The sequence below is a fragment of the Hypanus sabinus genome, chromosome 26 (assembly GCF_030144855.1).
Source record: "Hypanus sabinus isolate sHypSab1 chromosome 26, sHypSab1.hap1, whole genome shotgun sequence".
NCBI lineage: Eukaryota > Metazoa > Chordata > Chondrichthyes > Myliobatiformes > Dasyatidae > Hypanus > Hypanus sabinus.
This window is the reverse complement of record NC_082731.1, coordinates 4,442,743-4,586,921: the sequence shown is the minus strand read 5'-3', so window position 1 is coordinate 4,586,921 and position 144,179 is coordinate 4,442,743. Positions and strand designations below refer to the sequence as shown.

General features: G+C 46.4%; 1 protein-coding gene across 1 annotated transcript; it reads right to left on the bottom strand.

Annotated features, from left to right (window-relative positions):
• Nucleotides 1-37,041: 37,041 nt before the first annotated feature.
• Nucleotides 37,042-95,800, bottom strand: itpkca (inositol-trisphosphate 3-kinase Ca). Its single transcript, XM_059951406.1, has 7 exons — nt 93,957-95,800; nt 46,897-46,996; nt 46,104-46,320; nt 43,823-44,027; nt 43,026-43,127; nt 41,666-41,737; nt 37,042-40,837 (listed from the first exon to the last, which is right to left on the bottom strand). The coding sequence occupies exons 1-7, from the start codon at nt 94,374-94,376 to the stop codon at nt 40,634-40,636; spliced, it is 1,320 nt and encodes a 439-aa protein (XP_059807389.1). The 5' UTR covers nt 94,377-95,800; the 3' UTR covers nt 37,042-40,633.
• Nucleotides 95,801-144,179: the final 48,379 nt, after the last annotated feature.

Here is a 144,179-nt window from a genome sequence, read left to right as displayed (position 1 = left end):
CAGGACACACTGTGTCCCTGCCTCCCTATCAGGACACACTGTGTCCCTGCCACCATCAGGACACACTGTGTCCCTGCCACCATCAGGACACACTGTGTCCCTGCCTCCCTATCAGGACACACTGTGTCCCTGCCACCATCAGGACACACTGTGTCCCTGCCTCCCTATCAGGACACACTGTGTCCCTGCCACCATCAGGACACACTGTGTCAATGCCTCCCTATCAGGACACACTGTGTCCCTGCCACCATCAGGACACACTGTGTCCCTGCCACCCTATCAGGACACACTGTGTCCCTGCCACCATCAGGACACACTGTGTCCCTGCCTCCCTATCAGGACACACTGTGTACCTGCCTCCCTATCAGGACACACTGTGTCCCTGCCTCCCTATCAGGACACACTGTGTCCCTGCCACCATCAGGACACACTGTGTCCCTGCCTCCCTATCAGGACACACTGAGTCCCTGCCTCCCTATCAGGACACACTGTGTCCCTGCCACCATCAGGACACACTGTGTCCCTGCCTCCCTATCAGGACACACTGTGTCCCTGCCACCATCAGGACACGCTGTGTCCCTGCCTCCCTATCAGGACACACTGTGTCCCTGCCTCCCTATCAGGACACACTGTGTCCCTGCCTCCCTATCAGGACACACTGTGTCCCTGCCTCCCTATCAGGACACACTGTGTCCCTGCCTCCCTATCAGGACACACTGTGTCCCTGCCTCCCTATCAGGACACACTGTGTCCCTGCCACCATCAGGACACACTGTGTCCCTGCCTCCCTATCAGGACACACTGTGTACCTGCCTCCCTATCAGGACACACTGTGTCCCTGCCTCCCTATCAGGACACACTGTGTCCCTGCCTCCCTATCAGGACACACTGTGTCCCTGCCTCCCTATCAGGACACACTGTGTCCCTGCCTCCCTATCAGGATACGCTGTGTCCCTGCCTCCCTATCAGGACACACTGTGTCCCTGCCACCATCAGGACACACTGTGTCCCTGCCTCCCTATCAGGACACACTGTGTCCCTGCCACCATCAGGACACACTGTGTCCCTGCCTCCTTATCAGGACACACTGTGTCCCTGCCACCATCAGGACTCACTGTGTCCCTGCCTCCCTATCAGGACACACTGTGTCCCTGCCACCATCAGGACTCACTGTGTCCCTGCCACCCTATCAGGACACACTGTGTCCCTGCCACCATCAGGACTCACTGTGTCCCTGCCTCCCTATCAGGACACACTGTGTCCCTGCCTCCCAAACAGGACACACTGTGTCCCTGCCTCCCTATCAGGACTCACTGTGTCCCTGCCACCATCAGGACACACTGTGTCCCTGCCTCCCTATCAGGACACACTGTGTCCCTGCCTCCCTATCAGGACACACTGTGTCCCTGCCTCCCTATCAGGACACACTGTGTCCCTGCCTCCCTATCAGGACACACTGTGTCCCTGCCTCCCTATCAGGACACACTGTGTCCCTGCCTCCATCAGGACACACTGTGTCCCTGCCTCCCTATCAGGACACACTGTGTCCCTGCCTCCCTATCAGGACACACTGTGTCCCTGCCTCCCTATCCGGACACACTATGTCCCTGCCTCCCCATCAGGACACACTGTGTCCCTGCCTCCCCATCAGGACACACTGTGTCCCTGCCTCCCTATCAGGACACACTGTGTCCCTGCCACCATCAGGACACACTGTGTCCCTGCCTCCCTATCAGGACACACTGTGTCCCGGCCGCCCTCAGGACACACTGTGTCCCTGCCTCCCTATCAGGACACACTGTGTCCCTGCCACCATCAGGACACACTGTGTCAATGCCTCCCTATCAGGACACACTGTGTCCCTGCCACCATCAGGACACACTGTGTCCCTGCCACCCTATCTGGACACACTGTGTCCCTGCCACCATCAGGACACACTGTGTCCCTGCCTCCCTATCAGGACACACTGTGTACCTGCCTCCCTATCAGGACACACTGTGTCCCTGCCTCCCTATCAGGACACACTGTGTCCCTGCCACCATCAGGACACACTGTGTCCCTGCCTCCCTATCAGGACACACTGAGTCCCTGCCTCCCTATCAGGACACACTGTGTCCCTGCCACCATCAGGACACACTGTGTCCCTGCCTCCCTATCAGGACACACTGTGTCCCTGCCACCATCAGGACACGCTGTGTCCCTGCCTCCCTATCAGGACACACTGTGTCCCTGCCTCCCTATCAGGACACACTGTGTCCCTGCCTCCCTATCAGGACACACTGTGTCCCTGCCTCCCTATCAGGACACACTGTGTCCCTGCCTCCCTATCAGGACACACTGTGTCCCTGCCTCCCTATCAGGATACGCTGTGTCCCTGCCTCCCTATCAGGACACACTGTGTCCCTGCCAGCATCAGGACACACTGTGTCCCTGCCTCCCTATCAGGACACACTGTGTCCCTGCCACCATCAGGACACACTGTGTCCCTGCCTCCTTATCAGGACACACTGTGTCCCTGCCACCATCAGGACACACTGTGTCCCTGCCACCATCAGGACACACTGTGTCCCTGCCTCCATCAGGACACACTGTGTCCCTGCCTCCCTATCAGGACACACTGTGTCCCTGCCACCATCAGGACACACTGTGTCCCTGCCACCATCAGGACACACTGTGTCCCTGCCTCCCTATCAGGACACACTGTGTCCCTGCCTCCCTATCAGGACACACTGTGTCCCTGCCTCCCTATCAGGACACACTGTGTCCCTGCCACCATCAGGACACACTGTGTCCCTGCCACCCTATCAGGACACACTGTGTCCCTGCCTCCCTATCAGGACACACTGTGTCCCTGCCTCCCTATCAGGACACACTGCGTCCCTGCCTCCCTATCAGGACACACTGCGTCCCTGCCTCCCTATCAGGACACACTGTGTCCCTGCCTCCCTATCAGGACACACTGTGTCCCTGCCTCCCTATCAGGACACACTGTGTCCCTGCCTCCCTATCAGGATACGCTGTGTCCCTGCCTCCCTATCAGGACACACTGTGCCCCTGCCACCATCAGGACACACTGTGTCCCTGCCTCCCTATCAGGACACACTGTGTCCCTGCCACCATCAGGACACACTGTGTCCCTGCCACCATCAGGACACACTGTGTCCCTGCCTCCTTATCAGGACACACTGTGTCCCTGCCACCATCAGGACACACTGTGTCCCTGCCACCATCAGGACACACTGTGTCCCTGCCTCCATCAGGACACACTGTGTCCCTGCCTCCCTATCAGGACACACTGTGTCCCTGCCACCATCAGGACACACTGTGTCCCTGCCTCCCTATCAGGACACACTGTGTCCCTGCCTCCCTTTCAGGACACACTGTGTCCCTGCCTCCCTATCAGGACACACTGTGTCCCTGCCACCATCAGGACACACTGTGTCCCTGCCACCCTATAAGGACACACTGTGTCCCTGCCTCCCTATCAGGACACACTGAGTCCCTGCCTCCCTATCAGGACACACTGTGTACCTGCCTCCATCAGGACACACTGTGTCCCTGCCTCCCTATCAGGACACACTGTGTCCCTGCCTCCCTATCAGGACACACTGTGTCCCTGCCACCATCAGGACTCACTGTGTCCGTGCCACCATCAGGACACACTGTGTCCCTGCCTCCCTATCAGGACACACTGTGTCCCTGCCTCCCTATCAGGACACACTGTGTCCCTGCCTCCCTATCAGGACACACTGTGTCCCTGCCTCCCTATCAGGACACACTGTGTCCCTGCCACCATCAGGACACACTGTGTCCCTGCCACCCTATCAGGACACACTGTGTCCCTGCCTCCCTATCAGGACACACTGTGTCCCTGCCTCCCTATCAGGACACACTGTGTCCCTGCCTCCCTATCAGGACACACTGTGTCCCTGCCTCCCTATCAGGACACACTGTGTCCCTGCCTCCCTATCAGGACACACTGTGTCCCTGCCTCCCTATCAGGACTCACTGTGTCCCTGCCACCATCAGGATACACTGTGTCCCTGCCTCCCTATCAGGACTCACTGTGTCCCTGCCTCCCTATCAGGACACACTGTGTCCCTGCCACCATCAGGACACACTGTGTCCCTGCCACCATCAGGACACACTGTGTCCCTGCCACCATCAGGACACACTGTGTCCCTGCCTCCCTATCAGGACTCACTGTGTCCCTGCCACCCTATCAGGACACACTGTGTTCCTGCCTCCCTATCAGGACACACTGTGTCCCTGCCACCATCAGGACACACTGTGTCCCTGCCTCCCTATCATGACACACTGTGTCCCTGCCACCATCAGGACACACTGTGTCCCTGCCTCCATCAGGACACACTGTGTCCCTGCCTCCCTATCAGGACACACTGTGTCCCTGCCTCCCTATCAGGACTCACTGTGTCCCTGCCTCCCTATCAGGACACACTGTGTCCCTGCCTCCATCAGGACACACTGTGTCCCTGCATCCCTATCAGGACACACTGTGTCCCTGCCTCCCTATCAGGACTCACTGTGTCCCTGCCTCCCTATCAGGACACACTGTGTCCCTGCCTCCATCAGGACACACTGTGTCCCTGCCTCCCTATCAGGACACACTGTGTCCCTGCCTCCCTATCAGGACACACTGTGTCCCTGCCTCCCTATCAGGACACACTGTGTCCCTGCCTCCCTATCAGGACACACTGTGTCCCTGCCTCCCTATCAGGACACACTGTGTCCCTGCCACCATCAGGACACACTGTGTCCCTGCTTCCCTATCAGGACACACTGTGTCCCTGCCTCCCTATCAGGACACACTGTGTCCCTGCCTCCCTATCAGGACACACTGTGTCCCTGCCACCATCAGGACACACTGTGTCCCTGCCTCCCTATCAGGACACACTGTGTCCCTGCCTCCCTATCAGGACACACTGTGTCCCTGCCTCCCTATCAGGACACACTGTGTCCCTGCCTCCCTATCAGGACACACTGTGTCCCTGCCTCCCTATCAGGACACACTGTGTCCCTGCCTCCCTATCAGGATACGCTGTGTCCCTGCCTCCCTATCAGGACCCACTGTGTCCCTGCCACCATCAGGACACACTGTGTCCCTGCCTCCCTATCAGGACACACTGTGTCCCTGCCACCATCAGGACACACTGTGTCCCTGCCACCATCAGGACACACTGTGTCCCTGCCTCCTTATCAGGACACACTGTGTCCCTGCCACCATCAGGACACACTGTGTCCCTGCCTCCCTATCAGGACACACTGTGTCCCTGCCTCCCTATCAGGACACACTGTGTCCCTGCCTCCCTATCAGGACACACTGTGTCCCTGCCTCCCTATCAGGACACACTGTGACCCTGCCTCCCTATCAGGACACACTGTGTCCCTGCCTCCCTATCAGGACACACTGTGTCCCTGCCTCCCTATCAGGACACACTGTGTCCCTGCCTCCCTATCAGGATACGCTGTGTCCCTGCCTCCCTATCAGGACACACTGTGTCCCTGCCACCATCAGGACACACTGTGTCCCTGCCTCCCTATCAGGACACACTGTGTCCCTGCCACCATCAGGACACACTGTGTCCCTGCCACCATCAGTACACACTGTGTCCCTGCCTCCTTATCAGGACACACTGTGTCCCTGCCACCATCAGGACTCACTGTGTCCCTGCCTCCCTATCAGGACACACTGTGTCCCTGCCACCATCAGGACTCACTGTGTCCCTGCCTCCCTATCAGGACACACTGTGTCCCTGCCTCCCAAACAGGACACACTGTGTCCCTGCCTCCCTATCAGGACTCACTGTGTCCCTGCCACCATCAGGACACACTGTGTCCCTGCCTCCCTATCAGGACACACTGTGTCCCTGCCTCCCTATCAGGACACACTGTGTCCCTGCCTCCCTATCAGGACACACTGTGTCCCTGCCTCCCTATCAGGACACACTGTGTCCCTGCCTCCCTATCAGGACACACTGTGTCCCTGCCTCCCTATCAGGACACACTGTGTCCCTGCCTCCCTATCAGGACACACTGTGTCCCTGCCTCCCTATCAGGACACACTGTGTCCCTGCCACCATCAGGACACACTGTGTCCCTACCTCCATCAGGACACACTGTGTCCCTGCCACCATCAGGGCACACTGTGTCCCTGCCACCATCAGGACACACTGTGTCCCTGCCTCCCTATCAGGACACACTGTGTCCCTGCCACCATCAGGACACACTGTGTCCCTGCCTCCCTATCAGGACACACTGTGTACCTGCCTCCCTATCAGGACACACTGTGTCCCTGCCTCCCTATCAGGACACACTGTGTCCCTGCCACCATCAGGACACACTGTGTCCCTGCCTCCCTATCAGGACACACTGAGTCCCTGCCTCCCTATCAGGACACACTGTGTCCCTGCCACCATCAGGACACACTGTGTCCCTGCCTCCCTATCAGGACACACTGTGTCCCTGCCACCATCAGGACACGCTGTGTCCCTGCCTCCCTATCAGGACACACTGTGTCCCTGCCTCCCTATCAGGACACACTGTGTCCCTGCCTCCCTATCAGGACACACTGTGTCCCTGCCTCCCTATCAGGACACACTGTGTCCCTGCCTCCCTATCAGGACACACTGTGTCCCTGCCTCCCTATCAGGATACGCTGTGTCCCTGCCTCCCTATCAGGACACACTGTGTCCCTGCCAGCATCAGGACACACTGTGTCCCTGCCTCCCTATCAGGACACACTGTGTCCCTGCCACCATCAGGACACACTGTGTCCCTGCCTCCTTATCAGGACACACTGTGTCCCTGCCACCATCAGGACACACTGTGTCCCTGCCACCATCAGGACACACTGTATCCCTGCCTCCATCAGGACACACTGTGTCCCTGCCTCCCTATCAGGACACACTGTGTCCCTGCCACCATCAGGACACACTGTGTCCCTGCCTCCTTATCAGGACACACTGTGTCCCTGCCACCATCAGGACACACTGTGTCCCTGCCACCATCAGGACACACTGTATCCCTGCCTCCATCAGGACACACTGTGTCCCTGCCTCCCTATCAGGACACACTGTGTCCCTGCCACCATCAGGACACACTGTGTCCCTGCCACCATCAGGACACACTGTGTCCCTGCCTCCCTATCAGGACACACTGTGTCCCTGCCTCCCTATCAGGACACACTGTGTCCCTGCCTCCCTATCAGGACACACTGTGTCCCTGCCACCATCAGGACACACTGTGTCCCTGCCACCCTATCAGGACACACTGTGTCCCTGCCTCCCTATCAGGACACACTGTGTCCCTGCCTCCCTATCAGGACACACTGCGTCCCTGCCTCCCTATCAGGACACACTGCGTCCCTGCCTCCCTATCAGGACACACTGCGTCCCTGCCTCCCTATCAGGACACACTGTGTCCCTGCCTCCCTATCAGGACACACTGTGTCCCTGCCTCCCTATCAGGATACGCTGTGTCCCTGCCTCCCTATCAGGACACACTGTGCCCCTGCCACCATCAGGACACACTGTGTCCCTGCCTCCCTATCAGGACACACTGTGTCCCTGCCACCATCAGGACACACTGTGTCCCTGCCACCATCAGGACACACTGTGTCCCTGCCTCCTTATCAGGACACACTGTGTCCCTGCCACCATCAGGACACACTGTGTCCCTGCCACCATCAGGACACACTGTGTCCCTGCCTCCATCAGGACACACTGTGTCCCTGCCTCCCTATCAGGACACACTGTGTCCCTGCCACCATCAGGACACACTGTGTCCCTGCCTCCCTATCAGGACACACTGTGTCCCTGCCTCCCTTTCAGGACACACTGTGTCCCTGCCTCCCTATCAGGACACACTGTGTCCCTGCCACCATCAGGACACACTGTGTCCCTGCCACCCTATAAGGACACACTGTGTCCCTGCCTCCCTATCAGGACACACTGAGTCCCTGCCTCCCTATCAGGACACACTGTGTACCTGCCTCCATCAGGACACACTGTGTCCCTGCCTCCCTATCAGGACACACTGTGTCCCTGCCTCCCTATCAGGACACACTGTGTCCCTGCCACCATCAGGACTCACTGTGTCCGTGCCACCATCAGGACACACTGTGTCCCTGCCTCCCTATCAGGACACACTGTGTCCCTGCCTCCCTATCAGGACACACTGTGTCCCTGCCTCCCTATCAGGACACACTGTGTCCCTGCCTCCCTATCAGGACACACTGTGTCCCTGCCACCATCAGGACACACTGTGTCCCTGCCACCCTATCAGGACACACTGTGTCCCTGCCTCCCTATCAGGACACACTGTGTCCCTGCCTCCCTATCAGGACACACTGTGTCCCTGCCTCCCTATCAGGACACACTGTGTCCCTGCCTCCCTATCAGGACACACTGTGTCCCTGCCTCCCTATCAGGACACACTGTGTCCCTGCCTCCCTATCAGGACTCACTGTGTCCCTGCCACCATCAGGATACACTGTGTCCCTGCCTCCCTATCAGGACTCACTGTGTCCCTGCCTCCCTATCAGGACACACTGTGTCCCTGCCACCATCAGGACACACTGTGTCCCTGCCACCATCAGGACACACTGTGTCCCTGCCACCATCAGGACACACTGTGTCCCTGCCTCCCTATCAGGACTCACTGTGTCCCTGCCACCCTATCAGGACACACTGTGTTCCTGCCTCCCTATCAGGACACACTGTGTCCCTGCCACCATCAGGACACACTGTGTCCCTGCCTCCCTATCATGACACACTGTGTCCCTGCCACCATCAGGACACACTGTGTCCCTGCCTCCATCAGGACACACTGTGTCCCTGCCTCCCTATCAGGACACACTGTGTCCCTGCCTCCCTATCAGGACTCACTGTGTCCCTGCCTCCCTATCAGGACACACTGTGTCCCTGCCTCCATCAGGACACACTGTGTCCCTGCATCCCTATCAGGACACACTGTGTCCCTGCCTCCCTATCAGGACTCACTGTGTCCCTGCCTCCCTATCAGGACACACTGTGTCCCTGCCTCCATCAGGACACACTGTGACCCTGCCTCCCTATCAGGACACACTGTGTCCCTGCCTCCCTATCAGGACACACTGTGTCCCTGCCTCCCTATCAGGACACACTGTGTCCCTGCCTCCCTATCAGGACACACTGTGTCCCTGCCTCCCTATCAGGACACACTGTGTCCCTGCCACCATCAGGACACACTGTGTCCCTGCTTCCCTATCAGGACACACTGTGTCCCTGCCTCCCTATCAGGACACACTGTGTCCCTGCCTCCCTATCAGGACACACTGTGTCCCTGCCACCATCAGGACACACTGTGTCCCTGCCTCCCTATCAGGACACACTGTGTCCCTGCCTCCCTATCAGGACACACTGTGTCCCTGCCTCCCTATCAGGACACACTGTGTCCCTGCCTCCCTATCAGGACACACTGTGTCCCTGCCTCCCTATCAGGACACACTGTGTCCCTGCCTCCCTATCAGGATACGCTGTGTCCCTGCCTCCCTATCAGGACCCACTGTGTCCCTGCCACCATCAGGACACACTGTGTCCCTGCCTCCCTATCAGGACACACTGTGTCCCTGCCACCATCAGGACACACTGTGTCCCTGCCACCATCAGGACACACTGTGTCCCTGCCTCCTTATCAGGACACACTGTGTCCCTGCCACCATCAGGACACACTGTGTCCCTGCCTCCCTATCAGGACACACTGTGTCCCTGCCTCCCTATCAGGACACACTGTGTCCCTGCCTCCCTATCAGGACACACTGTGTCCCTGCCTCCCTATCAGGACACACTGTGACCCTGCCTCCCTATCAGGACACACTGTGTCCCTGCCTCCCTATCAGGACACACTGTGTCCCTGCCTCCCTATCAGGACACACTGTGTCCCTGCCTCCCTATCAGGATACGCTGTGTCCCTGCCTCCCTATCAGGACACACTGTGTCCCTGCCACCATCAGGACACACTGTGTCCCTGCCTCCCTATCAGGACACACTGTGTCCCTGCCACCATCAGGACACACTGTGTCCCTGCCACCATCAGTACACACTGTGTCCCTGCCTCCTTATCAGGACACACTGTGTCCCTGCCACCATCAGGACTCACTGTGTCCCTGCCTCCCTATCAGGACACACTGTGTCCCTGCCACCATCAGGACTCACTGTGTCCCTGCCTCCCTATCAGGACACACTGTGTCCCTGCCTCCCAAACAGGACACACTGTGTCCCTGCCTCCCTATCAGGACTCACTGTGTCCCTGCCACCATCAGGACACACTGTGTCCCTGCCTCCCTATCAGGACACACTGTGTCCCTGCCTCCCTATCAGGACACACTGTGTCCCTGCCTCCCTATCAGGACACACTGTGTCCCTGCCTCCCTATCAGGACACACTGTGTCCCTGCCTCCCTATCAGGACACACTGTGTCCCTGCCTCCCTATCAGGACACACTGTGTCCCTGCCTCCCTATCAGGACACACTGTGTCCCTGCCTCCCTATCAGGACACACTGTGTCCCTGCCACCATCTGGACACACTGTGTCCCTACCTCCATCAGGACACACTGTGTCCCTGCCACCATCAGGGCACACTGTGTCCCTGCCACCATCAGGACACACTGTGTCCCTGCCTCCCTATCAGGACACACTGTGTCCCTGCCTCCCTATCAGGACACACTGTGTCCCTGCCTCCCTATCAGGACTCACTGTGTCCCTGCCACCATCAGGATACACTGTGTCCCTGCCTCCCTATCAGGACTCACTGTGTCCCTGCCACCATCCGGACACACTGTGTCCCTGCCTCCAGCAGGACACACTGTGTCCCTGCCACCATCAGGACACACTGTGTCCCTGCCTCCCTATCAGGACACACTGTGTCCCTGCCTCCCTATCAGGACACACTGTGTCCCTGCCACCATCAGGACACACTGTGTCCCTGCCTCCCTATCAGGGCACACTGTGTCCCTGCCACCATCAGGACACACTGTGTCCCTGCCTCCCTATCAGGACACACTGTGTCCCTGCCTCCCTATCAGGACACACTGTGTCCCTGCCTCCCTATCAGGACACACTGTGTCCCTGCCTCCCTATCAGGACACACTGTGTCCCTGCCTCCCTATCAGGACACACTGTGTCCCTGCCTCCCTATCAGGACACACTGTGTCCCTGCCTCCCTATCAGGACACACTGTGTCCCTGCCTCCCTATCAGGACACACTGTGTCCCTGCCTCCCTATCAGGACACACTGTCTCCCTGCCACCATCAGGACACACTGTGTCCCTGCCACCATCAGGACACACTGTGTCCCTGCCTCCCTATCAGGACACACTGTGTCCCTGCCTCCCTATCAGGACACACTGTGTCCCTGCCTCCCTATCAGGACACACTGTGTCCCTGCCTCCATCAGGACACACTGTGTCCCTGCCTCCCTATCAGGACACACTGTGTCCCTGCCACCATCAGGACACACTGTGTCCCTGCCACCATCAGGGCACACTGTGTCCCTGCCTCCCTATCAGGACACACTGTGTCCCTGCCTCCCTATCAGGACACACTGTGTCCCTGCCTCCCTATCAGGACACACTGTGTCCCTGCCTCCCTATCAGGACTCACTGTGTCCCTGCCACCATCAGGATACACTGTGTCCCTGCCTCCCTATCAGGATACACTGTGTCCCTGCCTCCCTATCAGGATACACTGTGTCCCTGCCTCCCTATCAGGACACACTGTGTCCCTGCCTCCTTATCAGGACACACTGTGTCCCTGCCACCATCAGGACTCACTGTGTCCCTGCCACCATCAGGACACACTGTGTCCCAGCCTCCCAATCAGGACACACTGTGTCCCTGCCACCATCAGGACACACTGTGTCCCTGCCTCCTTATCAGGACACACTGTGTCCCTGCCACCATCAGGACACACTGTGTCCCTGCCACCATCAGGACTCACTGTGTCCCTGCCTCCCTATCAGGACTCACTGTGTCCCTGCCACCATCAGGACACACTGTGTCCCTGCCTCCCTATCAGGACACACTGTGTCCCTGCCACCCTATCAGGATACACTGTGTCCCTGCCTCCCTATCAGGACACACTGTGTCCCTGCCTCCCTATCAGGACACACTGTGTCCCTGCCTCCCTATCAGGACACACTGTGTCCCTGCCACCATCAGGACACACTGTGTCCCTGCCTCCCTATCAGGACACACTGTGTCCCTGCCACCATCAGGACACACTGTGTCCCTGCCTCCCTATCAGGACACACTGTGTCCCTGCCTCCCTATCAGGACACACTGTGTCCCTGCCTCCCTATCAGGACACACTGTGTCCCTGCCTCCCTATCAGGACACACTGTGTCCCTGCCTCCCTATCAGGACACACTGTGTCCCTGCCTCCCTATCAGGACTCACTGTGTCCCTGCCACCATCAGGATACACTGTGTCCCTGCCTCCCTATCAGGATACACTGTGTCCCTGCCTCCCTATCAGGATACACTGTGTCCCTGCCTCCCTATCAGGACACACTGTGTCCCTGCCTCCTTATCAGGACACACTGTGTCCCTGCCACCATCAGGACTCACTGTGTCCCTGCCACCATCAGGACACACTGTGTCCCTGCCTCCCAATCAGGACACACTGTGTCCCTGCCACCATCAGGACACACTGTGTCCCTGCCTCCTTATCAGGACACACTGTGTCCCTGCCACCATCAGGACACACTGTGTCCCTGCCACCATCAGGACACACTGTGTCCCTGCCTCCCTATCAGGACACACTGTGTCCCTGCCTCCCTATCAGGACTCACTGTGTCCCTGCCACCATCAGGATACACTGTGTCCCTGCCTCCCTATCAGGATACACTGTGTCCCTGCCTCCCTATCAGGATACACTGTGTCCCTGCCTCCCTATCAGGACACACTGTGTCCCTGCCTCCTTATCAGGACACACTGTGTCCCTGCCACCATCAGGACTCACTGTGTCCCTGCCACCATCAGGACACACTGTGTCCCTGCCTCCCAATCAGGACACACTGTGTCCCTGCCACCATCAGGACACACTGTGTCCCTGCCTCCTTATCAGGACACACTGTGTCCCTGCCACCATCAGGACACACTGTGTCCCTGCCACCATCAGGACTCACTGTGTCCCTGCCTCCCTATCAGGACTCACTGTGTCCCTGCCACCATCAGGACACACTGTGTCCCTGCCTCCCTATCAGGACACACTGTGTCCCTGCCACCCTATCAGGACACACTGTGTCCCTGCCACCCTATCAGGACACACTGTGTCCCTGCCTCCCTATCAGGACACACTGTGTCCCTGCCTCCCTATCAGGACACACTGTGTCCCTGCCACCATCAGGACACACTGTGTCCCTGCCTCCCTATCAGGACACACTGTGTCCCTGCCACCATCAGGACACACTGTGTCCCTGCCTCCCTATCAGGACACACTGTGTCCCTGCCTCCCTATCAGGACACACTGTGTCCCTGCCTCCCTATCAGGACACACTGTGTCTCTGCCACCATCAGGACTCACTGTGTCCCTGCCTCCCTATCAGGACACACTGTGTCCCTGCCTCCCTATCAGGACACACTGTGTCCCTGCCTCCCTATCAGGACACACTGTGTCCCTGCCTCCCTATCAGGACACACTGTGTTCCTCTCCCTGGGTCCAGGACTCGTGGCGCACACGTGGCCAATACTGACCCCTACTGGGCGAGACGTGCAGGTTCCGGAGGCGCGGCGAGACTTCCCACATACCCGGCCACTGATCCTGAAGACTGTACACCGAACTTGCAAAGGTTTTCCTACTGTCGTATTGCCCACTCCCTGCCCATCCCGTCACCGGAGCTATGTCAGTATTACGGAGTTGGGTTGCACAGAAAATGGTCCCCGGCCACTTCCATCATGGGCATAAGCCACCATCCTCTTGAAAGCGGTATCCGTCACCAAGGCTCCTCACCATTCGCGATATCCACACATTTTCATTCACAAACAAGGGAAATTCTGCGGGTGATTGTCCGAACGTAATTACTGAGCACAGCTCAGAAAAGTCTGTGAATGAAAGATGATGTGCTTACAGGCAGACATCATTTACCAGAACTGAATCCCTGGATTTGGTTCTGATGATGATGAATCAGTTTTATTTCTCCTGAAGTTACTCATAAACAGGAATTGCACATTTAGAAACAAGTGGGGAGTTTTCAATGCTTTCTCGCGGTTGCCGAAACGGGAACGTACCGCATCCAGCGCTGATCATCAACTCTGTCGCAGCTGTTGCCAACCACGCCTCGCAAAGGGAGAGCGCAACGCCGGGACTATCGGCGTGGTTTCAGTCCAGAATTGCAGAGAGGTTCTGAGGCTGCCTTTTTGAACTTTCTCAAAGTCAGAGTCGACATCAGCACAAATGCATGCATGCGCAGGTGCAAGAAAACCTCACTTGCAGCTGCATCACAACATTCACAAGAGAAAGCAAGCTACAAAAATTATACACAATTTTACAAGAACAGAAAAAATAGCAACAGACAGAATGCCACAGGAATTCAGCGGGACCCCGGCATCGATAGAAAAGAGAAAACGGGTCAGCTCCTGCTGAAGGCCGCTGTGTCGCAATTTCAATCCTGTCTGTGTGGAGTTTGCACTGTTTCCCTGTGACCCAGTGCATTCCCCACACCCGGGTTCCGAAGACGTCAGCCACTGGAAGTTGTTCCTGTTTGTGAGTGGGATGAGTCAATGGGAATGTGGACAGAACAAAAACACAGGAGTGAGTCAGCACAGGTTCATTGGGCCAAATGACCTGTTTCTGTGCTGTGACTCTCAGCAGGGGAATCTTCCTCTGTCTATGTAACCGAGTCCCCCACATGTGCCAGTCAACCTTCCAGCATCTCTCCCTGGGGCGAGGAAGGGAAGGGGAGATGAGTTTTATTTGTCACATAGACAACAAAATACAGAGTAAAATGTGTCCTTTGCATCACCTCAAATCAGCTAGGACTGTTCTGGACAGCCCACAAACGTCTCCATAGCACGCCCACAATTCACTAAACCTAACTGTACGTCTGTGGGAGGAAACCCAAGCAGAACGTACAAACTCCTTACAGACAGCAGCAAGGATTGAACTGTGATGCGTTAACCACAAGGCTGCTATGCACAGACGGAGCCCAAGATTAGGATGGAACTGTGGCCCGTCACAATATCACCACAGTGTTTACAAAGGACTTGACGTGGAGAATTCAACTACGTCAATAGCATTATGTAAAAGTAACGCATTTCCTTTATCAGAACAGCATACATTTCCTCTTTAAGACCATTAGTAAAGTCATTCCCCTGCACGTGATGAGGAACTACTGTGTGATCTTACAGAAGCACGGGTCCAGGACAACATTCCATGAACCATCAGTCTTCAGGGACTTGGGCCATTTTTATTTGTGACGGAATGTTTTGTGCTACTGTTAGTACTGCATTTTGCTTAGCCGTAAATTAAACTTCAACCTGAACATGAAGTCAGCATTCCCAATAACTTGGCTGTGAAAGCACAGCAAGCAGACCCATGCAGAAGCAATTTGGTCTAATTAATCTTATCCAAACTTGGTGGGGTCACCATTGACAAGATGCACTGGGGTTCAGAATGCCTGAAATCAAAACAGATCAATGTTAATCGTGAGGACAAAAGTTTGCCAGTTCATTGAGGTACCTGATGGGCAAAGAATTGGAAAGTGAAGTTCATCACGGATATGTACACTGAGACACCAGACAGTGAGGACTCTGGAACTTGGAGCAACAAGCAATCAGTTGGTGGAGCTTAGCAGATTAAGCAACATCTGTGGGTGTGGATAAAAATGCAAGGACTGTGTCATAGTTCATCCCGGGCAGCTGGCTCACTCTGATTTATGGACTGTTCCCTGGGGGACACCCACAGATGGACACTAAGTGCTTCTGCAAGATTGTCAGCTCAGTGAAAGACATCCTTTATCCTGCCGGAAACTTGTTGGTCTGCCAGCACCTCAAGATGTCCACAGACGAATGCTGCTGACTGGTTGCAGGAGAACCTGCTCAGAGCCACACTGAAACGTGGTGCAGCCACCACAAGGTCAGTGTACGGTTCTTCCAGCACTGGGTGAGAAAGCCCCTTGATTACCCCTTGATAGAGTAGTTGTGAACCACCCTGGGGGGGGCACGCGAGGGGCAATGATGCTGCTGTGGGTATTCAGGAATGTAATAGAACAAAACTGAGAGCTTTGACTGTGAATGAAGGAAGGAAAAGGCATTGCACAGTTTATTCTTGTAAATAATTTTTATTATGAATATAGTAAAAAAATCTGTGCGGGGGGAGGGAACTGTCGAGATTTCCAGTTGAAACCCTGCATCAGCTGCTTGCTTGTTGCTATAAATGGACACAAGCGTGCACGTGCTGGGCAGAAGGTTAGAGAGCCAAAGTCATTTCACTGATATAGTCTCCATGGAGTGTGGGGATAGGAGTCCAGATAGAAGAGGAAAAAGAATGATCAGTTTCATTTGTCACTGTACATCACTGGAACACATCAGTCGCGTAAACAGCCAGCACGCGTGCTGGGACAGCCCCAAAGGTGTCACCATGCCCATCACTTAATCACCCTAACCCAGGGGTCGGCAACCCGCGGCTCTTTCATCTCTGTGCTGCGGCTCCCCGTGGCTTTTGAAAATAAATGATGAGTATTTAATTAAAATGTTATTTCATTTTAAATGTCAAATGGGTTTTGTGGCTCCCAGTGTTTTCTTTTCTGTGGGAAACGGGTCCAAATGGCTCTTTCAGTGGTAAAGGTTGCCGACCCCTGCCCTAACCCATACACCTCTGGGGTGTGGATGGAGACCAGAGCACCCAGACGAGACTTATGCAGTCATGGGGAGAACATGCAAACTCCTTACAGACAGCGGCAAGAACTGAACCCCCATCTGCTGACATTGCAAAGAGTTACGCTAACCGCTACACCACCCTATGCCCAACCAATGTGCAATATACCAAAGTCCAATAGTTACACTTGGATGAAAATCTAACATCTGAGATAAAGAAACAGAAACTGCTGGAAACACTCAGTAGGTCAGGCAGGATTCTCAGAACCAGCTTCATTATCTGTGGGAAGAGAAGCTGTTAACGTTTCAGGTCAGGCATTGCTTAGCTGTATATCTGGCACAAAGTTATGAGGAGGACATAAGGAACTGAGGCATTTAAAACCAGAGGGTCCTGATTTGAGGCTTGGACGGGGTCAGAGGGAAAAAATTCACCCTGAGTGTGGTTGCAGCCTGGAACACAGCCTGAGAAGGTGGAGGCACAGACCCTCATGTTTAAAAAGTATCTGGATGAAAATTGTTAGGTCAGCAAAGGCACATGCTGGTAAAGGGGTACCCGATGTGCAATATAGACATTATCCATACACCACAGGTCAGGAGAGTGATGGGTCATGTCTTCACATCTGGATGAGAAAAGATCCAGCAACCCCCTCCAATGGTGTACACAATGTGAGTTACATTCAGAAAATGAACCATCTTCCGTTGTCTTGGCTGCTGTCACAGACCCTTCCAAATTCCTGACTCCTACCACCAAAGAGGACAATGGCATTAGCACATGGGAACACAACCTCCTGAGGGATCACACACCAATCTATCTGCCATAAGTGAAATTTCCTGGTGGCCAAATATTTTAGTTCCTATTTGCATCCTCACATATCGGTCCACGGCCTCCTCTTCTGTTAGAATGAGGTCATGCTCAGGGTGGAGGAACAACACTTTATATCCCATCTAGGCAGCCTCCAATCTGACAGCATGAACATTGATTTCTCCTTCCTGAATTTTTCCTTTTCTCCCTTCTTCTATTCCCCACTCTGGCACCTTACCTCTTCTCCTCACCTGCCTATCACCTCCCCCAGCATCCCCCCTTCCCTTTCTCCCATGGTCCACTCTCCTCTCCTATCAGATTCTTTCTTCTTCAGCCCTTTGTCTTTCCCACCCACCTGCCTTCATCCATCACCTAGCTATCCTCCTTCCCCTCCCCCTTTGTATTCCGGTATCTTTCCCTTTTCCTTTCCGGTCCTGATAAAGGGTCTCAGCCCAAAACATCAACTGTTTATTTGTTTCCATAGATGCAGTCTGACCTGCTGAGTTCCTCCAGCATTTTGTATGTCTCTCTTTGGAAATACAACGTTGTCTCTTCGATATTGTAGGGTGTAAATCATGGAGCTCCCTCCCCAATATCACTGTGGGTGTATCTACACTAAAATACACCGTGATTTCCCTTCAACCACTCCACTGGTGAACCAACTGGCTCAAACACCATCATCACAATTCAACAACACTTTATACTGAAAGAAGTTTTCTTCGCTCTCGTTTTGTTCTTTCTTGTAAAAGTGGAGCATAAGTTATGTTTTCTGGGTAGATGGGGTTCATCAGCTGTAGATAGAATGTCATCCACAAGGAGAAAAGCTCTGATCTCAAACCTTTGATACCTTGTGGCTATACTCACTCATTGGGAAGGCTTTGGGACTAAACACAGAGGAAATGTATGGAACAACAACACACACAAAATGCTGGTGGAACACAGCAGGACAGGCAGCATCTATAAGGAGAAGCACTGTCGACGTTTCGGGCCGAGACCCTTTGTCAGGACTAACCAAAAGGAAAGATAGTAAGAGATTTGAAAGTAGTGGGGAGAGGGGGAAATGCAAAATGATAGGAGAAGACCAGAGGGGGTGGGATGAAGCTAAGAGCTGGAAAGGTGATTGGCGAAAGTGATACAGAGATGGAGGAGGGAAAGGATCATGGGACGGGAGGCCTCAGGAGAAAGAAGGGGGGGGATCACCAGAGGGAGATGGAGAACAGGCAAACAACTAAATATGTCAGGGATGGGGTAAGAAGGGGAGGAGGGGCATTAACAGAAGTTAGAGAAGTCAATGTTCATGCCATCAGGTTGGAGGCTACCCAGCCGGTATATAAGGTGTTGTTCCTCCAACCTGAGTTTGGATTCATTTTGACAGTAGAGGAGGCCATGGATAGACATATCAGAATGGGAATGGGACGTGGAATTAAAATGTGTGGCCACTGGGAGATCCTGCTTTTTCTGGTGGACCGAGCGTAGGTGTTCAGCGAAACGGTCTCCCAGTCTGCGTCGGGTCTCACCAATATATAAAAGGCCACACCAGGAGCACCGGACACAGTATACCACACCAGCCGACTCACAGGTGAAGTGTCACCTCACCTGGAAGGACTGTCTGGGGCCCTGAATGGTGGAGAGGGAGGAAGTGTAAGGGCAGGTGTAGCACTTGTTCCGTTTACAAGGATAAGTGCCAGGAGGGAGATCGGTGGGAAGGGATGGGGGGGAAGAGTGGACAAGGGAGTCGCGTAGGGAGCGATCCCTGTGAAAAGCAGAAAGGAGGGGGAGGGAAAAATGTGTTTGGTAGTGGGATCCCGTTGGAGATAGCGGAAGTTACAGAGAATTATACGTTGGACCTGGAGGCTGGTGGGGTGGTAGGTAAGGACAAGGGGAACCCTATCCCGAGTGGGGTGGCGGGTGGATGGGGTGAGGGCAGATGTGCTGGAAATGGGAGAGATGCGTTTGAGAGCAGAGTTGATGGTGGACGAAGGGAAGCCCCTTTGTTTAAAAAAGGAAGACATCTCCTTCATCCTGGAATGAAAAGCCTCATCCTGAGAGCAGATCCGGTGAAGGCAGAGGAATTGTGAGAAGGAACTGTATGGAGCTGGAGTCCATAAGGCAGACCTATATCAAGCTCACACTGACCGTCAACTCTCATAATTCTGCTGCTGCCTATCACTCTGGATTCACCAGCTGTGTGGAGAAGGGAGCCTGCTACGTGGGCCACAGATTGCTCCCTATATCGTACAGCCCTGGATTAAGTACTTAGATAGGACACGACATCCATGGTCAACCACAACCAACAGAGGGCCTCAATTTAGTTTATATATGTGAATGCTGCTTATATGATGCCGTGTGCCCGTGATGTTTTTTGTTGCTCTTGTACAATAAACTCGACTTTGAGAAACTCTGCAGTGGTCCGAGAAGGTAGTTCATCCCCACCTTCTTGGGGCAGTTCGGGATGGACACTAGACTTTGGCCCAGCAGAACTACCAAGATCCCATAAATTAAATTTTAAAAGTGAAAACAGATACAGTCATAGCTTGTACCATGGGGTGACATGGTGGTGTAGCATTATTACAGCGCCACCAACCTGGGTTCAGTTCCTGCCACTGTCTGTAAAGAGCTTGTACATTCTCCCTATGGCCGTATGGGTCTCTAGGCACTCCGGTTTCCTCTCACATTAATTGGTCATGGGTGTAATCGGGCACTGAAGACTCCCTAGGCCGGAAGGGCCTGTGACATGTTGTATCTCTAAGTAAAATAAAATAAAGAATTTTAGAAAGTTTCACTCAGCAAGTTTTCTTCGCCTTATTCAGAACTGGTGAATCAGTGGAATATTGGAAAGTAATCATTTGCTGAATTTTACTGTAAGAATATCAGAGGAGGAGGAGGCAGAAGTTCGACACTCAGAACCCCTCTCCTGCTCTTCCACACCATAAGATCATGACTGATCAGTGCCTCTTCCTGCCCTGAAATTACATGCCCTGTTTCCCTTACTGTCTAACTATCAATGGACCGCTCAGATACATTTCGTGACTGAGGCTCCACAGCATGTTTGGGTAGAGAATTCCAAAGATTTGCTGTCCTCTGGGTAAATAATTCTTCTCTTCTCTCCAGTCCCAGTGGCCACACCATTTATTATGAGACCGTGAGCCCTGGTTCTGGACCCCATAGTCAAAACATCCTGACTGCCTCTACCCTGTCGAGACCCATAAGACCTTTAAGTTTCACCAAGGTGTCCTCTCGTTCTTCCAAACTCACATTCTGGCGCCAACAGAGCGTGCTCACAATGTTCAACAGAAGGAACACACACAAATGCCGAAAAGGACCGTGACTGTAACATATCTTTTGGTAATGGGACATCTACCACTAGTTGAACTTCCTCAGAACACTTGTGTAATGCTTGTGCATCAATGGTGTGACCACAGTAAATGATGATTGGTTCACTCTTATTGCACCATAATCTTCTAATCATTTTAACACTGTTTTTGAGATTTTGGAGATGTTCCTGGTCATCTTCACCGCCAGCAATGAAGTCATCTGGGTAACACTGAGTGCCTGGGCAGCCTTACAGCACCTGGTCCATAGCTTTCTGCCAGAGTGCAGATGCTATTTCAAAAATAAGCCTATTATAGTGAGAAAGCCTTTTATGAGCATTTATGGTGAGAAACTCTTTGGACCCTTCTTCCATCTCCATCTGAAGATGTCCACTTTGCTGAAGAGTGTCCTTCCAGAAGGGTTTGCAAAGATACTCTCTAGCCTAGGCATAGGGTAACGATCTACGTTCGGTACTGGGTTGATGGTGTCCTGAAAGACCCACTCTTCTTGGCGACTGGGACTACCGGCACTGCCCACGGGCTCCACTCAACCTTGGGAAGAATTCCTTCAACTCTCTGGCTACTTTATCATGGGTGATATAAGGAAGAGGATGGACTTTGTAAAATTTGCCTGTGCTACTTTCATTTAACACTATTTTACCCATAATATGCTTAAGTTTTCTGGTGCCAAACTTAAACACTGCTGTGGCATCATCCAGTACCTTTCTTAATTTCCTTTCAGTTGATTCTATTGCTAGGATTGAGGCATGCAAATGGTGGATGTGTCTCCACTAAGTTGTAATTCAAGGTGAGGTAGTAAACTGGCTTTGTGGGAGGAGACAGAGTGGTATTACATGGTTGCCTCTCTGACTGAAGGCCGTAGGGACTCTGACTAGTGGTGTACCGTAGGGATTGGTGCAGGGTCCATTGTTATTTCTCATGTATATCAGTGATCTGGATGATAATGTGCTTAGCTGGATTGGCAGATTTGCAGAAGACTGGGGGTGTAGTGGATGGTGAGGAAGGCTATCATGGCTGGCAGAGGGATCTGCACCGGCTGGAAAATGGCAGAGGGAATGTAATGCAGGCAAGTGCAAGGTGCTACACTTCAGCAGGACCAGCCAGGGTAGGTCTTACACAGTGAACGGTAGGGCACCGAGGAATGCGGCAGACCAAAGGGATCTGAGAATACATAGAAAATCTACAGCACTTTACAGGCCCTTCGGCCCACAATGTTGTGCCAGCCATGTAACCTACTCTAGAAGCTGCCTAGAATTTCCCTACCGTGTAGCCCTCTGTCTTTCTAAGCTCTAAGAATTTCTTAAAGGACCCTTTTGTAGTCACCTCTACCACCTTCACTGGCAATGTATTCCACGCACCCACCACTCTGTGTGAAAAACTTACACCTGACATTCCCCTTGTGCTTACTTCTAAGCACCTTAAATCTACACCCCCTCGTGTTAGCCACTTCAGCCCTGGGAAAAAGCCTCTGGCTATCCACACCATCAATGCCCCTCATCATCTTGTACACTTGAACTTAACCCTTTGATTGCTCTTTTCGGCACCTCCGGAATGGGGGACACGCACCTAAGTCCGATCAAACGCCGCATACTGTCTTTTGCCTCTCTTTTGGCCAGGCGTGCAAGTCTTGCTCAGGTGAAGGGATGCTGCCCCGCCCACTCACACTCAGTGGCTTGGGACATCATGTCCAGTCTACCGCTTGAGAAGATCCATTATTCAACTCTCAATTCGGACATAAAGTCGCAAAAGGTGTGGGGACCCTTTCTTGAACATTTTCAGAATTCCCAGCCAAACTAAAGGTTCATTCCTTCTCCCTTTCCTCTGCACATAACTCCCTGACTTTCAGCATTCGCCGGTAAAATTCTACAAACTCAGACCTGTAAACATACAACAGTTCATGTGTTAGGAAAATACACCCTCTCTATACCAATGCAGCTCTGTGGGGATAAAGGTTCTGTTTAACCCTTTTTACTAATGCAATGATGGCTTGGAGATGGGAATTGGGAGGGGTAAGTCGGGGCAGGGAGGCAACCAAAGCATGATTGTACTATGGGTGCATCTCTTTCACGCGTGTGAATTGTACATTTGTTATGCACTGCTCAAACCTCCTTTATACTATGCTTTCTTGACTTAAAAAACAATAAAAATATTACCGAGAAAAAAAAGCCGTTTAAGACAATGGTGTATTTGGAGTATTGTGTGCAGTTTTGGACACCTACTTACAGAAAAGATTGAAATAAGCTTGTACGGGTACAGAGAAAATTTACCAGGATGTTGCTGGGACTGGAGGACCTGAGTTATAGGGAAAGATTGAAGAGCTCAGGTTTATATTCCTCAGAATGGAGAAGATTGAGAAGAGATTTGATAGAGGTATACAAGATTATGAGGGGCATAGATAGGGTAAATGCAAGCAGGCTTTTTCCACTGAGATTGGGTGGCACTACAACTAGAGGTCATGGGTTAAGGGTGAAAGGTGAAAAGTTTAAGGGGAGCATGAGGGGAAACTTCTTCACTCGGAGGGTGGTGAGAGTGTGGAATGAGCTGCCGGCACAAGTGGCACATGCCAGTGCAATTTCAACATTTGAGAGAAGTTTGGATAGTAGGGATATGGAGGGCTATGGTCCCGGTTTCAGCATGGACTAGATGGGCTGAAGGTCCTATTTCTGAGCTGTACTTCCCTATGACTCTATGTTCTTAGTTGAATATCTAGAGTTCAGTATCTTATGGAATGACTGAAACAGCCCAGCCAGTTCCATCTTAATTAAGTTGCGGTTCACTTCTGATGTAAGCTATATTGCTTGTCTCTTGTCAGTTTTCCCTTTGTAAGTCTCAAGGCTACTCAGTCCTGTGTCACTCTCATCATTATCCGATTTTTCATCAATAGCATGCAGATTAGTGCTGTCTTTGAAACTACAGCTTGATTTTTAAATTCTTTTGCTCTTCCATTTACTTTTTTCTGCATGACGTACTCTTTCTTTGTCTCCTACTGTTGCATTTTCTGCCTTTCACCTTTAAACCTGCATTGGTCTGGTGTATGTGAGCCCCTGCCACAACAGTAATGCAATTTGTTCAGTCAGACAAGTTTCTGTTTAGACATTGTGATTTTGTTCACACCTGACTGAAACTCAATCGTGCCTCTGTCTGCTGTTTCCATTCATACAGCGATTTCAACTGCTCTTTTAAATATTAGCTGTGCTTCGGTTAGAAGCCAATTTGAATACTATGAACTGGTAACCCTCTATCTCCTCAGTTCAGCCATGTAAGCTGAAATGGACTCCCCATTCTTTTGATTCCACTTTTTAAACCTAAGGCCCATTGTGTTACAGAAAGATTCTAGCATTGATAAAGTAGTGGCTGATTGGTAGGAGGTAAAGAATGGAAATAAAGGGAGTCTTTGCTGCTTGACTGCTAGTGACTAGTTTTGTTCCACAGGGATCTGTGTTGGGACTGATTCTTATTTACAATAGACAATAGCCAGTAGGTGCAGGAGTAGGCCATTCGGCCCTTCTAGCCAGCACCACCATTCACTGTGATCATGGCTGATCATACACAATCAGTACCCTGTTCCTGCCCTCTCCTCATATCCCTTGACCCTGCTATCTATAAGAGCTCTATCTAACTCTCTCTTCAATGCATCCAGAGACTTGGCCTCCACTGCCTTCTGGGGCAGAGCATTCCACATATCCACCACTCTCTGGGTGAAAAAGTTTTTCCACATCTCTATTCTAAATGGCCTACCCCTTATTCTTAAACTGTGGCCTTTAGTTCTGGACATTATACATCAATAATTTTGATGATGGAATTGATGGGTTTGTTGCAAGGTTGGCAGATGATATGAAGATAGGTGGAGGGGCAGGTAGATTTGAGGAAGTAGAGAGGCTACATAAGGACTTACATAGATTAGGAGATTGGGCAAAGAAGTGGCAGATGGAATATAGTGTCAGGAAGTATATGGTCATGCACTTTGGTAGAAGAAATGAAAGGGTTGATTATTTTCTAAATGGAGAGAAATACAAAAAAACTGAGGTGTAAAGGGACTGGGAGTCCTTGTGTACTATTGCCTCAAGGTCAATTTGCAGGTTGAGTCTGTGGTGCGGAAGCCAAGTGTGATGTTAACATTTATTTCCAGAGGACTAAAACATAAAAACAAGGATATAGTGTTGAGACTTTATAAAGCTGGTGAGGACTCAGATGGAGTATTGTGAGCATTTTTGGCCCTTTATCTTTAAAAGGATGTGCTGAAACTGGAGAGGGTTCAAAGGTGGTTCATGAAAATGATTTCAATATTGAACAGTTTGTCATATGAAGAGCATTTGATAGCTCTAGACCTTTATTCACTAGAATTCAGAAGAATGAGGGGTGATCTCATTGAAAGCTATTGAATGGTGAAAGGCCTTGACAGAGTGGATGTAGTGAGGATGTTTTCTATGGTTGGAGAGTCTAAGACTAGAGGAGAGCCTCAGAAAAGAGGGATATCCTTTTAGAATGGAGATGAGGAGGAACTTCTGGAGCCAGAGAGTGATGAATCTGTGGAATTTGTTGCCACAGTCAGCTGTGGAGGCCACATCTTTATGTATATTTAAGGCAGAGGTTCATAGATTCTTGATTGGTCTAGGCATAAAGGGATAAAGGAGGTGGGGGCAAGAGATTGGGGCTGAGAGGGAAAATGGATTAGCCATGATGAAATGGCAGAGCAAATGATGGTCTTATGGTCCTGTAAATATTCCTGCATTACTTTCACAATACCAGGTGTCATTTTGGCTGGTTTGGTTGGAGCAGTCAAACTTCCAAGCAAACTGTATGCCTTTCCACCCATTACACTCTTATAACACTGGCACTCGCATTTCATTGACTATTTCATTTGCTTCAAAACTACATCTCAATCCATTCAGTATATATCACCCAGTTATCTGTTGTGGAATTAAACATATCTATCTTTCTAATGTAGCCAGCTATTTCTGCTTTTTCTTATTTATTACTATCATCCAGTACTAACTGTTTATGAACCCATTAATTTCATCTATTTTCGGCCTTTCTTTTAACGCACGCTGTGTTTTTTTGTTTTAACTCAACAGTCTCTCTCCTTTCTTCTAAAGAAAAGAGCTCAGAGAGTTCTCCACTTCGGAATTAGTGAGTTTTGGGGTAGGTACAGACAAAAGGCTGGCGAGTCTTTGGTAGTGTGGTTATTGAGGATATGGGATGAGAGGGATACCGGAGTAAGCCTTTTTTAATTGAGAAATGGTTGCCTTAGGGAACCAATCATCCCAACATGTGATCAATAATGATCTTAGAACACTGTTTGTTTCCCCCCTCACTCTGGGTTCACTCTGGCTGCAATTAAACTTGGGTATCCCACTCTTACTGAATGGAATTTAAACCCGCAAGCGGAACAGAACACTGTAGAGGAGGGTACTAAAGTTCTATGTCAGTGGGCTCTAGTCACAGAAATATACTGCAATAGTGGTAGCCCACCACAGAATATAGAATTAACTTCTGGAATAATAGGACACAATGATTATGGGGGCAGTTTTCCCAATAAAAGGGATAGTGCTGTCTTTAATAGTATCAGCTGTTGGTCATCCTATAAGTACAGCAATTCAATTATCACTAGGTTTAGAGTACATAGAAGAGGGTACCCGTAGTCAGGTGTGAAAGTTAAATAAGCAGACGGGAAGTGGGGGAATCCAACATGTTCCATAAAATATGCTTTTAGTGTCGCTTAAAACTGGGGCAGGTAAATGGGATCCCCATCCCCACCCTCTATGCAATGTGGAGGAAATACCGTCTGGGGCAGCAAGAAAGGGAGCTGGTTCATGGCGAGGGGTCATTCTTCAAGTCCTCTCTCGATAATGGTTCCTTTTGTCCTCTTCCAGATCCTGCTTTCCATTCAGGATTCCCTGCAAAAGGGACGTGGCTAATGTTTGCTGGCAGTAGCAGTGGGAATCCGGGAAGGGGGACTGGCGGTAAGAGGACAGTGGTTAGAACATTTGTGTCTCATCGTTGTAGGGAAGCGGTCATTCAAGATGCCTCTGATATCGATCCCTTTGACGAGGAAAATAATGTTGCGGAGGATTATCTGGCTTCTTGGGTTTTGGCAATCTGTTTTAGGGGAGCTGGGAGGGAGTAATCTATTTCAGCCAACTTCAACCCAGAGTATACTAACAGCCTGAAGGGACTTGAGCCTCAATAGCCCTGGTGGTGCAAGTGCTTTAGGGGCTGGTATTTCCCCCACATACCATTTGTTTAATTGGAAGGTCCTGGCTTCCCCATCTGGTGGGGAGAGTTGGTGTAGGGGGCATGTTGAGTACAAATACAAGGTGCAAGTGTACTCTCAGGAACAATACCCTGAGATAGCTATGTCTATGCCAAATGAAGTAGGGCACTTGCCGGGCTCTGAATGGCACTTACGGGATATGCAACTCCTAGGCCCTCCCCGTGGTTCCCACAGAGTAGTGTGGTTGATAATTAGCTTTGTAGTTTCTCTAACTTGGGGAACATGAATGGCTGGTTCAAATATTTACAGTTTGTAAACAAAAGATTAATATACTTATTCACAGTCAGTGTTTTCTGTCTCACCCACCAGATCCACAAACTTCATTCAACATTACACCTCCTCTGGAGCCACTCCAATGCCAGCACATCCTTCCTTAGATAATGGGTCCAGCTGAGTTCCTCCAGTGTTCTGCTTCGGATCACAGAATCTGCAGTCCCTCGTGTCTCATGTTGCTGATTTGAACAAGCTCTTTCTGTTAATTGACTGCAACTTCCTCCCCAAACCTACATTGTATGTTCATAGCCCTCCCAAGTGTTGAGACTGTGAAAGCTGCTACTAAAATAAAGTTCCCTTCTGTGGTGTATCCGCTGAGCAGTGGCTGGGAGATCATAAACACAAGAGATTTTGTAGATGCTGGAAATCCAGGGTAATACACACAAAACATTGCAGGAACATTTACGGAGAGGAATGCACAGATGATGTTTCAGGCCAAGACCCCGATGGTGATTAATGCACCATCAATAACTCTCGGAGACGTGAGTCGAGGTAGACTTTTATTCGCTGGAAGAACGCACCATCAGCAGCAAGAGATCCCCACAAGACAACCTGGAGACTGAGGGAGGAGCAGTGCCTCCAATCGCCTTTATACAGGGGTCTGTGGGAGGGGCCACAGGAGCAGTCAGCGGGGGGGGCGTGTCCAGACAGGTATATGTAGTTCACCACATTCACCCCACCCCTTTGTTTTAAAAGAGAGTCCCCATGGGGCAAAGTTTCTTACAAGTATATTTACAGGTTAAGTCTATCAGGTGGTCGAATCAGTCGCTGCGATCTACGTAGCACCAGCTGTGATTGCACAGGTGCCGGTGGTTCTGCTGGTTCCGGCCTGACTTGAATTGTCAGCCCAATAGGCGTCAGTGATCCCTCATGCGTGTGCGAGGCACCCAGTATGGGAGTGTCGTGAGGAGTCTGTGTAGGGCTTGGTGTGCGCGGTGTCAGGTGGGTATACACCTCGGTGGGTACAGGGTTCATAGTTACCGTGGAGTGTTCGGGGTAGCGGTCTGCTACTCCTGCAGGCGCCAGGTCACGGACGGAGACCGTGTCCTCCCACCCATCAGGTAAGACCACGTAGGCATACTGGGGGTTCGCATGAAGTAGGTGAACCCTCTCGACCAGCGGGGAGTATTTATTGCTCCTCACATGTTTCCGGAGCAGCACTGGCCCTGGGGACGTCAGCCAAGCCGGTAGGGTGGTCCCAGTGACAGACTTCCTGGGAAAAGAAAAGAGTCGCTCACGAGGGGTGGCATTGGTGGACGTACATAACAGAGAGTGGATGGAGTGGAGTGCCTCGGGGAGGACCTCCTGCCATCGAGAGACCGGCAACCCCTTTGACCTAAGGGCTAACAGTGTGGCCTTCCACACGGTGGCATTCTCCCTCTCCACCTGTCCATTCCCCTGGGGATTATAGCTCGTGGTCCTACTAGTAGCAATGCCCCTAGCCAGCCGGCACTGGCGCAGCTCGTCACTCATAAAGGAGGACCCTCTATCACTGTGGATATAGCAGGGATATCTGAACAGAGTGAAGAACTGGCGAAGGGCTTTTATGACGGACGTGGCAGTGGTGTCGGGGCAGGGGATGGCAAAGGGGAACTGTGAGAACTCGTCGATAATGTTGAGAAAATAGACATTGTGGTCGGTGGAGGGAAGGGGGCCCTTAAAGTCAACACTCAGTCGCTCAAAGGGGCAGGTGGCCTTGACAAGTTGCACCTTTTCAGGACGGTAGAAGTGCGGTTTGCACTCAGCGCAGACTTGGCAGTCCCTGGTCATCATCCTGATGTCCTCAAGGGAGTATGGCAGGTTCCAGGCTTTCACAAAATGGCAAAATCGGGTGACCCCCGGGTGGCAAAGATCTGCATGGAGGGCATATAGCTGGTCGAGCTGTGTGCTGGCACACCCTCCCCGGGATAGGGCATCAGGGGGCTCATTGAGCCTTCCAGGCCGGTACAGGATATCGTAGTTGTAGGTGGAGAGTTCTATTCTCCACCACAAAATTTTATCATTTTTGATTTTGCCCCGCTGTTGGTTGCTGAACATGAACGCAACCGAGCGCTGGTCGATCAGCAAAGTGAACCTTTTGCCAGTGAGATAGAGCCTCCAGTGCCTAATAGCTTCCACTATGGCCTGGGCTTCTTTCTCCACCGCGGAGTGCCGAATTTCAGGGCCTTGAAGGGTACGAGAGAAGAATGCTACTGGCCTACCTGCCTGATTGAGGGTAGCAGCCAGCGCGAAGTCGGAGGCGTCACTCTCTACTTGGAAGGGAATGGTCTCGTCTACCGCATGCATCGTTGCTTTGGCAATGTCCTCTTTAATGTGGCTGAAGGCTGCGCAGGCCTCGGCTGAGAGGGGAAATGCAGTGGACTTGACCAGGGGGTGGGCCTTGTCTGTGTAATGGGGGACCCATTGGGCATAGTAGGGAAAGAAGCCCAGGCACTGTCTGAGGGTGGTGGGAATTCTAACAGGGGGCGCATACGGTCGGGATCAGGCCAATGACCCCGTTCTCCACGACATAACCAAGGATAGCGAGTCGGGTGGTTCCGAACACACACTTGTCCCTATTATAAGTAAGGTTCAGGGCTTTGGCCACTTGGAAAAATCGTTGGAGGTTGGTGGTGTGATCCGGCCAGTTGTGACCGCAGATGGTGACATTATCCGGATATGGAAATATGGCCTTCAGTTGACACAGACAGACAGGTATAGGCAGTTCACCACAGTGATCAGATCAGAGCCCTGGTGAAGGATTTTGGCCAGCGTTCTGCGTATGTGTTAACTGGGCGACCAGCCAGCAGAACATGGATGCTATCAGTCACAATGAACGCAGTGACTACAGAGAACCAACATGACCCAATGGCTGTCAATCTCATAGGATTCTTCCTTGTAACATTTTAGAGTCTTCTTACCACTACCTCCCACCCATCATCGTCTCTACTCCAAGCTCACAGCATGTTGTAGCTGCATTTCCTGGATGACTTGCAGTTTTGAACAAAAAATGCTTCCTTTTCCTTCCTTTAATGGAACCAGCAGCTTATCAGCAGTAACAGAGGTTAGTGGTTAACGTTTGTGGCAGTGACCATAGAGGTTCCACAAAACTCAGTACAGACAGCATTGAACAGTACAGCAAGAACAGCCCAGTCTCTGTGCTGCCGAACCTTGCCCAGCAGTTAGCATAACATGTTACAACTCCAGTTTAAAGATTGGGCTTCAATTTCTGCTGCTGTCTGCAAGGAGATTCTAAGTTCTCCCCATGACCTCTGGCTGCTCTGATTATTCCCCACATTCCAAAGACGTGTGGGTTAATTGTGGGCATGCCACGTTGGTACCAGAAGCATGGTAACCCTTTGGGCTGCCCAGCACAGTCCTCACTGATTTGATGTAAACATTGCATTTCACTGTACTTTTCAATGTACATGGGACAAAAAAAGCTAATAATTTCTCTTTTTCCTCTGTCTACCTGCACCTGGTCTGCATTCCTCCATTCCTCTCTGTTGATCAGTCTGTCTAAATGTCTTAAACATTGCTGTCTTAACTGCTTCGACCAGCTCCCCATGCATCGTACTCCAGACACTTACTACTCTGTGGAACATAAATATTCCCTTCTCGTACTTTAAAGTGATGCTCTCCAGTATTTCACATTTGCCTTCTGGGAGAAAGACTCAGACATTTACCCTATTTATGCCTCTCATCATTTTTATGTATTTTTAGAAGATCACCCTCTGACACCAGAGAAAACAATCCAAATTTGTCCAATTTCTTATAGTTAATACTCTCCAATCTGGGCAAGCTCTCCCTAAAGCCTCCACGCCCTTTCTAAATGCTGTGACCAGAAATGCACACAATACTCCAAGTGTGGCCTAAGGAACGTTTCAGACAGCTGCATTGTGACTTGCCAAGTTTTATACACAGCACCCTGACAAATGAAGGCAAATGTTATGTGCCTGCTTTACTACTATAACTACTTGCTTTATGAAGGTAAAGGCAGCAAATGCAATGTTGGCATTTATTTCAAGGGGAATAGAACATAAAAGCAAGATCATGCTGAGTCTTCATAAGACACTTTTCAGAGTCTCTTGGAATATTGTCAACAGTTTTTGGACCCTACCTCAGAAAGGATGTGTTGTCATTTGAGAGTCCAGAGGTGGTTCACAAAGATGATTCTGGGAATGAAGGGGTTAACATATGAGGAGCATTTGGTAGCTTTGAGTCTGTACTCACTGGAATTTAGAAGAATGCAGGGCGGGGGATCTCTTTGAAACCTACCGAATGATAGGGTGGATGTGGAGAGGATGTTTCCAGTGGTAGGGATATCCAGAACTCAAGAAGACAGCCTCAAAATTGAGGAGTGACCCTTTAGAACAGAGGTAAGGAGGAATTTTATTAACCAGAGAGTAGTAAATCTGTGGAATGCTCTGCCATAGACTACAGTGAAGGTCAAATCCATGTGTACATTTAAGGTAGAAGTTGATCATTTCCTGATCGGTCGAGGATATGGTGAGAAGGCAGGTGTATGGGGTTGAGTGGGATCCGGGATCAGCCATGATGGAATGATAGAGCAGACTCGATGGGCTGAATGGCCTAATTCTGCTCCTGTGTCTTATGACTTTCAGGGAGCCAAAATCCTTCATACATCAATTCTCCTAGGTATCCTGCTATTTGCTGTTACTTTTCTGAAGGCAACAAACACCCTTCACTTGTCCATTAGCCACCCCCTGCCCACATAAAAAGCTGGAGAAATTCAGCAAATATGACGGGAAATAAACAAGCATCTTGTACCAAAGAGTCAGCTGTTTACTGAATTGAAACTGAATCTACCATTTCTGCCTAACTAGTCCACTATTTGAACTGCCAACTTTCATCAACCTGCACCCAGAGGCAGCTCTTCAGCTATTCCTTTCAGAACACTGTGGTGCAGTCCATCTGACCCATCTACCTTCAGAACTTTGTTTCCCAAACACCTTAGTAATCGCAACACTCACTTCTACCCCGACACTCACATTTCTGACAGTCTGCTGATGTCTTCCACAGTGAAGACCAATGCAAAATACTTATTCAGTTCATCCACCATTTCTGTCTACTGGTAGTACTGTCCGCACTGCTACCTCTCCAGTGTCATTTTTCCGGCAGTCCAATGTCCATTCTCATCTGTCTTTTACTCTATCTGAAAAACTTTTTGTATCCTCTTTTATATTAGTGGCCATCTTATCTTCATATCTCATCTCTTTCCTCATAGCTTTATTAATTGCCTTCTGTTGGGTTTTATAAGCTTCTCAGTTCTCTAACTTACCACTAATTTTTGCTATATATTATATGTCCTCTTTACTTACCCTTGTCAGCCAGTTGCCTCATCCTACCTTTAGACTACTTCTTCATATTTGGGACACATCTTTCCTGTGCCTTTCAAATTCCTCCTAGAAACACTAGCCACTGCTGTTCTGCCACAAACCCAACTAGTTATATACCTAATTTTCAAAGTTCAAAGTACATTTATTACCAAAGTATGTATAGTATATACAACCTTGAGATTCGTCTCCTTACAGGCAACCACAAAACAAAGGATCAGAATAGAAACCATTAAGAAAATGATCTAGCACCTAATGTGCAGAGGGAAAAATTGTGCATATAACAAAAGCAAGTAACATTCAGAACTGAAGTTCATGAAACCAGTCATCGCTGCTGCAGATCCAAGGAGCCCGTTACTTGCAGTTGCAAGCCACAGCCTCAGTTCAACACAGAGACACGTAACTCTTGCTGAACTCCAGCCCATTGCTCACTAACCTTTTCTATCTGGAGCCAAACCTCAAGTTCTTCCTTGCTCTTGGACCCAGGCACAGGCCCCCTTGCTTGACTTGCCTCTGCCACATCAGAGCAACTCCAAGTCCACTATAGCAATAGCACAACATTGGCCCATTCTCCACTCTTGGGCCTGGGTCCTGCCACCTTGATTCCGACCATATCTGCCACACTGCAATCACTCTGTGCCTTCGAGACTTCAGTTCACACTGCAAAAAATGCCAGGTTATATGGGTGGTTAAAAAGCTCAACTCCAAAAGTGAAGTAACAGGCCATTGATCGCAGTGATCATATCTAAGAAAGGTGTGATTAATACAGGAATTTATAACTTCGCTCATTTTGTTTGCTGCCAGCAAGTCATTGCTGCGCTTCATCAATGCCATCTTAAAACAAAAGATTCTCCTCCTGAAACTGCAGGGTAAATTCTGTCATAGCATGATCACTGTCTTCTAAAGGTTCCTTTACCTTAAACTCCTTAATCAGATCTGGGTCATTACGTAACATCCAATCCAGATTTACTGTTCCTCTAGTGGGCCCAATCACAAGCTGCACTAAAAAAAAATCTATCTTATAGGCATTCTACAAAGGCTCTGTCTTGGGATCCAGCACCAACCTGATTTTCCCAGTCCACCTGCATATTGAAATCCTCCCATGATTTTCACAACATTGTTTTTTTTTACATAAACATTCAGTAGATGCTAGAAATCCAAAGGAATACAAAATGCAGGAGAAACTCAGCAAGTCAGGCAGCATCTATGGAAACGAATAAACAGTCAAGCTTTCAGGCTAAGACCCTTCATCAGGAAGAGGAAAGATGCCAGAATAATAAGGTGGGGGAGGAAAAGGAGGAGAGCTAGAAGCTGATAGGTGAATCCGGGCAAGTATGAAAGATAAAGGGCTGGAGAGGAAGGAATCTGACAGAAGAGTGCAAGAGGAGGGGCACCAGGTGGATGAGAAGAAGTATTATACTTATTTCTTACAATAGACAATAGGTGCAGAAGTAGACCATTCAGCCCTTCAAGCCTGCACCACAGGCTTACACTCTCCTTACATCCAAGGGAGTAAAAAATCTTTTATGTTGCGACTCCATCACAATGTACAAGCAATAAAGAGGGGAAATGTGGGAGGAGGTAAGAGGCCATAGCGCAAAATTGAAAAGGGGAAAAGGGAAAAAAATTACCAGAAGGGGACATCAATATTTCTGCTATCAGGTTGGAGGCTACCTACGAGGTGTGCTCCTCCATCCTGAAAGTGGCCTCATCGTGCCACAAGAAGACTGACACATTGGAATGGGAATTAAAATGTTTGGTCACCAGGAACCTTTATACATGCCTTTTCTCTCTCTCTGTAATTTGTAGTCTACATCCTGGCTACTGTTTGGAGGTCTGTATAGAACTCTATAGCCGGGTCCTTTTACTCTTGCTGTTTCTTTACCCTACCCACAAAGATTCTACACCTTCATCTCTAAGGATTTGATTTCATGTTTTTCCAACAGAGCTACCTCTACCTACTGCCTATCTGGCCAAGTTCCTCCAGCATTTTCCGTGTGCAGCTGAAGACTTCCAACATCTACAACATCTTGTGTTAATAGACAAGGGTGCTTAAGGAATAAACATAACAATACAACTTCTCTCAGAAATGTAGTCAGAAATCTTCAGATTTCTTTCAGAAAGTACACCAAGAGTCAAGCTGACTTGTAGGACTCCTGCACATGCTGGGAAGTGGGATTAGTTGCAAAATTTTACACTTTCATAATGTCACAAATGTCTATGCTTGATTCCCACGTCAACCACAGTTGCACAACTGAAGGGTTTGCTTGTAATTTTCATACAATTTTTCCTCAAGGCTATCATAGCCGGGGTGGTAGTGCGGATAAGCTCCCACTACCAATTAAATGCTCCCAATGGCGTGCGTCTCAAATAACCTCTCAACAACCGAGTCCGGTTCCTGGTCTTAAAGTGTGGCTCAGCTAATAAACCTGCTGGGACCATTTCTACTGACAGGAGAAAGGACAAAGGTAGATTACTGGTGCCTTAAAACCAGTCGCTCTAGAGCTCTTCATCTACGAGAAGGAAAACTCAGATCTCAAACCTCCACTGCCTGGCAGCTATACCCACTCATGGGGAAGGCTTCAGGAGTAAAACCCGCCCCCACCCCCCCCCCCCCCCCGAGGTCAAAGCTGGAGCTGAAGTCCCTAATGCAGTCCATTGAGTTCAACATTGACCAACAACTCCTGCAATGCCACAGGTGCCAAACAGCATCTGTCTCTGCCGTTCCTTTGGATTCACCAGCTGAGTGAAGGGGGGGGGGGGGGCGGCCTGCTGCATGGGTAATAGTTTACTCTCCATATCGTTCTACCCTGGCTTGCATAAAGGTCACGAAGGGTCTCAGCCTGAAATGTCGACAGTGCTCCCTATAGATGCTGCCTGGCCTGCTGTGTTCCACTGGCATTTTGTGTGTGTTGTTTGAATTTCCACCATCTGCAGATTTCTTCGTGTATGCATAAAGGTTTCAGCATATTTAGACTGTAAAAGGGTCTTGATTTTTCAATGAAGTTCAGAGGTGGTAAGAATAGTACTTCATCCACAAATTTCACCCTTACACTCCACTTCAACCTCCGTCTGAAAGTCAAGGATGTGGCACAGCCCATCCAGAGCGTACCATTTCTGAACAGAGAGCAGTAGAGCACAGGAACAGGCCTGTACCCACTATGATGCCAATTTAGGGTGGCCTGGTAGAATAAGGCTTTACAGTGCCAGCAATCAGGGTTCAATTCACACCATTGGCAGGAATTCCGTACTTCCTCCCGGTGACTGTGTGGTTTCTTCCAGGTGCTCCAGTTTACTCCCAATTTCCAAAGGTATACAGGTTGGGGAGGGCAAGTTGTGGCCGTGCTTCTTTGGCACTGGTGGAATGGGAACACTTGGGAGTTGACCCCAGCACTGTGTTAGCTGTTGATGAAAATGACACATGTCACTGTATGTGTCAATGTACAAGTGACAAATAAATCCTGTTATGAACTAACCCCGTGTACCCGCTATGCTCCATATCACTGTATGTTGGTGTATGTGTACATGCCTCTTCAATGTTGCTATCCTATCTGCTTCCTCAGCCCCTCCCAGGCAACTATCATACCCCCCCAGGCCCCCCCCCCCCTTCACTCAGCTGGTGAATCCAAAGGAACGGCAAAGACAGATGCTGTTTGGCACCTGTGGCATTGCAGGAGTTGTTAGTCAATGTTGAACTCAATGGACTGCATTAGGGACTTCAGCTGCAGCTTTGACCTCGGGGGGTATGCCACGGTGGTGTAGCTGTTTGCATAATGCTATCACGGCTTCAGAGGCTCCTTCAGTAAGTAGTCTGTATGTCTTGTGGGTGCTCTGCTTTCTTGCCATAGTCCAAAGACATATCAATTAAAAGGTTATCTGGTCATTGTAAATTGTCCAGTGATTAGGCTAGGGTTAATCAGGATTCACTGGGCGGCGTGACCAAAAGACCCAGAAGGACCTAGTCCACGCTGTAGCTCAATTTATAAATAAATATGCATTAGGACCTGAAGTATCTCAGCCCAAATGATTGACTTTTATTCCTCAATTTTTCCAGCTTTCTGCGTGTTGCTTGGATTTCCAGCAGAATCTCGAGTTTACCATTCCAGAAATGCTTTATTATGTTTTATGACAAGAACCAGTCAAATAACAGATGGAAATTAAACCAGCAATACAATTTTTAATGCAATATAAATTAAACATGCACTTCCAGTATTTGTCCAGTAATGGTTTATAAATACATAATGAAAATACAAAGAGGGAGTGGGATGACGTTCTTTAAAAAGATAGCTTTGTAAACAATAAAGATTTGAGTGTAATGAAAATCAGAAGAGGCGATTTCAAATTTTGAAATGAAAGGCTGTAGCTCACTGTTTAATGAGGAATAGAATACTGAGTCACAGGCAGGTGTGTGGCCAGTTCAGTCAGCTCAGTGCCCCAGGAAGTGAGGTGACTCAGTGATAGGATAATAATCTGCAAGAAATAAGAATCCTGTTAAACCTGCATCACTGAGGCTCCACAATGCAGTTTCTCTCCTTGAGCACTGAAAGGCTGGACTCACTCAAATGTTAAATGCAGTGCACAGAAGTGAGAGACTGGAATTTTCAAAACTTTGCCATCTGAACTGAATGGAGGAACCTGGAAAAAGTGGAGGTTGACAAGCAACATCCAGGCAACACCTCCTTCAATGTTGCAGATCTTGACCCCAATATAATAGTGATTTAATGGCCAATTTTGAACAGAAATCTTTGTTGATGGACAAAGAAATGTAGAGGAGACCAAGCTATACCAGAATTAGCAGGTCCTGAAACAGGAAAGCAGCAGCTATAATAATCAACCTCAAGTTTCATTGTTCCACCTTCAGCCATTTGATGAGGCAAGGCAAGGCACTGGAACTCCCTCCCTGTCCGCCCCTTCATACGCTTAAACTTGTCCATCACCCTTTGTGGCTCAAAATTAAAGTTTTATTTGATAATCCTTCCTGTTTTTTCAAAGTGCAGGATGTTAAGGACACTCTATAAATATGATTAGATGTTGAAAGGAGAATCCACAGGCAAAGCCTCATCCTATTTAACTGTTTTCTTGAAGAGGGGTGCTCTGATCCTAGGAACTTGTGTAAAGAAATCTCAAAAGATCCTATTTTTTAAAAACCCTGCATAACACACGAGCTCCACTTGTTAAAATCCCACTCTACGACCACTCCCTCCCTCAGCATTGAATCAGTGTTCAATCCTCAAGGTAGAACTTACCGCCACAAACAAAAATGCATAAAGAAGTATTCATTTCAGGCACATTGCATTTACTATTCAATTTACAGATAATGGGCATTAACAAGATGGGGACTTCCCCAAACAAGATGAGCAGCCCCAGTTATTTACAATGGCTGAACTACCATCAAAAATCAGCAGGATCAATTTGTGAGATTTCAGTGGAGATGCAAAATGAGATACATTTCCAACAGTGAGATTCTAAACTTCACCTGGGAAGAAGAAAGTTGAAATAAAGACATTTGATAATGCGTCACTTTGCCCAGTGATAACTCAAACTTTGCTTCATGTCAATTCTCCCATAAGACAAAAGATCAGAATTAGACGAGTCTGCTCCGCCATTCCCTCTTAGCCTCATTCTCCTGCCTTCGCATAACCTTTGACACTCTTACTAATCAACCTCTGCAACCAGGCCTAATGTGGAAGTGAAGCACTCAAGTTATGGGGAAGGCAGTTGGGAATGGTGTTGGGAATGGTGAAGTACTGTGTTTGTCATTCACTTCCATAAGATACAGGAGAAGATTCAGGTCATTTGGCTGGCCATGCATGCTTCACTATTCAATCCCTTTTGTGTTTTTGGGGGATACATAATACAAATGGTAGAGTGCCACATTATTATTTTGCTTTACTATGACTCTCATTCTCCCATAGTACACCTAGCCACCAATGAATTTGGTTTTAAAATGAAGCTTGGCATCCCTATATGCCTGACACTCAGCTTCTTTGCAACAGCATCTCACGGCTACTGACCAGGGTTACACAGCGGCTGACCTGAGGCAACAGAGCACGTGTTGGGGAGCAGAATACAGGAGAAACAAAATTCTCAAGTTTCTGTTCAATAAGATTTTTTTTTTAACCTCCAGTTATCTGCTAAACTGAACTTTGACTCTGTAGTCTGCACCCAGGAATGATGTTTCAGCGAAGAACAGCTCTTAATGCGACTCAGTTAAGACACGGAAATAAATCAGTACCAAAGACACAGATCCACCCTCAGCACCAAATACAGTGCCTGCATTTAACAATTAGATTTGTAAAAATCCTTAATAATAAAAATTGGTATTTCTCACAGATAATGTCAACTTATTTAAAATATTCCAGAATTCAAAACATTTTAAAAGTTATCATAAAGGGATTAACTAAAATGTCAAACATCTTCTCCCCCTGCCCCCACCTGCATCCACACCCACAGAATGCACTCTGCACCCACTCAAAACACATGAGCAACCAGCTTGAGCAGTGGAATCTACTGGCGGGGAAAATTTCAGAGCAACATTATGGTGAAGGCTCCTCAGGTTAAATGCTGTGCTCAATGGATTTAAGACCTGAGAATGAGTCTTCTCTAACCCTGTGATCTCGAGATGGGCTTATTCAGAAGCTTGTTGCCCAAATCTTGAAATGGGACTTGTGTAGTCTGCAAGCTCAACAGCATGCCATGTCTCCAGTGTTACTGACCAGCTCGGATGGAGTTCTCACTAGCTACAGAATAGAATTGCAATGGAACAGAGCCCATAGTCTCACCATAAACACTCTGAAAATCTTTTTCTACTCAACTCCACCCGTTTAAAATTCAACTTCAGCTTACAGGTTAGTTTTCTTTCAATAAAACTTAATAAAAAATTAAACATGTTATTACAAATTTACACTATCCATAAAATGTTTCACTATGAACTCTAAGAATACTTGTCTCGGGCAATTTCACCTAGCTTGCACTAAGTACGGACTCCGACTGCCCTGCCCTTGGCCTCAACACTCAGACAGCAGGCCACTAACAACTCCCCTGAACTTGTCTGGAGTAGGGGAAAGGTGTAAAGCAATAGGAAATGTGAATCCATTGCATCACAGCATGTCACAGACAAGGCAAACTGAGCAAGAACAGGAAAATATTTCAAATGCATATACATGTGATTGACCTCTGAGTGGTTTTCGGAACAGTTTTACAGCTTTTAAAAAAATATATTATGCAAACCTAGGAATTAAAATCAGAGATAGCTCTGCATCTCTCCAGTGTTTCCTCTTCAGTTGCAGATTAAAGAAAGTTCACTGACTCAGCCAGTTGTCCTGAAGCCCCAAAATGCCTGGTTGTTGCCAGTCGTCGTCACTGCAGCTTAAAGTTCAAATCGCAGTCTTGCCTCTCACTTCACCCGAGGTCAGAGGCTCAGTGCCATGCTCAGGAGCGACACCTTCACAACTTGGCCGCAGCACACAGAACCCCCGCAGATCACAGGCACACCCTTGACCTGGGTTTGTTCACCCATGTTTAAACCCACTCAGTTCTTCCCCCAACCCTCCCATTTCCAGTGAGCACCCCTTCCACATCCTCCCAGGTGTGCTTGTGTTCCTGGCTAACGCAGCGAACATCACTCCTGCCTAGAGGTGAGAAAAATACTACCCAAGACAAGAAGCACTCCCTGTGCAGAGACTGTGCATTGTTCAAAAGACCAGCTGTGAACGGAATGCCCAAGAGGGCTGCCACAATGAGTCACTCCTTCACCATCGCGCTGATGATATTGATGAGGTTATCAAGTCCCCACAGGTAGCCGTCCTCCCGGTTACCCTCCACCCAGGCTACCCTGTGGTTCAGTGTCTCTTGATCGGGTAACAGTACTGTCTTCCCAAAGTCGATCATCCAAACTTTGGCCATCCCCGAGTCATCATGGACAAACAAAAGGGAACTTCCCACCACCTGGAAACAAGAGGACAAAAAAATTCCTCAAAATCAGTCAGAAGTTCCTCAAATGGGTGCCACAGTAACGTAGCAGTTAGTGCCACACCATTACCGCTCAGAGTTCACCTGTAAGGAGCCTGCACGTCTTCCCCGTGGAATGCGTGGGTTTCCTCCCACCATCCAAAGGTTAATTAGCCATTGTAAACAGTCCCATGATTAGGTTAGGTTAAATTGGGGATTGTTGGACAGGCAGTAGGACCAGAAGGGTCTATTCTGTATCTCTAAATAAAATAAATAAACTCCACACTTCAGTGCTGTCATTTACTTACAGCTAAATCACCTGCAACAGTGTAGAATGGTCTCAGTTTTAAGAGCCAATAAAATGGAAGAGTGAAGTAGTCACTAGAGTCAGTATTTAGCAATGAAGAGAGCTCAGCTGTCCCAGACAGTTAAGTTTATGTTATGTATTGCAGGGCAAGGATAACAACAGCGTAGTATGACTACTGAGTCATGTTGGTAACGGTACACGCTGGGCAACTCGCATTGTGGGAGCTACAAAATTAGCCCACTGAGATGAAAGACGTGCACTCAAAAGCTCACACCCAAAAGAGAGTCCTCCGCATGTAGGAGGCCCATTCGATGCACCATGCACTTGACTGAACACTTGCCACACTCTCACTATCAATTTGATACTGTACAGTTTGGATTTAAACAATTGAGATGCTTAGCACTTCTTCTGCGATTGGCAGTCCCAGCAGCAATTATTTTAGTTACAGTTAAAGACTTTTGATCTTAGCTCACTAAGCTCTAGCTTCAAGCTGTGAGCAGGTACAACAAGAACCTTACCTCGTGAGTCCTGAAAAACTCTGAGCCTTCCAACGCAATCCTCAAGTCTTTTAATCTTGTCAAATACTTTCTCTGCAACAGAAGAACAGCATTAGTGGCACACAATACTGCCATTGCACCCAGCCAAGTGTGAAGTCCAGCCGAGCACACATCACATCCATGTGAAAACCTCTTTGCAATCCAGCCAGCCCAGTGAAGGGGAAGCACACAAAATGGAGAGGGGAAGGGGAGAAGCAACCTCTTAAAGGAGCAGGGGATCAGTACTCCTCCATATTGGCCTTCAGTAGGGGGATTATGGGTTGGACGAAAACAGGGAAGCCCCAGTCAATGAAGGAAAGAAGTGTGGCAGCCAGAAAAGTACTATTTGAGTAACGTGTCAGTTTTTCATGACCTGGGCATTCCTGGCAAGGGCAGCATTTTCTGCCCACCTCAACACCCTCAAGGTGTTGAGAAGTCTTTGCAAACCACCACAGTCTTTGTGAAGGTACTCCCACAGGGCTGCTGGTGTCTGACAAAGGGTACCCTTCTCATCGCATGCCATCCTGCACTGGAAGGGAAATCTGAATAAGGTAGTGTTCACACCTGCCTTGCCCTTAACTTTATAGACTGCACAGTACTGTAGTAATTTTATCTATTGTACTGTAACTGCTGTTACAAAAAAAATTCCTGACCAGTGTGTGAATGATGATAAACCCCCTATTCTGATATGGGTCTCTATTGTGGACTGAGAGTGGGAAGGGGAATCATGGTGGGGAAAAGGGAGTGGAGAGGGGAGAGTGCGGGAAGCACCAAAGAGGCATTCTGTAATATTCAATAAACCAATTATTTGGAATCAAATGACCTTGCCTGATAACTCAGACCTGGGTGTGTCTGCACCTGCGCTACCCATCCCTGGCACTCCTCTGCCACCTGCCCCACGCTCCTCCCTGACCATTCCCAACATCCACTGCTCCTGCCAAGTTTATACACACTCCTATATTTATGCATTGTACAGATGATACACACGGCAGTTAGTGCATGTAATGGGAGAGAAAATGCTTAAAGCATTTAGACCACTGATAGAGTAGACTGCTCTGACAATACAGAGCTTGTCAAACACTATTTACGCTAAAATCATTGAAGCATACTCGGACTGTATTTTGTTGATGGTGATAAAAGCTCTGAAACATGAAGAGCACCTTCATGAAGATTCACCACAACACAAGATGATGGACATTGAAGACTCCACTCAAACTACACATGGTACCTTTACTACTTGCAGTATTTGGAGTCTTCAAAGAGAACTTGATTAAGTTACAACCTCTGGCTAGATACAGAAAACCTGTTGCCTGAACTTCTGGAACAGAGGGAAAATAGTTACCAAAATGTTTTTATTGTTGTCCACAAAATCTTCCAGTGCTGCCGTAACCTGCTCCTTGAGTTTGGTTTTCTTAAAGTTTGTGTTACATGTCCCATCAGCCTTCTGTGGGAATCAGAGGAAAAGAGAAACTTTTAACTGAAGCGAGGGGTGTATCACCAGAACAGAAAGAATGAGCAACCAATAGCAAAATCTTGTGCCCCAATACTGACAACTTCACTTAATGTTTGATCTTAGTTGTCCTTTATTCAGTTGCTTACTCTTCCCACCCTGGACTCAAGTAACCAACTGCACCCTGATGAACATCTGCTCATTTCCAGGTGCCATGGAAAACAGATCATCAGGATGATAATCCAATATCTAATCGTTTGCAAACCCTATTGATTTGGCACCTGACCCCCCACGGTTCTCCCCTCACACACACACACACACACACACACACACACACACAAACCCCCGCGCGCGCGGTTTGAAGGGTCCCCATACTCACCACACTCCCTCTCAAGCCACAATTTGAAGCAGTGCACTAAGTCCCCAATTTAGAAATCCTGAACAATGTAGGCTTAAAGTTCAGAGGAAATGTGAATTTCCAGAGGAAATAACAATTCAAAAATCTCTTCCACAAGTGGTTATTCTTGCTGGGTCAGATGCCAATTTTAAATCTGAGATGCAGTTTGTGTTAGTAGAGGATGTAAGCAATGGGAAGTGGTTGGGACATGGGACATCCAAGACATCACTAAATGGTTTATTGCTTTTCTGTCAGGTTCCCACTAGTGTGGGCTGTGGGGCTCACCACTTACCCTGATGCCTTCTATCCTGAATCCTAGTGTTGCAGTAGAACTAAGCGTCTCCCGCCATTGCATGTAACGTGGCTTCAAAATGGCCTTCTTCTCATGCTCCTCTTCTGTGGGTGCATTTGGATCCACTGCTATCATCTTCTCATACATATCGTTCCGGAGCTTGGGCTTCTCACGAGCTTTGGTCAACTCCTCTTCCAGGTAGGTCCTTTAAAAAGGAAATGTGCAAACGTTAAGGATAAAGCCAACACCAAGGACAAACTTGGTTGTTTTCTCTGGATTGGCAGATGGGGAAGATCTGATAGAGATTTAAAGATTATGACAGGCATCGATAGAGTAGAGACAATACCTATTTCTAATATCAAAGGAGATCTGAGGGGCAAGTTTTTACTCCGACCCCCACCACAGAAAGTGAGGGTGCCTTGAGTGGTGGTAGAGGCAAATGCTGTACATTTGGAGCTTTTTAGAGCTGCTTAGACTGGCACGTAAATGTGAGGAAAATGAAAGGATATAAACAGTGAATAAGCAGAAGGGATTAGTTTTGTTGGCCATTTAATTACTAGTTTAGTTGGTACAACCTGAAGGGCCCGTTCCTGCGCTGTACTGTTCTACGTGATTCACAGTGATAGTTCTTGATCCACCTCCACAGTCATCTCCCAAGATAGCCAGCTCATCACAGCCTCTAAGGCTGCAAGTAGGAGACCAGCAAAGAGGAGTGAACCATTAGGAAAAGAAGAGTACAACTGAGAGAATGGATCATCAGTGGGCTTTCTATATATAAAAAAAATGGGGAGAGAAGCAATACAGCAATGAGCATCACCTGGAGGACAGATTAACTCTCCACTCAGGATTCAACGGAAAAAGGACACAAAGAGGAGGACAGGCCACAATGTACATGTTGCAGCAACACACAAAATGCTGGAGGAACTCAGCAGGTCAAGCAGCATCTCTGGAGAGGAATGGACACAATGTTTTGGGTTAACACTTTGTGCATTTTTCCCAGATTCTAGCATCAATGCTGAAGTTGGAAACCTGTTTGGGTAAAGAGGAGGCAGTACAGATTTCATTCACGGAATTACCACTCACTGGATTTTTGTCTCTATTTTTCATGCCATTTGCTGTAAACTCGAGAGACTGTTGTGCACATAAATGCAAGATCAGCAGTTTCTGAGGTACTCAAGTCAGTCTGTCTGGCACCAACAGTGATTCCATGGTTAAAGTCACTTAGACTACATTTCTTCCATTTGATCTGAACAACTCAACCTCTTGATCGTGTCTGCCAGATTTTATGAATCGAGTTCATGACTGGCTGATTAACTTACATTAATAAATAGGTGTGCAGTTGCATCTAATAATGAGGTGGCCACTGAGTGCAGTTTATGACTATCACAGGCTCCTTCACAACCAATATTGAGCACTTGGTAAGAATTTTCCAACACTATGTCTGCCATTACCAAGCCAGAAACAACTGAGGAGCATTGCACACATTCCATACATCTTTAACATGTTGTCACATTACCCAAGTACTGACAGAATCCACTGACAACAATTTCCACCTACTCTGGTAATCACTTTACTGATAACACGTTAACCACCAAAATAAAGCAGACAATTTTCTATTATCCTAAGCTATGAAAGGGAACTACATTATGGTTAATTTTCAAAGGCAAAGCACTTTTACTTCTCAAAATAAGATCAGCATAAACAGGTGCTGCAAGACCCACTGAGGTCCTCCAGCATTTGTGTTGCTCCAGACTGTAGCATCTGTAGTCTCTCAACTCTTTAAAGTAAGATTACTCACTGGCTTTTACAAGTTGCACAAACTACACCTTTGAGTTGTGCATCAGCCGAATTGGAGGCCACAGTACCACAGTGGTCAGCAAGGTGCCATCACAACCTGGGGCAGAGTTCAGAGCTCAGTTCTGGCATCCTCTGTAAGGAGATTGTACTTTCTCATCATGGAATGCTTGGGTTTCCTCCGGGTGTTCCGGTTTCCTCACAAAGGCCAAAGATGTACCAGTTAAGTGTACAGGTTAATTGGCCATTGTAAATTGTCCCATGATTAGGCTAGGGTTAAGTTGGGGGTTGTCGGGAGTTGCAGGGCAGCACGCTCAGTGGGCTGGAAGGGCCTATTTCACACAATTTCACTAAATAAAACCTGTTCAAACCTGAAGTTTTCTCAAAATTTGAGACTGGAGGTTACAAAAATGACAACGGGATGGACAGAGATAGCAAATTCCATATACCCTTTTCTAAAGAAACTGAGTAATATTATTGAACACACCTCACTCCCATCTTGCAGTCCATGATTGAAGGGGAATCAAATTCCGACAACAAGTCATCCATCTGGTTATAACTTTCTCCATCTTTGTCCACCACTCCATAGTAGCCAGGCACATAGGGGCGCAGCAGTGGATCCTTCATCAGGGACTCCAGGCACTGATGCTCACACTCACAATACTTTTTCAGGATCTTACCATAATCTCCAGCTTTGAAGTTCCCTGAAAAAAAAGCTTAATTAGCAGCAACCTCAACCTAACACATTTATTTATTGAGATACAGCACAGACCACATCAGAATTGAACTCCCAACTCTGGCGCTGAGCTATAATAGCTTGGCAGTTCATAAACCTACCCCTCCAAACCCATGATATCGCCCTCTCTATGAGCCAGAGCAAGTGACAAGGAGATAGCACAGTGCTTACCGCATTGCCTTACAGTGCCAGCCTGTACAAGCAGGGTTCAATTCCCGCCACTGCCTGTAAGAAGTTTGCACATTCTCTCCTTGATCAAATGGGTTTCCTACAGTTTGCTCCCATATTTCAAAGCCATACGGTCAGGGTCGGTGAACTGTGGGAATGCTGCAATGGCGGCAATCACGGATTGCCTCGCTGATGTGATTTGACACAAACAGCGTAATTTACTATATATCTCAATGTACATGTGACAATAATGTTAATCTTTAATCTTAATTAAATTATCAGAGTCCCAGTTTCTAACAGCTATGAATCCTGGGCTGCCACCTCCTACTGCATTCAGTCACTGCACAATGACAGCGAATCCCAACAGGCGGTTTACCTGCATGTCCTGCTAACTGCACCCATGGATAGCGCTTCTTGAAGGAGACAACAAATGGGGACCAGTGCACCATCGTTTTCAGCTTCTTCCACGACTTGTTCTATAAAGAAAAGCACCAATTAACAGAAAGAAACAAGATTATAATATCCATACTTTCACAGCGAATAGTTTAGTTCTATTATTTTACCTTTCTCCTCCAAGGATTAGAGTAATGGTCAAAGAGAACTTTTAAAGTGATTGAGGGGTTTTGGGTAGATTTCAGCAAGGCTTAGTAACCAGACCTTGGAATTTTTTTCTGAGCTGCATGTGGTTATATTCACATAACGGGAAAGATGCAATAGCACTGGGGGGGTGGGGGGAGATTTACCAGGGCATTTCCAAGGCTGCAGAATTACAGCTAGGAGAGACAGACTAAAATGGCATTGCTTTCTCTGAAACAATAGAGCCCAGAAAAGTCTAGCTGAAGTCTAGATGTGGAGGAAACTTGGTATGTCACCCAATACTAGCAAATTTCTACAGCTGTACTGTGGACAGCATTCTAACTGGTTGCATGGAGGGGCCAATGCACAGGACCGGAAAAAGCTGCAGAGATTGCAAACATAGCCAGCTTCATCATGGCCAGCTAGCGTTCCTAGCACTGAGAACATTTCCAAACGGAGATGTATCCATTATTAAGGACCCTCATCACCCGGGCTATGTCCATTTCTAATTACTACCAGCAGCATGGTGGTACAGGAGCCTGAAGACCCACCATCGATATTTTAGGAACAGCTTCTTCCCCTCAATCATCAGATTTCTGAATGGACAATGAACCAACCCACGAACATTATCATTACCTCACCATTTCATTTTTTTCCCTCTCTTTCTGCACTACTTGTTTAACATTTTAATTGTAATTTATTACTTTTTATGCATTGAATGCACTGCTGCCACAAATTTCAGGACCATGCCAGTGACAGTAAACCTGATTCTGATATTGTCACTAACCAGGAATATTTATAACTAAAGCTGAGTGTTTTTGATGAAGACAATTTCATCTTTTTAGCACAGTTCATGTATTAATAGAGGCAAGAAACTTCACAGGAATGATAAAAAAATATCTGCCACAGCCATAAAAAAAAAGCATTGGCAACCAAAGCTTGCTGGGTGGGGTGTGGGGCTACTGTTAAAGAAAGGCTGGGAAAGTACCAAAGGTTCAGAGAAGGTTTCGGCCAAAACATTGGAAGGGATGGCCAACACTAGCGGCCTGATGTAGATCTGGACAAGGGGCCGGATTGCAGAAGTACATAGATCTTGGAGGTTATACAATAGGTATGGAATTCATGTCCAAACTGAGGTGATCGAGGGAAATATGAAGAAATTTGAAAACCAATGTAATAAGAGATGACAAAATCAGAGTTGCTAGTGATCCTCTTCCTGTGTTCACTGACACTGATTTCACCGTCCTTTCCTTAATCAAATCCTAATCCTTAACCTGCAGTTCTTCCTTCATCCATCTGAATCTTTAACACATTGATAGTACAGAAGTTATACAACCAGGATGCAATCCACAAAATAATTTGAAATGTCCTTCATTTAGATTATTTTTAAACTGAGACTCAATACAGGAGAAGCAGCTGCTCAATTGTCACTCCCACCTTGGTTTAACAGTTTTAACTTCTTTGTTCAGCCTATTCCTTTCATGCCAGCTTTCAGCAATGGCATGAACCTCATCCGTTCCACTTGCATCCCATTACGTTCTTTCACATGTCCATTAGTACCCTCTTCACGTTCCTACCACCCACCTACCCACTTTGAGTAGTTTACTGCACATGCCATCTAACTTTGAGATGCGAGAGGAAACCAGATGATCGGGGAAACCCCACAAGGTTACAGACAGAACTAACCCACAGAGATACCAGAGTCAGAATCAAACTTGTAGGGCAATGTCACTCTAGCACCTCAACTTCTGCCACAAAACACAAGGCTATCAGGCCTCTCAAGTTTGCCATTGCATTTAACAAGATCTGGAAACAAACTAGTGTTTAATCACTCTGATCATCTAGGCTTCTTATTGCAGAAGATCCTAAACTGGTCCTGCCAAAGGGCGTCGGCACAAAATGTCAACTATTTTTTTTTCCATAGATGCTGCCAGGCCTGCTGAATTCCTCTGGCATTTTGTGCGTTACCAGCTTCATTCTTTGTTTTCGTCCTTCAGGTACATCAAACTGAAAAGTAAGCTAGCAGTATGCAGATCTCTATCTCATGATGGAACCAAGTCCAGGTACTGGCAGCTTCCCTCAAGAAAGGTTTCTCCCATTGAGAAACCGCACACAATGCCATCCCTCCTCACTGTGACAGAATCTGCAAAGTGATGGAATTGTGCAGGACAAATGTTTCTTTAAAATAAAGAATGGGATTTGTGCCTGGAATGCACTGCCAGAGATTGGTGGTATTGGAAGCATTTAAGAGGCAGTTAGAAAGCACATGAATGGACAGAGAATACAGGGATAATTGACATTGTGTAGGCAAAAGTTAAGCATTTAATTATTAATTTAGTATAGCATCATGGACCAAAGGGCCTGTTCCTACACTGTACTGTTTTAAACTTCTGCCAACTCCACTTCCCTCCTACACATCCCAATTAACAAACTTTGTACCCGCCTTCTGCGATCACTGCCTCCCACTCTCACTACCAAATATAGCCAGTATCATACCTCACACAACCTCTTCAGCCAAATCAGTTTGCCAACATCTAGTGTACACATTCCCAAACACAGCATGAGCATGAACTTGAGGGATCGACCTTCCTCACTCGGCTTCTCCCCACAACGCAGAGGATTTGTGCATCATTTAAACATGCTATTACTGCTTTCCATGAAAATCCAACTTCCATATGTAAACAGGAAATAACTAAGGTCTCAACTACTCTGACCAAATGGCCGGCAGATTTTAAGTCACACCCTGCAATCATTAACTGCAATCCTCATGCTCTTCCAAATTATTCTCATTACTGCCCTCTCTGAAAGCTTGAGCCTTCATCAGCCTTTGTCTTCCAGCAGGCAGCCATGAAACAAAGAAACATAGAACCCTTCTGAAGAAAACGTCAAACACCCAATACGCAAAAATAGAACAAATTGCACAAAAAAGTCAAGCAAATAGCACAGAATATTAAACGTCAAACTACAAAGTCCTCTAAACAGTCCAGGCACGTTCAGGTGAATTTAGTGCTGCATTGGTCATTGTCTGCAGCCAGTCTGCGAAGTGCCCCAAAGTTGTGCAAATTAGCAATAAAAAATGTAACACATGAACTGCAGAGTCCTCCAAACGCAGTCCGATCCACAAACTGCACCAATTGAAACTGTCAGCCAACAACAGAACATTAGAAATTGGGCAATTCAGGTAGAGGTCGGACTTGGACTGACAATTTCAGGTTCAAGTTCCGAGAACAAATAAAATAACATGGCAGGGACTAAAGACCAAAACATGTTTCTTTCAAGTAGCAGAAAAGCCTCCCCTCCGTCCCCCTTTGTGTGAATCAAATGGCCAAGACACTTCTCACAGAACACTGCATCCAACCAGGATAACAACAGCAAGTGTTTCTACAAGGTGTACAACCTTTGGAATAAACTTGTTCCAACCACCTCAGCTCTCTCAGACAGCCTTCAATCTGAAAGGTTCACAAACAAGAGAAAATCTGCAGATGCTGGAAATCAGAGCCGCTGAAGGGTTTCGGCCCGAAATGTCAAATGTACTTTTTTCCCCCCATTGATGCTGCCTGGCCTACTGAAAGGGTCAGTTTTTTTTTTGGTAGCATGTGGGCTAGAGCATCTTTGTGAAAAAAATTGAGTGTATTTCTTGCAGCCCTGTCTCCAGTTTCCCACAAGTAACTGTAGAGAAGCCAGGCTCCAGCAAGATCCCGCACACTATAACAACCAACCAGGCAGATGGAAGGACAACTCTTAACAGAGCAACCACCACTGCAAGGTCACCATTCCCATCACAGTAATTAGTTTCACATGCAAGGAAACCACTGTGATATCCTACAACAACAGATGCAGAAGACTTTATCACTCACTCCAAAACAATAAGCAATATCCATCATCAAGGACTGGCACCATCCTGACCACAGACTCCTCTCGCTGCCTCTATCAGGAAGGCAACACAGGAGCCTGGGGACACACACCACCAGGCTTAGGAACAGTTATTACACCTCAACCATCAGGCTCTTGAACCAGAGGGAACAACTTTACTCATTCAATCACTGAACTGTTCCCACAACCTATTAACTCACTTTCAAGGACTCTTCAGCTCATTTTTCAGTACCTATTGCTTTTTTTCTTTCTTTGTATTTTCACAATTGTCTTATGCACATTGGTTTGTTTGTCCATTTTGTTGGGTACGGTCTTTCATTGATTCTATTGTGTTTTAATATTTACTGTGAATGCCCACAAGAAAATGAATCTCAGGGTTGTATATGGTGACACACATGTAGTTTGATAATAAATTTTCCTAAAACTTTGCACAAAGCTTGCCCACACTAGTGCCAATACCTTGAAGGGGTATACCAATACCATGCTCAAAGACATGACTATCTAGAAAACAACAAGCTCTGGTTATAAAAGAGTTAACATTCAAACTGAATGCATCAGCATGACTGCTGCTGATCAACATTATCAGTGGTTACAGAACTGAACCAGCAGCTCTCAAGATCAAATGATATCAGGGCAAATTATGACATTAAATTCAATAAAACTACACAGCACGAGACAGTAATGTTCCACCACTATGTCTGTGGCTTTTCTCCATTCATTTACATAGTTCATCACAATATCTTGACTAATTCACATTTTGTCTGAGGAGGGAAAGTTGCACATATCTTGTACCCCAATCTTGTAAATGCAGTACATTCTCAATAACCCCTGGAGACATTAAACTTAGATCCATTTGCAAAAGGAAGCCCATCAATCTCTTGGTGCTACTACAGAGAAACAATAAAATGTAGTTTATCAACTTCTGTCCAACTCAATAGGCAATCTTAGTTACCCTATGACATTGAACAGTACAGCACAGGAATAAGCCTTTTGGCCCACAATGTTGTACTAGATATCAAAGCATAACCAGCCACATTAATCTTAATGATACTAATCTTAAACTCCTTTTTAAATATGTGTTCATGGTCTGAACACTGGTTGAAACTGTACAGAGATGACATTGATACCCAATCTGCAATGGGTGACTGCAAGCCAATACTCTCCCAAAAATTCTCCAAGACTAACATCAAAAGCAAGATTCCATAACATTTATAAAGAGTACAAAACAATGAAAATCAGAGAACATTACCAAAGCAGCTGCAGCGTCCAAAGAGCCTGAGTTAATTCTGTAACCGTCAAGTCTTGCCTTTGTTCTGGGAGTTGGAACGTCAGTCAGACACGCCTATAAAGTGTGTCACATACCATGCTGACGCTCACAGTGAATAATGAATGGTGACGGAAAGCAACTTTGACTAAGTTGTCTGCTATTGCTCACAATTTCTTTCCTGGTTGTGCTCTAAGCACCAAGTTTCAAGCCTCACTAAAATAATCAGAATTTTTGATGTAATCTTAATTCCGCCCAGATTGACAGGATATACAGCTATTCATTCAGTTTTAGCATTTCATATAAGCTGTTAGATCCCTGTTAATTGGGACACATCGGGACCAATACACTTTAGCTCAATGAAGTGGCTTCCCCAATTAACCGGAGTTTCATGGAAATAGTCAAACAGGTATAAAGACAATAAACTACCATTTAACTGAGTAACAAATATTGTATTTAAATTAAATGCAGAACAAATTAGAACACTACCAATACTTTTACAGTACTAAAACTACACTAGTTCCCAATAATTATCCGCAGAGGAATTCATCCAGTGTATACTGTGCACTGCCATATTCTTTTCATTGACTGTACATGAACAAAATCAGCACAGACATCTAGTGTAGATAATAGACAATCTTCATACAATGATTTCGATGATTGCATCCTCCAAATCTTCATTTTCATTGCAACATTCAAGATGATTGTCAACTCCTTGTGGTTCCTAACTTAGAGTAGTGAATTTTTTTCATTTTCAGTCCTGGCTGCTTCTGGCACCTCTATGCCTGAATGCTTGAATCCGTGGTGAGAACAGTTTTAAATTGTCTTACTGCTTATTTCTTGGCAACTATCAGTGACAAAAGAAAACATCATTGCTTTTTGAACACAAACACATGCAACTGATGTTACTTAAAAACTGTTCGCTCGAAGTATGGTGTACATCTAACGCACAAGTGCACGTGTCTGATGATTGGCTAGAAACCTTAGCAACAGTCGCTTGTCTCAGTTAAGCGGCATAGTGTCCCACATGAACAAAGGGAATCCTGACTATTTTCTCAATTCATTTTTGTACTTTCAGAGTTGGCTCAAATAAGCAACTGTCCCAATTAACCGGAATGCACTGTACTCAAAACACAACTGCTTTCATTCCAGAGACTCCAGATGGTGGAATCTGGAACAACATGCAGTCTACTGAAGGAACTCAGCACATCTGCATGGCCTTGACCTAAAGTACCAACAATTCCTTTCCTCCCACAGATGCCATTTGACCTGCTGCTTTCTCTTCTAGTACAATGAATCAGTGTGCTGTGATTTGCCATACTGTAGCTTTGAGATACTCAAATATTACACTACATGTTACATAATACAATCAAATATACAACTGGTCAATACATCCAGACAAAAAGCTAATTCTGAGTTGGCTCAAAAGTTTTCCCCAATTTGAATCATGGGACAATAATTGCTCTATGACGCTCATGTTATTTCTAGATCCCAATTATATTGAATTTGGAAATGCTTACTTAGTCAGACTGAAGTCATTTATTCAGCTTCTGCTGTTTCACCAGACTGAAAGAATCAGCGACACAGGAAGCCATGACTATAATCACATAACCAGAAATAATACATTTCCCATCTTATTGCCAGAAGCAGATATGCACACTGCAGTGTGCATTTCTACAGCAGCATTCAGCACCAGTGGGATTCCCAATTATTTTGCAGAAAATTAGAACTTTTTGTAGCTTCGTTACTGCAAAATCAACAGCCAACTTGCACAGTGCAAGGTCCATAATAAAATACCTGTAATACAAGTTCTGATGGAAAGACTGAAGCAAAATGCCAAGTGACCCTCTCCACCGACATTGCCGGAACTGTTTAAGATATCCAGCATTCTCCAATTTTATTTCAGACTTCTAAGCACCTTTATCATTTTGTGGGGCAAAACCAATGTATTTTAGCGATACTTGTCAAGAGCTGTGTATTAGTCAGAAAGGTTGAAGGGATTCGCCTAGCCCAGGGGTCGGCAACCCGCGGCTCCTATACGGGTTTTGTGGCTCCCAGTGTTTTCTTTTCTGTGGGAAATGGGTCCATATGGCTCTTTCAGTGGTAAAGGTTGCTGACCCCTGGCCTAGCCTTTCAGCAATGCTGTGGAATACATACAAATCCAAGAACCACCCATTTTAGTTTAACCACCCCATTTTAAAAGATGACACCTTTTAACATTGCATACTTCAACGAGAGGTTCTTTGAACTCATGACTTTCGCAATCGTTACAGACTTAACTGCTGTGTGCTTACATCATTATAGGACATGGGCAAGCCAGTGATCAGGTAATTGTGTGAACCACAAGACGCCACTGTTACATGCCAACAAAATGCCTGAGTATCGCTTCAGGACAGCCAAACAGCTTGACGCAATTAAGAACACTTTCCTGTTAAGCAACTTGCCTTTGTTATTTGCCGCATTGTCTGACAGTTAACACCCATTTTCCCCACAAACAGAGAATCGTTTCTAACAACAGTGCCCTGTATTCGTGTCAACTATTACCTTTACCCACCCTACAAGGCACTGCCACCCCAGGCAGCTCAATCTTCAAGTAGCAGCAACAGCAAGAGAGTCAGATAAATTCTAGGCCCATTGACACAGCTACTTTTGCCGATCTCTCAGAAAGTAGAGGCTTCGGTTCAGACATGCCAGAAGAATGTAGGGTACCTCTGGTACATCTTACCAAATGGGATACCTGCTGAATAATTGTTGTGATTTGAATTTACAGTGGGGAAGTGTTGGTAATATGCCAGAGATCCTGGGAAAAAAAGGAGAGACTCGAAAGTAGCACAGACAAACAGATGAATTGGAAGTAGGCTATTAAATCCCTGAGCCATTAGGATTTAAAAGTGATACCATTTCACATAATCTACCAAATTGCTCCTTATTTGAAAAATAGCTCCCATTGCTCATCCATTCATGGGAAATAATAAACTGGTTAGCAGAACAATTCTCTGAAAAGTTATTAGTTCCAAAATTAAGAATGAACAAATTGCATGGCTACTGGGACATCAGCAGAGAGAGAATGAGACCAATGAGGGTCTCTGCTGAAAGTCACCATGGAGCTAATGGACTAAATAGTTCTTTGTGACACAAGTAACCGGAATTTTAGGACAATAAAACATCTACCATGAAAACCAAAATACACGTGCTGCAGTGGTGAATTTTGGGAGCAAACAAATTCATAAAATTATTGAAATCATCTTCCACAAGTCGCAGTGCAAACTGAAGGCACAATTTACACTCAAGTTGAATGATCGGTGCCAGACAGTTTCTGGAATACAATTCTCACATTGTGTTAATCTGCCATCTCTCTGAAATTTCAATAATTCACCTACAATTACCGAACGCACAAGCTGCACCTTGCAATCCACACACTCTCTCTAATTGGATCAACAACCGTAAGTACTGGTAGAACACTGAACAGATGCCATGAAGTTTGTTTTTGTGACGGCACTGCAGTGCAAAACAAAAATTACTACAAGCTAAATAACTAAATAGTGCAAATGAGGAATAGTGAGGGAGTGTCCATGAGTTCTTGGACCATTCAGAATCTGATGGCAAAGGCTGTTCCTAAAATGTTGAGTATGCATTTTCAGCCTCCTGATGTTAGCAGTGAGAAGAGGTCATGTCCTTATTGAGGTACCTCCTTTTGAAGATGTCCTCGATGGCAAAGAGGCTTGTGCCCATGATTGAGCTGGCCAAGTCTACAATACCCTGTAACCTCTTTCAATCTTGTGCATTGGAGCCTACATAACAAGCAGTGATGAAACAAGCAGTCAGAATGCTCTCCTCAAAACATCTGCAACAGTGTGTAATGCCAAATCTCCTCAAACTCCTAATGAAATGCAGCTGCCAGTATACCTTCTTTGTAATTTCAATATGTTGGGACCAGGATAGATCCTTTGGAGATGTTGATGCTCAGAGAAAAAGAAAAAAAATCAATCCACAATGGGGACAATAATCCTGAAGGAATGATGTAGGATATTCTCTACACAATATTTTCTTGTTAATAAGTTTAATCTAAATAGAACTATCATCTTAGCAATTGATCAAGCAAAAGGAAAACAGAAGTGACCAATGAGACACTTCAAAATTAAGATATCTACTACCAACTGCAAAGAGAAGAGTAATAGAATGCAATAGAATTCAAAATGGGCAGGGAAGTCATGCCAAAATTGTCCAGCTCAGGTGGAGTATTATGGTCAAAATTAATCACCATATTATAGGACAGATGTGAAGACAGACGAGGGAGAACATCGATGAAAATTGTTCTCAGGTGGATAGATACAGTAACAGGGCTAATTCAGGGGGGCTGGAAATATATTCTGACTAAGAAAAGCAAAGATTGAATATATTATGTGCAGTTCTGATTGTTCAGCCAGAGGAAGGAGATCATTATTTGAGAGACAGCACAAAATTGGCCCTTTCAGCTCCTTTAAGCTGCGCCGCCCAGCAAACCTTGATTACCTGAGCCTAATAACCGATTAACCTACTAACTAGTACATCTTTGGACTGTGAGAGGAAACTGGAGGAAAAAAACACACATCCCACAGGAAGGACATACAGGATCCTTCCAGATATACGAGTACTTGGATGGAAATGGACTGATTTGGGATCGTTAGCACAGCAGGTCGTGTCTAACCAATCTGATAAGAGTTTTGCAAGGAAGTTACCAGGAATGTTGATGAGGGCAAGGCAGTGGATGTTGTCTACATGGACTTTAGCAAGGCATTTAACAAGGTTCCATATGGGAACTGGGTACTGGGTATTGAAGATTAGGTAGTAAATTGGATTAGACATTGATTTTGTGGGAGAAACCAGAGAGTGTAGTGGATGGTTGTCTCTGACTGGAGTGCCGCAGAGATCAGTGCTGGGTCCATTGCTGTTTGCCATCTATATCAATGATCTAGATGATAACACAGAGAACTGGATTAACAAATTTACAGGTGACACCAGGATTGGGGTGTAGTGGGCAACAAGAAAGACTATCAGAGCTTACAGCGGGATCTGGACAGATGGCAGATGGTATTTAATGCAGATAAGTGTGAGGTTTTGCATTTCGGTAAGAACAACCAGGGTAGGCCTTAACACAGTGAATGGTAGGGAACTGAGGAGTGCAGTAGAACAAAGGAATCTGGGAATACAGGTCTGTAATTCATTGAAAGTCATGTCACAGCTAGTTAGGGTTATTAAGAAAGCTTCTGGCACTTTGTATTGAGTACAGGAGATGGCATAGAAACATAGCAAAACATACAGCACAACTCAGACCACAAAGCTGTGTCGAACATGTCCCTAGCTTAGAACTAATCTAGGCTTTACCCATAGCCCTTAATTTTTCTAAGCTCCATGTAGCCATCCAGGAGTCTCTTAGTCTATTGTTTCCACCTCCACCACCGGCAGCCCATTCCACACACTCACCACTCTTTGCATAAAAAAAACTTACCCCTGACATCTCCCCTGTACCTACTTCCAAGCACCTTAAAACTATGTCCTCTCGTGCTAGCCAATTCAGCCCTGGGGAAAAGCCTCTGACTATCCACATGATTAATGGATGCTATGTTGAAGTTGTGTAAGGCCTAGTTTGGAATATTGTGTGCAATTTGGTGATCTACCCACAGGAAAGATATAAATAAGGTTGAAAGAGTACAGAGAAAATTTACAAGGATGCTGCCAGGACTGGAGGTCCCAAGGAAGGATTGAATAGGTTAGGACTTGATTCTTGGAATGTAGAAGATTTTGATAGAGGTACACAGAATTATAAGAGATATAAATTGGGTAAATGCAAGCAGGCTTTTTCCACTAAGGTTGGGGTGGGACAACTAGAGGTCATGGGTTAAGGATGAAAGGTGAAAACTTCAAGGGGAAATAGGAGGGGAAACTTCCTTCAGTCTGAGGGTCAGGAGAGTGTAGAACGACCTGCCAGTGCAAGTGGGGCATGCAAACTCAATTTCAACATTTAAGATAAATTTGTGTAGGTACGTGGACTGCAGTGGTATGGAGGGCTATGGTCGATAGGACTAGGTGGTTTAAATGGTTCAGCATGGACTATATGGGCCAAAGGGCCTGTTTCTATGCTGTACTTTTCTATGATTATGGCGTCAGATTGAACTCCAACACCCTGAGCCGCAATAGCTAGAAAGGGCGCTGTAAAGATATTGTGACTATATGATTTTAGTTACAATGGAGAGACTTTCTTGGGAACAAAGGAGGCAAGACGGTTGACTAATAGAAGTATACAAAATCATGAGGGGTGGTGGCTTTATCCCTGGTTAGAAGAGTTCAAAACTAAAGTCTAAAGTGAAAGGGGAAAAGATTTAAGAGACATGATTTAAGAGGCAAATGCATGGAGGGAGACAGACCCAATCCTTCTCTCCCCCTCATGATGTTGCTCAACCCACAGGGCATTTCCAGATTTGTTTAATATATATTATTTCAAGCATTTGCTGTTTTTATGGTTTCCAATTATGTACATTCCTGTTCCATTAATTTTCTACCACTAACCCCCACAGGGAAAGGCACAGATTTCAAAGTAAGGACCTCAGGCCTAACCTCACTCTGGAAACGGGTTTTTTTTGAGAAAAAAAGTCACATGTAGAAAAATGCACCAAAGCACATGGCACAGCTAATGAAATAAATACCATCTATTCCAGCCGAGGAGAAAGAAGGTGGAATTTAATGCGAAGACTATAGGCTCTTTCACTTGTGGAATATGTGATTCAATGAGTTTCCAACCCAGCCACGCACAGAATCTAAAAAGGCACTTGTTTGAGGCAGAGTCGAAATGCCCTGGAGAAAGTTTCCACATTGCTCTAAAGATAAGCATTATGGGAAGGAAATGAAACAACTAAAAGTTTAACTGCTACAAAACAGTGATCACACACAAACTATGAAAGTAAGAGTCACTAATATTTCAATTAATTCATAAACTGAAGGGTTTGCAGAGTCGTTTCTGAAGGCAAATGACGGTAAACATTTTCCAGAGTCACAAGCTAAACTTTGATCTTCGCCAGCACTTAATGTTAAGATCTTTCAAATATTTACTCCCAAACTCCTGGACATGAATCATATGTCACAGATTTATTTTGCAGATGTACACTGAAATCTAGAGAAATGGGTCATTTGCACTAATAATCAACACACTCAAAGATACTCAGGCAACCCACAAGATTCACCACACATTCCAGCACATCAAGAGTAAGCTATCCAACTCACTCTGCCTGCAAAATTTTTTTGTCCCATGCCCCTGCAAAGTTATGAAAAACTAATAGCTGTTTGAATCCTGAGGTAGAGACATGCCTGTTGTATTGTTTGAAGAAAACCCTGCCTGATTAACCAGTATATAACCTGTAGCACGAGAGGTCCAAACACACTAGACGACTGCTATTCTAAGATAATGCCTACTCTTCCATAGCCAGACCTTATTTCTGTAAATCGGATCACTTGACTGCCCTTCTCCTAACTGAATACAGGTAGAAGCTAAAGAGCAAAGCTCCCGAGATTCAGACAACAAAGAAGTGGTTGCGGGTGGCAGAGCAGTATCTTTGGATCTAAATGAATACACCATGTTTGTAACAGACTTTAATAAAACAGTTAGACAGTCTTCCCAATTCAGAAGTCCTGGATGAACTATGAGATTTGCAATCTGCTGAGAGCCAGATCAGTGGCATTCAAGTCTGGTGACCAAGAAGGCTACAAAAGGGGCCGGTATGATCTCCAGAAAGCCACCTCATAGGTGACTTAGCAACTCCAGAGGAAACTTGAATCAACCAAGGATGCTCAACAGCTGAGGCAGGGTTTGAATAATATCACCTCAAGTTAAATCAAGCAGGACTTCACTTTTCAATGAACTCAATGCCTCCTGTGCTCACTTTGACTGTCAAGACACGGAGGAACCATCAAGAACTCCCACACCCCCAATGATCCTATGATTTCAGTCTCTGAGGCCAACATGCGAGCAGCCTTCAGGAGGACGAAACCATGAAAAGTCCTGCTCAGACAGAGTACCTGGCCAAATACTAAAGACCTGCACTGATCAACTAACTGCTGTGTTCACTGAGATCTTTAAGCTTTTGCTCAGCAATGTGTGGTACCCACCTCTTCAAGCAGGCTTCAATTATACCTGTGCCCAAGAAGAACATAGCAACCTGCCTCAATGACAATCATCCAGTAACATTTACATCCACAATGAAATGTTTTGAAAGGCTGGTGATGAAACACATCAACAACTGCATGAGAAGCAACTTAGATCCACCCCATTTTGCCTACAGGAGCAACAGGTCCAGAGCAGATGCCAACTCACTGGCTCATCACTCAATCGTGGAACATCTGGACAGCAAAGATACAAACATCAGGATGTTCTTTATCGACAACAGTCCAGCATTCAATGTCATCATCCACTCAAATCTAATCAACTCATGGACCTAGGCCTCAATCCCTCCTTGTGCAATTGAATCCTCTACTTCTTCACCCCAGTCAGTTTGGATTGGCAACATCTCCTTCACAATCGCCAGCAGCACAGGTGCACCACAAGGCTGTGTGCTTAGCCACCTGCTCTACTCAATTTATGCTTGTGACTGTGTGGCTGAGCATAGGACCAATGCCATATTCAAGCTTGCAGATAACACTACTGTCCTTGGCTGAATCAAAGACGGTGATGAGTCAGCATATAGGAGATTGAAAATCTGACTGAACAGTACCATAACAACAACCCTGAGAGGCTTCGGCGAGCAGAGGCTGAGGACGAGCTTTCTCCCAGTGAGGTAAGGCTGGGTAAGTACCTTTAATTAATTTAATTACCTTAGGAGTAGATAATGGAGGCAGCAGTTAGGGCAGTTGAGTGTTCCGTTTGCAGTACGTGGGAAGTCAGTGCGAGCACAATTGCCCCTGATGACTACTCCTGTAAAAGTTGCATCCAGCTGCAGCTCCTGACAAACCGAGTTAGGGAACTGGAGCTGGAGCTTGATGAATTTCGGATCATTCGGGAAGCAGAGGCAGAAATAGACAAGAGTTTCAGGGAGACAGTCATCCCTAAAAGTCAGGAGGTAGGCAGCTGGGTGACTGTCAGAAGAAAGAGCAGAGCACCCCTGTGGCCCTTCACATCAACCGTTTTGGATACTGTTGGTGGGGACGACCTACCAGGGACAAGTGGTTGCATCTCTGGCACAGAGACTGGACCCTCAGCTCAGAAAGGAAGAAAAGAGGGAAGCAGCAGTGATAGGGGTTACGATAGTTAGGGGGACAGATAAGAGGTTCTGTGGGACAGATCGAGAATTGCAGCCGGTCTGTTGCCTCCCTGGTGCCAGGGTCCATGATATCTCAGATCGAGTTCTCGGTATTCTCAAGAGGGAGGGTGAGCAGCCAGATGTCATGGTCCATGTAGGGACCAATGACATGGATAGGAAGGAGGTCCTGCAAAGAGAGTTTAGGGAGTTAGGTGCAAAGTTGAAAGACAGGACCTCCAGGGTTGCAATCTCAGGATTGCTATCCGTGCCACATGCTAGTGAGGCTGGAAATAGGAAGATAATGCAGCTAAATACAGGGAGATGGTGCAGAAGGGAGGGCTTCATGCTTCCGGACAATTGGGCTTTGTTTCAGGGAAGGTGGGATCTGTTCCAACGGGACGGTTTGCACCTGAACTGGAGGGGGACTAACATCCTTGCAGGTAGATTTGCTAGTGCTGCTCCGGGGGGTTTAAACTAGATTTGCAGGGGGAGGGGAATCAGAGTGTTACAGCAGATAGTGAGGTGGAGGAAGATAAAGGTCATGCAAGGACTGCATGTATAGATAGAAATCAAAGGTTTGTACGTGATAGAAATGTTCTCAGGTGCATCTAATTCAACGCAAGGAGTATTGTAGGTAAGGCAGATGAGTTTAGGGCGTAGATTGACATGTGGGATTACAACATTATTGCTATTAGTGAGACTTGGTTGCAGGAGGGGCAGGATCACATTCCGGGGTTCCATTGTTCAGACATGATAGAGGGGGAGGGATGAAAGGGAGAGGTGTGGCATTACTAGTCAGGGAAAATATCACAGCTATGCACAGACGGGACAGCCCGAGGGCTTGTCTACAGTGGCCATATGGGTGGAACTGAAGAATGGGAAAGGTGTCACTACACTAATAGGGTTGTATTATAGACCGCCCAATAGTCAGAGAGAATTGGAGGAGCAAATCTGTAGAAAGATAGCAGACCGATGTAAAAAACAGAAAGTTGTAACAGTTTTAACTTTCGACATTTTGACTGGGACTCCCACACTGTGAAAGGGCTAGATAGCTTGGAGTTTTCAAATGTGTTCAGGAAAGTTTTCTAAATCAATATACAGAGGTACCAACGAGAGAGACAATAGACAATAGGTGCAGAAGTAGACCATTCGGCCCCTCGAGTCTGCACCGCCATTCTGAGATCATGGCTGATCATTCACTATCAATACCCAGTCCCTGCCTTGTCCCCATATCCCTTGATTCCCCTATCCATCAGAAATCTATCTAGCTCCTTCTTGAAAGCATCCAGAGAATTGGCCTCCACCGTCTTCCAAGGCAGTGCATTCCACACCTCCACAACTCTCTGAGAGAAGAAGCTCTTCCTCAACTCTGTTTTAAATAACTGACCTCTTATTCTCAATCCATGCCCTCTGGTACTGGACTCTCCCAACATCTGGAACATATTTCCTGCCTCAATCCTATCAAATCCTTTAATTATCTTAAACGTTTCAATCAAATCCCCTCTCAATCTCCTCAATTCCAGCGTGTACAAGCCCAATCTCTCTGCGTAAGACAGCCCTGCTATCCCAGGAATCAACCTAGTGAATCTACGCTGCACTTCCTCAATTGCCAGAATGTCCTTCCTTAAACCTGGAGACCAAAACTGTACACAATATTCCAGGTGTGGTCTCACCAGGGCCCTGTACAAATGCAAAAGGACATCCTTGCTCTTGTACTCAATTCCCCTTGTAATAAAGGCCAACATTCCATTTGCCCTCTTCACTGCCTGTTGCACTTGCTCATTCACCTTCATTGACTGATGAACTAGGACTCCTGGGTCTCTTTGCATTTCTCCCTTACCTAACTCTACACCGTTCAGACAATACTCTGCCCTCTTGTTCCTGCTTCCAAAGTGGATAACTTCACATTTATTCACATTGAATGACATCTGCCAAGTATCTGCCCACTCACCCAGCCTATCCAAGTCTCCCTGTATTCTCCTAACGTCCTCTTTGCATGTCACACTGCCACCCAGTTTAGTATTGTAGAGAGGATGAGAGAAGATGCAATACTTGATCTCCTGTTAGGGAACCAGACAGGTCAGGTGACAGAGTATGTGTAGGCGAACATTTTGGGTCCAGTGACCATAATTCCATTAGTTTCAAGATAATTATGGGTAAGGATAGGTCTGGTCCTCGAGTTGAGGCTCTAAATTGGAGAAGGGCCGATTTTGTGGAAATGAGAAAGGATCTAGGAAGAGTGGATTGGGATAAGTTGTTTTCTAGCAAAGATGTGTTCAGTAAGTGGAAGGCCTTCAAAGGCGAAATTTTTAAAGTGCAGAGTTTGCACGTTCCTGCCAGGATTAAAGGCAAAGTTGATAGGCATTGGGAACCTTGGTTATTGGTGATCTGGTTAAAAAGAGAGAGGTGTATAGCAGGTATAGGCAACAAGGAACAAATGAGTATAGAAAATGTAAGAAAATACTAAAGGAGGAAATCAGGAAGGCAAAAAGATGACATGAGGTTGTTTGGCAGATAATGTGAAGGTAAACCCAAAGGGTTTCTACAATTATATTAAGAGTAAAAGAATAGCAAGAAACAAAATTGGTCCCTAGAAGATCAGAGTGATCGTCTATGTGTGGAGCCTCACGAGATGGGGGAAGATCTTAGAGTTTTTTTGCATCAGTATTTACTCAGGAAACTGGCATAGCGTATATGGAAGGAAGGGAAACAAGCAGCAGTGTCATGGAACATATAGAGATTAAAGAGGAGGTGGTTCTTGCTGCCTTACTGCGAATAAAGGTAGATAAATCCACCGGGCCTGACATGGTATTTCCTTTTTCTAGTGTAGAAATTGCAGGGGCCCTGGCAGAAATATTTTAAATGTTCTTAGCCAAGGATGCAGTGCCAGAGGATTGGAAGGTAGCTCATGTTGTTCTGTTGTTTTAAAAAGGCTCCAAAAGTAAACCAGGTAATTACAGGCCAGTGAGCCTGATATCAATAGTAGGTAAATTATTGGAAGGTGTTCTGAGAGATCAGATATACAAGTATTTGGACAGCCAAGGGCTGATTAAGGATAGCCAGCATGGCTTTGTGTGTGGTAGATCATGTTTAACGAATCTTGTAGAGTTTTTCGAGGAGGTTACCAAGAAAGTAGATGAAGGAAGGGCTGTGGATGTTGTCTACATGGACTTTAGTAAGGCCTTTGACAAGGTCCCTCATGGGAGGTTAGTTCAGAAGGTTCAGACATTAGGTATCCATGGAGAGGTTGTAAACTGGATTCAAAATTGGCTGTGTGGGAGAAGACAGAGTGGTGGTGGACGATTGCTTCTCAGACTGGAGGCCTGTGACTAGCGGTGTGCCTCAAGGATCTGTGCTGGGACCAGTGTAGTTTGTTGTCTCTGTCAATGATCTAGATGATAATGTGGTAAATTGGATCAGCAGGTTTGCGGATGACACTAAGATTGGAGGCGCTGTGGACAGCAAGGAAGGCTTTCAAAGCTTACAGAGGGATCTGGACCAACTGGAAAAATGGGCCACAAAATGGCAGATGGAATTTAATGCAGACAAGTGTGAGGTGTTGCATTTTGGAAGGACAAATCAAGGTAGGACATACACAGTAAATGGTAGGGCACTGAGGAGTGCAGAGGAACAAAGGGATCTGGGAGTTCAGATACATAATTCCCTGAAAGTGGTGTCACAGGTAGACAGGGTTGTAAAAAAGGCTTTTGGCATCCTGGCATTCATAAATCAAAGTACTGATTATAGGAGATGGGATGTTATGATGAGGTTGTATAAGACACTGGTGAGGCCAAATTTGGAGTATTGTGTGCAGTTCTGGTCACCTAACTATAGGAAGGATATCAGTAAGATTGAGAATGCAGAGAAAATTTACTAGGATGTTGCTGGGTATTCAGGAATTTATTTACAGGGAAAGACGAACAGGTTAGGACTTTATTCCTTGGAGCGTAGAAGAATGAGGGGGGATTTGATAGAGGTTTACAAAATTATGAGGGGTATAGACAGAGTAAATGCGAGTGGGCTCTTTCCACTTAGATTAGGAGAGATAAATACGAGAGGACATGGCTTTAGGGTGAAAGGGGAAAGGTTTAGGGGGAACATTAAGGCAACTTTTTTCACTCAGAGTGGTGGGAGTGTGGATCGAGCTGCCATATGACGTGGTAAATGCGGGCTCACTCTTAAGTTTTAAGAACAAATTGGATAGATACATGGATGGGAGAGGTCTAGAGGGTTATGGACTGGGTGCAGGTCAATGGGACTAGTGGAATAAATTTTCAGCACAGACTAGAAGGGCCAAATGGCCTGTTTCCCATGCTGTAGTGTTCTATGGTTCTAACCTCTTATTCAATGTCAGCAAGACCAAGGAGCTGACTTTTGATTTCAAGAGAAGGAAACCAGAGGTCTGTGACCCAGGCCTCAAAAAGGACCAGAGGTGGAGAGGGTCAGCAACTTTAAATTCCTGAGTGTTATTACTTCCAAAGGATCAGTCCTAGGCCAAACACACAAGTGCAATTACACTGAAAGCATGTCAGTGCCTCTAATTCCTTAGAAATTTGTGGAGTTTTAGCATGACATTTAAAACTTTTGACAAACTTCTATAGACATGCAGTGGAGAGTATATTACTGGCTGCATCACAGCCTGGTATGAAAACACCAATAGCCTTGAACTGAAAATCCTACAAAAAGTCATGAAAATGGCCCAGCCCATCACAGGTAAAGCCCTCCTAACCAACTACATGAAAAACCATTATCATGGACCCCACTACCTAAAACATACTCTCTTTTCAACACTGCCATCAGGAGGACAATGGAGCCTCAGGCCACAGTTATTACCTTTCAACCATCAGGCTCTTGAACCAGAGGGGATAACTTCATTTGCCCCATCATTGAAATGTTCCCACAACCTACAGACTCCATGGAGAGCAAAGGGCATGATCAGACAAAAAAGTAGTCATCGTCATCCAACCAAAGAAGATCCCAGTTGTGACTCATGCTCACACCAATGGACTCCGACTTCCAAGATCAAAAGAGAGTGGAACTGCCCCAGGGCAGTTTAAAAACTTTTCCACTTCAAAAACATGTTTCCTGTCATATTTGGACAACCACCATAACCACTGGCTGATAAAAACCCATTCCCTTCCTTCCCATTTTCACCGGCACATGCTAAAGCAGATATACAGTTTTAAAAAAACTGAATATCTATGCCTGTTGCAACTTTATCCTAAATTCCTTCTTAAAAGGAACTTGTACATACCTTATACAATACCTTATCTCCCGCCTAGGTAGCCTCCTACCTGCCGGCATGAACATGCAACTCACAGACCTCCATTGATACCCCTGCACCCCCCCCCCCATCCCTATCTATTATTTCAGTCTCGTTCTCTTTCTCTTTCCCCCCCTCACTATAATCTCCCCCCAGCCCTACCTTTCTTTCTCTTTTACTTCCTATAATTCTCCACCCTTCCCCCAGCCCATTTCCCTCCAACCTATCACTTCCTAGCTCTCTACTTTATCCCTCCCCCCACTTCTTATCCCCCCTTGACCATCCCATGTTACTTCACTCCTGATGAAGGGTTTCGGCCCGAAACGTCGTCACTACCTCCTCCCATAGATGCTGTCTGGCCTGCTGAGTTCTGCCAGCATTTTGTGTTTCAATTTTTTTGTACATACCTCTGGCTTTTCTATTTCTGAATAGCCTCACTCACAGCTCCTTTTTGGGCAGTCTGAGGTCAATGCCAGGGTTTGTATTGCTACACAATAAGTCATCATTGTTCATTCCATTGCTGATTTGAAACGAGATGCTGGAAACCAAAAGAAGAATGACTGAAGCCACCAACAACACTCGCCTGCCTCAGTGCAAGAACAAACAAGCTGCTCAATCACAAGAAATGGCACCATGCAACCAGTCCCGAGAAATCTTTACAGATCCCATGCTGGCAATAAAGGACTGCTTTCAAAATGCTGCAAGTTTGCACCAGGCAGCATCCAAGCTTCTCCTTTCTAATCAAAGGCCATTTTCTTCAAGTGATTATTCTAGTCTCTGAAACTCTCAACAGAAACAATTTCGAAATAAAGTACAGTTAATGTAGGAGCTTCAAATTCTGACACCCAAAGATTTCATGAGCTTTAACTTGCCGGATATTGAAAATGTGTTTTCTCCAAATATAAAGTTAGGTCTCATGAATCTTATAATCAACGTTATCGACCAAGTTACCTATGAGGAATGTATGATGGCTCTGGGTCTGTGCTCATTGGAGCTTAGAAAAATGAGTGGGGGGAGGGGGGTAGAAGAATCCCCTTCTCCACTTCCACTGTATCTAGGCTTTTCAATAGAGAGACAGAGATATTGAGATTGTCTTCAATAGTGGGGGAGTCTAGGACCAGAAGGCAAGGACACCTTTTAAAACAGATGATAAGGAATTTCTTTAGTCAGAGGGTGGTGAATCTGTGGAATTCATCTTCACTGATGGCTGTGGAGGGAGGCCAAATTAATGTATTTATAGTAGATGTCAATAGGTTCTGGATTAGTAAAGGTGATGGGGAGAGGGCAGGAGAATGGGATTGCAAGGGATAATAAATTTATTTAACCACACCACCCAGCAACCCAATTTAACACTAGCCTAATCATTTATAATAACCAACTAAACTCCTAAACAGTAATTTCTTCAGGCTGTGGGAGGAAACTAGAGCAGCAGGAGAAAACTCACATATTCCACAGGAAGGACATACAGACTCCTTACAGATGATGCTGGAATGGAGGGTTATGGGCTGAGTGCGGGTCAGTGGGACTAGGTGAGAGTAAGTGTTCGGCACAGACTAGAAGGGCCGAGATTGCCTGTTTCCTTGCTGTGAATTGTTATATGGTTATATGAATGCCTGAGCTCTAATGGCTAACCATTACACTGTCATATCACCCACTGAACAACAATGGTGGAATGGCAAAACAGACTGCACAGGCCTAATTCTGCTCCAAGTTAAGTCTTTGCCTCTGCTCAGCTGCTGCTGAAACCTTCAAAAGCCTTTGCTAACGCCAGAATCAACAACTCCAGTAGTTTCCTGCTCAGCCGTTCTCATTCCACTCTGCAAACTGGAACTCCCGAACACTTCTGTTGCTCATCTCTAAGATAACAATGATTCAACCTTACACTGCTCAAAGGGTAATGTTACTTATTAAAAACCACAACTTTAAAATTCTCCACTACATTCATTTTTAATGTCCCTTCAGCCTTAAATCTCATCTCCAATCTCCTCAAATCTTTCACGATATCTGCAGTCTTCCTACACTTGGCTCAAGAAGTCATGCCTTCAGCTCGCTACAGATTACTGGTGGAATTCCTTCCTTACACCCCTGTGCATCCTCTTCCTCCCTTCAATCACTCCTTAGCACCATTTTTCTTTTTAATCCTCTGCTTTATTATTTCCATATGAAACTAGGCACTTGAAAAATACAACCAATTAATACAACTTTCTACGTCAGCTCTGACCCCCCTCCTCAGCCTCTTCTATTGTTCTAATGAAGCTGAATTAAAACTGAACAGCAACTTAAAATAGACACCTTGCAGTCTTTCAGATTCAGCTTAACAATTTCAGATTATGTACTGCAGCCTCAAATTTCACCCAGATTCACATACACCAACCCTTCACCCACTTCAGCGTTTGATGGTTTCTTTTTTGCAAAACAACAAGAGCAACTCAGTGGGTTGAGCAACATCTGTGGAAGGAGGGGAATGGTGGACATTTTGGTTTAAGACCAGGCATCAGAACTAAGAATGGAGAGGGAGGATAGGCATTATAAAAGAGGGAGAATATCCCCCTTTCCCTTTGTAAGGCCTATCCTCCCTCAAAAGAGATTTCTCTATTGTTTTCAGCTGCAATATTTACAGCAATTGTTTGTTTCTTCAATTTCATCCATTCTTTCTTACTCACTTTATAAATTCTCATGTCTGCATTTAATATTTAAATTACCCATATGAACCTGTCCTGTCTGTGGGGAGAGTACTGTGTTTTATTAAACATAAACCAGTCTTGAATTCAATTGACTTTATTACATACATCCTTGACACACGAGTAGAAAAATCTTTACGTTACATCTCTATTCAAATGTGTATTGTGCAATTATAGTAATTTATAATTAATATTATGTACAACAGGATAGTTAATATAACATAAAAATACAGTAGCATCAGCATGAATTAAGCAGTCTGATGATCTGGTGGAAGAGGCTGTCCTGGTACCTCTTGGTCCTGGCTTTTATGCTGTGGTACCATTGTGCCTTTTTCACCACACAGCCAATAGGTACAGATCATGTGAGATCCTTGATGATATTTATGCAGAGAAACTTAAACCTGTTCACCCTCTCAACCCAGTTTGTTATTAGCTGGTACCAAAGGATCACTCACTACTGATTGCAAGAACATACAATTCAAAGTGTTCTAAGATTCAGATCTCATCTGAAACACAGTGAAATCAGAGCCACATAACATCTGTTCTAAAATGTTGGGTGGCATCTTTGAAGGAAAAATCACTTGGTGGAGTTTGCAGGAAAACCATCTGGAAAACGTTTTCATTGTTTTGAATTTACACAAGTCCACGCCAGCCTCAGCTCTTGCCGATGATTCAATGGAGGCACACTTACTGAGAGCACATCAACAGCTGATGGTTGGTGGATAGAAGTCGCAGTGCAATAGCTGAAACCAGGAGACCCGTCCTGGATTTGGTGGACTACCCGTTTGTGTGGGTGGGTATGAGGAACAAACTGGTTTGTTTTGCAGTCCTGATGAAGGGTCTCAGCCTGAAACGTCGACTGTACCTCTTCCTATAGATGCTGCCTGGCTTGCTACATTCCACCAGCATTTTGTGTGTCCCGTTTGAATTTCCAGCATCTGCAGATTTCCTCGTGTTTTTGTTTTGCTGTTCCTGCTTTGTTGCTTGCTGTCTTCTGTTTTGTTTTGTTCTGCCAAGCATCATGGACAAGTGGGAACTCATGCCAATCTATGATGCACAACTAATATCGCTCGGTATTTTATGGCTACATCACCTTGCAGCCAAATAGCGTGCCACAAACAGCACTGTTCCCACATTACAAAGGTGGCTATACACTCAATGAACACTTTATTAGGTAAAGGACATCCCTAATAAAGTGGATACTAAGTACATATCCGTGGTCTTCTGCTGCTGTATCAGCCACTTCAAGATCCAACACGTGCCAAGATGCTTCTGAGCTTTCTCATTTAAAAGGTGTGTTCACTGGATAGTTTTTGTTTCTTGCACCATTCTCTAAACTCCAAAGACCATTGTGTGTGAAAACTCCAAGAGGTCAACAGTTTGAGATACTCAAGCCACCTCGTCTAGTACCAATGGTCAACGTCACCAAGATTACATTTCCTCCCCATTCTGATGTTTGGCTGAACAACAAATGAACCCCTTGACCTTGTCTGCATGCTTTGAGTTGCTGCCACATGATTAGCAGGTGTACCTAATAAAGTGGCCACCAAATGTTAGATGTATTGATGGCTGTAAAGCCCTTTGCGACTTGAAAGCTGGTGTAGATGAGGGCTTGGGACATTAATGACATTATGAACCCCTCTGATGGATTATAAGACTGAAGGAGTCAAACAGCCTGTTAGTTTCTCATAATTTTGCATGGGCAGGGGAGTGGAACAACATGGACACGTCTAAAAAAATCTTTTCATGCACAGCAAGACAGATAGCCTACTCTTGTATAATCCACAGCCTAGATAGAGAGTATATGTAGAGAGGATGTTTCCTTTATTGGGGGAGTCTAGGAGCACAGGGCACAGCCTCAGAATGGAGGGGTGTCCATTTGGAACACAGATGAAGAATTTCTTTAGTCAAGGGGTGGTGAGTCTGTTGAACTCATTGCCACTGATAGCAGTGGAAGGTATATTTAAAGCAGTTAGGTTCTTCTTTAGTCAGGGTGTCAAAGATTATGGGGAGAAGGCAAGAAAATGGGGTTGAGAAGGATAATAAATCAGCCAATGAAATGGCAGAGCAGACCTGATGGGCTGAATGGCCCAATTCTGCACCCATGTCTTATGGGCTATAATCTTACTCTGGAATGTGAATCACTACAAATTGATCAGTCCAGGAGCACACAAACAGCAGATCGGCAATGGGTAACACAGTGACACAGAGCTGCTGCCTCAGAGTCCAATAGTCCCAGCTCAGTCAGAAGTTAGGAGCAGTCTGTGTGGAGCTTGCATGGTCTCTCCATGGCCACTTTGCTTTTCTGACTTTCTCCAGTTCTGCCCCATATACCAAACATTTTCTTTATTTGTTTTATTTTTATTTAGAGATACAGCATGGAATAGGGCCTTCATGTCCTTTGAATCACATCAGCAGCAACCTCCAATTTAACCTTAGTCTTATCATGGGACAATTTTCAATGACCAATTAAACCACTAATTGGTACGTCTTTGGACTGTGGGAAGATACCTCAGCACCCAGCGAAAACCCAAGCATTTTATGGGGCGGACGTACAGACACCTTACAGATAATGTCGGAACTGAACTCTGATGGCCCCAAGCTGTAATAGTGTTGCATTAACCACTACACTACCCCCAATGCCCTATCAGCAGGTTGCAAGGTTCACTGGTCAGTGCAAATTGTCCCGAGTGAGAGGTGAGGGGTGCAATCTGGGAGAAGCTGATGTGAATGTGGGGAGGATAAAGTGTGATTGGGTGCCTGATAATTGCAGTGGACTCCGAGGGCAGAAGGGCTTGCTTTCACACTATACAACTATGACAATAAACAAGAGCTGGCTCTCTTCCATTTCCAAACATTCAGAGTCATGAGGATACAGGTAAACACAAAAGGAACATGACACAGCAGAGAGTCAGGGAGAGGGCAGACGCAGCACGAGGAAAACAGCTCTGTGAGAAGCTGCTCTTGGCAGCTGTCTTTTCACACACTTCCCTTCCAATAAAAAAAGACTGAGACAAATAAATATCAGACTCTTCTGCGTCCCACCAAATCTACAGACCACCCAGTGGTCACTTACACAGATCCTTTCCACACTGCCCAGAGTTGTCTGGTATGGGGGGGCCACTGCACAGGACTGGAAAAAGCTGCAGAAGTTGTACGCTCAGCTAGCCCCATCATGGGTACTAACCTCCCCAGCATCCAAGATGCCTCAAAAAGGCAATGTCCATCATTAAAGAACCCCCCCACCACCAAACACACAGGGCATCCTCCCTTCTCATTGCTACCACCAAGAAAGAGGTGCAGGAGCCTCAATGCTTCAGAAACAGCTTCTTCCCTTCCACCAACAGATTTCTGAATCAACAATGAACCCACGTACACTACCTCACGATTTCCCCCCTTTCTGCACTACTTCTGTAACTTAACTTTTATGTGTACTTATTGTAAATTGACCTAGGGCTATGTATTACATTGCAATACATAATAAAATCTGTAAATTACAATGTTTCTTAAGTTTCTCATGGTCAAAGGAGGTAGTGGGGGATAAGCTCCCACTACGTATTAAATTTTCTCAAATAGTCCCAGACAACCAAGTTCAGCTCCTGGCCTTCATGTGTAGCTTAGCTACTAAGCCCGACGGAACCATTTCTTTTTTTACAAAAAAGAGAAGGGGCAAAGGCAGGTTACTGGCAACTTAAAACCAGTTGTTCTGTGCAGATGTGACTTGTCAGCCATGATTAGCAGCTCACCTAGAAGGGAAAACTCTGATCTCAAACTTCCACTGCCTTGTGGCAAGACCTACTCATGGGGAAGGATTCAGGAGTAAACCCAGAGGGAAAAAAACTCAGGAGCAGTGGTCCCTAAGGCAGACCCATGTTAAATTCCACACCGACAGTTCCTGCAATGCCACTGGTGCTAAACTGTATCCATTCCTTTGGATTCATCAGCTGTGTGGAGATCAGGAGCCTGTTACAAGGCTTGCTCTCCATATCGTACTGGCCCGGTTTTCATATCACATAGACGGCTGGGAGACAACGTCAATCGCTGACCCCAAACAACAAATGCTGCTGCAAAACAACAAATTTCACAACCTATGCCAGTGATTCTTTCTGATTTCAGTTTCTACCACTCACTCATACAGACTGACCATGTTGTTGGGATATGGGAGGAAACCAGAGTACTGAGGAGACCCATGGGGCCACAGCAAGAACATACAAATTACAGACAGCACCAGAGGTCAAGACTGAACCCAAAATAGTAAACACAAGAGATCTGCAGATGTTGGAAATCCAGGGCTACACACACAAAATGCTGGAGGATCATAGATGAGGCAGAATCGATGGAAATTAATAAAAAATTTGAAAGGAGGGGGGAAGATGCCAGAATAAAAAGGTGGAGGTGGGGGGGGGGGAGAGAGGAAGGAGGACGAGCTAGAAGGCGATAGGTTGGAAAGGTAAGGGGCTGGAGAAGAAAGAATCCGATAGGAAAGGATAGTGAACCATGGGAGAGAGGAGAGAAGCAGACGCACCAGAGGAACTGATAGGCAGGTGAGGGGGGGGGGGGGAGGTGGAGAGGAAAAGGAGGAAACTATAAATGACTGGAAGGAGAAATGGAAGCTCATGCACCCAGAATGCGAGAGTTGAGGCAGCAGCTCGCTGCGTCGCTGTGCTGTCCGCTCATTTTCCACGAGTGTATGACCATAAACAGTCCTGCATTGCTAGTTTAGCAAAAACAACACCCCAGGCAAAGCTGAGCATAAAGCTTTTGGAACGTTAGAAAAGCCTAGACACAACAATAAAGCAAAAGCTTTGCTCACTTTCACAGTCGAGCTGTTTAAAGGAGCAGCCAAGGGATGGTCACTGACTCGCAGCATTGCCGGAGATGCCTCTTGCAAATGCAGAGCCTTTTTGCCCTAAGTCAAACCAACGGCATCCACATCACCTATTTTCACAGAGCACAGGCTCAGCTCAGACGGCTCCCCTCCTCCAACCGTTTCCTCTAACAGCCTCATCTGGTCCTACATGCTGCAGAAAGCAAGGTTACGCAACTTGTTGCCCAGCAACCAGCTACCTGCACAGAAGTTTCCATTACATGCCTATGTTGTGGTTTCTGTGACAATTTAATCAGAAGATGCAAACAACAACCAGAGGCAAAGTTGGTTAAGTCTCTCAGTAAAACCGTTCAAGGGGAATGTGCTGAATCCGAAAACAAGCAATATTGTGAACCCATGCATGTGCAATATACTCACATTCCAGTACACAGGCATTTTACCACCAGCAAACAATTACTACATTCAATACAGAAAGGAACCAAAAAAAAATAAGTAAGTTACAATGAGGTGGTTTCCTTAAGGCTGTCTTAGCTGGGCTGGTAGTGGGGGGGGGGGGGCAAGCTCCCACTACCCATTAAATGCTGCAAATGATCCGAGTGTCAAATAGCCTCCGACGAGCAAGTCCAGTTCCTGGCCTTCACCAACAGCTTAGCCACCGAGCCCACTGAACACTCAGAAGCAGCAGCTACTGCAGGGCCAACCGAAGACCACAAGACATTGGAGCAAAATTAGGCCATCGAGTCTGATCTGCCATTTAATCATGGCCAATCTTTTAACCCTCTCCTCAGCCCCACTCCCAAGTCTTCTCCCCATAACCTCAGATGTCGCGTCCAATCAAGAACCTATCAAGTTCTGCCTCGAATACACCCAACAATCTGGCCCCCACAGCTGCCTGTGGTAATACAGTCACCACCATCTGGCGATATCTACTCTGTCCAGGCCTTTCAACATTCAAAAGGTTTCGATGAGATCCACCCTCCGCCAACCTTCTAAGTTGCAGCCAGTACAGACCCAGAGTTATCAAACACTCCGGGTCTCTATATTGAGTTCAACGCTGATTGACAACTCCTGTGATGCCACTGGTGCCAAACTGTATAGATCTCTGCCATTCCTTTGGATTTATCAGCTGTGTGGAGAGGGCAAGTTGGCTGCAAGGGCAATAGCTTCCTCTCCACATCATACTGCCCTAGCTTGCGTACTGGCCTGTGTAATGACTTTGTTTGAAAGTCAAGATGCAACATCCACTGTTGACCCTGACCAACGGAGGCCAAGAAGACATTAATATGGCGTCTGGAAATGACCCAAAATAAAACAAGACATGACACAAGGTGGAATTCAGAACCGAGAACCATCTAACCATGTAGCTTTCAGCAGGCTTTTAAACAGCAGGGGGAAATAAGACTAGTCCCAGGATAGCAGGGTCAGACAGCTCTCCATCGATGATGAGGGTCATGGCAGAAACACCAAGCAGCAAGAGCATGCCATATGTCTGGGCAGAGAGAAGGATTGTGAAGCTCATACCAAAGAGATCTGCAAGGCAAGATATTGGTGCAAGAGCAAGTCAAGCCAATGAAGAGGGATGAAGTCCAGGAAGACTACCCAGCTCATGTAATAAGGGACACACTGGGCAAGATCCAAAACAGACTTACTAGGATAGTAAATCTATTTCCAGCATCCGCAGACTCTCTTGTATCTATTATTAGGATAGTATCTAATCAGTTCGGCTGGTGGTATAGTGGCATCAGCACTGGACTTTAAGGCAGATGGTCCCAAGTTCAACCCCAGCCGGGTCCCAACCTGGGCAGCAGTACCTGCACGGAAGAAATGCCTAGCAATCTACTTCCATATCTTGCCATGAAAACCCCATGGACCCTATGGTCCATGAGGTCTTAAGGAGTTGGATTCAACTAAATGATTGAACAACAAAAGTATCTAAACACCAAGTGCCAACCATTAGTGATCAGATTTACACTACTGCCACAGGTGACAGATGCTGTGATAAACTAACCACTAACAGAGGAAGTTTCAGTATCGAACACCTCGATAATGACAGTATACATCCTAAGAATCCCTGTAAACACATCCATATTCTTTGGAGGCACTGGGCAAAGGGCTATTAAGATATGCTTCAGTTCCAGAGGCTGCAGCTGGGGAGTAGTGGATGATCTGTCACAACTGAACGTGGCCCAATAGGCCTACGGTAGTCTAGGCACGGGAGCACATGGGTTAGCACAAGGCTTTTAGTGCCAGTTATAAAATTCCCACCATAAAAAGTTTCTACATTCTCCCCATGACTGTGGGTTTTCTTGGAAGTTTCCTCCCACATTCCAGACATACAATTTTGAGTTATTCGCTAAGTTGGCAGCAGAAGCATGATGCCCACGGCACATCCTCGAGGCAAATGATGCCTTCCACTGCATGTTTTGGTACAGATCTAACAAATAAAACTAACCTTTATCTTTATAAGCTACCAAGGATCTGGATTTTTCTTTTGCAGAAACCCAGATGTTGCTTGTATATCACAAAGATTTTGCAGGTGCTTTTTAAACATTTGTTTTTTAAAAAAACAAGCACACAAATGATGGATTCCTTCTGACTAACTTAGAAGATAGAAAGAGAGCAATGAAATAATCTGGAAATTAAGATGCATAAAGATTTTTAAAAATCATATTGACACAGAAGTTATTTGCAACAGTATGGAAGGTGAATTCATGGGGTCAAGGAAGTTTCTCAATTCTATATATTGATGAACCAAAGACAAGCTATTTTAGCTATAATGCTGTGTTGTAGGAAAGGGTTAAATTATCTGAGCGTTAAAGAACATTTTGGAAATAGTGACTGTAATGTGATTTTCCATAAAAATTCAAAGCAACTTAGTTCAATACAAGGTTGCAGCCTCCAAATAATGCGCCAGTCATTCAGGACAAAGAAAACTAATGTCTTCACAGTTCTGGAATCCTCTACTCAAGAGAGCTGTGGAGGCTCAGTCACTGAGTAGGTGTACAAACAAGATATCATAAGCAAGTTTTTTTGATTTATGGGAGTCAGATTGATGCTATTGAAAGAAAGAAGCACCAAGGTAAAAATCAGCCATGATACTATTGAAATGAAGGAGCAGCCAAGAGGGGGCAAATGACCTACCATCCCTTGCTAACAATTCACCCCAGGAAATAACCCCCTACACTTTCAAGGCACATTTCAGCATCTGAATGAAAAGGTACCATTAGTTATGAGAAGTGTACACACACACACCTCCCCCCCCCCCCCCAAAGTCCAAGAGCAGAGAACACATAACAACCACAACACAAAAACAAACATGTATGGGCTCCAAACCACACCCAGTTAATTTAGAAAGTGCCAAAACTAAGAGTTGGTATATTTCCAGTGCATTTATAACATGGTGCTCGATAAATAACAACAAATTTTAATACCACAGCACACTCCAACAATGGAAGCTCTCCATCACCCAATCAGCTCCCTGCTTCTTCCTTTTAATGAAATCACAGGCTACAACACTTTATTGTCACCAAACAATTGATACTAGAGCGTACAATCATCACAGCGATATTTCATCCTGCACTACTACACAGACTGAGAGCAGGGAGACTGAAACCAGAGAGTGAAAGCAGGGAGATAAATAGACAATAGACAGTAGGTGCAGGAATAGGCCATTCGGCCCTTCTAGCCAGCACCACCATTCACTATGGCTGATCATACACAACCCCGTTCCTGCCCTCTTCCTATATCCCTCGACCCCGCTATCTACAAAAGCTCTATCTAACTCTCTCTTGAATGCATCCAGAGACTTGGCCTCCAATGCCTTCTGGGGCAGAGCATTCCACATATCCACCACTCTCTGGGTGAAAAAGTTTTTCCACGTCTCTGTTCTAAATGGCCTACCCCTTATTCTTAAACTGTGGCCTTTAGTTCTGGAGTCACCCATCAGTGGGAACATGCTTCCTTCCTCCAGCGTGTCCAATCCCTTAATAATCTTATATGTTTCAATCAGATCCCCTCTCATCCTTCTAAATTCCAGTGTATACAAGCCCAGTCGCTCCAATCTTTCAACATATGACAGTCCCGCCATTCCGGGAATTAACCTTGTGAACCTACGCTGCACTCCCTCAATAGCAAGAACGTCCTTCCACAAATTTGGAGACCAAAACTGCACACAATACTCCAGGTGGGGTCTCACCAGGGCCCTGTACAGCTGCAGAAGGACCTCTTTACTCCTATACTCAATTCCTCTTGTTATAAAAGCCAGCATGCCATTAGCTTTCTTCACTGCCTGCTGTACCTGCATGCTTGCTTTCATTGACTGATGTACGAGAACACCTAGATCTCGTTGTACTTCCCCTTCTCCTAACTTGACTCCATTTAGGTAGTAATCTGCCTTCCTGTTCTTGCCACCAAAGTGGATAACCTCACATTTATCCACATTAAACTGCATCTGCCATACATTTGCCCACTCACCCAACCTGTCCAAGTCACCCTGCATTCTCATAACATCCTCCTGACATTTCACAATGCCACCCAGCTTTGTGTCATCAGCAAATTTGCTAATGTTACTTTTAATCCCTTCATCTAAATCATTAATGTATCTTGTAAACAGCTGCGGTCCCAGCACCAAACCTTGCGGTACCCCACTGGTCACAGCCTGCCATTCCGAAAGGGACCCGTTAATCACTACTCTTTGTTTCCTGTCAGCCAGCCAATTTTCAATCCATGTCAGTACTCTGCCCCCAATACCATGCGCCCTAATTTTGCCCCCATATCTCCTATGTGGGACTTTATCAAAAGCTTTCTGGAAGTCCAGGTACACTACATCCACTGGCTCTCCCTTGTCCATTTTCATAGTTGCATCCTCAAAAAACTCCAGAAGATTAGTCAAGCATGATTTTCCCTTCATAAATCCATGCTGACTCGGACTGATCCTTCTACTGCTTTCCAAATGTGTTGTAATTTCCTCTTTTATAATTGACTCCAGCATCTTTCCCACCACTGACCTCAGGCTAACCAGTCTATAATTCCCTGTTTTCTCTCTCCCTCCTTTCTTGAAAAGTGGGACAACATTAGCCACCCTCCAATCAGCAGGAACTGTTCCTGAATCTATAGAACATTGGAAAATGATTACCAATGCGTCCACGATTTCTAGAGCCACCTCTTTAAGTACCCTGGGATGCAGACCATCAGGTCCCGGGGACTTATCAGCCTTCAGACTCAACACCATTTCTTGCTTAATATAAATTTCCTTCAGTTCATCCTTTACCCTAGTTCCTTTGGCCACTATTACATCTGGGAGATTGTTTGTGTCTTCCCTAGTGAAGACAGATCCAAAGTACCTGTTCAACTCGTCTGCCATTTCCTTGTTCCCCATAATAAATTCACCCGTTTCTGTCTTCAAAGGCCCAATTTTGGTCTTAACTATTTTTTTGCTATTCACATACCTAAAGAAGCTTTTACTATCCTCCTTTATATTCTTGGCTAGTTTACCTCCGTACCTCATTTTTTCTTGGCGTATTGCCTTTTTTGTTATCTTCTGTTGCTCTTTAAAAGCTTCCCAGTCCTCCGATTTCCCGCTCATCTTTGCTATGTTATACTTCTTCTCTTTTATTTTTATACTGCCATTTACTTCCCTCGTCAGCCCTTACTCCCCTTAGGATCTTTCCTCCTCTTTGGAATGAACCTGCATCTTCTGCATTATTCCCAGAAATACTTGCCATTGTTGTTCCATTGTCTTCCCTGCTAGGGTATTGTTCCATTGAACTTTGGCCAGCTCCTCCCTCATAGCTCCATAGTTCAACTGTAATACCGACACATCCGTTTTTCCCTTCTTCTCAAATTGAAGCAGTGCTTAACCTTCCCCAGTTACAGATGGGTAACTGAAATCCAGCACTTGGATTTATCACCCACCCAAGCTCAAAGTACTCCCGACTACCTACCCACCATCTACATTTTTTCTCTTTCAACCTACTCATACACTCCTCTTACTGTAAGGAAACAGCTTCTCCCCTAGGCTGTAAGACTACTGAACTCCCTGATATCATCCAGCTCTCGGCACACATGAAATGCTGATCTCGTTAAAATTATTTGTTAATTTACTAATGGCAATATTACTTCGTTTTGTGTGAGTTATATGCACTGTGTTGTGCACCTTGGTACAGAGGGACATTGTCTCATTCGGTATACATACATACGATTGAACAATAAACTCAAACTCCTCCCCCCAAAAAAAATCTAACATTTTTCATATGCTATTCAAAAATGTTAATGAGGTACTGTTGCTTTTATATTGTGTGCAATGCACTGGGAGCGGCAGGTAGTGTAGCTGCCTCTCAGCTACAGTTCGGGCTTGGCATTGACCTCCCAGTACCCTTTGTATAAGCTTACATATTATCTCCCAAATGCTCTATTTTACTCCCTCTTCTCAGACACATGCCAGTTAATTGGTTACCAGAAATTACTCCAAGCATAGCTAGGTGGCAGGAAGAACTGGTATTGACAAGCACATGAGAACAAGGTCATAAAATTGAAATAAAATTACTGAGCTAGTATAGGTTCAAAGGGGGGGGGGGTGGAGTTAATTGTCTAATATGTCAAAAAGAGCAATTAACAACTTCCATTGATTGTTCTTTATTTTTAATATTACTCAAAATCTAAATCACATTATCAAACTATAGTGAACTAATGCACACAAGCACTGAAAATAAAAGTGGTTTAAATGATGTATTGTAAAGCATCATGGCTTTGAGTTATATTCTGAAATTTGCTTTCAATAAAGATTTAGAGTTGAATGCAATTAAGTCACTGCAGGTTAGGCATTATCTGTGGAAAGATAAGTGTTTCAGAATTATTAACCCTCTGTCACAAAGACTGACCTACAGAGCTGCTTCCAACACGGTTTCAAATTTCCAGCATCAGTAGATTTTATTTTTAATGTACTGGGGAAAATTGCTGCTAATTCCCAATCAGACCAGAACCCCAATAGTTTTGATGGAGATTCTACACGCATGGGTAAGGAGAAGGAGCAGGGATAAATTGAGAGTCATAACAACAAACATCACAGAAACAGCACCCATCCTACTTTTCCTCCAAAACCCTCGTCATCTCCCCCTACTCATCCACAATAGGGGCAAAGCCAATTAACCACCTACCAACCTCTGTAGGATGTCCATGGAAAGTAGAATATCCAGAGGAGGGGGAAAAAGAAGAGCACATCATCCCAAGAATATGCTACCTTGGGGACCAGAGTTGCTCAAGCTGAGGCAGCAGCACTGGTCCACCATTTTGTTGCATGTTTAATTAGAATGTCACAGTGGAGTACAGGAACAGCCCTTCAATTCACAATGTTGACACAGTTTCTGAATTTTTAAGTCATTAAGGTAACATCTCTAGCTTTGTCTTCCATCAAAGCTCAACAGATGCCAAGTAGGGGGAATTGTCCAAGAGCTGGTCACTATGTTGCTGAATGTGCAGAGGTCAGAGCGCTCCAGACTAATTATGCAGGGCTAATGGATAGCATGATCCACCCAAGAACTGTGGGACTTCTGCACTGACAAAGGTGTTTTACATACAAGATCTTAAACTGTGTTGCCAGACAGACATGATTAACTAGAGTATCCATCCTCAGCCAATTGTAATCAAAGATTAATTTCATTCTAATAACATTGCTATTATCTCACTGTATGGAAACTCTGACAAATAATTCACATTATAATAGTGACTACATCTGTAAAGTACTTCAAACTGCAATGGAGTGTTCTTTCGTCTATGTTCAATGAGGGGCATCAAACAGTACGTGCAATGAGAAGGTGACCACTTAACAGTGAGGCAGTTGGCAACAGAAACACAGTGGATTCCGGTTAACTGGGCCATTGATTAATTGGGACAGCCACTTACTTGGGCCAACTCTTGAAGAATAAAAACTAATCAAGAAAATAGCTAGGATTCCCTTTGTTCATTTGGGACACTATGCTACTTAATTGGGAAAGGAGACAGTTGCCGAACAGATTCTAACGAGCATCAGTCACATGCACTTGAGTGCCTGTTTGAACCAACACTGCTAGAGTGAACAGTTTATAAATGGCATCAGCTGCATCTGCTTGTGTTCAAACAGCAGCAACTCTGTCACTGATGGTTGGATAGAAGTAAGCAGCAAGACAATTGGGAACTGTTGTGCTAAAGTTGATTTCAAGCATTCATACTTGGAGATGTCAGAAACAATCAGGAGTGAAAATTATATTTCATAGTTTGACAAGTTAGGAGCTACAATAATTTTAAGGTTTCGACATCTTGAATGTTGCAATGAATGTGAAGATTCAGAGGATGCAACAGTTGGAAACATTACACGAAGGCAGTTGAAACATCTACACTTGGTGCCTGACTGTAATTGAATAAAATCAGTGTAATCAAAGGAATGCGGCAGCATACAGTGAATGAAAACCTTTGTCAATAGCTATTAAGAACCAAGAGTTTTATAGTACTGTCGCATTTGCCCTGTTTCATTTAAATACACAAACTGTTGCCTAGTTACACTGTAATTTGTGTCTTTCTTATACTTTAACTATTTCCATGAAATTTCCACTAATTGGAGCAGCCATTTAATAGGACCAAAATGTACTGGTCCCGATGTGTCTCAATTAATCAGAAACCACTGTACTGATATCCAGATGTCTATTTCCTTCCTCCAAGTGATACATAATCTACCCCCTTCCTGCAAAGCTTCAAAACTGCAGGAGATTTTTTTTCGTAATGGACAAAAGGCTTGGGGCTTTTTGAGGTTTGACAACTCAGATATAGAAGTATGATCACATAACCTCAAATTTACATTGGGAATGTTCTCCCATTGCTTCTCCTGGGAAGAGTAAGGAAATGAATCTTATTTGAAAATGAGCCTTTGGAATTTTGAACGGAAAATAAGTTGAAATGAACTGCACAGCTATAATTTTCAATTGCGACATTCCGGACCAAGTCATTAATCATTCATGAGCATGGCTCTTCTCTTCAGTACACCGCCCACCCACTCACTGGCACAGGGGATCTCAATAAAACCTATTGAATAGACTAGATAGAGTGGGTGTGGAGAGTATGTTTCCTACAGTGAGCAAGTCTAGGCCCAGAGGCTACATTATCAGAATAGAGGGATGTCCATTTAGAACAGAGACAAGGAAGAACTCCTTTAGCCTGAGGGTAGTGAATTTTTGGGATTCATTGTCACAAACAGGTGTGGAGGCTGATGGGTTCTTGATTAGCCCGAGCAAAGGTTTCAGCCATGATGAAACGGCAGAACAGACTAGATAGACCAAATGGCCCAATTTTGCTGCTGTGTCTTATGGACACCAAGTATGTTGTGACAAAAAAGTAAACCAAAGTAAGAGCGAAGACATACAAGAGTGAGAGGTTCAACAACATGGTGGGCAAGTTGTGTCAGGGTCTGGACTCCTATTTAGCTTTTGCTGTGTAATCCACCAATACTGGTTCTTCTCTACACTGTTGATGTCAAGATCCCAAAGTCCCTCTTGTCCATTAGATCAATGGTTTCAACACCATCCACACTTCAATTCTGCTTTTTCAACAAGAAACCCCCAGGCAATGTCATTTCAGTTGCTGACAAACATTCTCCTTAACGCAAAAATCCCTGATGTTTCCAGAGCAACACACACGAAATGCTGGAGGAACTCAGTCAGGTCAGGCAGCATTGCTGGAAATCCAGAGCATCAAGTTTCCCGATGTTTCCAAATATTTTGAATGAAATCTGGAGAAGTTACCAAGTGAGCAGGTGCTTCTGACTTTCTGCACTTTTATCCATCAAATTTGACTCAAATAACAAGCAGTGCTACTACACTGTTTTAAAATTCTCACTCAATATCTTGCCATCCTTAGCTAAAGCTCTCTATACTCTGGATTTACTCCCATACATCGCCTCTCCTCTACTTCCCAAATCCCTCTATTTTGGTGCAAACTCTGACCCACGTAAGCAGCACAATATCAAACTTTGATACTATTTCTCACCAATGATAAAAAGCTGGCAAGTGGTATAGTAGCATCCACACTGGACTTTGAGGCGAGTGGTCCCAGGTTCAAATCTGGGACAACATTTTCCATCCATGCTGGGTTGAGCCAGCAACTCAGCCTCGTTAAAAAAAAATCAGACAAAAATCCTAAAGAAACAGGAAGATTGCCACCCAATGTGCCACTAGGCACAGTAAGGAACAATAAAAAAACGCGATGCAAAGGGAATATTTGCTGCCCATTGGAACTGATCTTTCACTCTAGAGAGAAATCCTATAATAATCCAGAAATGGGTCACTACATACAAAATCAAAGACACAAGAAAATTTGCAGATGCTGGAAATCCAAGCCACACACACAGACAGACAGACAGACACACACACACACACAGTGCTGGAGGAACTCAGCAGGCCAGGCAGCATCTAGGAAAACAGTAGTCGATGTTTCAGGCCAAGACCCTTCAGTAGGACTGGAGAGAAAAAGCCAAGGAGTAGATTTAAAAGGTGGGGGAGGGGAGAGATGATAGATCAAACCTCGAGGGGGAAGAATGAAATAAAGAGCTGGGAAGTTCATTGGTGAAAGAAATAGAAGGCCATGGAAAAAGAGGGAGGGGGAAGAGACGCACCGGAGGAAGGAGATAAGGTGAGAGGGGGGAAGGGGGGAGGGGAAATGGTGAAGGGGGCTGAGGGGCATTACTGGAAGTTTGAGAAACTGATGTTCATACCATCAGGTTGGAGGCTATCCAAACGGAATACAAGGTGTTGTTCCTCCAACCTGACTGTGGCCTCATCACGACAGTGGATTTCTCTCCAGTCCTGCTGAAGGGTTTTAGACAAAATGTCAACTGTACTCTTTCCCCAGATGCTGACTGGCCGGCTGAGTTCCTCCAGCATGCAACACATCCATAATACTGGCCAAGCCATCTTCTCACAGTGACTCATTCGCCTTCTCTGAACACTAACAAAATTCTACAGGTCTACTGTTGAAAGTATCCTGTGTGCTTCATGGTCTGGTATAGCAATTCGAAAGGACCAGAATGTAGGAAGCTGCAGAGAGCAGTGGGCTCTGCCCAATGATTCCCTTCCACTATTTGTAGTTACTACAGGAGGCATTGCCACAAAGCAACACTCAAAGATCCCCGCCTCCAGCTCAAACCATCTTCTCTCATCAGGCAGGAGGTTCAGAAGCCTCAAGTCCCACACCAGATTCAAAAAAACTGCTACTTTCCTTCTACCATTTGCTTCTTGAAGCAACCTGCACAATCCAAATAGGTATTGCAACACCATTTTGCACTAAACTGGACTTTGTTTTCTTCTGTTGTAATCGTGTTCTGTCTTGTGGAGGTCATGGAGGTTTTTCAAATCTTATATGATGCAATGTGCCTGTGCTGCTGCTAGTTTTCACTACACCTCTGCATACATGTTCATATGCATTTAACAATAATCTTGACTGACTTTAAATATGTTCATGCAGTACTACTGACCTATTTCTCATATCCTTTGCAAAACCTTCTGAGAAAGGAACTACTTTCTCAAACTCTATTCCACATCACCCCCAAGTTCACTTTTCCACTGCATGTACCCCAATCATTTGAATAACAAGAGGAACTAGGACAGATCTCTGCCCCTATCAAAGTACTGTATGGTAAAAATACAGGTACTTCATGGACCGCAATTTCAAATAAATACTCCACAGATTCTCACTAACTTCTGATCTGGGTCAGAATTTTCCCAAAACAATTCACAGTCCAATCCTTCCCTATGTCTACACTGACAAAATGTCCCACTTACATTCTTCCTGGGTCATCAATATCATCCACTTACCTACACTGACGTAATAGCCTGCCCGAATGACCTGATGATATCTTGTCCAGTCTCCCCTTGACTGCTCATAGACACAAGGATTCTTCCAAAACACATTATTCATGCCAAAGCAAACGATGTTTAAATACCACATTCCAGCACACAATGACAGAGAATGCAAACAGAGCAATGGAATCCAGACTGGTTGGTGCCTGGCCCCACTAAAAAAGGTAGAACCCAGATCTTTTAAAGTCACACCAATTTATCAGGATATAGGCAAGAGCTATATATGCTAAACACAAGAGGCTCAGCAGATGCCTGAAATCCAGAGCAACACTATTTCAGCTCGGAGCATCGGAGTTCAAGAGTCCCATTCCGACAGTCTTTAGAGAGTCTATACGTCCTCCCCGTGGAATATGTGGGTTTTCTCCAAGTGCTCTGGTTTCCTCCCACAGTCCAAAGACATGCTAGGTGGTAATCAGTCATCACAAATTTTCCCTCATTGTTGGGATGGCATGATTGAAGGGCAAGAAAGACCTACCTGCACTGCACTTATAACTGAATTTAAGTACAATAAACTAACTCAGCAGGTCAGGCAGCATGTCTGGATAGAAATTAAATGGTCATGTTTCAGGTCAAGACCCTTCATCAGGACTGATGAGGAACTTAGTGAGAAGTCTTGGCTCAAAATGATGACTGTTTATTCTTTTCCATAGATGCTGCCTGACCTGCAGAATTCGGTAGCTGTACGCACTATTTACTGGCAATGTCCCTCAGGACATTAAGGTGATAGGAAACAGGTACTTTGTACTTCCACAGTGCTTTTGCAGAGATTTCCAGAGCTGCTCTGCATCGGTGGATTCCAGCTAATTGGGCCATTGTTTAATTGGAACAACTCTTAATTAAAAAAAAGTAGAGAAAATAGCCAGGACTCCATTCATTTATTTCAGACACAATGCACTTAATTGGAACAGGGGACAGTTGCCAAACAGTTTCTACCTTGCATCAGTCACGTGCATTTGTGTGGCTGTTAGACACTACACGAGAGAAACTATTCAGAACGGCTTTGCCCACTGCAGTTTTTAAAGATTCCAGCTTGGAGATGCCACAAATGGCCAGGAGGGAACATGGAGTAATTTCATTACTTCAACAAGTTAGAAACTTTAATGAATTTGAAGATAGCAACAATAATCTTGAATGCTACAATGAAAATGAAGATATGGAGGATGCAGTCATCAAAACCATTGCATGAAGGCAGTTGATTATCTGCAATGATTTTGTTCACTTGCAGACAAGAGAACACAGCAGTACACACTCGATGAATTCCTCTTTTGACAACTACTAGGAACTAATAGTTTATAGAACTGTGGTAGTAATGATTGTGTTCTAATTTGTTCTGTATTTTATTTAAATACACAAATTGTTACTCAAAGGGTAGTTGAGTTTTTTTAATCATTTTTAGCTATTTCCATGAAACTTTGGCTAATTGGCAATTAATTGGCCCAAAATGTACTGGTCCTGATGTTTCCCAATTAACCGGAATCCAATGTACATCTGCAAGTAGGCATTATGCTGCAAGACTTGGAAGGAAACAGGAGTTCCCTTTATTACACAGATACAAATGCAGTAACGATGTAACATTACATCACATTTACAGCAAACAGCACCAGGCCCGCAATGTTTCAAAAACAAAAACTGAAAGAGAACAATACTAAGGATAAGAAAATAAAGGAAAGAACAGAATAAAATCAAAATGAATGCTGTACAGTGAAGTGGAAAATATACTCTTGAACTTGAGTATCCTCTTGCCAACTTCCACTCAACAATTTGTGCTTAGTTCAACAAAGGTTTTACACAGGAGACTGTTACATCCAGAACAGTTGTGATTGTCTTTGAAAATTAATTGCAAGATTTAGAAAATACAAGCTATAACCTCAGATACTGTGAAAAATCGAAGAGCAAACAGGCTGTCAAGGTAATATAGAAAATGCTGTGACGAACTCCACAGATCAGTATTGATGAAAGGTCTAAGCCCAAAATGTCGACTATTTATTCCTTTCCATAGATGCTGCCCAACCTGCTGAGTTCCTCCAGCATTTGTATGTTACTTTATATTTCCAGCATCTGCAGAATCTCTTGTATTGAGGTAATCTTCCCAGATTTTATGCAGTGTGACAGGAAATCACTGGATTAGATGAAATTCTCCAGTTAGGCAAATGGGCTCAGGCAACCAATTTACTGACTGCATGGGATTACTGGAACAGAATGTCAGAGACACTATAGAAAGACAGTGAATAAGCCAATAACTACATGCAATACATCTCACTAAATCACACCAATTTGGAGAGCCGCGGGTACAAAGGAGGAAATGCAACACAGCGGGACACATCAGGACCAGCACATTTTAGCCCAATTAGCCAAAGGCTTCATGGGATTAGTTAAAAAGACAAACTGAGTAACAAATAAGGTATTTAAACGAAACACAGAACAAGTTAGAACACTATTAATAGTACTATAAAACTATATTATTTCCTAACAGTTATCGGAGGAATTCATCCAGTATACGCAATGAATAAAGTCAGCACAGACAACTACTATCAATGACTGCATCCTCCAAATCTTCAGTTTCATTGTAATGTTCAAGATGATTGTCGATAGCTTCAAATTCATCAGTGGCGAAATTGTTTTATTTTCCCTCCCAGCCATTTCTGGCATCTCTAAGCCGGAATGCTTGAAACCACTGTGAGCAAAACTGTTCTAGATTGTTCTACTGCTTATTCCTTGCCAACTATCAGTGACAAAGAAAAAAAAAATCACTGCTTTTTGAACAAACAAATGCAACTGAGGTTATTTAAAAACCAATCTTTCTAAGCACAGTGGAGTGTCTTAATGGCCACATGAGTGTACCAGACTAACATTAGTTAGTTCTGATAAAGTCTCAGCCCAAAATGTCACTGTTTACAATTTTCCATAGATGCTAGCTGGCCTGCTGAGTTCCTCCAGCATTCTATGTGTTTGCTTTGTATTTCCAGCATCTGCAGATCTTGTGTTTGTGCAAGTTAGAACCTGTCCGGCAACAGTCTTCTGCCCCAATTAAACAGCAGTGTCCCAAACAAATAAAAAGGATTCCCAGCTATTTTCTTGATTGGTTTCAGAGTTGCCCCAAATAATGGGCCAATTAACCAGAATCCACTGTATTGATAGGTGCTTACTGTAGCGGTGTGCTACAAGCAGCGCTAAAATTACGACACGGAGTCGGTAACTGCAGTCGAAGGAAAAACTTTATTCGAAAACTTCAGCCTCACTTTTAAGCCTCTGTCAACCGGCCCCCCATGGCGAAGAGGCTCCAAAGCTCTGTGCTCGCAAACCCCCGTAGGCTATCTAATTGTGAGTCGGTTCGGATACGCTAGGAAATGAGGCGCTACATTACATCAGTTTTGCATCCAATACACTGTAACAAGGTGCCAATCAGCAATCTAGGAGCAAAAAAAAATTGCTGACCCAGGAAAACTGGAATTAAAACAAAATACTGGATACAACCAGCAGGTCAGGCAGCAACAATAATGAGAAAAAGTGTCATTTCAGATCCAAAGAAAGATCCTGACTCAAAAAGTTAACGGTTTCACTCTGAGTCCGTTATAGTGGAACTCTCTGGTTTTACATGCCAACAAGTTCACTCTGAAATGAATGAAGCTGAAGACACTGGGAGCTGTAGTGTCACAACATTTTAGCAGATACTTGTGGCAGAAATGTTCTACCAGAGATCAAAGCTACCCCTGACAATGCCAAAGCTGCACAGATGTCAAAGTTGTCGAGGCAAAAAAACAAAATACAGAGATACACAGGTCAAATGTCTCAGTCCACAGACGTTTCAGAACAGCGTCAACAACAGACCTTCTAGAAAATCATCTGTGTCCTTGATATTCTTTGTGTGTGCACCCTGTGGAGATACTGTAACAGCTTGTGGAACAGAGCCCCGAGTGAAGGCTCTTGACATTTTACTGCATGATGAGTGATTCTGCCAGTCAAGCATTTAAGCTTAAGCATTGATGATTTATTATATACTGCATGACACTGGTGCAGAACTTAGCCATTCAGCCTGCTCTGCCCTTCAGTCATGGATGATTTAATTTTCGTTTACCCCAATCTCCTGCTTTCTCCCCATAACTTTTGATGCTCTTACTAATGAACTTATCAAATTTGGTTTTAAACATCAAAAGCCCAAAGCCAAAAATAAATCACCGGTAATAAACTGCATTGTCTCAGCAAAGTTTAGACTACATTGTTCATTTGTTTGTTTCCTGAAATGAAGTACTAATCGTTAAATCACTTCATGACTAAAGGAAATCTCAGTCAACTGACCCAGATGTCTGGAATTCCTCTGAGATGACCAGCCTGACCACAGTTTATTAATAGTAATGTCAAAGCCGAGAGGTACAACGAACCACAGCAAGGGGAACAAAACTAATTCAGCCAACACACTCATAACTCAGTACACAGGTCTCTGACCAGAAACACTTCCCGTGTACATGCTGCATGACCATCGTGTCGTCGTTTTCTCCTGTCGCTCTTACTGAGCTGAGCATGATGCACCCACATCGACACAGCTCCTCAGGTCTCAGAACGTGCACACTGGGCCCTCCAAGAGCCCTTCAAACTATCAACGTTTCCCAATCTGTTGTGTTGCCCTTTCTTAATCCCTGCGCTACGTAATCAACTAGAATTTGTGCTCGGTTCCCACACTTAATAGATAATCCCAGAACGCGGGCAAGACTAAACACATCCTCTCCCAGCCACACTCTGTATCTATAACATCTTTAGGAGACTTCCAGGGCACTCCACAGTTTGCGAAGTATCTTCAATCTGCAGTTATGATTCTAATATAGGAAAAGCTGCAGAGAATTTGCACATAGCAAGGATGATCAATGCCAAAGCCACTAGTTCCCTGCCCAAGCTGATGTTGGTTGGGAGATTAGGGTGAAAACGATCAATCACTCCTGTCCCGCAGTCAGAACCACAACCCACTCACTGAAAGAGAAGTCTATAGTCTGTCAAGAACTGACAGCCAGTTGTACTTAAAACATTTCAACAGTGTTCCAAACATACAAACTCAAAGTGAGTTCCACAAGCCAGGTCATGCATTCTTGCTCATGCTACCTTCGAGGAGGAAGTACAGAATGGCTTCTGCCTCTCCACCATCAGATTTCTGAATGGACAGTGAATCTATGGACACTACCTCACTATTTTATCCCTGTCTTAGATATATACAATTTCTAAAAACCTTATAAATTGCTATTTTATCTATGTGTATATATCTGTGTTTAATATTATAATATATAGATCTATATGGATATAATAATATTATACATATAGATATATACACACATATATAAAAATAGCAATTTATAGGAATTTTAAAAATTATGAAATGCACTGCTGGCACAAAACATCAAACTTCACAACATATGCCGGTGATATTAAGCCTGATTCTGACTGACCAGAATGCGCAGAAGAGGTAGGTTTCAGGCTGTCTACTGAAAGAGAGACACACAGATGACTATGATTTCAGGAGAGGAATTTCCCAACTTACAGCATACTAGTTGATGGTGGAACAATGACTTAATGCAGCAAACAAAGGCCATCAGATCAAGACGTGGATGGTGACGGAGGGGCAATTTCAAAGGGCAGCTGGGGCAAACACTGCACTCAGCAGTATTGTAGGCCAGTGAGCAGAGGCAGCATATGAAGAAACTGCAAAACACAAGGCAGGAAGCCAAGATTCGATCAGCTCAAATTTACGGTGTGTGCAAAGCCAGAGATTGGCCACATGAGCAAGACTGGAGCAACTAATCAAACTTTAATTCTCAGTGGTTGGCTCATCGACCTCAAATGGAAAATATGCTTCAGCGTCTACGAGTGAAAACACAGAACAGGCCCACAACGTTTCGCCGAACCAATTAAATTGGTAATCAAATGGCCGAATAAACTTATCCCCTCAGTCGATACAATGTTGGCATCCTCCATTTTCTTCACGTTCATGTGCCGATCGATCTAAATGTCTCTCAAGTCTCTGCTTCTACCACCACCCCACACAGCACATTCCTGGAACCAATCACTTTAAAAAAACTAACCTCTCACATCTCCTTTGAAATTACCCACACACACACTCTTTAAATGCAAGTTAGACAACTGTAAAATGCAGTCAGTTACCCTGATCACTAACCTGGGCATGCTTAATAGTTCAAACTAATCTGGTTAGTAATCATTGCAACGTAGCGAGCGGCTGCGCGCTGCAGTTTACATTGTACAATAGTCAGCCGTTGTTATGAGCCCTGGCATCACCACAGACAACTGCAAATGGCAGCAGAGAAGTCAAGGGAAAGAAACAGCTTCTCTGAAGGCAATTCACCCAGTACAACAACGGAGCCACGGCTCTCTGCAATGCAACCCTAAAGAACGGAAATAGAACCCATCCTCCGAGTATTTGGTCTGCACCGCAGAACTCCCGGACGTTTACCGCAGAACAAAAATATTTGTGTAACTGTACCCAGCCTGCAACTCAGACACGGCTTGTGGATTCGGCATAAGGGAAAGGAAAGCTGGACAAGCTAAGCGCCGACAGACGTGGGCACTCGAGATCCTTTTCTGCCAAGAGTTGCTCAAAATTGCAAAACAAAAATCAAAACCTGCCCACGGCTCCACACGACGGAAAGAATTAGAAAAATAAAAATCAACTATTGGTCCCGATCAGAAAAGCAGGACAGAGGGGCAACTGTTTCACTGAAAATAAAACTCCATCATAACTTCGGTATCATAAAATGACAAACTCGGGAGAGTACAACCATAAACAAATATCACGCCTACAATCGCAAGGGCTGTACTTTCACCACACTCACCTGAAGGACACCCAGGAGCTGCGCACCAAGCCCAGGTTACCTTCCCAACCATTCCCCAGAGGTGGCACCTCCTTCCCTTGTCCCTTGTCACGGGAAGGAACAGCACAACCTTCCCCCAGGGTGCAGGCATGTCACCTTTCCCAGCTCAGGTGCGGCTGCATCACCCTCTGAGCATGCACACCAAGCCCAGGTTACCTTCCCAACCATTCCCCAGAGGTGTCACGGGGACCTGTTTGTTCCCCCAGGGTGCAGGCATGTCACCTTTCGCAGCTGGCTCTCAGGTGCGGCTGCATCACCCTCTGAGCATGCACACCAAGCCCAGGTTACCTTCCCAACCATTCCCCAGAGGTGTCACGGGGACCTGTTTGTTCCCCCAGGGTGCAGGCATGTCACCTTTCGCAGCTGGCTCTCAGGTGCGGCTGCATCACCCTCTGAGCATGCACACCAAGCCCAGGTTACCTTCCCAACCATTCCCCAGAGGTGTCACGGGGACCTGTTTGTTCCCCCAGGGTGCAGGCATGTCACCTTTCGCAGCTGGCTCTCAGGTGCGGCTGCATCACCCTCTGAGCATGCACACCAAGCCCAGGTTACCTTCCCAACCATTCCCCAGAGGTGTCACGGGGACCTGTTTGTTCCCCCAGGGTGCAGGCATGTCACCTTTCGCAGCTGGCTCTCAGGTGCGGCTGCATCACCCTCTGAGCATGCACACCACAGCGACTCGCAGACAGGAGAGCCGCGGGGTGCAGCACTGTCACCGATGCCAACGTCCATTCATTCCAGATACGAGTCCCCCCCCCCTCCCACGTGGAGCCGCCCGCTGCCCGCTGCCCGGTGCGGGAAAGGCGTGGAGGGGAAAGAATGTGTCCAGATGCACTGCACCCCCTGACCCATCCGCACGGGTCGGCGAACCGCAAAGACAGGCCGGGGCCGGGGCCGGGGCCGGGGCCCTCCTCTCCCCCCACTCAGCCGTACTCACCCCGAGGCCGTCGTCCAGGCTCAGGTACTGCGGCTGCTGACCCTCGGCGTCACTGCAGGGGCTGAAGTCGTCCTCGGACTCCTCGAAGGAGGACGAGTGTCCGGCCGAGGACAGCGACGAGCCCGACAACTTGCGGAGCAGCAGCGACGGGGCGGGCGAGCCGCCGCAGCCACTGTCCGACGACGGCGACTCCTCGTCCTCGGCCACCCCTTCGACCCTGGCCAGCGACTCGTCCTGGGTCACGATCAGCCGGGGGATGGGCCTGCAGCTGGAGGCCGGGCGTAGGTCCGCGGCCTCGGGCTGGAATGCTGCCGGACATGGGCTCGGCTCCCTCAGCCGGAGGTTGCCCGTCATCTCCCTCAGGCCGGGTCCGGGCTCCAGCTCCGTGACCGGAGCCGCCGCGCTCTCGGGGCTTTTCATCAAACTCCCGCTGCCGGCATCACCACTGCTCAAGCGGAGAAGCCTCCGCCACTATCGCTGCCACTGCCACTGCCGCCGCCCATTTCGAGATCGCGGCCGACGGGCGGAGCCCCAAGCGCGACCCGTAACCAGCCGACGCCGGGCAGCAGCTTTCAACCCGCTGTCAATCAACTTCGGACCCCGCCCCTTTCCCTTGTTTCCATGACGCAAAGATGCCTCTCTCCTCCTGTCAATCAACCACCAAGCCCCGCCCTTGTCCCGACCCCTATCTGGCAAAGACAGGGTTAGCGGTAACTAAGGGTGTAAATAACCAGCTTATTCAAGATTCTTTCATCTCATTTCCCGTATACCAGTGCAAAAAAAAATTGAACTCTAGGTCCGATTATAAAAGATAAGAAACGCGACAATAGAAACCGAAATACAGATACATAAGCTAGTTTGTATACATGGATTGTATGTCCAGGAAGTAATAAAACAGCGCTGATTGGGGGCATTAGGGTGGGTTGGCTGCTTTGGGAGAAGTTACGGTGTTTGAATCTGCTGGTCTCGCCGTGGATGGGATCCTCAGTGATGTTACTGGCCTTTTACCAGCACCTTTCAGAATATGTCACCCTGATGACTCTTCAGAAGGTAGAGGATGTGTTCTGGGACCATGCGCTCCCTGGAGTTTGAAACTTCACACATTTTCCACTGCTGATGTAAAGAGGGGTGTGAGTGATGCTGGGGTAGTTTACCATCTCTTTTGTTGTCATTGTCGTTTGCCTGGAGCCTCTTCCACCTGCCCGTCTCGTCGTTGATGGTGATGACCTCGTGCGTTTGACCGTGCAGTCCTGTGTGAGCAGACAGCCCTGGGGCAGGGGGCCGTGTTAAACATGAGGAGGGAGGAGCGGCTGTGCATCCGGACTGTCTGAGCTCCGTCGGTTTGGAAGTCCAACACCCAGAGTCAGAGTAGAACAGGAACGAGGAGTGGGAGTTTCTTCACCCGTGTTGAACGCTGCCCCGAAATCCAGAAAGAGCAATCTGATGAAAGTGCCTTGTCGAGCTGTGTCAGAGCCGGCTGCGTTACAGACGCTCTGGCATTTGTCATAGAGCGGTCCTGTTGGTCAGCATAGTGCTGAGTGTCCAGTGTGGCAGGAATGGTTTTTTTAATTCGCGCCATGACCAACTTTTCAAAGCTCTTCATAGCTCTTTGCTATGGTGGCCGATTTAAAGCATACGGGGACAGCAGTCTTAGTGTTGAAGATGTGAGTGAACTGGGTGCAGTCTCCGGGTACTTGGCCTGGTACGTTTCCCGGCCCGGCCAGCTTCCGGGGACTGATTGCCTGCAGAGCCCTTCTCACGTCCACTGCTGCTATAAACAGTGGCTGCTCAGCTGGGAGGGGCAGAACTTCCGTGTAGCGTGTATAAAAATTAATATTAATAATATTTACCAAACACTTTTCATACGTGCTTTACACGCATTAAAATAACATAAAAATAAAAAAATAAACCTGAAAATAAAAGACAAAAAGATGTGAGTTCAAAACAAGGTTAACTGAATAGGTGGCATTTAAAAGTATCATCTTTTAAGAGACTCTTCGATAGGTATATGGAGCTTAGAAAAATAGAGGGCTATGCGGTGGGGATATTAAGGCAGTTTCTGGAGCGGGTTACATGGTCAGCACAACATTGTGGGCCGAAGGGCCTGTAATTTCTATGTTCTATGAGTCTGCAGCCCTTATGGTTTTAGGTATTGAGCTCTGCCATCTAAGAGGATAATTTTAAAAAGCTGACCTGCCAATGACCTTTTGACCGACATTGTTTAAGTTTAAGAGAGCTTGAGCAGAATTATAGTGAAAACAATCCTGTGATGTACTCCAGTCCCAGATCATTGAGAGCTTTAGAAGCAAGAGAACTTTGAAATCAATTCTAAAAGGTACAAGAAGCTGATCCAAAGTAGCTGGTATGGGAGTGATCTGTTCACTCATCCTGGTCTTGGTGCACACAGATGTACAGGTAAACAGGGTACAGGGTGCCCTCAGGTGTACAGGTAACCAGGGTACAGGGTGCACACAGGTGTACAGGTAACCAGGGTACAGGGTGCCCTCAGGTGTACAGGTAACCAGGGTACAGGGTGCACACAGGTGTACAGGTAACCAGGGTACAGGGTACACACAGGTGTACAGGTAACCAGGGTACAGGGTGCACACAGGTGTACAGATAACCAGGGTACAGGGTGCACACAGGTGTACAGGTAACCAGGGTACAGGGTGCACACAGGTGTACAGGTAACCAGGGTACAGGGTGCCCTCAGGTGTACAGGTAACCAGGGTACAGGGTGCACACAGGTGTATAAGTAACCAGGGTACAGGGTGCACACAGGTGTACAGATAACCAGGGTACAGGGTACACACAGGTGTACAGGTAACCAGGGTACAGGGTGCCCTCAGGTGTACAGGTAACCAGGGTACAGGGTGCACACAGGTGTATAAGTAACCAGGGTACAGGGTGCACACAGGTGTACAGATAAACAGGGTACAGGGTACACACAGGTGTACAGGTAACCAGGGTACAGGGTGCACACAGGTGTACAGGTAACCAGGGTACAGGGTGCACACAGGTGTACAGGTAACCAGGGTACAGGGTGCACACAGGTGTACAGATAACCAGGGTACAGGGTACACACAGGTGTACAGGTAACCAGGGTACAGGGTGCACACAGGTGTACAGATAACCAGGGTTCAGGGTGCACACAGGTGTACAGATAAACAGGGTACAGGGTACACACAGGTGTACAGGTAACCAGGGTACAGGGTGCACACAGGTGTACAGATAACCAGGGTTCAGGGTGCACACAGGTGTACAGGTAACCAGGGTACAGGGTGCACACAGGTGTACAGGTAACCAGGGTACAGGGTGCACACAGGTGTACAGATAACCAGGGTACAGGGTGCACACAGGTGTACAGGTAACCAGGGTACAGGGTGCACACAGGTGTACAGATAACCAGGGTACAGGGTGCACACAGGTGTACAGGTAACCAGGGTACAGGGTGCACACAGGTGTACAGGTAACCAGGGTACAGGGTGCACACAGGTGTACAGGGTGCACTCAGGTGTACAGATAACCAGGGTACAGGGTGCACTCAGGTGTACAGATAACCAGGGTACAGGGTGCACACAGGTGTACAGGTAACCAGGGTACAGGGTGCACACAGGTGTACAGGGTGCACTCAGGTGTACAGATAACCAGGGTACAGGGTGCACTCAGGTGTACAGATAACCAGGGTACAGGGTGCACACAGGTGTACAGGTAACCAGGGTACAGGGTGCACACAGGTGTACAGGGTGCACACAGGTGTACAGATAACCAGGGTACAGGGTGCACTCAGGTGTACAGATAACCAGGGTACAGGGTGCACACAGGTGTACAGGTAACCAGGGTACAGGGTGCACACAGGTGTACAGGGTGCACACAGGTGTACAGATAACCAGGGTTCAGGGTGCACACAGGTGTACAGATAACCAGGGTACAGGGTGCACACAGGTGTACAGGTAACCAGGGTACAGGGTGCACACAGGTGTACAGATAACCAGGGTACAGGGTGCACACAGGTGTACAGATAACCAGGGTACAGGGTGCACACAGGTGTACAGATAACCAGGGTACAGGGTGCACTCAGGTGTACAGATAACCAGGGTACAGGGTGCACACAGGTGTACAGATAACCAGGGTACAGGGTGCACTCAGGTGTACAGATAACCAGGGTACAGGGTGCACTCAGGTGTACAGATAACCAGGGTACAGGGTGCACACAGGTGTACAGATAACCAGGGTACAGGGTGCACACAGGTGTACAGATAAACAGGGTACAGGGTGCACTCAGGTGTACAGATAACCAGGGTACAGGGTACACACAGGTGTACAGGTAACCAGGGTACAGGGTGCACACAGGTGTACAGGGTGCACTCAGGTGTACAGGTAACCAGGGTACAGGGTGCACACAGGTGTACAGGGTGCACTCAGGTGTACAGATAACCAGGGTACAGGGTGCACACAGGTGTACAGATAACCAGGGTTCAGGGTGCACTCAGGTGTACAGATAACCAGGGTACAGGGTGCACACAGGTAACCAGCACAGCAGAGGTGCACCATAAGACTGTGTGCTTAAATCCTGAACTACACACTTCACATTTATGATTGTGTGGCAAAGCACAACTCCAATGCCATATACAAGTTTGCTGATGTCATTGGCCAAATCAAAGGTGGCGATGAATCTCGGAGGGATACTGAAAATCTGGCTGAGTGTTGCCATAACAGCAACTTCTTACTCAATGTCAGCAAGATCAAGGAGCTGATTACTGACTTCAGGAGAAGGAAACTGGAGGTCCATCAGCCAGTCCTCATCAGAGGGTCAGAGGTGGAGAGGGTCAACAACTTTAAATTTGTAGATGTTTATCATTTCAGAGGGCCTATCCTGGTCCAGCACGTAAGTGCAATTATGAAGAAAGCACAGCAGTGTCTGTACTTCCTTAGGAGTTTGCGGAGATTCAGCATGGCATCTAAAATTTTGACAATATTCTTTGGATGTGTGGTGGAGAGTATATGTGGATGTGTGGTGGCTGCATCACTTCCTGATATAGAAATACCAATGTCCTCGAATGGAATATCCTACAATAAGTTGTGGATATGTCCCAGTCCATAATGGGTAAAGCCCTCCCAAACATCTACATGAAACTCAGTTGTAGAATCCATCTTCAGGGATCCCCACCACCCAGGTCATGCTCTCTTCTCACTGCAGCCATCAGGAAGAAGATACAGGAGCCTCAGGACTCACTCCACCAGGTTCAGTAACAGTTACCACCTCTATCCATTTAGGCTGTTGAACCAAAGGAGATAACGCAGTGTTTCCCAATCTTTTTTAGTACAACCCCCATCTCCCCCCGCAAAGAATCATCATACGTGCCAATGCCCTTCTTAGACACAATATACTTTCAGGCAGCCCCATAGTGTGCTAACATGAGGAAAAATGATTCTGTTTAAGTTTTAATTTGTCTTTAAACCTAGCTTACACAGTACCTGTGCACTGTACAGCAGCTTCGATATGAATGTGATCCTTGAGCTAGATGGCTTTGAGCAAGAGGTGAAATATCTGGGTCAAGTTGTGAAAGCAAAAACCTCAGGTCCCCACGTGTAACAACCTCCGAACAGTTTCTGGGTTTCTTTTGTGAGGTTCAATGCACCAAAGCCTCTTTCAATCAGGTAGGAGGATGGAAATGCAATAAAGAGCAATTTAGCTCTTCTCCAAAGACCAGAAATCTTCATTTGACAGTGTAGCCACATACCAGAAAAGCAGAATTTTTGAAAAGCATTTTTGCTTCATCATTCTGAATTTCGATAATTTCTTCTTGTAAGCTCTCTTCTGTTTTTCCATCCTGCAAAGAAGTGGGTTAATTACCCAGTCCAGAATTTCCAGATCATTCGGTGACAGCAGGTGTAAGCAGTACTCTTGCAAATCACTGTCTGTGAAAGAGTGCCATACCTCCATGGGACATGGGAAACTGTGAGAACATTCTTCTCTCAACTTTTCTCTTTATATATTACCAACTTCCTGATAAAAGTGGATATTGTCCATTTTTAGCTAGATTAAATTGAAATTTTCACCCTTCAGATTCATATTTCAGATATTCATTTTGTCACACAGATCGGCTAGGTATACAACATCTCCACATAGAAGTTCAATCTTGTTTCACAGGCTCTTGTTGACTTCAAGCAAAAATTCAACCACGGTTGTCAAAAATATCAGAAGAATGTTTTAAGCAGCAGCCTTTTCACAGCCAACACACTTCAGTGTGAAGAAGCAAGCATTCAAACTCTTTATAGCTATCTTGGCATAACTTGCAAAATATTCTGTACTTAATGGATGAGCTTTAATTTTGTTGATAGCAGTTATCTCGAGAGTCACGATAGACAAAGTCACTGGCTGAGGTTTTTGGCTTCAAACTGTTGATGATGAATTACACAAAGGTATGCAAACACTTGTTTCATAAATGCCTCTAGACCAACGTGGCGACCCGTCGTATATGGTGCTCCATCCGTTAACAAGAAATCACGTTCCTAATCGCAATACTTTTATCCTCAATGTACATTTTAAGCATATTGTAGATTGATTCTCCGTCGATATTTGTTTGTAACTTTTTACTTTCTATTTTTGATAAGCTGTCCAGAAGAAGGTAGATGAGCTTCAGGCCCCACATCACCAGGTTCAGGAACAGTTATTACCCCTCAGCCATCAGGCTCCTGAACCAATGCCAATAACTTCAGCTGCCCCATCACTGAAATGTTCGCACAACATATGGACTTACTTTTTAGGGCACTCCATACTATGTTCTTGATGTTTATTTACCACTTTTATTTATTATTATTATTACATTCTTTTGGTATTTGAACAGTCTTTAGCATGCTGGGTCAATGCTTACTTGAACTTTATTGATCCAGCAATAGTTATTCCTCTGCGATAGATATTTTCACGTATATGTACTTTAATAATAAATTTATTCTGAACTTTCAAAAGTTGTTTATCCCGTATCATGTTTGCACCACACCCAGCTCTGAAATTGGGTCCCGTTTCTGTGTATCTTTCCAAAGAAACACATAAAATACTAGCAATTCCCAACAAGGCAGACAATGAACTGTGACGGTCGGAATCCAGGAGAGACACAGACAATGTAACTGTGACAGTGGGAATCCAGGAGAGAGACAGACAATGTAACTGTGACAGTGGGAATCCAGGAGAGAGACAGACAATGTAACTGTGACAGTGGGAATCCAGGAGAGAGACAGACAATGAACTGTGACGGTGGGAATCCAGGAGAGAGACAGACAATGTAACTGTGACAGTGGGAATCCAGGAGAGAGACAGACAATGTAAATGAGACGGTGGGAATCCAGGAGAGAGACAGACAATGTAAATGAGACGGTGGGAATCCAGGAGAGAGACAGACAATGAACTGTGACATTGGGAATCCAGGAGAGAAAGACAATGAACTGTGACAGGGGAATCTAGGAGAGAGACAGACAATGTAACTGTGACAGGGAGAATCCAGGAGAGAGACAGACAATGGAACTGTAACAGTGGGAATCCAGGAGAGAGACAGACAATGTAACTGTGACAGGGAGAATCCAGGAGACAGACAGACAATGTAACTGTAACAGTGGGAATCCAGGAGAGAGACAGACAATGTAACTGTAACAGTGGGAATCCAGGAGAGAGACAGAGAATGTAAATGTGACAGTGGGAATCCAGGAGAGAGACAGACAATGTAACTGTGACAGTGGGAATCCAGAAGAGAGACAGACAATGAACTGTGACGGTGGGAATCCGGGAGAGAGACAGACAATGAACTGTGACAGGGAGAATCCAAGAGAGAGACACACAATGTAACTGTGACAGCGGGAATCGAGGAGAGAGACAGACAATGTAACTATGATAGGGAGAATCCAGGAGAGAGATAGACAATGTAACGGTGACAGGGAGAATCCAGGAGACAGACAGACAATGTAACAGTAACAGTGGGAATCCAGGAGAGAGACAGACAATGAACTGTGACAGGGAGAATCCAATGGAGAGACACACAATGTAACTGTGACAGCGGGAATCCAGGAGAGAGACAGACAATGTAACTGTGACAGTGGGAATCCAGGAGAGAGACAGACAATGTAATGTGTGACAGAGGGAATCCAGGAGAGAGAAAGACAATGTAACTGTCAGAGAGAGAATCCAGGAGAGAGACAGAGAATGTAACTGTTGACAGTGGGAATCCAGGAGAGAGACAGACAATGTAACTGTGACAGGGATAGTCCAGGAGAGAGACAGAGAATGTAACTGCGATGGTGGGAATCCAGGACAGATTAGACAATGTAACTGTGACAGTGGGAATCCAGGAGAATGACAGGCAATGTAACTGTGACAGTGGGAATCCAGGAGAGAGACAGAGAATGTAAGTGTGACAGTGGGAATCCAAGAGAGAGACAAACAATGTAACTGTGATGGTGGGAATGCAGGAGAGAGACAGACAATGTAACTGTGACAGTGGGGATCCATGAGAGAGACAGGCAATGTAAGTGTGACAGTGGGAATCCAAGTGAGAGACAGACAATGTAACTGTGACGGTGGGAATCCAGGAGAGAATCAGACAATGTAACTGTGACAGTGGGAATTCAAGAGAGAGACAGACAATGTAACTGTGACAGTGGGAATCCAGGAGAGAATCAGACAATGTAACTGTGACGGTGGGAATCCAGGAGAGAGACAGAAAATATAACTGTGACAGCAGGAATCCAGGAGGGAGACAGACAATGCAACTGTGACAGGGAGAATCCAGGAGAGAGACAGACAATGTAACTGTGACAGTGGGAATCCAGGAGAGCGACAGACAAAGTAACTGTGACAGTGGGAATCCAGGAGAGACACAGAGAATGTAACTGCGACGGTGGGAATCCAGGAGAGAGACAGGCAACGTAACTGTGACAGTGGGAATCCAAGAGAGAGACGAACAATGTAACTGTGACGGTCGGAATCCAGGAGAGAGACAAAAATGTAACTGCGATGGTGGGAATCCAGGACAGATTAGACAATGTAACTGTGACAGTGGGAATCCAGGAGAGAGACAGAGAATGTAACTGTGACACGGAGAATCCAGGAGAGAGACAGAGAATGTAACTGCGATGGTAGGAATCCAGGAGAGAGACAGACAATGTAATTGTGACAGTGGGAATCCAGGAGAGAGACAGACAATGTAACTGTGATGGTGGGAATCCAGGACAGAGACAGACAATGTTACTGTTACGGTGGGAATCCAGGAGAGAGAATGAGAGTGTAACTGCGATGGTGGGAATCCAGGAGAGAGACAGACCACGTAACTGTAACAGTGGGAATCCAAGAGAGAGACAGACAATGTAACTGTGACGTTGGGAATCCAGGAGAGAGACAGAGAATGTAACTGCGATGGTGGGAATCCAGGACAGATTAGACAATGTAACTGTGACAGTGGGAATCCAGGAGAATGACAGGCAATGTAACTGTGACAGTGGGAATCCAGGAGAGAGACAGAGAATGTAACTGTGACAGGGAGAATCCAGGAGAGAGACAGACCATGTAACTCTGACAGTGGGAAACCAGGAGAGAGACAGGGAACGTAACTATGACAGTGGGAATCCAAGAGAGAGACAAACAATGTAACTGTGATGGTGGGAATGCAGGAGAGAGACAGACAATGTAACTGTGACAGTGGGGATCCATGAGAGAGACAGGCAATGTAAGTGTGACAGTGGGAATCCAAGTGAGAGACAGACAATGTAAGTGTGACGGTGGGAATCCAGGAGAGAATCAGACAATGTAACTGTGACAGTGGGAATGCAGGAGAGAGACAGACAATGTAACTGTGACAGTGGGAATCCAAGTGAGAGACAGACAATGTAACTGTGACGGTGGAAATCCAGGAGAGAATCAGACAATGTAACTGTGACGGTGGGAATCCAGGAGAGAGACAGAAAATATAACTGTGACAGCAAGAATCCAGGAGGGAGACAGACAATGCAACTGTGACAGGGAGAATCCAGGAGAGAGACAGACAATGTAACTGTGACAGTGGGAATCCAGGAGAGCGACAGACAAAGTAACTGTGACAGTGGGAATCCAGGAGAGACACAGAGAATGTAACTGCGACGGTGGGAATCCAGGAGAGAGACAGGCAACGTAACTGTGACAGTGGGAATCCAAGAGAGAGACGAACAATGTAACTGTGACGGTCGGAATCCAGGAGAGAGACAAAAATGTAACTGCGATGGTGGGAATCCAGGACAGATTAGACAATGTAACTGTGACAGTGGGAATCCAGGAGACAGACAGAGAATGTAACTGTGACACGGAGAATCCAGGAGAGAGACAGAGAATGTAACTGGGATGGTAGGAATCCAGGGGAGAGACAGACAATGTAATTGTGACAGTGGGAATCCAGGAGAGAGACAGACAATGTAACTGTGATGGTGGGAATCCAGGACAGAGACAGACAATGTTACTGTTACAGTGGGAATCCAGGAGAGAGACTGAGAGTGTAACTGCGATGGTGGGAATCCAGGAGAGAGACAGACCACGTAACTGTAACAGTGGGAATCCAAGAGAGAGACAGACAATGTAACTGTGACGTTGGGAATCCAGGAGAGAGACAGACAATGTAACTGTGACAGTGCGAATCCAGGAGAGAGACAGGCAATGAACTGTGACGGTGGGAAACTAGGAGAGAGATAGACAATGTAACGGTGACAGGGAGAATCCAGGAGACAGACAGACAATGTAACAGTAACAGTGGGAATCCAGGAGAGAGACAGACAATGAACTGTGACAGGGAGAATCCAATAGAGAGACACACAATGTAACTGTGACAGCGGGAATCCAGGAGACAGACAGACAATGTAACTGTAACAGTGGGAATCCAGGAGAGAGACAGACAATGAACTGTGACAGGGAGAATCCAGGAGAGAGACAGACAATGTAACTGTGACAGTGGGAATCCAGGAGAGAGACAGACAATGTAATGTGTGACAGAGGGAATCCAGGAGAGAGAAAGACAATGTAACTGTCAGAGGGAGAATCCAGGAGAGAGACAGAGAATGTAACTGTTGACAGTGGGAATCCAGGAGAGAGACAGACAATGTAACTGTGACAGGGATAGTCCAGGAGAGAGACAGAGAATGTAACTGCGATGGTGGGAATCCAGGACAGATTAGACAATGTAACTGTGACAGTGGGAATCCAGGAGAATGACAGGCAATGTAACTGTGACAGTGGGAATCCAGGAGAGAGACAGAGAATGTAACTGTGACAGGGAGAATCCAGGAGAGAGACAGACCATGTAACTCTGACAGTGGGAAACCAGGAGAGAGACAGGGAACGTAACTATGACAGTGGGAATCCAAGAGAGAGACAAACAATGTAACTGTGATGGTGGGAATGCAGGAGAGAGACAGACAATGTAACTGTGACAGTAGGGATCCATGAGAGAGACAGGCAATGTAAGTGTGACAGTGGGAATCCAAGTGAGAGACAGACAATGTAACTGTGACGGTGGGAATCCAGGAGAGAATCAGACAATGTAACTGTGACAGTGGGAATTCAGGAGAGAGACAGACAATGTAACTGTGACAGTGGGAATCCATGAGAGAGACAGGCAATGTAACTGTGACGGTGGAAATCCAGGAGAGAATCAGACAATGTAACTGTGACGGTGGGAATCCAGGAGAGAGACAGAAAATATAACTGTGACAGCAAGAATCCAGGAGGGAGACAGACAATGCAACTGTGACAGTGGGAATCCAGGAGAGCGACAGACAAAGTAACTGTGACAGTGGGAATCCAGGAGAGACACAGAGAATGTAACTGCGATGGTGGGAATCCAGGAGAGAGACAGGCAATGTAACTGTGACAGTGGGAATCCAAGAGAGAGACGAACAATGTAACTGTGACGGTCGGAATCCAGGAGAGAGACAAAAATGTAACTGCGATGGTGGGAATCCAGGACAGAGACAGACAATGTTACTGTAACAGTGGGAATCCAGGAGAGAGACAGACAATGAACTGTGACAGGGAGAATCCAGGAGAGAGACAGACAATGTAACTGTGACAGTGGGAATCCAGGAAAGAGACAGACAATATAATGTGTGACAGAGGGAATCCAGGAGAGAGAAAGACAATGTAAATGTCAGAGGGAGAATCCAGGAGAGAGACAGAGAATGTAACTGTTGACAGTGGGAATCCAGGAGAGAGACAGGCAACGTAACTGTGACAGGGATAGTCCAGGAGAGACACAGAAAATGTAACTGCGATGGTGGGAATCCAGGACAGATTAGACAATGTAACTGTGACAGTGGGAATCCAGGAGAATGACAGGCAATGTAAGTGTGACGGTGGGAATCCAGGAGAGAATCAGACAATGTAACTGTGACAGTGGGAATGCAGGAGAGAGACAGAATATGTAACTGTGACAGTGGGAATCCAAGTGAGAGACAGACAATGTAACTGTGACGGTGGAAATCCAGGAGAGAATCAGACAATGTAACTGTGACGGTGGGAATCCAGGAGAGAGACAGAAAATATAACTGTGACAGCAAGAATCCAGGAGGGAGACAGACAATGCAACTGTGACAGTGGGAATCCAGGAGAGCGACAGACAAAGTAACTGTGACAGTGGGAATCCAGGAGAGACACAGAGAATGTAACTGCGACGGTGGGAATCCAGGAGAGAGACAGGCAATGTAACTGTGACAGTGGGAATCCAAGAGAGAGACGAACAATGTAACTGTGACGGTCGGAATCCAGGAGAGAGACAAAAATGTAACTGCGACGGTGGGAATCCAGGACAGAGACAGACAATGTTACTGTAACAGTGGGAATCCAGGAGAGAGACAGACAATGTAACTGTGACAGGGAGAATCCAGGAGAGAGACAGACAATGTAACTGTGACAGTGGGAATCCAGGAGAGAGACAGACAATATAATGTGTGACAGAGGGAATCCAGGAGAGAGAAAGACAATGTAAATGTCAGAGGGAGAATCCAGGAGAGAGACAGAGAATGTAACTGTTGACAGTGGGAATCCAGGAGAGAGACAGACAATGTAACTGTGACAGGGATAGTCCAGGAGAGAGACAGAGAATGTAACTGCGACGGTGGGAATCCAGGAGAGAGACAGGCAACGTAACTGTGACAGGGATAGTCCAGGAGAGACACAGAAAATGTAACTGCGATGGTGGGAATCCAGGACAGATTAGACAATGTAACTGTGACAGTGGGAATCCAGGAGAATGACAGGCAATGTAACTGTGACAGTGGGAATCCAGGAGAGAGACAGAGAATGTAACTGTGACAGGGAGAATCCAGGAGAGAGACAGACCATGTAACTCTGACGGTGGGAAACCAGGAGAGAGACAGGGAACGTAACTATGACAGTGGGAATCCAAGAGAGAGACAAACAATGTAACTGTGATGGTGGGAATGCAGGAGAGAATCAGACAATGTAACTGTGACAGTGGGAATTCAGGAGAGAGACAGACAATGTAACTGTGACAGTGGGAATCCATGACAGAGACAGGCAATGTAAGTGTGACGGTGGGAATCCAGGAGAGAATCAGACAATGTAACTGTGACAGTGGGAATGCAGGAGAGAGACAGACAATGTAACTGTGACAGTGGGAATTCAGGAGAGAGACAGACAATGTAACTGTGACAGTGGGAATCCAGGTGAGAGACAGACAATGTAACTGTGACGGTGGAAATCCAGGAGAGAATCAGACAATGTAACTGTGACGGTGGGAATCCAGGAGAGAGACAGAAAATATAACTGTGACAGCAAGAATCCAGGAGGGAGACAGACAATGCAACTGTGACAGGGAGAATCCAGGAGAGAGACAGACAATGTAACTGTGACAGTGGGAATCCAGGAGAGCGACAGACAAAGTAACTGTGACAGTGGGAATCCAGGAGAGACACAGAGAATGTAACTGCGACGGTGGGAATCCAGGAGAGAGACAGGCAACGTAACTGTGACAGTGGGAATCCAAGAGAGAGACGAACAATGTAACTGTGACGGTCGGAATCCAGGAGAGAGACAAAAATGTAACTGCGATGGTGGGAATCCAGGACAGATTAGACAATGTAACTGTGACAGTGGGAATCCAGGAGAATGACAGGCAAAGTAACTGTGACAGTGGGAATCCAGGAGAGAGTCAGAGAATGTAACTGCGATGGTAGGAATCCAGGAGAGAGACAGACAATGTAATTGTGACAGTGGGAATCCAGGAGAGAGACAGACAATGTAACTGTGATGGTGGGAATCCAGGACAGAGACAGACAATGTTACTGTTACAGTGGGAATCCAGGAGAGAGACTGAGAATGTAACTGCGATGGTGGGAATCCAGGAGAGAGACAGACCACGTAACTGTAACAGTGGGAATCCAAGAGAGAGACAGACAATGTAACTGTGACGTTGGGAATCCAGGAGAGAGACAGACAATGTAACTGTGACAGTGGGAATCCAGGAGAGAGTCAGACAATGTAACTGTTGACAGTGGGAATCCAGGAGAGAGACAGACAATGTAACTATGATAGGGAGAATCCAGGAGAGAGACAGACAATGTAACTATGACAGGGAGAATCCAGGAGAGAGACAGACAATGTAACTGTGACAGTGGGAATCCTGGAGAGAGACAGAAAATGTAACTGTGACACTGGGAATCCAGGAGAGAGACAGACAATATAACTGTGAAGTGGGAATCCAGGAGAGAGACAGACAATGAACTGTGACGGTGGGAAACTAGGAGAGAGATAGACAATGTAACGGTGACAGCGAGAATCCAGGAGACAGACAGACAATGTAACTGTAACAGTGGGAATCCAGGAGAGAGACAGACAATGAACTGTGACAGGGAGAATCCAGGAGAGAGACAGACAATGTAACTGTGACAGTGGGAATCCAGGAGAGAGACAGACAATGTAATGTGTGACAGAGGGAATCCAGGAGAGAGAAAGACAATGTAAATGTCAGAGGGAGAATCCAGGAGAGAGACAGAGAATGTAACTGTAGACAGTGGGAATCCAGGAGAGAGACAGACAATGTAACTGTGACAGGGATAGACCAGGAGAGAGACAGAGAATGTAACTGCGACGGTGGGAATCCAGGAGAGAGACAGGCAACGTAACTGTGACAGGGATAGTCCAGGAGAGACACAGAAAATGTAACTGCGATGGTGGGAATCCAGGACAGATTAGACAATGTAACTGTGACAGTGGGAATCCAGGAGAATGACAGGCAATGTAACTGTGACAGTGGGAATCCAGGAGAGAGACAGAGAATGTAACTGTGACAGGGAGAATCCAGGAGAGAGACAGACCATGTAACTCTGACAGTGGGAAACCAGGAGAGAGACAGGGAACGTAACTAAGACAGTGGGAATCCAAGAGAGAGACAAACAATGTAACTGTGATGGTGGGAATGCAGGAGAGAGACAGACAATGTAACTGTGACAGCGAGAATCCAACTGAGAGACAGACAATGTAACTGTGACGGTGGGAATCCAGGAGAGAATCAGACAATGTAACTGTGACAGTGGGAATTCAGGAGAGAGACAGACAATGTAATGTGTGACAGTGGGAATCCATGACAGAGACAGGCAATGTAAGTGTGACGGTGGGAATCCAGGAGAGAATCAGACAATGTAACTGTGACAGTGGGAATGCAGGAGAGAGACAGACAATGTAACTGTGACAGTGGGAATCCAAGTGAGAGACAATGTAACTGTGACGGTGGAAATCCAGGAGAGAATCAGACAATGTAACTGTGACGGTGGGAATCCAGGAGAGAGACAGAAAATATAACTGTGACAGCAAGAATCCAGGAGGGAGACAGACAATGCAACTGTGACAGGGAGAATCCAGGAGAGAGACAGACAATGTAACTGTGACAGTGGGAATCCAGGAGAGCGACAGACAAAGTAACTGTGACAGTGGGAATCCAGGAGAGACACAGAGAATGTAACTGCGACGGTGGGAATCCAGGAGAGAGACAGGCAACGTAACTGTGACAGTGGGAATCCAAGAGAGAGACGAACAATGTAACTGTGACGGTCGGAATCCAGGAGAGAGACAAAAATGTAACTGCGATGGTGGGAATCCAGGACAGATTAGACAATGTAACTGTGACAGTGGGAATCCAGGAGAATGACAGGCAAAGTAACTGTGACAGTGGGAATCCAGGAGAGAGTCAGAGAATGTAACTGCGATGGTAGGAATCCAGGAGAGAGACAGACAATGTAATTGTGACAGTGGGAATCCAGGATAGAGACAGACAATGTAACTGTGATGGTGGGAATCCAGGACAGAGACAGACAATGTTACTGTTACAGTGGGAATCCAGGAGAGAGACTGAGAATGTAACTGTGACACTGGGAATCCAGGAGAGAGACAGACAATATAACTGTGAAGTGGGAATCCAGGAGAGAGACAGACAATGAACTGTGACGGTGGGAAACTAGGAGAGAGATAGACAATGTAACGGTGACAGCGAGAATCCAGGAGACAGACAGACAATGTAACAGTAACAGTGGGAATCCAGGAGAGAGACAGACAATGAACTGTGACAGGGAGAATCCAATAGAGAGACACACAATGTAACTGTGACAGCGGGAATCCAGGAGACAGACAGACAATGTAACTGTAACAGTGGGAATCCAGGAGAGAGACAGACAATGAACTGTGACAGGGAGAATCCAGGAGAGAGACAGACAATGTAACTGTGACAGTGGGAATCCAGGAGAGAGACAGACAATGTAATGTGTGACAGAGGGAATCCAGGAGAGAGAAAGACAATGTAAATGTCAGAGGGAGAATCCAGGAGAGAGACAGAGAATGTAACTGTTGACAGTGGGAATCCAGGAGAGAGACAGACAATGTAACTGTGACAGGGATAGTCCAGGAGAGAGACAGAGAATGTAACTGCGACGGTGGGAATCCAGGAGAGAGACAGGCAACGTAACTGTGACAGGGATAGTCCAGGAGAGACACAGAAAATGTAACTGCGATGGTGGGAATCCAGGACAGATTAGACAATGTAACTGTGACAGTGGGAATCCAGGAGAATGACAGGCAATGTAACTGTGACAGTGGGAATCCAGGAGAGAGACAGAGAATGTAACTGTGACAGGGAGAATCCAGGAGAGAGACAGACCATGTAACTCTGACAGTGGGAAACCAGGAGAGAGACAGGGAACGTAACTATGACAGTGGGAATCCAAGAGAGAGACAAACAATGTAACTGTGATGGTGGGAATGCAGGAGAGAATCAGACAATGTAACTGTGACAGTGGGAATTCAGGAGAGAGACAGACAATGAACTGTGGCAGGGAGAATCCAGGAGAGAGACAGACAATGTAACTGTGACAGTGGGAATCCAGGAGAGAGACAGACAATGTAATGTGTGACAGAGGGAATCCAGGAGAGAGAAAGACAATGTAAATGTCAGAGGGAGAATCCAGGAGAGAGACAGAGAATGTAACTGTTGACAGTGGGAATCCAGGAGAGAGACAGACAATGTAACTGTGACAGGGATAGTCCAGGAGAGAGACAGAGAATGTAACTGCGACGGTGGGAATCCAGGAGAGAGACAGGCAACGTAACTGTGACAGGGATAGTCCAGGAGAGACACAGAAAATGTAACTGCGATGGTGGGAATCCAGGACAGATTAGACAATGTAACTGTGACAGTGGGAATCCAGGAGAATGACAGGCAATGTAACTGTGACAGTGGGAATCCAGGAGAGAGACAGAGAATGTAACTGTGACAGGGAGAATCCAGGAGAGAGACAGACCATGTAACTCTGACAGTGGGAAACCAGGAGAGAGACAGGGAACGTAACTATGACAGTGGGAATCCAAGAGAGAGACAAACAATGTAACTGTGATGGTGGGAATGCAGGAGAGAATCAGACAATGTAACTGTGACAGTGGGAATTCAGGAGAGAGACAGACAATGAACTGTGACAGGGAGAATCCAGGAGAGAGACAGACAATGTAACTGTGACAGTGGGAATCCAGGAGAGAGACAGACAATGTAATGTGTGACAGAGGGAATCCAGGAGAGAGAAAGACAATGTAAATGTCAGAGGGAGAATCCAGGAGAGAGACAGAGAATGTAACTGTTGACAGTGGGAATCCAGGAGAGAGACAGACAATGTAACTGTGACAGGGATAGTCCAGGAGAGAGACAGAGAATGTAACTGCGACGGTGGGAATCCAGGAGAGAGACAGGCAACGTAACTGTGACAGGGATAGTCCAGGAGAGACACAGAAAATGTAACTGCGATGGTGGGAATCCAGGACAGATTAGACAATGTAACTGTGACAGTGGGAATCCAGGAGAATGACAGGCAATGTAACTGTGACAGTGGGAATCCAGGAGAGAGACAGAGAATGTAACTGTGACAGGGAGAATCCAGGAGAGAGACAGACCATGTAACTCTGACAGTGGGAAACCAGGAGAGAGACAGGGAACGTAACTATGACAGTGGGAATCCAAGAGAGAGACAAACAATGTAACTGTGATGGTGGGAATGCAGGAGAGAATCAGACAATGTAACTGTGACAGTGGGAATTCAGGAGAGAGACAGACAATGTAACTGTGACAGTGGGAATCCATGACAGAGACAGGCAATGTAAGTGTGACGGTGGGAATCCAGGAGAGAATCAGACAATGTAACTGTGACAGTGGGAATGCAGGAGAGAGACAGACAATGTAACTGTGACAGTGGGAATCCAAGTGAGAGACAGACAATGTAACTGTGACGGTGGAAATCCAGGAGAGAATCAGACAATGTAACTGTGACGGTGGGAATCCAGGAGAGAGACAGAAAATATAACTGTGACAGCAAGAATCCAGGAGGGAGACAGACAATGAAACTGTGACAGTGGGAATCCAGGAGAGCGACAGACAAAGTAACTGTGACAGTGGGAATCCAGGAGAGACACAGAGAATGTAACTGCGACGGTGGGAATCCAGGAGAGAGACAGGGAACGTAACTGTGACAGTGGGAATCCAAGAGAGAGACGAACAATGTAACTGTGACGGTCGGAATCCAGGAGAGAGACAAAAATGTAACTGCGATGGTGGGAATCCAGGACAGATTAGACAATGTAACTGTGACAGTGGGAATCCAGGAGAATGACAGGCAAAGTAACTGTGACAGTGGGAATCCAGGAGAGAGTCAGACAATGAACTGTGACAGGGAGAATCCAGGAGAGAGACAGACAATGTAACTGTGACAGTGGGAATGCAGGAGAGAGACAGACAATGTAACTGTGACAGTGGGAATGCAGGAGAGAGACAGACAATGTAACTGTGACAGCGGGAATCCAGGAGACAGACAGACAATGTAACTGTAACAGTGGGAATCCAGGAGAGAGACAGACAATGAACTGTGACAGGGAGAATCCAGGGGAGAGACAGACAATGTAACTGTGACAGTGGGAATCCAGGAGAGAGACAGACAATGTAATGTGTGACAGAGGGAATCCAGGAGAGAGAAAGACAATGTAAATGTCAGAGGGAGAATCCAGGAGAGAGACAGAGAATGTAACTGTTGACAGTGGGAATCCAGGAGAGAGACAGACAATGTAACTGTGACAGGGATAGTCCAGGAGAGAGACAGAGAATGTAACTGCGACGGTGGGAATCCAGGAGAGAGACAGGCAACGTAACTGTGACAGGGATAGTCCAGGAGAGACACAGAAAATGTAACTGCGATGGTGGGAATCCAGGACAGATTAGACAATGTAACTGTGACAGTGGGAATCCAGGAGAATGACAGGCAATGTAACTGTGACAGTGGGAATCCAGGAGAGAGACAGAGAATGTAACTGTGACAGGGAGAATCCAGGAGAGAGACAGACCATGTAACTCTGACAGTGGGAAACCAGGAGAGAGACAGGGAACGTAACTATGACAGTGGGAATCCAAGAGAGAGACAAACAATGTAACTGTGATGGTGGGAATGCAGGAGAGAATCAGACAATGTAACTGTGACAGTGGGAATTCAGGAGAGAGACAGACAATGAACTGTGACAGGGAGAATCCAGGAGAGAGACAGACAATGTAACTGTGACAGTGGGAATCCAGGAGAGAGACAGACAATGTAATGTGTGACAGAGGGAATCCAGGAGAGAGAAAGACAATGTAAATGTCAGAGGGAGAATCCAGGAGAGAGACAGAGAATGTAACTGTTGACAGTGGGAATCCAGGAGAGAGACAGACAATGTAACTGTGACAGGGATAGTCCAGGAGAGAGACAGAGAATGTAACTGCGACGGTGGGAATCCAGGAGAGAGACAGGCAACGTAACTGTGACAGGGATAGTCCAGGAGAGACACAGAAAATGTAACTGCGATGGTGGGAATCCAGGACAGATTAGACAATGTAACTGTGACAGTGGGAATCCAGGAGAATGACAGGCAATGTAACTGTGACAGTGGGAATCCAGGAGAGAGACAGAGAATGTAACTGTGACAGGGAGAATCCAGGAGAGAGACAGACCATGTAACTCTGACAGTGGGAAACCAGGAGAGAGACAGGGAACGTAACTATGACAGTGGGAATCCAAGAGAGAGACAAACAATGTAACTGTGATGGTGGGAATGCAGGAGAGAATCAGACAATGTAACTGTGACAGTGGGAATTCAGGAGAGAGACAGACAATGTAACTGTGACAGTGGGAATCCATGACAGAGACAGGCAATGTAAGTGTGACGGTGGGAATCCAGGAGAGAATCAGACAATGTAACTGTGACAGTGGGAATGCAGGAGAGAGACAGACAATGTAACTGTGACAGTGGGAATCCAAGTGAGAGACAGACAATGTAACTGTGACGGTGGAAATCCAGGAGAGAATCAGACAATGTAACTGTGACGGTGGGAATCCAGGAGAGAGACAGAAAATATAACTGTGACAGCAAGAATCCAGGAGGGAGACAGACAATGAAACTGTGACAGGGAGAATCCAGGAGAGAGACAGACAATGTAACTGTGACAGTGGGAATCCAGGAGAGCGACAGACAAAGTAACTGTGACAGTGGGAATCCAGGAGAGACACAGAGAATGTAACTGTGACAGGGATAGTCCAGGAGAGAGACAGAGAATGTAACTGCGACGGTGGGAATCCAGGAGAGAGACAGGCAACGTAACTGTGACAGGGATAGTCCAGGAGAGACACAGAAAATGTAACTGCGATGGTGGGAATCCAGGACAGATTAGACAATGTAACTGTGACAGTGGGAATCCAGGAGAATGACAGGCAAAGTAACTGTGACAGTGGGAATCCAGGAGAGAGTCAGACAATGAACTGTGACAGGGAGAATCCAGGAGAGAGACAGACAATGTAACTGTGACAGTGGGAATGCAGGAGAGAGACAGACAATGTAACTGTGACAGTGGGAATGCAGGAGAGAGACAGACAATGTAACTGTGACAGCGGGAATCCAGGAGACAGACAGACAATGTAACTGTAACAGTGGGAATCCAGGAGAGAGACAGACAATGAACTGTGACAGGGAGAATCCAGGGGAGAGACAGACAATGTAACTGTGACAGTGGGAATCCAGGAGAGAGACAGACAATGTAATGTGTGACAGAGGGAATCCAGGAGAGAGAAAGACAATGTAAATGTCAGAGGGAGAATCCAGGAGAGAGACAGAGAATGTAACTGTTGACAGTGGGAATCCAGGAGAGAGACAGACAATGTAACTGTGACAGGGATAGTCCAGGAGAGAGACAGAGAATGTAACTGCGACGGTGGGAATCCAGGAGAGAGACAGGCAACGTAACTGTGACAGGGATAGTCCAGGAGAGACACAGAAAATGTAACTGCGATGGTGGGAATCCAGGACAGATTAGACAATGTAACTGTGACAGTGGGAATCCAGGAGAATGACAGGCAATGTAACTGTGACAGTGGGAATCCAGGAGAGAGACAGAGAATGTAACTGTGACAGGGAGAATCCAGGAGAGAGACAGACCATGTAACTCTGACAGTGGGAAACCAGGAGAGAGACAGGGAACGTAACTATGACAGTGGGAATCCAAGAGAGAGACAAACAATGTAACTGTGATGGTGGGAATGCAGGAGAGAATCAGACAATGTAACTGTGACAGTGGGAATTCAGGAGAGAGACAGACAATGAACTGTGACAGGGAGAATCCAGGAGAGAGACAGACAATGTAACTGTGACAGTGGGAATCCAGGAGAGAGACAGACAATGTAATGTGTGACAGAGGGAATCCAGGAGAGAGAAAGACAATGTAAATGTCAGAGGGAGAATCCAGGAGAGAGACAGAGAATGTAACTGTTGACAGTGGGAATCCAGGAGAGAGACAGACAATGTAACTGTGACAGGGATAGTCCAGGAGAGAGACAGAGAATGTAACTGCGACGGTGGGAATCCAGGAGAGAGACAGGCAACGTAACTGTGACAGGGATAGTCCAGGAGAGACACAGAAAATGTAACTGCGATGGTGGGAATCCAGGACAGATTAGACAATGTAACTGTGACAGTGGGAATCCAGGAGAATGACAGGCAATGTAACTGTGACAGTGGGAATCCAGGAGAGAGACAGAGAATGTAACTGTGACAGGGAGAATCCAGGAGAGAGACAGACCATGTAACTCTGACAGTGGGAAACCAGGAGAGAGACAGGGAACGTAACTATGACAGTGGGAATCCAAGAGAGAGACAAACAATGTAACTGTGATGGTGGGAATGCAGGAGAGAATCAGACAATGTAACTGTGACAGTGGGAATTCAGGAGAGAGACAGACAATGTAACTGTGACAGTGGGAATCCATGACAGAGACAGGCAATGTAAGTGTGACGGTGGGAATCCAGGAGAGAATCAGACAATGTAAATGTGACAGTGGGAATGCAGGAGAGAGACAGACAATGTAACTGTGACAGTGGGAATCCAAGTGAGAGACAGACAATGTAACTGTGACGGTGGAAATCCAGGAGAGAATCAGACAATGTAACTGTGACGGTGGGAATCCAGGAGAGAGACAGAAAATATAACTGTGACAGCAAGAATCCAGGAGGGAGACAGACAATGCAACTGTGACAGGGAGAATCCAGGAGAGAGACAGACAATGTAACTGTGACAGTGGGAATCCAGGAGAGCGACAGACAAAGTAACTGTGACAGTGGGAATCCAGGAGAGACACAGAGAATGTAACTGCGACGGTGGGAATCCAGGAGAGAGACAGGGAACGTAACTGTGACAGTGGGAATCCAAGAGAGAGACGAACAATGTAACTGTGACGGTCGGAATCCAGGAGAGAGACAAAAATGTAACTGCGATGGTGGGAATCCAGGACAGATTAGACAATGTAACTGTGACAGTGGGAATCCAGGAGAATGACAGGCAAAGTAACTGTGACAGTGGGAATCCAGGAGAGAGTCAGACAATGAACTGTGACAGGGAGAATCCAGGAGAGAGACAGACAATGTAACTGTGACAGTGGGAATGCAGGAGAGAGACAGACAATGTAACTGTGACAGTGGGAATGCAGGAGAGAGACAGACAATGTAACTGTGACAGCGGGAATCCAGGAGACAGACAGAGAATGTAACTGTGACAGGGAGAATCCAGGAGAGAGACAGACCATGTAACTCTGACAGTGGGAAACCAGGAGAGAGAAAGACAATGTAAATGTCAGAGGGAGAATCCAGGAGAGAGACAGAGAATGTAACTGTTGACAGTGGGAATCCAGGAGAGAGACAGACAATGTAACTGTGACAGGGATAGTCCAGGAGAGAGACAGAGAATGTAACTGCGACGGTGGGAATCCAGGAGAGAGACAGGCAACGTAACTGTGACAGGGATAGTCCAGGAGAGACACAGAAAATGTAACTGCGATGGTGGGAATCCAGGACAGATTAGACAATGTAACTGTGACAGTGGGAATCCAGGAGAATGACAGGCAATGTAACTGTGACAGTGGGAATCCAGGAGAGAGACAGAGAATGTAACTGTGACAGGGAGAATCCAGGAGAGAGACAGACCATGTAACTCTGACAGTGGGAAACCAGGAGAGAGACAGGGAACGTAACTATGACAGTGGGAATCCAAGAGAGAGACAAACAATGTAACTGTGATGGTGGGAATGCAGGAGAGAATCAGACAATGTAACTGTGACAGTGGGAATTCAGGAGAGAGACAGACAATGAACTGTGACAGGGAGAATCTAGGAGAGAGACAGACAATGTAACTGTGACAGTGGGAATCCAGGAGAGAGACAGACAATGTAATGTGTGACAGAGGGAATCCAGGAGAGAGAAAGACAATGTAAATGTCAGAGGGAGAATCCAGGAGAGAGACAGAGAATGTAAATGTTGACAGTGGGAATCCAGGAGAGAGACAGACAATGTAACTGTGACAGGGATAGTCCAGGAGAGAGACAGAGAATGTAACTGCGACGGTGGGAATCCAGGAGAGAGACAGGCAACGTAACTGTGACAGGGATAGTCCAGGAGAGACACAGAAAATGTAACTGCGATGGTGGGAATCCAGGACAGATTAGACAATGTAACTGTGACAGTGGGAATCCAGGAGAATGACAGGCAATGTAACTGTGACAGTGGGAATCCAGGAGAGAGACAGAGAATGTAACTGTGACAGGGAGAATCCAGGAGAGAGACAGACCATGTAACTCTGACAATGGGAAACCAGGAGAGAGACAGGGAACGTAACTATGACAGTGGGAATCCAAGAGAGAGACAAACAATGTAACTGTGATGGTGGGAATGCAGGAGAGAATCAGACAATGTAACTGTGACAGTGGGAATTCAGGAGAGAGACAGACAATGTAACTGTGACAGTGGGAATCCAAGTGAGAGACAGACAATGTAACTGTGACGGTGGAAATCCAGGAGAGAATCAGACAATGTAACTGTGACGGTGGGAATCCAGGAGAGAGACAGAAAATATAACTGTGACAGCAAGAATCCAGGAGGGAGACAGACAATGCAACTGTGACAGGGAGAATCCAGGAGAGAGACAGACAATGTAACTGTGACAGTGGGAATCCAGGAGAGCGACAGACAAAGTAACTGTGACAGTGGGAATCCAGGAGAGACACAGAGAATGTAACTGCGACGGTGGGAATCCAGGAGAGAGACAGGCAACGTAACTGTGACAGTGGGAATCCAAGAGAGAGACGAACAATGTAACTGTGACGGTCGGAATCCAGGAGAGAGACAAAAATGTAACTGCGATGGTGGGAATCCAGGACAGATTAGACAATGTAACTGTGACAGTGGGAATCCAGGAGAATGACAGGCAAAGTAACTGTGACAGTGGGAATCCAGGAGAGAGTCAGAGAATGTAACTGCGATGGTAGGATTCCAGGAGAGAGACAGACAATGTAATTGTGACAGTGGGAATCCAGGAGAGAGACAGACAATGTAACTGTGATGGTGGGAATCCAGGACAGAGACAGACAATGTTACTGTTACAGTGGGAATCCAGGAGAGAGACTGAGAATGTAACTGCGATGGTGGGAATCCAGGAGAGAGACAGACCACGTAACTGTAACAGGGAGAATCCAGGAGAGAGACAGACAATGTAACTGGGACAGGGAGAATCCAGGAGAGAGACAGACTTTATAACTGTGACAGTGGGAAACCAGGACAGAGACAGACAATGTAACTGTGACAGGGATAGTCCAGGAGAGAGAAAGAGAATCTAACTGTGACAGTAGGAATCCTGGAGAGAGACAGACAATGTAACTGTGACAGGGAGAATCCAGGAGAGAGACAGAGAATGTAACTGTGACAGTGGGAATGCAGGAGAGAGACAGACAATGTAACTGTGACAGCGGGAATCCAGGAGACAGACAGACAATGTAACTGTAACAGTGGGAATCCAGGAGAGAGACAGACAATGAACTGTGACAGGGAGAATCCAGGAGAGAGACAGACAATGTAACTGTGACAGTGGGAATCCAGGAGAGAGACAGACAATGTAATGTGTGACAGAGGGAATCCAGGAGAGAGAATGACAATGTAAATGTCAGAGGGAGAATCCAGGAGAGAGACAGAGAATGTAACTGTTGACAGTGGGAATCCAGGAGAGAGACAGACAATGTAACTGTGACAGGGATAGTCCAGGAGAGAGACAGAGAATGTAACTGCGACGGTGGGAATCCAGGAGAGAGACAGGCAACGTAACTGTGACAGGGATAGTCCAGGAGAGACACAGAAAATGTAACTGCGATGGTGGGAATCCAGGACAGATTAGACAATGTAACTGTGACATTGGGAATCCAGGAGAATGACAGGCAATGTAACTGTGACAGTGGGAATCCAGGAGAGAGACAGAGAATGTAACTGTGACAGGGAGAATCCAGGAGAGAGACAGACCATGTAACTCTGAAAGTGGGAAACCAGGAGAGAGACAGGGAACGTAACTATGACAGTGGGAATCCAAGAGAGAGACAAACAATGTAACTGTGATGGTGGGAATGCAGGAGAGAATCAGACAATGTAACTGTGACAGTGGGAATTCAGGAGAGAGACAGACAATGAACTGTGACAGGGAGAATCCAGGAGAGAGACAGACAATGTAACTGTGACAGTGGGAATCCAGGAGAGAGACAGACAATGTAATGTGTGACAGAGGGAATCCAGGAGAGAGAAAGACAATGTAAATGTCAGAGGGAGAATCCAGGAGAGAGACAGAGAATGTAACTGTTGACAGTGGGAATCCAGGAGAGAGACAGACAATGTAACTGTGACAGGGATAGTCCAGGAGAGAGACAGAGAATGTAACTGCGACGGTGGGAATCCAGGAGAGAGACAGGCAACGTAACTGTGACAGGGATAGTCCAGGAGAGACACAGAAAATGTAACTGCGATGGTGGGAATCCAGGACAGATTAGACAATGTAACTGTGACAGTGGGAATCCAGGAGAATGACAGGCAATGTAACTGTGACAGTGGGAATCCAGGAGAGAGACAGAGAATGTAACTGTGACAGGGAGAATCCAGGAGAGAGACAGACCATGTAACTCTGACAGTGGGAAACCAGGAGAGAGACAGGGAACGTAACTATGACAGTGGGAATCCAAGAGAGAGACAAACAATGTAACTGTGATGGTGGGAATGCAGGAGAGAATCAGACAATGTAACTGTGACAGTGGGAATTCAGGAGAGAGACAGACAATGAACTGTGACAGGGAGAATCCAGGAGAGAGACAGACAATGTAACTGTGACAGTGGGAATCCAGGAGAGAGACAGACAATGTAATGTGTGACAGAGGGAATCCAGGAGAGAGAAAGACAATGTAAATGTCAGAGGGAGAATCCAGGAGAGAGACAGAGAATGTAACTGTGACAGTGGGAATCCAGGAGAGAGACAGAGAATGTAACTGTGACAGGGAGAATCCAGGAGAGAGACAGACCATGTAACTCTGACAGTGGGAAACCAGGAGAGAGACAGACAATGTAACTGTGACAGGGATAGTCCAGGAGAGAGACAGAGAATGTAACTGCGACGGTGGGAATCCAGGAGAGAGACAGGCAACGTAACTGTGACAGGGATAGTCCAGGAGAGACACAGAAAATGTAACTGCGATGGTGGGAATCCAGGACAGATTAGACAATGTAACTGTGACAGTGGGAATCCAGGAGAATGACAGGCAATGTAACTGTGACAGTGGGAATCCAGGAGAGAGACAGAGAATGTAACTGTGACAGGGAGAATCCAGGAGAGAGACAGACCATGTAACTCTGACAGTGGGAAACCAGGAGAGAGACAGGGAACGTAACTATGACAGTGGGAATCCAAGAGAGAGACAAACAATGTAACTGTGATGGTGGGAATGCAGGAGAGAATCAGACAATGTAACTGTGACAGTGGGAATTCAGGAGAGAGACAGACAATGTAACTGTGACAGTGGGAATCCATGACAGAGACAGGCAATGTAAGTGTGACGGTGGGAATCCAGGAGAGAATCAGACAATGTAACTGTGACAGTGGGAATGCAGGAGAGAGACAGACAATGTAACTGTGACAGTGGGAATCCAAGTGAGAGACAGACAATGTAACTGTGACGGTGGAAATCCAGGAGAGAATCAGACAATGTAACTGTGACGGTGGGAATCCAGGAGAGAGACAGACAATGCAACTGTGACAGGGAGAATCCAGGAGAGAGACAGACAATGTAACTGTGACAGCAAGAATCCAGGAGGGAGACAGACAATGCAACTGTGACAGGGAGAATCCAGGAGAGAGACAGACAATGTAACTGTGACAGTGGGAATCCAGGAGAGGGACAGACAAAGTAACTGTGACAGTGGGAATCCAGGAGAGACACAGAGAATGTAACTGCGACGGTGGGAATCCAGGAGAGAGACAGGCAACGTAACTGTGACAGTGGGAATCCAAGAGAGAGACGAACAATGTAACTGTGACGGTCGGAATCCAGGAGAGAGACAAAAATGTAACTGCGATGGTGGGAATCCAGGACAGATTAGACAATGTAACTGTGACAGTGGGAATCCAGGAGAATGACAGGCAAAGTAACTGTGACAGTGGGAATCCAGGAGAGAGTCAGAGAATGTAACTGCGATGGTAGGAATCCAGGAGAGAGACAGACAATGTAATTGTGACAGTGGGAATCCAGGAGAGAGACAGACAATGTAACTGTGATGGTGGGAATCCAGGACAGAGACAGACAATGTTACTGTTACAGTGGGAATCCAGGAGAGAGACTGAGAATGTAACTGCGATGGTGGGAATCCAGGAGAGAGACAGACCACGTAACTGTAACAGGGAGAATCCAGGAGAGAGACAGACAATGTAACTGGGACAGGGAGAATCCAGGAGAGAGACAGACTTTATAACTGTGACAGTGGGAAACCAGGACAGAGACAGACAATGTAACTGTGACAGGGATAGTCCAGGAGAGAGAAAGAGAATCTAACTGTGACAGTAGGAATCCTGGAGAGAGACAGACAATGTAACTGTGACAGGGAGAATCCAGGAGAGAGACAGAGAATGTAACTGTGACAGTGGGAATCCAGGAGAGAGACAGGCAACGTTACTGCGGCAGTGGGAATCCAAGAGAGAGACAGACAATGTAACTGTGACGGTGGGAATCCAGGAGAGAGACAGACAATGTAACTGTGACAGAGGGAATTCAGGAGAGAGACAGACAATGAACTGTGACAGTGGGAATCCAGGAGAGAGACAGACAATGTAACTGTGATGTTGGGAATCCAGGAGAAAGATAGACAATGTTACTGTGAGAGGGAGAATCCAGGAGAGAGACAGACAATGTAACTGTGACAGTGGGAATCCACTACAGTGACAGACAATGTAACTGTGATAGGGAGAATCCAGGAGAGAGACAGAGAATGTAAATGTGACAGTGGGAATCCAGGAGAGAGGCAGACAATATAACTGTGACAGTGAGAATCCAGGAGAGAGACAGACAATGTAACTGTGACAGTGGGAATCCAGGAGAGAGACAGAGAATGTAACTGTGACACGGAGAATCCAGGAGAGAGACAGAGAATGTAACTGCGATGGTGGGAATCCAGGAGAGAGACAGAGAATGTAACTGCGATGGTGGGAATGCAGGACAGATTAGACAATGTAACTGTGACAGTGGGAATCCAGGAGAATGACAGGCAAAGTAACTGTGGCAGTGGGAATCCAGGAGAGAGACAGACAATGTAACTCTGATGGTGGGAATCCAGTACAGAGACAGACAATGTTACTGTTACAGTGGGAATCCAGGAGAGAGACTGAGAATGTAACTGCGATGGTGGGAATCCAGGAGAGAGACAGACCACGTAACTGTAACAGTGGGAATCCAAGAGAGAGACAGACAATGTAACTGTGACGTTGGGAATCCAGGAGAGAGACAGACAATGTAACTGTGACAGTGGGAATCCAGGAGAGAGACAGACAATGTAACTGTGACAGTGTGAATCCAAGAGAGAGACAGACAATGTAACTGTGACGGTGGGAATCCAGGAGAGAGACAGACAATGTAACTGTGACAGAGGGAATTCAGGAGAGAGACAGACAATGAACTGTGACAGTGGGAATCCAGGAGAGAGACAGACAATGTAACTGTGATGTTGGGAATCCAGGAGAAAGATAGACAATGTTACTGTGAGAGGGAGAATCCAGGAGAGAGACAGACAATGTAACTGTGACAGTTGGAATCCACTACAGTGACAGACAATGTAACTGTGATGGGGAGAATCCAGGAGAGAGACAGAGAATGTAAATGTGACAGTGGGAATCCAGGAGAGAGACAGACAATGTAACTGTGACAGTGGAAATCCAGAAGAGAGACTGACAATGAACTGTGACGGTGGGAATCCGGGAGAGAGACAGACAATGAACTGTGACAGGGAGAATCCAAGAGAGAGACACACAATGTAACTGTGACAGGGAGAATCCAGGAGAGAGACAGACAATGTAACTCTGATGGTGGGAATCCAGGAGAAAAACAGACAATGTTACTGTGAGAGGGAGAATCCAGGAGAGAGACAGACAATGTAACTGTGATGGTGGGAATCCAGGAGAAAGATAGACAATGTAACTGTGAGAGGGAGAATCCAGGAGAGAGACAGACAATTTAACTGTGACAGTGTGAATCCAGGAGAGAGACAGACAATGTAACTGTCACAGTGGGAATCCAGGAGAGAGACAGACAATGTAACTGCGATTGTGGGAATCCAGGAGGGAGACAGGCAATGTAACTGTGACAGTGTGAATCCAGGAGAGAGACAAGCAACGTAACTGTGACAAGTAGAATCCAGGAGAGAGACAGGCAACGTAACTGTGACAGTGGGAATCCAGGAGAGAGACAGACAATGTAACTGTGACAGTGTGAATCCAAGAGAGAGACGGACAATGTAACTGTGACAGGGAGAATCCAGGAGAGAGACAGACAATGTAACTCTGATGGTGGGAATCCAGGAGAAAGATAGACAATGTTACTGTGAGAGGGAGATTCCAGGAGAGAGTCAGACAATGTAACTGTGACTGTGTGAATCCAAGAGAGAGACGGACAATGTAACTGTGACAGGTAGAATCCAGGAGAGAGACAGACAATGTAACTCTGATGGTGGGAATCCAGGAGAAAGATAGACAATGTTACTGTGAGAGGGAGAATCCAGGAGAGAGACAGACAATGTAACTGGGACAGGGAGAATCCAGGAGAGAGACAGACTTTATAACTGTGACAGTGGGAAACCAGGACAGAGACAGACAATGTAACTGTGACAGGGATAGTCCAGGAGAGAGACAGAGAATGTAACTGTGACAGTGGGAATCCAGGAGACAGACAGACAATGTAACTGTGACAGTGTGAATCCAGGAGAGAGACAGACAATGTAACTGTCACAGTGGGAATCCAGGAGAGAGACAGACAATGTAACTGCGATTGTGGGCATCCAGGAGGGAGACAGACAATGTAACTGTTACAGGGAGAATCCAGCAGAGAGACAGAGAATGTAACTGCGATGGTAGGAATCCAGGAGAGAGACAGACAATGTAACTGTGACAGTGGGAATACAGGAGAGAGACAGACAATGTAACTGTGACAGTGTGAATCCAAGAGAGAGACAGACAATGTAACTGTGACGGTGGGACTCCAGGAGAGAGACAGACAATGTAACTGTGACAGAGGGAATTCAGGAGAGAGACAGACAATGAACTGTGACAGTGGGAATCCAGGAGAGAGACAGACAATGTAACTGTGATGTTTGGAATCCAGGAGAAAGATAGACAATGTTACTGTGAGAGGGAGAATCCAGGAGAGAGACAGACAATGTAACTGTGACAGTTGGAATCCACTACAGTGACAGACAATGTAACTGTGATAGGGAGAATCCAGGAGAGAGACAGAGAATGTAAATGTGACAGTGGGAATCCAGGAGAGAGACAGACAATGTAACTGTGACAGTGGAAATCCAGAAGAGAGACTGACAATGAACTGTGACGGTGGGAATCCGGGAGAGAGACAGACAATGAACTATGACAGGGAGAATCCAAGAGAGAGACACACAATGTAACTGTGACAGGGAGAATCCAGGAGAGAGACAGACAATGTAACTCTGATGGTGGGAATCCAGGAGAAAAACAGACAATGTTACTGTGAGAGGGAGAATCCAGGAGAGAGACAGACAATGTAACTGTGATGGTGGGAATCCAGGAGAAAGATAGACAATGTAACTGTGAGAGGGAGAATCCAGGAGAGAGACAGACAATTTAACTGTGACAGTGTGAATCCAGGAGAGAGACAGACAATGTAACTGTCACAGTGGGAATCCAGGAGAGAGACAGACAATGTAACTGTGATGGTGGGAATCCAGGAGAAAGATAGACAATGTAACTGTGAGAGGGAGAATCCAGGAGAGAGACAGACAATTTAACTGTGACAGTGTGAATCCAGGAGAGAGACAGACAATGTAACTGTCACAGTGGGAATCCAGGAGGGAGACAGGCAATGTAACTGTGACAGTGTGAATCCAGGAGAGAGACAAGCAACGTAACTGTGACAGGGAGAATCCAGGAGAGAGACAGGCAACGTAACTGTGACAGTGGGAATCCAGGAGAGAGACAGACAATGTAACTGTGACAGTGTGAATCCAGGAGAGAGACGGACAATGTAACTGTGACAGGGAGAATCCTGGAGAGAGACAGACAATGTAACTCTGATGGTGGGAATCCAGGAGAAAGATAGACAATGTTACTGTGAGAGGGAGATTCCAGGAGAGAATCAGACAATGTAACTGTGACAGTGTGAATCCAAGAGAGAGACGGACAATGTAACTGTGACAGGTAGAATCCAGGAGAGAGACAGACAATGTAACTCTGATGGTGGGAATCCAGGAGAAAGATAGACAATGTTACTGTGAGAGGGAGAATCCAGGAGAGAGACAGACAATGTAACTGGGACAGGGAGAATCCAGGAGAGAGACAGACTTTATAACTGTGACAGTGGGAAACCAGGACAGAGACAGACAATGTAACTGTGACAGGGATAGTCCAGGAGAGAGACAGAGAATGTAACTGTGACAGTGGGAATCCAGGAGACAGACAGACAATGTAACTGTGACAGTGTGAATCCAGGAGAGAGACAGACAATGTAACTGTCACAGTGGGAATCCAGGAGAGAGACAGACAATGTAACTGCGATTGTGGGCATCCAGGAGGGAGACAGACAATGTAACTGTTACAGGGAGAATCCAGCAGAGAGACAGAGAATGTAACTGCGATGGTAGGAATCCAGGAGAGAGACAGACAATGTAACTGTGACAGTGGGAATCCAGGAGAGAGATAGACAATGTAACTGTGACAGTGGGAAATCAAGAGAGAGACAGACAATGTAACTGTGATGGTGGGAATCCAGGACAGAGACAGACAATGTAACTGTTACAGAAGGAATCCAGGAGAGAGACAGAACATGTAACTGTGACAGGGAGAATCCAGGAGAGAGACTGAGAATGTAACTGCGATGGTGGGAATCCAGGAGAGAGACAGGCAACGTAACTGTGACAGTGGGAATCCAAGAGAGAGACAGACAATGTAACTGTGATGGTGGGAATGCAGGAGAGAGACAGACAATGTAACTGTGACTGTGGGGATCCATGAGAGAGACAGGCAATGTAAGTGTGACAGTGGGAATCCAAGTGAGAGACAGACAATGTAACTGTGACGGTGGGAATCCAGGAGAGAATCAGACAATGTAACTGTGACAGTGGGAATGCAGGAGAGAGACAGACAATGTAACTGTGACAGTGGGAATCCATGAGAGAGACAGGCAATGTAAGTGTGACAGTGGGAATCCAAGTGAGAGACAGACAATGTAACTGTGACGGTGGGAATCCAGGAGAGAATCACACAATGTAACTGTGACAGTGGGAATGCAGGAGAGAGACAGACAATGTAACTGTGACAGTGGGAATCCATGAGAGAGACAGGCAATGTAAGTGTGACAGTGGGAATCCAAGTGAGAGACAGACAATGTAACTGTGACGGTGGGAATCCAGGAGAGAATCAGACAATGTCACTGTGACGGTGGGAATCCAGGAGAGAGACAGACAATATAACTCTGACAGGGAGAATCCCGTACAGAGACAGACAATGTAACTGTGACGGTGGGAATCCAGGAGAGAATCAGACAATGTCACTGTGACGGTGGGAATCCAGGAGAGAGACAGACAATATAACTCTGACAGGGAGAATCCCGTACAGAGACAGACAATGTAACGGCGACGGTGGGAATCCTGGAGAGAGACAAACAATGTAATTGTGAGAGGGAATATCCAGGAGAGAATCAGACAATGTAACTGTGACGGTGGGAATCCAGGAGAGAGACAGATAATATAACTGTGACAGCGAGAATCCAGGAGGGAGACAGACAATATAACTGTGACAGGGAGAATCCAGGAGAGAGGCAGACAATGTAACTGTGACAGTGCGAATCCAGGAGGGAGACAGGCAATGTAACTGTGACAGTGGGAATCCAGGAGAGAGTCAGACAATGTAACTGTGACAGTGGGAATCCAAGAGAGAGACAGACAATGTAACTGTGACGGTGGGAATACAGGAGAGAGACAGACAATGTAACTGTGATGTTTGGAATCCAGGAGAAAGATAGACAATGTTACTGTGAGAGGGAGAATCCAGGAGAGAGACAGACAATGTAACTGTGACAGTTGGAATCCACTACAGTGACAGACAATGTAACTGTGATAGGGAGAATCCAGGAGAGAGACAGAGAATGTAAATGTGACAGTGGGAATCCAGGAGGAGACAGACAATGTAACTGTGACAGTGGAAATCCAGAAGAGAGACTGACAATGAACTGTGACGGTGGGAATCCGGGAGAGAGACAGACAATGAACTATGACAGGGAGAATCCAAGAGAGAGACACACAATGTAACTGTGACAGGGAGAATCCAGGAGAGAGACAGACAATGTAACTCTGATGGTGGGAATCCAGGAGAAAAACAGACAATGTTACTGTGAGAGGGAGAATCCAGGAGAGAGACAGACAATGTAACTGTGATGGTGGGAATCCAGGAGAAAGATAGACAATGTAACTGTGAGAGGGAGAATCCAGGAGAGAGACAGACAATTTAACTGTGACAGTGTGAATCCAGGAGAGAGACAGACAATGTAACTGTCACAGTGGGAATCCAGGAGAGAGACAGACAATGTAACTGTGATGGTGGGAATCCAGGAGAAAGATAGACAATGTAACTGTGAGAGGGAGAATCCAGGAGAGAGACAGACAATTTAACTGTGACAGTGTGAATCCAGGAGAGAGACAGACAATGTAACTGTCACAGTGGGAATCCAGGAGGGAGACAGGCAATGTAACTGTGACAGTGTGAATCCAGGAGAGAGACAAGCAACGTAACTGTGACAGGAAGAATCCAGGAGAGAGACAGGCAACGTAACTGTGACAGTGGGAATCCAGGAGAGAGACAGACAATGTAACTGTGACAGTGTGAATCCAGGAGAGAGACGGACAATGTAACTGTGACAGGGAGAATCCTGGAGAGAGACAGACAATGTAACTCTGATGGTGGGAATCCAGGAGAAAGATAGACAATGTTACTGTGAGAGGGAGAATCCAGGAGAGAGACAGACAATGTAACTGGGACAAGGAGAATCCAGGAGAGAGACAGACTTTATAACTGTGACAGTGGGAAACCAGGACAGAGACAGACAATGTAACTGTGACAGGGATAGTCCAGGAGAGAGACAGAGAATGTAACTGTGACAGTGGGAATCCAGGAGACAGACAGACAATGTAACTGTGACAGTGTGAATCCAGGAGAGAGACAGACAATGTAACTGTCACAGTGGGAATCCAGGAGAGAGACAGACAATGTAACTGCGATTGTGGGCATCCAGGAGGGAGACAGACAATGTAACTGTTACAGGGAGAATCCAGCAGAGAGACAGAGAATGTAACTGCGATGGTAGGAATCCAGGAGAGAGACAGACAATGTAACTGTGACAGTGGGAATCCAGGAGAGAGATAGACAATGTAACTGTGACAGTGGGAAATCAAGAGAGAGACAGACAATGTAACTGTGATGGTGGGAATCCAGGACAGAGACAGACAATGTAACTGTTACAGAAGGAATCCAGGAGAGAGACAGAACATGTAACTGTGACAGGGAGAATCCAGGAGAGAGACTGAGAATGTAACTGCGATGGTGGGAATCCAGGAGAGAGACAGGCAACGTAACTGTGACAGTGGGAATCCAAGAGAGAGACAGACAATGTAACTGTGATGGTGGGAATGCAGGAGAGAGACAGACAATGTAACTGTGACAGTGGGGATCCATGAGAGAGACAGGCAATGTAAGTGTGACAGTGGGAATCCAAGTGAGAGACAGACAATGTAACTGTGACGGTGGGAATCCAGGAGAGAATCAGACAATGTAACTGTGACAGTGGGAATGCAGGAGAGAGACAGACAATGTAACTGTGACAGTGGGAATCCATGAGAGAGACAGGCAATGTAAGTGTGACAGTGGGAATCCAAGTGAGAGACAGACAATGTAACTGTGACGGTGGGAATCCAGGAGAGAATCACACAATGTAACTGTGACAGTGGGAATGCAGGAGAGAGACAGACAATGTAACTGTGACAGTGGGAATCCATGAGAGAGACAGGCAATGTAAGTGTGACAGTGGGAATCCAAGTGAGAGACAGACAATGTAACTGTGACGGTGGGAATCCAGGAGAGAATCAGACAATGTCACTGTGACGGTGGGAATCCAGGAGAGAGACAGACAATATAACTCTGACAGGGAGAATCCCGTACAGAGACAGACAATGTAACGGCGACGGTGGGAATCCTGGAGAGAGACAAACAATGTAATTGTGAGAGGGAATATCCAGGAGAGAATCAGACAATGTAACTGTGACGGTGGGAATCCAGGAGAGAGACAGATAATATAACTGTGACAGCGAGAATCCAGGAGGGAGACAGACAATATAACTGTGACAGGGAGAATCCAGGAGAGAGGCAGACAATGTAACTGTGACAGTGCGAATCCAGGAGGGAGACAGGCAATGTAACTGTGACAGTGGGAATCCAGGAGAGAGTCAGACAATGTAACTGTGACAGTGGGAATCCAAGAGAGAGACAGACAATGTAACTGTGACGGTGGGAATACAGGAGAGAGACAGACAATGTAACTGTGACAGGGAGAATCGAGGAGAGAGACAGACAATGTAACTGGGACAGGGAGAATCCAGGAGAGAGACAGACTTTATAACTGTGAAAGTGGGAAACCAGGACAGAGACAGACAATGTAACTGTGACAGGGATAGTCCAGGAGAGAGACAGACAATGTAACTGTAACAGGGAGAATCCAGGAGAGAGACAGACAGTGTAACTGTGATGGTGGGAATCCAGGAGAGAGACAGGCAACGTAACTGTGACAGGGAGAATCCAGGAGAGAGACAGACAGTGTAACTGTAACAGGGAGAATCCAGGAGAGAGACAGACAATGTACCTGTGACAGGGAGAATCCAGGAGAGAGACAGAAAATGTAACTGCGATAGTAGGAATCCAGGAGAGAGACAGACAATGTAACTGTGACAGTGGGAATACAGGAGAGAGACAGGCAATATAACTGTGACAGGGAGAATCCAGGAGTGCAACAGACAATGTAACTATAACAGTGGGAATACAGGAGAGAGACAGACAATGTAACTGTAACAGGGAGAATCCAGGAGAGAGACAGCCAATGTAACTGTAACAGGGAGAATCCAGGAGAGAGACAGACAGTGTAACTGTGACAAGGAGAATCCAGGAGAGAGACAGACAATGTACCTGTGACAGGGAGAATCCAGGAGAGAGACAGAAAATGTAACTGTAACAGGGAGAATCCAGGAGAGAGACAGACAGTGTAACTGTGACAGTGGGAATCCAGGAGAGAGACAGACAATGTAACTGTAACAGGGAGAATCCAGGAGAGAGACAGACAGTGTAACTGTAACAGGGAGAATCCAGGAGAGAGACAGACAGTGTAACTGTAACAGGGAGAATCCAGGAGAGAGACAGACAATGTACCTGTGACAGGGAGAATCCAGGAGAGAGGCAGAAAATGTAACTGTAACAGGGAGAATCCAGGAGAGAGACAGACAGTGTAACTGTGACAAGGAGAATCCAGGAGAGAGACAGACAATGTAACTGTAACAGGGAGAATCCAGGAGAGAGACAGCCAATGTAACTGTAACAGGGAGAATCCAGGAGAGAGACAGACAGTGTAACTGTGACAAGGAGAATCCAGGAGAGAGACAGACAATGTACCTGTGACAGGGAGAATCCAGGAGAGAGACAGACAGTGTAACTGTGACAAGGAGAATCCAGGAGAGAGACAGACAATGTAACTGTAACAGGGAGAATCCAGGAGAGAGACAGCCAATGTAACTGTAACAGGGAGAATCCAGGAGAGAGACAGACAGTGTAACTGTGACAAGGAGAATCCAGGAGAGAGACAGACAATGTACCTGTGACTGGGAGAATGCAGGAGAGAGACAGACAATGTAACTGTGACAGGGAGAATCCAGGAGAGAGACAGACAATGTAACTCTGACGGTGGTAATCCAGGAGAGAGACAGACAATATAACTGTGACAGTGAGAATCCAGGAGAGAGACAGACAATGTAACTGTGACAGTGGGAATCCAAGAGAGAGACAGAGAATGTAACTGCGACGGTGGGAATCCAGGAGAGAGACAGACAATGTAACTGTGACAGTGGGAATACAGGAGAGAGGCAGACAATGTAACTGTGACAGTGGGAATACAGGAGAGAGGCAGACAATGTAACTGTGACAGTGGGAATACAGGAGAGAGACAGGCAATATAACTGTGACAGGGAGAATCCAGGAGAGCAACAGACAATGTAACTATAACAGTGGGAATACAGGAGAGAGACAGACAATGTAACTGCAATGGTGGGCATCCAGGAGAGAGACAGGCAATGTAACTGTGACAGTGGGAATCCAGGAGAGAGACAGGCAATGTAACGGTGACAATGGGATTCCAAGAGAGAGACAGACAATGTAACTGTGAAGTGGGAATCCAGGAGAGAAACAGACAATGTAACTGTGACGGTGGGAATCCAGGAGAGAAACAGACAATGTAACTGTGACAGGGAGAATCCAGGAGAGAGACAGAAAATGTAACTGCGATGGTAGGAATCCAGGAGAGAGACAGACAATGTAACTGTGACAGTGGAATCCAGGAGAGAGACAGACATTGTAACTGTGACGGTGGGAATCCAGGAGAGAGACAGACAATGTAACTGTGACAGTGGGAATCCAGGAGAGAGACAGACAATATAACTGTGACAGGGAGAATCCAGGAGAGAGACAGACAATGTAACTGTGACGGTGGGAATCCAGGAGAGAGACAGACAATATAACTGTGACAGGGAGAATCCAGGAGAGAGACAGACAATGTAACTGTGACATTGGGAATCCAGCAGCGAGACAGACAATGTACTGTGACAGTGGGGATCCAGGAGAGAGAGAGGCAATGTAACTGTGACAGTGGGAATCCAGGAGAGAGACAGGCAATGTAACGGTGACAATGGGATTCCAAGATAGAGACAGACAATATAACTGTGAAGTGGGAATCCAGGAGAGAAACAGACAATGTAACTGTGACGGTGGGAATCCAGGAGAGAGACAGACAATGTAACTGTGACAATGGGATTCCAAGAGAGAGACAGACAAAGTAACTGTGACAGGGAGAATCCAGGAGAGAGACAGAGAATGTAACTGTGATGGTAGGAATCCAGGAGAGAGACAGACAATGTAACTGTGACAATGGGAATCCAGGAGAGAGACAGACAATGTAACTGTGACAGTGGGAATCCAAGAGAGAGACAGACAATGTAACAGTGACGGTGGGAATCCAGGAGAGAGACAGACAATGTAACTGTGACAGTGCAAATCCAGGAGAGTGACAGGCAACGTAACTGTGACGGTGGGAATCCAGGAGAGAGACAGACAATATAACTGTGACAGGGAGAATCCAGGAGAGAAACAGACAATGTAACTGTGACAGTGGGAAACCAGGAGAGAGACAGACAATGTAACTGTGACAATGGGAATCCAAGAGAGAGACAGACAATGTAACTGGGACAGTGAGAATCCAGGAGAGAGACAGACAATGTAACTGTGACAGGGGGAATCCAGGAGAGAGACAGACAATGTAACTGTGACATGGAGAATCCAGGAGAGAGACAGACAATGTAACTGTAACAGGGAGAATCCAGGAGAGAGACAGACAGTGTAACTGTGACAGTGGGAATCCAGGAGAGAGACAGACAATGTAACTCTGACGGTGGGAATCCAGGAGAGAGACAGACAATATAACTGTGACAGTGAGAATCCAGGAGAGAGACAGACAATGTAACTGTGACAGTGGGAATCCAGGAGAGAGTCAGACAGTGTACTGTGACTGTGGGAATCCAGGAGAGAGACAGAGAATGTAACTGCGACGGTGGGAATAAAGGAGAGAGACAGACAATGTAACTGCAATGGTGGGCATCCAGGAGAGAGACAGGCAATGTAACTGTGACAGTGGGAATCCAGGAGAGAGACAGGCAATGTAACTGTGACAGTCGGAAACCAGGACACAGACAGACAATGTAACTGTGACAGGGAGAATCCAGGAGAGAGACAGAAAATGTAACTGCGATGGTAGGAATCCAGGAGAGAGACAGACAATGTAACTGTGACAGTGGGAATCCAGGAGAGAGACAGACATTGTAACTGTGACGGTGGGAATCCAGGAGAGAGACAGACAATGTAACTGTGACAGGGAGAATCCAGGAGAGAGACAGAATATGTAACTGCGATGGTAGGAATCCAGGAGAGAGACAGACAATGTAACTGTGACAGTGGGAATCCAGGAGAGAGACAGACATTGTAACTGTGACGGTGGGAATCCAGGAGAGAGACAGACAATGTAACTGTGACAGTGGGAATCCAGGAGAGAGACAGACAATATAACTGTGACAGGGAGAATCCAGGAGAGAGACAGACAATGTAACTGTGACGGTGGGAATCCAGGAGAGAGACAGACAATATAACTGTGACAGGGAGAATCCAGGAGAGAGACAGACAATGTAACTGTGACATTGGGAATCCAGCAGCGAGACAGACAATGTACTGTGACATTGGGAATCCAGGAGAGAGACAGGCAATGTAACGGTGACAATGGGATTCCAAGAGAGAGACAGACAATATAACTGTGAAGTGGGAATCCAGGAGAGAAACAGACAATGTAACTGTGACAGTGGGAATCCAGGAGAGAGACAGACAATGTAACTGTGACAATGGGATTCCAAGAGAGAGACAGACAAAGTAACTGTGACAGGGAGAATCCAGGAGAGAGACAGAGAATGTAACTGCGATGGTAGGAATCCAGGAGAGAGACAGAAAATGTAACTGTGACAATGGGAATCCAAGAGAGAGACAGACAATGTAACTGGGACAGTGAGTATCCAGGAGAGAGACAGACAATGTAACTGTGACAGGGAGAATCCAGGAGAGAGACAGACAATGTAACTGCAACAGGGAGAATCCAGGAGAGAGACAGACAGTGTAACTGTGATGGTGGGAATCCAGGAGAGAGACAGGCAATGTAACTGTGACAGGGAGAATCCAGGAGAGAGACAGGCAATGTAACTGTGACAGGGAGAATCCAGGAGAGAGACAGACAATGTAACTGTAACAGGGAGATTCCAGGAGAGAGACAGACAATGTAACTGTAACAGGGAGAATCCAGGAGAGAGACAGCCAATGTAACTGTAACAGGGAGAATCCAGGAGAGAGACAGACAGTGTACCTGTGACAGGGAGAATCCAGGAGAGAGACAGACAATGTAACTCTGACGCTGGGAATCCAGGAGAGAGACAGACAATATAACTGTGACAGTGGGAATCCAGGAGAGAGACAGACAATATAACTGTGACAGTGAGAATCCAGGAGAGAGACAGACAATGTAACTGTGACAGTGTGAATCCAGGAGAGAGACAGAAAATGTAACTGTAACAGGGAGAATCCAGGAGAGTGACAGACAGTGTAACTGTGACAGTGGGAATCCCGGAGAGAGACAGACAATGTAACTCTGATGCTGGGAATCCAGGAGAGAGACAGACAATATAACTGTGACAGTGAGAATCCAGGAGAGAGACAGACAATGTAACTGTGACAGTGGGAATCCAGGAGAGAGACAGACAATGTACCTGTGACAGGGAGAATCCAGGAGAGAGACAGAAAATGTAACTGTAACAGGGAGAATCCAGGAGAGTGACAGACAGTGTAACTGTGACAGTGGGAATCCCGGAGAGAGACAGACAATGTAACTCTGACGCTGGGAATCCAGGAGAGAGACAGACAATATAACTGTGACAGTGAGAATCCAGGAGAGAGACAGACAATGTAACTGTGACAGTGGGAATCCAGGAGAGAGTCAGACAGTGTACTGTGACAGTGGGAATCCAGGAGAGAGACAGAGAATGTAACTGCGACGGTGGGAATACGGGAGAGAGACAGACAATGTAACTGTGAAGTGGGAATCCTGGAGAGAAACAGACAATGTAACTGTGACGGTGGGAATCCAGGAGAGAGACAGACAATGTAACTGTGACAGGGAGATTCCAGGAGAGAGACAGAGAATCTAACAGCGATGGTAGGAATCCAGGAGAGAGACAGACAATGTAACTGTGACAGTGGGAATCCAGGAGAGAGACAGACAATGTAACTGTGACAGTGTGAATCCAAGAGAGAGACAGACAATGTAACTGTGACGGTGGGAATCCAGGAGAGAGACAGACAATGTAACTGTGACAGTGCGAATCCAGGAGAGAGACAGGCAACGTAACTGTGACAGTGGGAATCCAGGAGAGAGACAGAAAATGTAACTGTGACAATGGGAATCCAAGAGAGAGACAGACAATGTAACTGGGACAGTGAGAATCCAGGAGAGAGACAGACAATGTAACTGTGACAGGGGGAATCCAGGAGAGAGACAGACAATGTAACTGTGACAGGGAGAATCCAGGAGAGAGACAGACAATGTAACTGTAACAGGGAGAATCCAGGAGAGAGACAGACAGTGTAACTGTGACAGTGGGAATCCAGGAGAGAGACAGACAATGTAACTCTGACGGTGGGAATCCAGGAGAGAGACAGACAATATAACTGTGACAGTGAGAATCCAGGAGAGTGACAGACAATGTAACTGTGACAGTGGGAATCCAGGAGAGAGTCAGACAGTGTACTGTGACTGTGGGAATCCAGGAGAGAGACAGAGAATGTAACTGCGACGGTGGGAATACAGGAGAGAGACAGACAATGTAACTGCAATGGTGGGCATCCAGGAGAGAGACAGGCAATGTAACTGTGACAGGGAGAATCCAGGAGAGAGTCAGACCATGTAAATCTGACAGTGGGAATCCAAGAGAGAGACAGACAATGCAACTGAGATGGTGGGCATCCAGGAGAGAGACAGGCAATATAACTGTGTCAGGGAGAATCCAGGAGAGACACAGAAAATATAACTGTGACAGTGGGAATCCAGGAGAGAGACAGACAATGTAACTGTGACAGTGAGAATCCAGGAGAGAGACAGACAATGTAACTGTGACAGTGGGAATCCAGGAGAGAGACAGACAATATAACTGTGACAGTGGGAATCCAGGAGAGAGACAGACAATATAACTGTGACAGTGGGAATCCAGGAGAGAGACAGAGAATGTAACTGTGACAGTGGGAATCCGGGAGAGAGACAGACAATGTACTGTAACAGTGGGAATCCAGGAGAGAGACAGACAATGTAACTGTGACAGGGAGAATCCAGGAGAGAGACAGACAGTGTAACTGTGATGGTGGGAATCCAGGAGAGAGACAGGCAATGTAACTGTGACAGGGAGAATCCAGGAGAGAGACAGACAATGTAACTGTAACAGGGAGAATCCAGGAGAGAGACAGACAATGTAACTGTAACAGGGAGAATCCAGGAGAGAGACAGACAGTGTAACTGTAACAGGGAGAATCCAGGAGAGAGACAGACAGTGTAACTGTAACAGGGAGAATCCAGGAGAGAGACAGACAATGTACCTGTGACAGGGAGAATCCAGGAGAGAGACAGAAAATGTAACTGTAACAGGGAGAATCCAGGAGAGAGACAGACAGTGTAACTGTGACAAGGAGAATCCAGGAGAGAGACAGACAATGTAACTGTAACAGGGAGAATCCAGGAGAGAGACAGCCAATGTAACTGTTACAGGGAGAATCCAGGAGAGAGACAGACAGTGTAACTGTGACAAGGAGAATCCAGGAGAGAGACAGACAATGTACCTGTGACAGGGAGAATCCAGGAGAGAGACAGAAAATGTAACTGTAACAGGGAGAATCCAGGAGAGAGACAGACAGTGTAACTGTGACAGTGGGAATCCAGGAGAGAGACAGACAATGTAACTGTGACAGGGAGAATCCAGGAGAGAGACAGACAATGTAACTGTGACAGTGGGAATCCAAGAGAGAGACAGAGAATGTAACTGCGACGGTGGGAATCCAGGAGAGAGACAGACAGTGTAACTGTGACAAGGAGAATCCAGGAGAGAGACAGACAATGTACCTGTGACAGGGAGAATCCAGGAGAGAGACAGAAAATGTAACTGTAACAGGGAGAATCCTGGAGAGAGACAGACAGTGTAACTGTGATAGTGGGAATCCAGGAGAGAGACAGACAATGTAACTGTGACAGTGGGAATCCAAGAGAGAGACAGAGAATGTAACTGCGACGGTGGGAATCCAGGAGAGAGACAGACAATGTAACTGTGACAGTGGGAATACAGGAGAGAGGCAGACAATGTAACTGTGACAGTGGGAATACAGGAGAGAGGCAGACAATGTAACTGTGACAGTGGGAATCCAGGAGAGAGACAGGCAATATAACTGTGACAGGGAGAATCCAGGAGAGCAACAGACAATGTAACTATAACAGTGGGAATACAGGAGAGAGACAGACAATGTAACTGCAATGGTGGGCATCCAGGAGAGAGACAGGCAATGTAACTGTGACAGTGGGAATCCAGGAGAGAGACAGGCAATGTAACGGTGACAATGGGATTCCAAGAGAGAGACAGACAATGTAACTGTGAAGTGGGAATCCAGGAGAGAAACAGACAATGTAACTCTGACGGTGGGAATCCAGGAGAGAGACAGACAATGTAACTGTGACAGGGAGAATCCAGGAGAGAGACAGAAAATGTAACTGCGATGGTAGGAATCCAGGAGAGAGACAGACAATGTAACTGTGACAGTGGGAATCCAGGAGAGAGACAGACATTGTAACTGTGACGGTGGGAATCCAGGAGAGAGACAGACAATGTAACTGTGACAGTGGGAATCCAGGAGAGAGACAGACAATATAACTGTGACAGGGAGAATCCAGGAGAGAGACAGACAATGTAACTGTGACGGTGGGAATCCAGGAGAGAGACAGACAATATAACTGTGACAGGGAGAATCCAGGAGAGAGACAGACAATGTAACTGTGACATTGGGAATCCAGCAGCGAGACAGACAATGTACTGTGACAGTGGGGATCCAGGAGAGAGAGAGGCAATGTAACTGTGACAGTGGGAATCCAGGAGAGAGACAGGCAATGTAACGGTGACAATGGGATTCCAAGATAGAGACAGACAATATAACTGTGAAGTGGGAATCCAGGAGAGAAACAGACAATGTAACTGTGACGGTGGGAATCCAGGAGAGAGACAGACAATGTAACTGTGACAATGGGATTACAAGAGAGAGACAGACAAAGTAACTGTGACAGGGAGAATCCAGGAGAGAGACAGAGAATGTAACTGTGACAGGGAGAATCCAGGAGAGAGACAGAAAATGTAACTGCGATGGTAGGAATCCAGGAGAGAGACAGACAATGTAACTGTGACAGTGGGAATCCAGGAGAGAGACAGACATTGTAACTGTGACGGTGGGAATCCAGGAGAGAGACAGACAATGTAACTGTGACAGTGGGAATCCAGGAGAGAGACAGACAATATAACTGTGACAGGGAGAATCCAGGAGAGAGACAGACAATGTAACTGTGACGGTGGGAATCCAGGAGAGAGACAGACAATGTAACTGTGACATTGGGAATCCAGCAGCGAGACAGACAATGTACTGTGACAGTGGGGATCCAGGAGAGAGAGAGGTAATGTAACTGTGACAGTGGGAATCCAGGAGAGAGACAGGCAATGTAACGGTGATAATGGGATTCCAAGAGAGAGACAGACAATATAACTGTGAAGTGGGAATCCAGGAGAGAAACAGACAATGTAACTGTGACGGTGGGAATCCAGGAGAGAGACAGACAATGTAACTGTGACAATGGGATTCCAAGAGAGAGACAGACAAAGTAACTGTGACAGGGAGAATCCAGGAGAGAGACAGAGAATGTAACTGCGATGGTAGGAATCCAGGAGAGAGACAGACAATGTAACTGTGACAATGGGAATCCAGGAGAGAGACAGACAATGTAACTGTGACAGTGGGAATCCAAGAGAGAGACAGACAATGTAACAGTGACGGTGGGAATCCAGGAGAGAGACAGACAATGTAACTGTGACAGTGCGAATCCAGGAGAGAGACAGGCAACGTAACTGTGACAGTGGGAATCCAGGAGAGAGACAGAAAATGTAACTGTGACAATGGGAATCCAAGAGAGAGACAGACAATGTAACTGGGACAGTGAGTATCCAGGAGAGAGACAGACAATGTAACTGTGACAGGGAGAATCCAGGAGAGAGACAGACAATGTAACTGTGACAGGGAGAATCCAGGAGAGAGACAGACAATGTAACTGCAACAGGGAGAATCCAGGAGAGAGACAGACAGTGTAACTGTGATGGTGGGAATCCAGGAGAGAGACAGGCAATGTAACTGTGACAGTGGGAATCCAGGAGAGAGACAGACATTGTAACTGTGACGGTGGGAATCCAGGAGAGAGACAGACAATGTAACTGTGACAGTGGGAATCCAGGAGAGAGACAGACAATATAACTGTGACAGGGAGAATCCAGGAGAGAGACAGACAATGTAACTGTGACGGTGGGAATCCAGGAGAGAGACAGACAATATAACTGTGACAGGGAGAATCCAGGAGAGAGACAGACAATGTAACTGTGACATTGGGAATCCAGCAGCGAGACAGACAATGTACTGTGACAGTGGGGATCCAGGAGAGAGAGAGGCAATGTAACTGTGACAGTGGGAATCCAGGAGAGAGACAGGCAATGTAACGGTGACAATGGGATTCCAAGATAGAGACAGACAATATAACTGTGAAGTGGGAATCCAGGAGAGAAACAGACAATGTAACTGTGACGGTGGGAATCCAGGAGAGAGACAGACAATGTAACTGTGACAATGGGATTCCAAGAGAGAGACAGACAAAGTAACTGTGACAGGGAGAATCCAGGAGAGAGACAGAGAATGTAACTGCGATGGTAGGAATCCAGGAGAGAGACAGACAATGTAACTGTGACAGTGGGAATCCAGGAGAGAGACAGACATTGTAACTGTGACGGTGGGAATCCAGGAGAGAGACAGACAATGTAACTGTGACAGTGGGAATCCAGGAGAGAGACAGAAAATGTAACTGCGATGGTAGGAATCCAGGAGAGAGACAGACAATGTAACTGTGACAGTGGGAATCCAGGAGAGAGACAGACATTGTAACTGTGACGGTGGGAATCCAGGAGAGAGACAGACAATGTAACTGTGACAGTGGGAATCCAGGAGAGAGACAGACAATATAACTGTGACAGGGAGAATCCAGGAGAGAGACAGACAATGTAACTGTGACGGTGGGAATCCAGGAGAGAGACAGACAATGTAACTGTGACATTGGGAATCCAGCAGCGAGACAGACAATGTACTGTGACAGTGGGGATCCAGGAGAGAGAGAGGTAATGTAACTGTGACAGTGGGAATCCAGGAGAGAGACAGGCAATGTAACGGTGATAATGGGATTCCAAGAGAGAGACAGACAATATAACTGTGAAGTGGGAATCCAGGAGAGAAACAGACAATGTAACTGTGACGGTGGGAATCCAGGAGAGAGACAGACAATGTAACTGTGACAATGGGATTCCAAGAGAGAGACAGACAAAGTAACTGTGACAGGGAGAATCCAGGAGAGAGACAGAGAATGTAACTGCGATGGTAGGAATCCAGGAGAGAGACAGACAATGTAACTGTGACAATGGGAATCCAGGAGAGAGACAGACAATGTAACTGTGACAGTGGGAATCCAAGAGAGAGACAGACAATGTAACAGTGACGGTGGGAATCCAGGAGAGAGACAGACAATGTAACTGTGACAGTGCGAATCCAGGAGAGAGACAGGCAACGTAACTGTGACAGTGGGAATCCAGGAGAGAGACAGAAAATGTAACTGTGACAATGGGAATCCAAGAGAGAGACAGACAATGTAACTGGGACAGTGAGTATCCAGGAGAGAGACAGACAATGTAACTGTGACAGGGAGAATCCAGGAGAGAGACAGACAATGTAACTGTGACAGGGAGAATCCAGGAGAGAGACAGACAATGTAACTGCAACAGGGAGAATCCAGGAGAGAGACAGACAGTGTAACTGTGATGGTGGGAATCCAGGAGAGAGACAGGCAATGTAACTGTGACAGTGCGAATCCAGGAGAGAGACAGGCAACGTAACTGTGACAGTGGGAATTCAGGAGAGAGACAGAAAATGTAACTGTGACAATGGGAATCCAAGAGAGAGACAGACAATGTAACTGGGACAGTGAGAATCCAGGAGAGAGACAGACAATGTAACTGTGACAGTGGGAAACCAGGACACAGACAGACAATGTAACTGTGACAGGGATAATCCAGGAGAGAGACAGAGAATGTAACTGGGACAGTGGGAATCCTGGAGAGAGACAGGCAATATAACTGTGACAGGGAGAATCCAGAAGAGCAACAGACAATGTAACTGTAACAGTGGGAATCCAGGAGAGAGACATACAATGTAACTGCAATGGTGGGCATCCAGGAGAGAGACAGGCAATGTAACTGTGACAGTGGGAATCCAGGAGAGAGACAGGCAATGTAACGGTGACAATGGGATTCCACGAGAGAGACAGACAATGTAACTGTAAAGTGGGAATCCAGGAGAGAAACAGACAATGTAACTGTGACGGTGGGAATCCAGGAGAGAGAGAGACAATGTAACTGTGACAGGGAGAATCCAGGAGAAAGACAGAGACTGTAACTGCGATGGTAGGAATCCAGGAGAGAGACAGACAATGTAACTGTGACAGTGGGAATCCAGGAGAGAGACAGACAATGTAACTGTGACAGTGGAAATCCAAGAGAGAGACAGACAATGTAACTGTGACGGTGGGAATCCAGGAGAGAGACAGACAATGTAACTGTGACAGTGCGAATCCAGGAGAGAGACAGGCAACGTAACTGTGACAGTGGGAATCCAGGAGAGAGACAGACAATGTAACTGTGACAATGGGAATCCAAGAGAGATACAGACAATGTAACTGGGACAGTGAGAATCCAGGAGAGAGACAGACAATGTAACTGTGACAGTGGGAAACCAGGACACAGACAGACAATGTAACTGTGACAGGGATAATCCAGGAGAGAGACAGAGAATGTACCTGGGACAGTGGGAATCCTGGAGAGAGACAGACAATATAACTGTGACAGGGAGAATCCAGGAGAGAGACAGACAGTGTAACTGTGATGGTGGGAATCCAGGAGAGAGACAGGCAATGTAACTGTGACAGTGGGAATCCAGGAGAGAGACAGACATTGTAACTGTGACGGTGGGAATCCAGGAGAGAGACAGACAATGTAACTGTGACAGTGGGAATCCAGGAGAGAGACAGACAATATAACTGTGACAGGGAGAATCCAGGAGAGAGACAGACAATGTAACTGTGACAATGGGATTCCAAGAGAGAGACAGACAAAGTAACTGTGACAGGGAGAATCCAGGAGAGAGACAGAGAATGTAACTGCGATGGTAGGAATCCAGGAGAGAGACAGACAATGTAACTGTGACAGTGGGAATCCAGGAGAGAGACAGACAATGTAACTGT

Bases quoted from the DNA above. Each gene is read 5' to 3' on its own strand.
- itpkca (XM_059951406.1), bottom strand. From the start codon at position 94,376: ATGAAAAGCCCCGAGAGCGCGGCGGCTCCGGTCACGGAGCTGGAGCCC. The intron at 43,128-43,822 runs GTAAGTGGTGAG...TGATTCCCACAG, and splicing joins TCAGGATAGAAGGCATCAGG to AAGGCTGATGGGACATGTAA. The intron at 41,738-43,025 runs GTAACTATTTTC...CTTCTGTTGCAG, and splicing joins ACAACAATAAAAACATTTTG to AGAAAGTATTTGACAAGATT.